The sequence below is a fragment of the Gouania willdenowi genome, chromosome 16 (assembly GCF_900634775.1).
Source record: "Gouania willdenowi chromosome 16, fGouWil2.1, whole genome shotgun sequence".
Lineage (NCBI taxonomy): Eukaryota > Metazoa > Chordata > Actinopteri > Blenniiformes > Gobiesocidae > Gouania > Gouania willdenowi.
Window position 1 is genome coordinate 9,249,426 of NC_041059.1, and position 144,179 is coordinate 9,393,604.

General features: G+C 37.5%; 4 protein-coding genes and 1 pseudogene across 6 annotated transcripts; 3 read left to right on the forward strand and 2 right to left on the reverse strand.

Annotated features, from left to right (window-relative positions):
- Nucleotides 1-7,267: 7,267 nt before the first annotated feature.
- On the reverse strand, nucleotides 7,268-22,476 carry onecutl (one cut domain, family member, like). Its single transcript, XM_028469946.1, has 3 exons — nucleotides 21,985-22,476; nucleotides 20,249-21,617; nucleotides 7,268-12,552 (listed from the first exon to the last, which is right to left on the reverse strand). The coding sequence occupies exons 2-3, from the start codon at nucleotides 21,276-21,278 to the stop codon at nucleotides 12,242-12,244; spliced, it is 1,341 nt and encodes a 446-aa protein (XP_028325747.1). The 5' UTR covers nucleotides 21,279-21,617; nucleotides 21,985-22,476; the 3' UTR covers nucleotides 7,268-12,241.
- A 1,272-nt stretch (nucleotides 22,477-23,748) lies between these two features.
- LOC114477563 (ras GTPase-activating protein-binding protein 2-like) lies at nucleotides 23,749-55,883 on the forward strand (annotated as a pseudogene).
- A 1,947-nt stretch (nucleotides 55,884-57,830) lies between these two features.
- hormad1 (HORMA domain containing 1) lies at nucleotides 57,831-68,843 on the reverse strand. Of its 3 annotated transcripts, none has more exons than XM_028471278.1 (16): nucleotides 68,757-68,843; nucleotides 68,432-68,490; nucleotides 67,370-67,514; nucleotides 67,194-67,257; nucleotides 65,928-65,964; nucleotides 65,750-65,770; nucleotides 65,588-65,614; nucleotides 65,444-65,511; nucleotides 64,574-64,710; nucleotides 62,567-62,724; nucleotides 62,372-62,440; nucleotides 61,352-61,406; nucleotides 61,065-61,120; nucleotides 59,354-59,437; nucleotides 59,044-59,097; nucleotides 57,831-57,982 (listed from the first exon to the last, which is right to left on the reverse strand). In XM_028471278.1, exons 2-16 carry the CDS (start codon nucleotides 68,462-68,464, stop codon nucleotides 57,890-57,892), a joined length of 1,101 nt encoding a protein of 366 aa, XP_028327079.1. In that variant the 5' UTR covers nucleotides 68,465-68,490; nucleotides 68,757-68,843; the 3' UTR covers nucleotides 57,831-57,889. The 3 variants fall into 3 exon arrangements, with proteins under 3 accessions (XP_028327079.1, XP_028327078.1, XP_028327077.1); XM_028471277.1 differs by lacking the exon at nucleotides 68,757-68,843 and adding an exon at nucleotides 68,630-68,748 and having other exon boundaries at nucleotides 64,574-64,713; XM_028471276.1 differs by having other exon boundaries at nucleotides 57,832-57,982; nucleotides 64,574-64,713.
- A 323-nt stretch (nucleotides 68,844-69,166) lies between these two features.
- Nucleotides 69,167-76,421, forward strand: ensab (endosulfine alpha b). The gene is made up of 3 exons (XM_028471280.1): nucleotides 69,167-69,375; nucleotides 73,435-73,557; nucleotides 75,546-76,421. The coding sequence occupies exons 1-3, from the start codon at nucleotides 69,319-69,321 to the stop codon at nucleotides 75,714-75,716; spliced, it is 351 nt and encodes a 116-aa protein (XP_028327081.1). The 5' UTR covers nucleotides 69,167-69,318; the 3' UTR covers nucleotides 75,717-76,421.
- Nucleotides 76,422-81,174: 4,753 nt separating this feature from the next.
- Nucleotides 81,175-83,678, forward strand: mcl1b (MCL1 apoptosis regulator, BCL2 family member b). Its single transcript, XM_028471221.1, has 3 exons — nucleotides 81,175-81,764; nucleotides 82,346-82,596; nucleotides 82,738-83,678. Exons 1-3 carry the CDS (start codon nucleotides 81,287-81,289, stop codon nucleotides 82,852-82,854), a joined length of 846 nt encoding a protein of 281 aa, XP_028327022.1. The 5' UTR covers nucleotides 81,175-81,286; the 3' UTR covers nucleotides 82,855-83,678.
- Nucleotides 83,679-144,179: the final 60,501 nt, after the last annotated feature.

Genomic DNA, 144,179 nt, shown 5'->3' on the forward strand with positions numbered 1-144,179 from the left:
GGTTTTAAAAGTGCTTGGATCGGGCCAAACGTAATATCTGGTCTCCCGAGTTGGTATATGTGCTTGGTTTTCGGGTAGAGTCCGAATTACGCCTGCTAGCGCTGAAACGCACAATTTTTGGGTAAAAAAAAGTGCTAATTTTCTCAAACTGTGGTATCAGTGGACAGGTTGTATGCCCCTGATTCCGAATATGTGCTCGTTTTTTGGCTAGAGTCTGAAATGGGCCCGCTGGAGTCCCCGGAAGGTCGGTGTTTTCCTTTGCCAGGGGTAAATGGATTGAGCACAGAGTATTTTATTTTGAAAATAATTCGGATATTTTATTTTGTGTCTATGCATTACTTCCTGTCCAGCACGGCCTTATCTTTGTCATATTGCTACAGCACAGCTCCGGTGTATGGCAAAAATAGAAGGGCTGCGTATCTGCTGCAGAGGGCTCCAGCATGATGGAGCAGTGACGGAGCTGTGCTGGAGCAGATTTGGATGCAGTGGAAATTGGCACATCAGCTTTAATGGGAACCTCTCAGCCATATACTGTATCACAGTGCAGTCACGCTCTGCTTAGACCACTCGCTGACCTTGAGGTCATGAAAACAGTTCACAGTTGTGTGTGTTCAAACCAAATCATGTAGAGTTCCAGGGCCTACCACAGACTTTGAAATATACAGAAATAACCTTTTAGTAGACTAGTTTAAGCCACTGGCCAAATCACTTAATTAGCTTGTTCTAAGTGTATAAACAGCTCTTCCTATTTGATATTACTGACAGTCAGAGGTGACAAGTAACAAAGTACAATTACTTCTTTACTGTACTTGAGTAACTTTTTTCTGATATCTGTATTTTATTTTTTTGGGCGACTTTTTATTTTGTACTTTCTACTTCTTTCAATTTAAAAATCAGCTTGTTACTATAAAGACCTTCGAAGATGATGTCACGATGTAAAAAGACACAAACATTTTCAGGTTTTTGAAAATGTTAAACTCAAAGCTGCTCTTGGTTTTATTGAGCATTTGCACCTATTTTTCTTGACACAATTTATTTACAAATTGTATTTATTATGAGTGCTAAATTCTCCAAATGTTCATAAAGGTTAACACATTTAACTTAGCTGAACTTTTTAACTTAAGTACATTTAGTAGCATTTACTTTTATTCAAGTAAGAGAGCAATGTCAATACTTTTACTTTTACCACAGTAATGTTTTATTCAACTATCTATACTTTTTCTTGAGTACTGAAGACAAGTACTTGCCACCTCTACTGACAGTACTACAACAGACACCCAAGACTTCCCTAAAGTGGTGATGTAACATGATGTTTAATGTTCACTCACACCAGAAAGATCTCAACGTGCTCCAATAATAGTTGGAGATCTAACGGTGTCTCAGTAAGTCGAGCAAGCTGTACATTTACATTGTGCAGAATGTGAAGGTTTGCAGGTTGATGCTATTGGGTGTTGGGTTTAAACACCAAATGAAACTGAGAGATTTCTTTCCGAACACATTATAAAAATTGTGTTGTACATATAAGCATCATTCAACCAGAGACAACAGTATTGATTCTGGCATTCCTTCTATTCTGAGCTACATCTGAAACATAATTGAGAAACAAAAGATTTATCTCAAAGTGTCGGTGGAGTTCTTTAACCTCTGGAACCCTCGTAGACCTTCTGCTGGCGCTCTCTTAACTAAACTCATGCTGTGCTGCCAAACATGGAAATGCATTGAAGACCAGGCTCAAGACGATTAGACTGTATTTGATAGAGCTGCTGCAAAAATATACAAGAGTGGTTTATTTACATCGAATCTAGGAAAGCTTTTGATACGCTGTCAGTATAGTAAAATGTAAACTTGGAACAAATCCTAAAACACGTACCGTACATAGTCTGTCAGCATTGCTGCAATGTTGCCTTTAGTTTTTCTCACATTATTAATCTGGCATCTTTATACGTAAATGTTTATCAATATGTTGAACTTCTACCTTTTGATGAACAAATATAATGAATATTTTAAATAAATAGACAAAAAACTGAACAGTGAGTAGCAATCATTATCTATGAACATATAATGTTATATTCTCAAAGTTAGTTTTTGTCAACAATGAAAGAAGGTGAGTAATGACATTTTTTTAAAATTTGATTTGAATGTATTATTTTAGCTTGAACTCTCCACTAATTTGTCTTCATCTGGTTAAGGTACAAGACCTTGAACCAAACCTAATAATTTAGACAAACAGTCTAAGCCCCATTCGTATGGAAAACGTATTATCTGGGGACCCCATGTAATAAATAAATGACACCCAATGTCTGCTTTTTATGTGGTGCATTCGCGCGGGATAACCGAAGCCTGAGATTTTGCTGACATTTACAGACGTCTCCCGGATATGATGTCATTGCGCTGTGTATAGCGTAACATTTGCTCACATTGTTTTCAACATGGCAGGCACTAAGAAGAACAGTAGGCACTGGACGTGAGGAGAAACCTTGAAATTACTAAAACATAAATAAAAATGCGTCCCGGAAACAAAACAATGCGTAATCACGCGTTAGATCCCGCCCATTTCTGTCCAAATCACAGAGATGCCTATTCGCATTGGATTAGTATTATCCCAGAACCTCGGAGTTCAGCAAAATATAGTAGGTAAATTGCGGGGGAAATTTTACTTTACAAATTACTGACATAGCCGATTCGCACGGGATTAACATCACAGATATTCTCCGCAATTATCACAAGTCACATGTGGTCCTGGGATAATACTAATCCAATGCGAATAGGGCATAGTTTAAATTTTAGGCTCCAGATTTTGATTGTTCAAAAGGAAACGTGGAGCAAAAACAAGCTTGTCATGGATTGTATTTAATTTGAGACCAAATAAAATCCACATCAGTATGTGTAGGTGGAGAATAAAACCATATGTGGACATATATACCCATCACACTGCTTACACACCATTTACACTGATGTCCACCCCATACTCATTCCACTCACACATAGTTAAGCACCAGATGTTTCCATGCAGGCAGACCTGCTAATACTGTAGCATATTTTTCTGCAGTCTGTGCCTTCTCCTCACCCTTCTCTCTCTTTTCTGTTTCGAGTGTCTTGAACCGTCCCTTCCTGTCTGCCTGTGGACTCTCACACTGGATGCTATTCGTCCATAAATCTCTTCTTGGACTACTGTCTTCATACTTGACCACATATTTGATCAGGTAGCCATCATGGACTATGGTCGCAGGATTTTCATAAAATGGTTATTCCCAGAGTCAGAACATAACTGGGTAAGACTGCCTTTAAAAATGCCGCCCCCTCTTCATGGAACAGTTTCTAGATTGATATGAAACTGACAGATCTGGTCACTGCTGGAGAATTTAAATCTTTAAGGGACAGGGAAGGAGCTAGTCTTGGACAATGTCACTGTTTTTAATGTCATCTGGTTTTGAGCTGGTGTCTCCAGAACTGCTGGTTTTTGATGTACTGATGTATGAATGTATTTATTGTTGTTGCTGTTGTTGTAACTTTGTCTGCTGCTGCCATGCCAGGTCCTTCTTGGAAAAAGAGATTTCTAATCTCACTGAGGCTTTTATCTGGTTAAATAAAGGATATAATAATCAATGGTTCAGCGCTCAACTAGTCTGGGACCCTCTGATGGTCTATCTCGCGAGCCTGTTCCATTCCTTTTTCTGTCCACGAACCCCAACCAGTCGAGGCAGATGGCTGCCACCCCTGAACCTAGTTCTGTTAGATGGGAGTTTTTGTCTTCCCACTGTTGGTTATGCTTGTTCATGTGGATTTGAGCAACAATGAATTAATGGGAGCAGACAACATGTTCTTCCTCCAGGCTTTTTTTTGGTTTGCTGTTGTTAGAGTGAAAGCTTTAACTGTTGAAAATCTGATCAATGAATGAATACGAGTGCCAGTCTGTTGGGATATTTTTAGTAGATGAGTGGGATTTTAGCAACTTTGCAAAAAACATACAATGGAGATTAAGTTTTCAGAAAATGTGTGAGTGCCATTATGGAAAATCTCAACAATTATTCCCATTGACACTACTAGGTGTCCCATCAGCTCATTTAAAAGCCAAAATATAAATGTTCCCATTAGTTTAGCACCGTGCTTTATCTTTTGTTCACCCATTACACGCTCTCTTTACCAAATCATTTGACCCAAGTTTGTTTAACTCCAGATGCGACAGTGCAGGTACAACTCCAAATATTGTGCTGCCAACTGCTCCTAAATCCACCTCCTGCCCGAGGGCAATGAAGAGGTTCTGAAAGCAGCAGTTGCCACTATTGGACTAATCTCTGTTGCGATACATGTCTCACGACCCGAGTTTATGTTCTACAAGCATGGTATGCTGCACAAAGAACATGGTATGCTTAAGAACAGGTGGGATGTTTTTACTGCCATGATTTCTCTCAAATGTATCTTTTGAAATGTTTTTATTTCCCTCATATGTTTTGTAGTTGGTTTTTCTTTTTCAACGTATCTGCAAAGTTTCTGGGGAACTGATTTCGGACAACATGGCTACGTGCGATTTGCTCGGAACAAAAATAACCAGTGTGCCATTGCTTTACACATCTTTTACCCCATCATTTAACTACCACAAAAGAGAAGAAACATCTAAAACAAATCTACCAATTGAATATATAGTATTTCATTATATAAGTGTGTTAAAATGTTTTTTAGACAGATATACTCTCTCCTTACAGAGCTAATATAGTCCTGCATGACAAGTATTCATTCGTCAGTTTATTAACCAGTTGGATGTCAAAATTTATGCCCAATAAAGTCACCGTGAAAGTGAAATTTCCAACATCTAGTTTCCTGTTTGTGTATTAAACCTGCCATAAAAAATGTCTGAGAAGATTCAATTGCCTCTTTGGGAAATTGGCTTGTTGGTCAATTTAGCTTTTACATGTTACGACAATAGGAAGGCTAAGATCAATATGTGTCTCTGGTAAGTATCTTGTGAACATGCTGATGTAATGGCTTGTGCTATAGTTGCCTGTTGGCTCAATCTATTGAATTTGTCCAGTGTAGGAACCAAAGTATTTTAATGTGGATTTTAGCTTCTTCAGGAGAACCACTAATAAAAGTCTGGCTCTCTCCAGTGATGCTGATCTTTTTTTCCAATTGCTTAAAGTGCACAGTGTCATTTCGGATGGACATGTTTTCTTCTAACTTAATAATATGAATTAATTTAGATTGTCGTAAACCCAATGAATGCTATATCTTATACTTAAATATCTAAATTAGAAATACTCGAAAATGCTGCAGAGTAAAAAAAATTAAATTCACTTTATACTGTTGGAAAATTGCATCTGTTTAAAAGGCCTTATGTGAATCTTTCTTGTGCTCCTTTGAGAAGATTCTTTCTGCCCATTCTCCCATTATAATAATCTCTCAAGGCAGGGGTCGATATTTCTCTACCTCGTCGGCCTTCTGAATCCATCATCTAAAATGCAGCTTCACTTAATTTTATGTACAGGTTCTTTTATTATTTTGTTCTCAACACACTCCAGTTTGTTGAGCATCTTGAATACGCAGTGCCTTCTCTCTACTTTTTTCTTCTTACAAAATTCTCAGTAGCCCATTGTTTAAAGAAAAAACACCACATTAAAGATTTACAGTTTTCACAACAACGTCCAAAACACATTTTGCGTGTTGTAGTGTAAACCATTGGTTTCATCTCTGGGGTGAAGATTAAGGATTATGGTCAAATAGATTTATATTACCTTCATTGAGATAAAACCAAACAAATGAGTTGTATTTGATTTTTAAGATAATAGTATTTGCAGTGTTTTTGATAGCTGTTTCTACTCATGCTAACCTAGCCGTTTCCCCTCCAGGTAGCTGCTTTGGTGATAGTATTTCAATTTCAATTAGCAGTTACTGTAGATATAAGGTCAGTTAACTTTGTAATTGGTTTTTTTTAAACAATTATATAAAACAGTCTCCCAAATCCACTTTAAACATTAAAAACCACAACACTTCTGCTGCATTTGCTACATTAGCTTAATTAGTTTAGCTCTCCTTTTAAAGTGACGAGCACTTAGCTGCTTTGATGCTTATTGTTCAGTTTGATGCTAATGTGTCCTAAATCCCTATTTCTGCAAGTTGAACCTAGCATAGGGTACACTAAGTAGCCTACTGAGTAACCAGAGTAAATCAAGAGAGTCCATAAATGGCAAATCAACATGCATCTGGGTCTGTGCAGTCCAAGTACATATGATGACTTTTTAATTTAATTTTTTAACAGTTTGTAGAAGTAGAAGACAACCTTAATTACAACAGCTCAAAATCTCACAGGAATAGAATAGAAAAAAAGAAAGGGTGATATAAAACCCGGAAACATTTCAGAGACAGAGTAACTTCTGTCCCGTACTGCATACGCAGGCTGTAATATCACCAATTTTATCATTATACCAGTTGTTAGAGCTACAATCTTTACCAGGGAGCAAATATGTATTCCTGGTTATTGTTTTACAGAGTTTTATTGGGCTTTATTTACCGGCGATTAGTTCTTACTGCTCAGAAACACATGGAAACCAGTTGTATTTTTTTTTAATTATTATTTAAAAGGTTTCCTCATTCAGATGTAGCCTAGCTATATGTTCATAAGAGCTATGTACAATAATAAAATAATATTTATAAACTACTCGCTTGTAAATACAACCCTACTAATAGAATAAATATTTGCTCCCTGGTAAAGATAGTAGCTCTTACAACTGGTACAATAATAAACTTGTTGATATTACAGCCTGTGCATGCAGTACGGGGCCGCCTTTACTGTCTCCGAAATTGATGTTTTATCAGTATTTACCTAGCGGTAAAGTTTTCACTGCTACTTGTATTGCTGATAAAAGTCATATTTATGATTGTTAGCACAGATCCTAGTATTGTTTAATATTGTGTTTGGTAATACGTGTTTGGGTGCACCTTCAAAGGCAGGACGAGGTAGCCTATCCCTGTTTATTTTCTAATCTGCTACCTGGGTAGATATTTATTTTTTACAGAAATTAAATAAAGTGAGTAAAAAAAAAACATTCTTAACTAATCTTAACTAACCATTAGACACTTGTCTTGCCAACTAAGATTGCTCTTGCCAGTGAGGTTTCAGCAAATTGTAGAAAATCAGACAAAAAACAGTTTTGGGTTACAAATGAGTCATTTTTATTTTTTTAGTGCAACATCACAACAAACAATTTTCACATGAGGTATTCAAAGGGATTTTCTTTAGTTGTTGATACAAAATGTCCCACCATGATTGACGTTTAAAGTGTTGTGTATCTCTTTTTTTTTTTTTAAAGCCTTTGGTTGGTTAGCCACATTCATTAGTTAAGTCTAACACATGGACAAGAATGGCACAATAAAGCATGGTGGGTCGAGTCCAAGCCGAGGGAACTCAGTCAAACATCTCCCTCAGCTCTTCCTCTTTAAAGCTTTTTGAATGGATTTTCATTAATTCCTACTTACAACAGTGGGATCCAACAGTATTTTAACTACACTAAACAGTTTGGGAAAAAAAAAAAAACTGGGGTGAGAGGGGTGGCTTACAAATGTGGAAAAATAGCTTCTGTCTCCTCTGACCTTTCTTTTTATTTGGGAATGAAGGCTTGGTTTTTGAGCTTTTATCTGTTTCAGGAATTCTCGAAAAAACAAAGGAATAGGCAACGTTGATTACAGCAAGATCACCCTTGCTTGGATTGTCACCTCCTTTTTTTTGGTCTTGAGAATGATTTTGTTTATATACAGAACATGGAACAATGAGACACACTAGCATACTGGACGTCAGCTTTGGCTGGTTGGGCGCCTGGTTTGGCTCCTGTTACGGATTGATTCCAGCACATTTGGTTTGGAGATAAAGGCATGAAGAAGGAATGAATGGACAGACAAATAGGATAGACTGACACCCTGACTGGATGGATTCTTTGGTTAAGGAATATCGTCGCCACACAACATCTCACACAGTTGAGGTAGATGGGTAAAAATCGTCATGAACACACGAGGGAGGTGGGACGGAAAGGGAAACACTGGGATTTACTGAGTCAAAAAGACTTAACTGAAATCACTGCCTCATGTCAGTTTCTCAGTTCCAGCTTCATCATAATACTGTTCTATGCAACATATACAATCAGCACGCCAAACCCCACTGGTGCTATCTTGAATCCTCTGAGTGCTACGGTTCTGATAGGAGACTGCTAAAACTACCTAAGACACATTTTTCAGCAGTCGCCCATCGATCTTTGGTTGTTGAATTGGTTTAAACATTGAATTTTTTTTTTATTTTTTTAATTCTGAAGGAATAGATTTGCTTTCAGTTTTTCTATTTTATTATTTATGCATTCATTGGTGTTGCTCTGCAATGACCTCGACTGCAAGGCTTGTCTAACGGTTAAGTTTCTAGAAGGGTCACTAGGGGGTGCCGCAGGCTAAACTGGCAATGCAGATTACCTGCAGTGGTTAACTGAATTCTATAGCCTTCCTGTCTCTACTGTGTACAAAGAGAGAAAAGCTTCCCAGTTCCCTGACACAGAATAAAAGGTGGCTCGATACTAAAAGGTCTTGATTCTAAGCTCCCAGTAAGAGACAAAGAGGAACCTGGAAGGTGCCACCTCCGCTTTGATACAACAGCAGTGAGCAGGGGTCAAGCCTTCAAGCTATTTTTTTCTTTCTTTTTTTTTTTTTTAAATAATTTCACCCCTGAACACATCCCCACGACTGCCCCGTCACTCTCAGCATGCTTACAATTGTTGCCTATTAAAGTTTAATTCAGCTCCTTGCCCCTCTACTCCAACACCTCCCTTTCCTCAATCATCCCTCCCACCACTACTGCACACACCGTCCTCATTCTGGATGTTTTAGACTCGTCTCTGATCTTCCCCGCCCCCTCTGAATGCCCCCTAAGGCCCAGAAGTCTGGCCGAGAGCAGACCCCAGACCAGATACCCAGAGAGTAGACCGGATGAAAAAAGGCTCCCCTTTGAAGTCCAAGAAAAAGTCGATGGCTTCTTTCAAGACAGCCTGTCTTTCAAGTGCATGCTGTGAAGGGGTCCCCGGCCCCTTACAACGTTAAAGACAGAGAAAGAAAGGAAGTGAGACAGCATAGGAAATGACCAAACTAGCCTTCCAAGTCTTTGGTAGCATTTGCACAGATGTCTGAGAAGATTTTTAGTCACTTTCTCCTCATTTGTGTATCCATCTCCTATCATGATGTAAAATCTATCCCGTGTATTGGGCAGATTACTGTGTGTACCCTGAAGAAGAGGTTCTCCACTGGTGGGTTGAACTCAACAGTGGGTCATCAACCTGTTTTCAATGTTGTGTGGTTTGAGTGTTCAATCTAACTCCACAATATTTTTGTAAAACTGTTGAAAATTAGGATTTTTGGATTGTCTGTAAGACACTGCTTGGGTGTAGATGTGATGTTGGGTCTCGAAGCTAAACCATTTGAAATCCACAGCCCTCGACGGCTTTAAGAAATGCAAATTGTTTTCGTAAAGCTCCCGTAGAGGCAAATAAAACCAATGTGTGACAAAAAAAATGAAATTATCTTCCAACATTTGGAGCAAACTCTCAGAGGGTAGCAAGTAAAACCACCTATGAAGCCTTTGAAACAAGTTTGAGATCTTACTTAAATAACAACACAACAAGGAGACCCTAAAGGGCAGATAAGTGTTTACACAGTGTTTACGCAGTGTTAACACCACACGGGTAAACTACATCTCAGAATATCAACAGTTGAGGAGAACACAACCCACAACCTGCCAATCCCACATATTGTCACAAATGAATTGTGGACTTTATAGGAGCAGATACAAACTTGGATCTGAGACTAAAATTAAGAAATTGAATGAAACTCAACACCCTCATTTGTGAGTAATAAAGTACCTCTCAGAAGATAAGGAGCAAGCCAACAGTACCCATAATGAGACATGTTTGAATCCATAAAGGAAAGCAACTATTCATTGAGTTCCTTGAGAACACATTTCCTTAAAACATGCTGGACCAAACACTAATCCCAAGATCTGCAAAACACTGGGGAAATAACCCAGTGGAGAGGAGAATGCATGTTGAGAACCCCAGAAGACCTGGAGTGAGCCCAAATATTCTGTTGGAACTGAGACAACTGGCAGAGAGGCTTTGGCATGTGGGGGACAGAGTTGGATGTGGACGGAAGTGTTTGCACGGCACCGGGGAGGTGTGTGGGTGAACAAAATGAGGCAGGCATCACAGATGACGCATTTCCCCTGGCGGGCTTACAGTACACGTTTGCATGCAACCCTAAAGGAATCACACTCAATTTCGGACACCACTTTGAGTGGATCCCCAGACACTTGACACACTCCATCAGATGGCATTTGTCTGAACACAACTTTACAAGCAACTTGTGAACCTATGGGATGCCACATAATTTTGTTCTTCTTATTATCATTATTGGTATGATTAATGGTATTCATATTTATAGATATCATCACAACATTCAAACAAGCTTTGGCCTTGGCATAAAGAGCTGACAGCAGAGACATTTGCAAGAGTAAAGAATTCCCCATTATTCTACAAAAAAAAAGAAGGAAAAACAACAAAAACAGGCCAGGCCTTGCAGATGGCGAAATACATCATGGGTGGGTTGGATTGGGGGAACAACAGGGTACTGGGTTTAGGGATTCAGGCCCTACATTCAGGGAGGCAATGGTAATCTTTGGTATTACGATGGGAGTCTACAGCTAAAAGTGCCCATCAGAAAAAGTCATCAGTTTCACACAAACATACAGATCATCGTTAAATAAATACTTACAGTATATAGATAGCATAAATAAATAACCAAATAAATAGAGAGAGGGAAGAAAAATGAAAAAACAATAAATACATAAATGCAGTAATAAATAAGTTGATCAGATCAGTAATTGCAAATTTGATTCAACTATTGGCTTAAAGGCGGCATGTTAAAGCCTTTCCTTTGTGGACCAAAAAAATGACCTTGTACGTCAGCAGGGCTGAAACGAAATGCCCCACACTTCCAACGTATTCTTATAAATAGAGCGATGTGCTTGAAATCTGTACAAAAAGAGCAGAAAGAATCACATTCCTCCATTTTCTAGACATCTGTAAAAAAAGATTTCATAATGGAGTAGAAGTGTGTAAAGTTATTTGGAAATGAGAAAAATACAATACAATGTCACTATACATTGTGTAAGGTGTATCTCCTCCTCTCCAGTAGAGCCTTTGTGTTTACTTGGTTTTATTCTTTTGGCTTTCTTCGAGTCAAAAATGGCTGTGGAGCTTTCACTTGGAAGCTCTGTAAGAGTCTTAAAGCTAGTGGTTTGCACCGACAAGTCTGTTACCGTGTCAAACTTGTGTTTATTGATTCAGTCCAGGCCTACGGTGAGATGCACGGCGGTGGTTCCCCTTTCGAAAGCTCTGATTCATTCGAGTCGGGACCTATGAAAAAAAAAAATTGTATGGCGGGATCTTGTTGGAGGTGAATGATTGACAGCTGGAAGTCATGGGTGCAAAAGAACCTTTTCCGCATTCCTGATTCCTGGCTCCGAACATGGAAAAAACACTACACAGTCCTGGAAACTATTGCCATGGAAACACATGCTAAGAAAGGTTAATTACTATCATTCTTTTTAGGAAAAAATAGGGGAAGTTTTTAAAAAAGTCTTTAAATCCTCTTTCACCTTGATTCTCGAGGACTAAAGACTTAAGGAACATTGGGGAGGATTTTATATCTTTGGATGATGGTGACCACTTTTGATTAAGTAATTACACAATGGAGCTCTCCTTATGTGAGCAAACAGCACCTCTTGATTCTTCACGGTTGGAGAGATGACAATAAATTTGAAGGTACACCAAAAATATGCTTCCTCCTGATTTGTAATACCCTCATCATCACTAATCTACATAATCAAAATAATGTAATGAGATGGATTTTTTTTTTTTTTTTTCTCATAAGGGTGTGACTCTTTTTCAAGTCAAATCATTTTTACACCCCCTGACTGTACAGACAGGATCTCACATCCTGCATTTATATCATTCTTGGCATTGCTCCCTTTCATAACAAGGGAGCAATCAACTTTGGTTTTGGGAAAAATGCTTCGTCGTCATAAAATCATCTACAATAGCTGGCTCCGTCACTCCTTCTGATAACGAGGAGGACACTTATTATGGCCGATCTCTGCCCAGATCAGTCTTATTTGCCCCCTTGCACCCTCAGCTCCCTACCCATTGCTCCCACTGCATCATCATGCCGTGCTGCAGGACACCGCGGAGGAGGAAACGCTGGACCCCGAGGAGCCGGTAGAGGATGGACGACCCTCATCTGCCCACTTATTGAGGTTGCGTCGTCGAGCGTTCATGAAGAAGTTGCTGACGGTGGAGAGCTCAAGGCCCAGCTGTTGGGAGATGGTCACCTGCAGCTCTTTGGTCGGGCGGTGGTTCTCCCTGAAGATGGCCAACAGTGTGCGCCGCTGCAGGTCTGTGAACACCAGCCTGGTGCGCTTCGGCCCCTGGTTGCGCTCCAGCTTGCTCTGCTCCTGCTCCTTGCGCTTGCAGGCTGCCGAGGGATGGATAAAAGATAGATTAAAACAAAGGAAAAGGGGGAAACAGGTTAGCCTGGCAAACTAGGACAAATGGGATTAGGGTGAGGGAAAGTGAATTTGTTCAAAGAAAACAGATTAGCTAAGCAACTTTGATTAGTTAAAAGAGATGAATCAGCAACTTGTTTCATTGTGCAGAAAGGAATCAAGATGTTCAACTTATCGCATCTTATTGCCTGTGAGCTGCTGTTGCGGCAAGAAAAAGAACATACAGCCACATCCTGAAAGGACAGCCAATGATTTCCATCTGAAAAGTTCATTAATAGGCAGTTTCCATCATTTTCAACTGTCTGATAAATAACATGCATATAGAACTGACCTGAAAACAATGTAAAACCTGTTTTTTTCCCCAACATTTAATCGAAAAAAAGCCAGTTCCAAGTAGGGCTGGGCTATACAGTACATCTGTATATTTTTTTTTTTAAATTTTGGTGATATAGAAATATTAAATATTGTCTCTCTCTATATATATATATTATAGCTTGTTTTGTTTTAAAATACTTGTTTTAGGAGTCGCTGCTTTTGCTACTTCTCAAAACAATATGTAAAGCTCAGTTAGATAGATCTCTGTGTGCATTCTAACCCAGACCTTCCCGTAAACAAGCCACACTACAGAACTCACTCACACATGCTGTCCCTTACAGGAGAAAAAGCCAAAATTGGCACGTATTGTGCAATTGTTTGTTAATAAATGTGCCTGTGTGGCATTTTGCATCTGCAAAGTCTTTCTGGTCAGACTTTATTTGAAAAATAATTAGTGAGGTTTATATCGTATATCGCCATGTTGAGAAAAAATATGAAGATATGAGTTTTGGTCCATATCGCCCAGTCCTAGTTCCAAGTTTAATCTTCAGACAGAACATCTTGTTTAATACAATAGTAATAATTGCTATGCTTTGCATGTTTGTTAAACTTTAAATATTTTTGTTGCATACAGTTTTTACTGTATTTAATGTGTGCTATAAATCTGATTCTATGGCTTTTCTTCATCTGTGCTGCTCCATAAAATAAAACATCTATTATTTTCTTCTGGAAATGTTCAGTGTCAAAGTTGCCTGCATGTTTAGGCGGTGGCACAGGTGGAAAAAAATAAAAATCAACTGGTGATTTGTTTTTCCTTTCGCACTTTGTCAGTCTAGTGTACATCAACCGGAAAATAATAACTCAACGTCTGGGTTAGACACCACTGCGGCTGCGGCAGCCTGTTCAATTATATAATCAATATTGACTCATGAAAACGTTGAAAATGTTCAAATGGAAGGGAAGAACCTAGCTGTAAAGAATGGCGTCTTTGCTCAGCGTCGAGGAGAAAGAGGGCAGAGCCATGGTGTGTGTGTGTATGTGTGTGTGTGTGTGGGCTGAGCTCAGATTTTGAGATTCAGACTATAGCATTTTGAATACACGCTGCCTGTTCCTCTGCATATCCATCGCTGAACCTTTCACCCCTAACACGCCGTAATTCTGTATTTACAGGAAACACAACACCAACCTCTGCCTTTGTGTACCGAGCCTCTTCTCCTCCACCACCACCCCTCTCCCCCTCGTTCTCTATCCGTCTCCCTCCACTTCCTCTCTTCTGTTTCCCTTAGTGGACACTTCAACATCATTAGTTTCTCATAAAAGTCATTTACATGTGGCGGCAGTGAGTGAGTAATAATCACTTTAGGGGGAACTAATTTATTTTCTATTAAAGCCGGGTTACGTCAGGGGTGAGTGAAACAAGCGGAGTCGGCATTGCCTGAGGTGTTTAGAAGCCTTAAGTGGACTAAAACATATTTGGGGGAAGTCATGCAATTACCTAAATGCACACTTTGAGGAGGCTTCAATCAGCACTGTGAGGTTGTTGGACGGCTGTTTTGCTGATGGTATCAAATGGTTTTCTAAGTGTAAGCACTGTTCTCTCTGTGTGTGTGTGTGTGTGTGTGTGTATAATGGAGTACAGTAGCACTTAATACAAACACGCATACACAAAGGTAGGCGCTCATGAAATCACCTATATTTCAGATTTTAGTCTTTTCTTTTCAGGTTTTAGGTTTAAATTTGATTTTACGACCGTCCGTGTGTTTATATATGGTTTCTGTGTTAAATTGCACAACTACATTGTAAAATGTCAGAGAGATTTAAAGTAAAAGTCTAGAGAGTTATAAAAGATGGCGTAGATTTCCAGGACCCCGAAGCTCCTTCATAGCAAACAAGGTAATAACTCATTTTTGGCTTACAGGAAAGAAAATGTTGTATTAATATTGCTTCAAATGGAACATAAAGATAATTGCAAAATGTCTCACATAAACAGAGTAAAATGTTTTCAACTCTGTTCTGGCAGACAATAAATTCAACTCAAAACGAGCCAAGGACCAGGATTTTTTAGATCATTATTTTACAGCTAAGGGGACTGTGGTGACGTAGCTGATTAGCTGCAAATTTGCATGTTCTCCATGAGGTTTTCACTGGTTAATCCCTGGAAATTCTTTTTTACTTTACAGTCTCTAAACTGTACAAGAATGTATGTGTTAGCCATGTAATGGCCTTTATCCTGCCTTCAACCTGAATAAGTTGTGACACAGATGGGACAGTCAGCTATAGAATCACAGTCCACGAGATATAAATACAATCCAGAGAGAAGGTAATAAGAAAACTAATACGATGAGAATCAACAACTACATTCATTTCCAAAAATGTGAACAAACATTTTATAAAAAAATAGATTTTTAGAATAATTGGAAATGCTTTAATATGTTCTAAATTGTAAAAGTCAGAACAAGATCAGACAAAAGTCTAATAATTTTCCAAATCTATTAAGAATCTCATATCATTTAATTTTTATTTTAAATTCCAAAAGTAAACATGAGTTTATTCAATACGGTGACTGGGTGGATGTTTTATTTATTTTTATCTTTGTAAAGGGAAGTTGAGCTGTATTTTATGTATGAAAAGTGCTTTTTTGTAAATAAAGATTGATTGATTGATTGGCTCTAAGTTCTTGATCATTTCAAATGATGGTTTTGGCTTCACACCCATTTTATTTATTTTTTTAAATATAAACAAATGTATTCACCAAAGCCACATTTGTTTTACTTATTCACTTTAAGTCTTTTATTGATTCTTGCATGTTTAATGCAATTTTAAAAGCAAATTCGAAAGTTAGGAGGTATAATGTTTGTACAGTTAAAACATTTTGGTGAATTTGGCCTTTAAATTTAACAATTCAGCATATTTATTCTATATTTTATTTAGTCATCTTGGTACTTGTCTTAAATATTCAGTTTTTTCTTATTAAAACCACTTCCCTCTGAAACCTGTTGTTGAGTAAGATCTGGTTTACTAAGAGACTGTATTGAACATACCTGTCTAAAAAAGAAACAAATAAAACAATCTGTTTAAAAGCCAAAAAATGACAAAATGACTAGATTATATGGGGCAATTAACAAGTATAACTTTACAATCCCATATTTCCACACCTAACACACACTACAACTCTAGTCTGCTGCAGAAACGCGTTACTTGAACCGCAGACGCTGCTTTTTTGCTCTCACAAACAGCATTGACATGTTCAATTGATTGGCTTTCAGCTTCCCATTGGGAAACATCTCACCCAGCGAGCGCTGATGTTGATGTCTACTGCATTTTCACTCCCTCAAACTTATAGAACAGCAAAAACGTCTCTCATTAGCCGGACGCCTGAGGATTACGTGTGACCCCACTGACAAATATTAGGAATGATTGTCACCACAACAGGAGCAAAGAAAAAGAAGCAACAAGCCCAATCCAAACATCTTTAAAGTTGCGGAAATATCTCGCCATGAATTGCTAACAAACATTCTCCCCTAAAATCATTACCTGAAGGAAATGTTTTGATTCACGGATGCGCTCATGTCAGTTTGAAATTACACAAGCCTTGGTAGCTTTTAGGCATCTCGAGCTTGTTTGCATTTCTGAGAGTTATCGAACCACGTCTCATTAAAATCTGAACAGGCCAAGATGTCAACGGCATGTCAATATCACCACAAGTGAAATTATTTTTCTTCTCTCCCCCCAAATGCTACATTTTTCAAGCGCAAGTCCAACATACGAACCATCAATATTTTTTAGTTGGAGGGGTTGGGTGGTGGTGGGCTGAAGCTGGAGAAGGTATATGCAGTGGTGCACTCTCAGCTCATGCACTAATGAAAGGAGTGACATGATAGTGCTGGCTATAGCTTGCTTGTAGTGTGGATTTATTGCGCGCTGGAAGAGTCTCAGTGTCCTGCCGCTCTCCTCCGCCTTGCCTCGCCTCGCCTCGGCCCCGTGCTTGGCTCCCTCCCTTATTGACGATCATAACGCCGACCATTAAGTAAATGCTTCCTTATGCTGTAATCATGTGTAAAAGGCTCACAATTACCATGCTATAAATCCTCAGCTCTGGGGCTACTCCTGCAGACATAAATATTCCCCTATAGGCTTCTTATGATCGTGGGAACGGCCCCTAATCATGATGTATACCCCTGTCTCGTGTTGCTGAAACGTGATCGAAAGCCCTTTCCCTACCCCCCGGCGTCTCAGCCTACAACCCCCCTCCCAGCCAGGGTGCCCCCCCCCACCCACCTACACACCCATCTACCCCCTCCCTCTGTGTCCTCTCCCTCCACACCCCCACTTCAGCCCTTGCCCACCCCCTGCTGATTTCATGGGCCAGGGGCTGATAGAAATTATTGATTAAATCTGTGCAGCTCAGACTCCTCGACCCACAGAGGCTGTTTAACCCCTTCAGTGCCGGAGAACGAGGAGGCTCCAATAGTCACATAAAAACCAACAACAACAACAACACAAAAATCTACCTTGTTTGTCTGACGTGGCCCATGCAGCTAAGGCCGTGTTTACCATTCCCTGACATGCAGATGAATTCAGCTTTGACCTTTGAGCCTCGCTTGCTTGAGTGTGAACTGTACGAAGCGAAAGGTGGACAAGGCTTTGTGGCTTTCATTACTGTGGGGGTGGTGCAGGCACTGGAGCCGACACGTAAACTGCATTGACCTTTCTTATTCATTTAGACCTTTAGTCAAGGGCTTCGGCCATCATCTTTAAACTTATAGTCTCTTATACCCCCTCCTCGACTTTAAGTGTCGGAGCACGGCTATGTGGTCTTTATCCTGCCTTCTTCCACAGCTAAATCCTGATTGCCTCCTCCACAGGCGAAGGTTGGGCTGGAGATGCATCTCATATACAGTGCAGTAATCCATAGAGCATACACACACACACACACACACACACACACACACACACAAACAAGATACTGCAGATAAATCCATGGGATCACCTCCTCCATGTTTAGCAAAATATCTCTTCAGAAAGATGCTTACTTGAAAAGACAAAATGGCAGCAACTGCGTATTACAATTACTGCGTGTCAGGCTGTAAAACGGGGAATACACACTTATGGAAATATACCACGAGGATTGGCTGATACAAAAAAGCGCCTTCTATGTATTTAAGCAAGTGGTGCATTAAGGAGGATCATCTTAAAACTTGAGGCGTGAAGCTGAGAGCACTTGATCTATCTTCAGACTGGGGAGCACAAGGCACCGCGCATTTTAATTCAAGTCTCGATTTTGCCGATGCGGCCGAGGTGTGTGTGGGCAAAGCGTGCTGCTCTTTCCCATGGAAATCAATAGAGGATTGTAATTAAACAAAAGGGGTTTGGCTAGAGGGGAGGGAAAAAAAACAACAAGCCCCTTTAGAAAGTAGGTTATGTAGAAAAGTGCCGAGCTGTCCAAATTGTGGCTTTTGCCAAGAAGTAAATATGCAATGTAAGAGTGTTGGAGAGAAAGGAAAAGAGGGAACATTGTCAAACATTAGCACACTTCTCATCTCAGCGTAGAGACTTTAATTTTTTATGAGTCGGATTGATCGGCTGCTCGGTCTTGGTGCTCCGACTCGTTAAAGATTTGTTTGTGTTTGTTAAGATGAATAAAAAGAAAGATGCTGCGACGAGAAAACTACAGATGAATTACAGGTGATCTCATCTGAAGAACAAAGGGACTGAGAAAAAAAGGTGCTTTAACTACAAATCATTGACAGATCCTTACGATGAGATTAATCAAACCACAGTTTGGTTAAAACCCAACACGAGACCCCCCCCACCTCGCCCCTTGTTTTTAGATAAGAGGTTTGTTTTGATTGCTGAAACGTCTCGCTGAATGGAGGATGTACACATGTGCTCTCCGAGTTGAACAATCAAAGATCAATAATTGTGAAGGGATTGCGAGAGCGCACAAATCATTACCTATGAACCCCATTGTGTTGTTGAGGCCTAATCAGTTGGGCTGTTGACGGGGGTGCGAAAAAGCAAAGCAGTGATCAACGGGGCCGAGTCTCTCGCACACACAGAGCAGAGACCCCCGCAGTGAGCAGACCACTCACATGCATACATACAACTGGGTTATGATCGTCTCGTGTTACTGTGTTCACTGGGATCTTTCACTGGGATCTCTCTCTCTGCCCATCAGATGGGCGTACAGTCCCTGTGGACGGACAACAGTGTAACACGGCACTGTACAGCGTGCTGTCAGTCTTCAATTCACATCCCTGAAGAATATTGAATGTCAAGCAGTAGATTACAATATGTCTTTGGGAGAAAAAAAAGAAAGAAAAAAAAAACCTGCTGCAAAAATAGTGTAAAATTGGTTTACATTTCTCTCCCAACACAAAAAAGGATGCAGAAAATCCAAAAATATGTGTACATTTCTGTATCAAAATGCCTAAAACACCCACTGCACACACATAATAATAAACTGAAGTGATAAAAAAACAACAGGCAACAAAACTATATTTTAAGAAAGGAACCTCTCATCAGTTTCATCAGCTATCTGTATTTTTTGGGGGTTTTTTTAGCCTTCAATTCAGCATTCAACACCACACTCACATCCAGTGAGGCAATACCCTGCATGTTGTTTTCAGCCTGTACGAAGAACCCACCAAAACAGCAAAGGTGCCGTCTTTAAAGCGAGCAACATTCACCCTTTGCCGTAATCACCTCGCTATTGGCGATGTTGATGAAAGACATCTGGCAAAAGCTCAACACTCATTTGCATCAGCTACCTTAGCCAAGTCGGCTCCAGCAGCCAAAGGCACTGAGGAGAAATAAATCACCGCTAAAAATTAATCAATTGCTCAGGAGTGGCATATCTGCACAAATTATTTTGTGGGCTCAAAAAGTGATTAAGTCGCCAAATGCTGCTCACGTTGATCTTCATGGTTCATTTAAGAGGAGGGCAAATGTCTGTGGCTTTTTCATTGTAGCTACTGTACAAATCAATAAGGGCTGTTTGGGAGCTAAGTAAACAAAGGAACGGCACATATGGCCCTTTTTCTGGCTCAAACTGTCCTCGATGTGTGCTATATGAAAGTTCCTCCCTATCCAGGCTGATGAAACAATACACAGAGCTGATTCACAGCAGCGTTTGCAGGAGCAGGGAAACATCATGCTTCTGCTTTTTCTCGTCTATCAACCTGAGCTGCATACTGATGCCAATGGAAGAGAATTTTTAGGAAGATATGGACAAGGAAGGAAGGTGCTTGGGGAAAACATAGGGGAGAGAGTGTGTCTGTCGGTGTGTGATTGTGCACATAAATGTGAGCATGTGTGAGTAAAAAATGGGAAAGCAAAGCTAGATCTTACCCTCCAGCCGAAGAGATGCCATTCTTTGAAACTCGGGTTCCTGGAGCCAGCGGGACATCCTCTTAAAGGTCTCACGGCCGGACTTGAGCTTGCCCCAGGGCTTGGGGTTCCTCAGGAGGTCAGACAGTGTTCCCTGTGACCTACACAGAACCCTCTCTGCAAAGATGGCTTGGGGGATGCTGTACCTCTTCAGCTCGGTGATGATCCTCTGGGCTACGTCCCTGGTGTTGATCTCCTCCCCGGTGCCACCTCCGTTGCCCTGTGAGCCCGCCAGCATACCTTCGCCAGGTGATAAGGAGGAGGGTGAAGAGTGCAGGTGCTCGCCCATCTTGTTGGTCTGCTGGCTTGGGTGATGGTGGGGCTGGTAGTGCTGGCTGTAGATGTGTGGGTGGTGGCCCGGGGTGTGCTGGTGAGCCTCGATTTTATTCAGCTGATGTCCCATGGACACATCACCTCCTCCTAGGCCTGGTGGGGACATCTCACGGCCAAAATCTGATGTCCGGCAAAAGAGGCTTCCTCCGTGAACATCATAGCCGCCATGAAGCATCTGACCACCATTGTTGTTGGGGCTGCCATAGCCATGCATGGAGGAACCGAGGCCTGAACCTGTAGTCGGGGGAGACAAACTCTGGGACATGGCCAGCTCCTTACCATAAGGGTTATAGAAGTTGGTGCTGAGACCTCGATCCTCCCGCATGAGGGTGAAGCTGCCAATGACATTACTGACAGGGAGGCATGGGTGGTGGTGATGGTGGTGGTGGAATTTGTCGTCGAAGGGCTGCAGCGGGGTAAGGGTGGTGTAGGTGCTGCCGGAGCTGGACGGGGAGTCACCGCTGTACCCCAGCGCGGACATGGAGTGGTCGAAGCTGGGCGGACGAGGCTCAGGCTCCAGGGACATGGAGGAGCCCCCGAGGGAAGGCCTGGGGAAAGCAGCTGAAAGGTCCCGCGAGTGCAGCATGGCTCTGCCGTCGTGGCTGTGGGTCAAATCAACATGGCTGACGAGGGACATCTCCCCCAGACTCCCGTCCATCTTCAACCTCAACAAATAAAAACCTCTATCTGTTGTTTCTGTCTCAGTTCTTGTCTCTTGTTATTGTTGTTCAGCAGCACAGGCTAACAGTCTGGAAGGTCTCTTGTTACACCAGACTATTGATTTATTGATTCGTGAATTAATTGATTTCCGGGCTTATGGGGTGTCTAATTAATTATCTGATAACGTTAAGTACTGTCTTCAAACTCCCTTAAACTCCAAGAAAAACAAGTTGCAGTGGTGTCGCATGGAGGGAGATTTAACACAGATTGGGACTTGTGCATCAGCAGTCGTTTGTCTCTTTGGCTTTCAGCTGTGCTCGTGCGTGGCTTTTTGTGCCTGCAGGAGACAAGAGGGGTTTCTTTGATTAAACTTACCATGGGACAGAAAGGATGAATATATAGCGCTTGCTTACTCATGCATTAACACAGCATTACACACCATAAAATATTTAAACATGGTTTTTGCAATAAAATCCGACCCTTAATGTGTTTTAATCACTTGGTTTGATGTGGAAATGGAAAATATGATGGAAAGTTACGCATATATAGAGAAGAAGCGCGCACGCAAAACGCAGCAGTTTTTAATGCGCGTTTGTGTGCGACGCGTTGATGAATGGTGAGGCTGATGGAGGCTCAGGTAGAAGTAGAAATAAACCGAGATGAACAAGTGAGGTATTGGTGCGTAAAAGAGCAACAAATCCTACCTTTTTTTTTTTATCCACTTCTCGGTGCGCGTCCGCGGCTGTGGTCCGTCCTGTGCATCGCTCCGACTGCGTCGCCCCAGCACAGCCCTGCAGATTCACACAATTGGTCCTGTGCGCCCCGGGGTGCTACATTCACCAAAGAGAGCAAAAAAACACCATCTGCGGTTTGGTTTGAGCCGAGCCGCGCTCTCTGCTTCTGCTCTTTTGTTTCCTTCGCTTCTCTCCCCCAAAAAATAATCTTCGTCTCTTGTCTCGTTTATTTATTTTTTTGCTCTGCACTAGCAGCTCTCCTCTTTTTCTTTCATTATCTCGTGAGATTTTTTTTTCGTCTTCTTCCTCCTCCTCCTCTTCTTCCTCTTCCTTCTGCCTTCATCGATCTCACCACCAACTCTTTCTCCTCCTCCCCCTTTGCTTTCAGTGCGTCACGGCCTTAAAAATCTGACAGATGTGCGATGAAATTCCTACTCCAATTAACCCTTTCTCTCGGAGGGGGTAGGGTGGGGTGGTTGGGGGGTAGTGGGTGTGTCGGTGGGGATGTGCCCTTCGTCATGAGCCCACAGGTTTGGCCCCTATCTTTGGCACGCTTTATGAATTGCGTGCGCAACATCTTTTTGGTCATTGTCCTGCACTGTTTGTCCTCACTGATCAATAGCTTTCATCGGCTGATGCCATTTTCTTTCGGTTTTATGTAGCACATAAAAAAAAAAAAAAAAACTGTCCCAATCAACAACCTAAACTAGTGTAGGCTCATTTTATAAAAAGGTAAAAACTCTGCTTTGTGAATTCATACCAATTTGAGCAACAATGGACGCGTAAACTGGGGCATGAGATTGGTTTATATACATGTATATCCATTTATTTACATTTATATGATTTGAATTGATGATTTGGAACAAACAAAATGTTTTTTTTTTTTTACCATCAATTATCTTGGTTTAAAGTGTAATTTAAAATAAATAAGACTGGACTAATGCACTAATCTGCACTCAAATTCCCCATAGACCAGTGATTTTCAACCTTGGGGTCGGGACCACATGTGAGGTCGCCAGGCGGTTAAATGAGGTCGCCTGAAATCTCGAGTAATTGATAAAAAAATAAATATTAATTTAAATACTGATTGGAATTATTGATTAATAAAAACAACTAACTTAAATGACTGTATTCTACACTTTTTCTTTGTCAAATATATATGTATTATATATAAATGTCTATGTAAAATATTTGCAATAAAGTTTAACAAACATGATGAAAAACTAATTCTAGAAGGAAAAAAAAATGTCAGAAATTCTTGACATCAAAATGGGGTCACGATCCAAAAACGGTTGGGAACCACTGCCGTAGACAGATAGAGACGAACCCAAAGTCAATTGTACAATTGTATGTGAAAATGCGTAAAACTTGGGCTTTTCAACTGTATGGTTGCGTGCGTGCGTGCGTGTGTGTGTTTCATATGTGACTAGCACGTATTTAAATGCGTAAATATAGTTGTAGGGCCAGTGCGTGCGTGTGTTTATTTATTTATTTATTTTTTAGCGCGCCTCAGAGAGAGAAACTAAGAAGACATGGAGCAGCCAGGGATGGCTGAGCGCATACTAATCATATCTGTCTGTCAGTTTAATTTTCAGAGATGAGCAGTTCTGGCGTTTGGAAACAGCGAGGCGCTGCGCGGTGTGGGACCGCCGGCTTCCCGGAGCAGATGCTGCCCTATCGATCCGCCCTGCGCGCAGCCAGCGCGGAGGGATGCGCGTATGGGATGGCGAGGAGTAGCTGGAGGTAAAGAAAAAAAAAAAAAAAAAAAAAAAAATGGTCAACGGCTACAGAGCGAAAATAAAAAGGTCCTTTCTGAGGTCAGGGTGAAAGTTCACCTTCTGTGGCTGGAGAATCCAAGAAGGCCGACAGACACTGAGCTTCTACCTTGAGTTTAAACAGACGCACACAGTAAAATCGTCTGGGATTCACTCACATATACCGAGAAAGATATTTCTACCTGATAAAATGTGTTGATTAATGACATTTAATATCTAAATCCTGGTCACCATCATTTAGCTGATATCCTTCCATCAGCTGCTGCTGCAGCCAAGGCATTTACATCCCATCCCAGCCATTTAGTTGATGCTCTCTGAGGGATTTGCTTATATGCGCAGGATTCATTTATTCCATTAACAACACTGTGTCTGTGGGCAAAAAAATAAATATATAAATAAATAAGTCACAGCGATGCTTAATTTTAGCTCATTTAACCACAGCTGCATCCTTAAGTTACTTCATGGAGCTATTTTGCTATTCATCCATGTTTATCCATAATAACCAATAGGTGGGTCAGGGGGTCAGAGGACTTGTGTGTGACCTCAGACTGACCATGCATGTTATATTGAATATGCATAAAGAAAACCAGAAGCAATTGTTTCTCAAATGTCTGTCAGTATTTTTTTTTTCTTTTAATTTGATTATATATGGAAACATTGTTTTTGCATGATAAAATAATAATATTAATAATAATAATACAGTATATTAGTGCACCCTAACGTGCACATGCAGGCTGCTGGAGCTCAGGCCTTTGTGCAGCAGCAGCAACAGGACGCTGCATATAAAGAGAAGGAGATACAGTGACACCTTCTTTCCGGTTCCTCCCAAATCCTCCCTTTGATCACCGCCTAAACGTGATCACTTATCGGTAGATGATAATGGATGAAGCACGAAGCAACACACACGAGGGGAGGGGGGGGGGGGGGGGGGGTGCTTTGAATGAGGTATCGACTCTACGTGCAGCAGCACAGAAAGACACAAGAAGAGCATTAAAGGACGATTGTTACACAGCAGGATTAAAGGGATTTAATATCTTAATCTGTGCATGGGGTTAAATGTGCAAAAATGAGTTTGTTAGATTTTATTGGATGATTCTAAATCAATAAATCCAGATTTGTTTGGTTTTTTTTTTGGTTGACCAATTAGATCTAAAAACAAATGCAAAAATAATAAATGATTTGCTGTTTTTACCAATTGCTTTTACCCACACACACAAACTTGGGAAATTTTCCAAAATTAAGTATTTTATTCTTAAAAGAACATGTCACACTTTTTACAGCAAATCAACATCTATTCTACAGGAAAACCAAACACTTGAAAACTGAACTTTATTCAAAGCACTGATAAAAAACAAAACAATATAAATAAATGAAAAACACTTAATAACAGGTGAAATAGTTGCTGAAAACACTCACAGGTCAGATATAACAGCAGGTTAATGATCACACATATTGATGGTTTTATTCTGCTTTTTCTCACAATCACAAGGATTCATTTCCATCCAGTAGCACAGTTTATCCACATATAGCATGATAAAGTGATAAAGTACAGTGATCAACCAAATGTGACAAATCTCTCACTCAACATGGATTTTCATAAAAAATGTGTTACTTTTACAATCAATCTTTAATATATTTAATTGAATAGATTTTCTTCTTCCTTTGTGAGGGGCAACAAAGTAAAACAGATTAAATGGGAAAAAACACTTTATACAGGCAAAAAAATAAAATAAAGTCCACTTTTTTCTCTTTTTAAATTAAATGCATTAATAAACAAATACATAAATATAGTAAATACAAATGTGTTTATGAATGTAAATATATAAAGGACGGAAACAACAACAGCAACAACAACAAACTCTGATTCAATTGAAATATAAATATCAATAAAATCTGTGTAATATATGCACACTATATGCAGCAATGTATTATAAATATTTATTATCACTATTATCACATGTATTGATAGTTATTCAAACTAAGTGATTATGTAATAGAATTATACAAAATGTTATTGTCCCTAAACTGTCCTAATGTTTTATTTTATGCATACAACAATTTACACATCACTAGCACACACATTACATACATTAAAATGTACAATCACCCTGTACTATTGATATTTTTTATTTACAGTGTGTGTGTGTGTGTGTGTGTGTGTGTGTGTGTGTGTGTGTGTGTGTGTGTGTGTGTGTGTGTGTGTGTGTGTGTGTGTGTTAATTTGCACCATTTAATCTAACAAAATTGACTTGTATTGAGTAATTAGACATCCATTATATTTTCAGCTAAAAACTCATGATTTTCCTAAAAATGTGTATTTTTTTTTTTTTATTTTTTTTTTGTCCTACGCATAATTTTTTTTTGATAAAGTAAAAAATATAAAATAAGTTAAGAATAAGTAGAAATGTATAATTTATTACAACATCCAAGAACCGTTGATTATGTAACTGCAGGCTGAGGAAGACATTAAAATTATAAAAGATGTAATAACATGTAAATCATTTTATTTTTGGCATGATTAACTCTTGTGCATTGAATTAATCAACAATGAAAATAAGTTATCGGCAATGTTTTATGTTGTTAAAAAACAAATTATTAATGATTGTGATAATAATGGTAGATATTAACATTGATTTAAAAGCTGAGCATTGAGTGCAGTCTGTGAGATAACCCGAGCGACTCTCACATTAACCTGCAGCTCTGATCCTGCATAAATATGGATGATTAGGAGGAGAAAGGGTCTCCGATCACTTTCCTCTACTCACTTCTTATGCAACACGAAGAAATTAGAATAATTAACACCATGCAAAAATAAAAATAAAAATAGAATGAGCTCCTCTTGGCCTGTTCATGGGGCGCCTTTTTCTGTTTGAGATCAACGCAAGTTTAACCTGTAGGCAAAATGCGTGCAGGCCTCAAGTTTGTGTGCGCATGAGCAGCAACGCGTGTGGCCTGCTACCCATGCACCGACACACACACACCTGCAAGTTTCCTACAAAATAAAGCACTTTAAGACTTCATTTCATAGAAAATACATTTATCAAGCTAAATAAAAAAAAGTAAAGAAAGAAAAGCTTGAAAAACTGTTAAATAAAACGAATAAAATGAAAGTATTTCATCCTAAATCTGTGTTGTTGCTCAAAAACAAGGGTTCTCAACCGGTCTCAAATTGTGACTTTTTTTTTTTTTTTTTTTTTTTTTTAGAAATCAACCAACCATTTTTTTTATTTTTTAATTGCTGTTAAGACACATGTATCATCTCTTTAAAAAAAAAATAGAAATAATAAGTTTCTTTCGAAAGAAAAGTCCAACATTTGAATTTTTTTATCAGCTGACCCTGCGCCCACATGTCCGTGAACCACTTTTGAAAATCACTTCTCTAAACTAATAACTGTGTCAATAAAGTGGGGGAAAAACGCGTCTTGAGACTTTAGACAACTTTATTAATGGCAATCCAATAATGTTCTTGTGTTATTTGCAGCAATCACTGTCATTTGCGACGTTTTTAACGATCATATTATGCAAATTCTCGTTTTATTTATCAGGAAACTAAATTGATAGAAACAAAAATCGTTTATTTTTTGTTGTTTTTTTTTGTTTTTTTTTGTTTTGTTTTTTTAAATTTAATTATTTATGTTTTAATTGGAAATGATCAACTACATTGGCGTTTTTAACTGTATTTAAGGTGTTTAGAATATTCACGGCCAAAATGTTTTTTTTTTTTTTTTTTTTTGTTTTGTTGTTTTTTTTTTTTGTTTTTTTTTTTCAAATCTAAAAGTTAAAGGTGAAAGTTCAATCCCCACAAATGTGAGCGCGCATCGGCCGGTATCGATCCGTGCATAATTTAAACAGCCTCATTTCTTTGCTCATTTTTTTCATATAAAATGCAAATAAGTCCCTCAGTAATTGGATCTGCATTCTTTATGCAGGGGTGACCCTGCGCTGTGCAGAATGCAGGGGGTACAGAACAAACCATCATTTATGCAAACTGGAGCTGGTAAAAGGTTTGCAGAGGTCAATAAGTTGTAACTTCTGAGTTCATTATTTCTAGGCCTTATTTCGCCTTCTGACGTAGTGTTTATTACTACTTTTAAAAGAGTTTAACAATTGGCTTTTTTCCATTATTGGTGACTCCTGGGTAAAAATAAATAATAATAATTAAAAAAAAAAAACAATAATTTAAACAGAATGACAAGTTTAGCTATAGCAATATTAATCCCTTTGATAAAATATAAAAGTTAGATTTAAGATCACACAGCTGAGTTGGTCCTTCACACTCCCCCCACCAAAAAAAAAAACAAAAAAAAAAAACACTTGATTTAAATTTATTTTATGCATGATTCAGGGTGATATATGATATTAAATCAAATTATTTGATAATACAGATAACAATCACACAATATTACGTTGTGTTTTTTCATGATATTTTACTACACAACATTCATTGCTCACTATTTAAAAGACCAGCAAATAATAATATATTTAAAAGAAATCTGTAGAATCTCCATGACTGTAAAAAAGTTACTGCAGTGATTGAAGATCTTTTTTTTTTTTTTTTTTTGCAACTAATTGGAAGATATATCATCAGAACAAGCAAAATATTATAAACAAAGCATTTTGGCTCAAATAAACCCTTACAGTTAGTTTTTAAAATGTTATTTTAAAAATATAATTAATAAACTTACAAAATTTTATTGAAACTTGGTTTGAAGATCTTGGTTTAAGCATGAACGTTTTGAAAATATTACTGTTATGATATTGAGTGCCACCATTTGCTAGTCTTTTTCTTTTTTTGCTATAATTACTTCTTTTAAAAAAAGAAATGCAAATAAGGATGTTTGATATTAGCTTTTGCCAATATCTGATATTGTCCAACACTAAATTTGAGATATTAATCAACACTGATATATATGCAATCCCCCTCCCTGCGACCCATAATTTTATATATATATAAAACAGGTTAAGGCACTGGATGTATCTCACAAATAAACACAATATGTGCAAAAACTAGAATATTAATTCAACTTTAGTATTTTGTGAAAATGTGCCATTGTTGTTTTTATTATGTTATATCAAATAACAGCACATGTGAGTTTTTCTATATCTGTAGAAAAACTGATACTGGTTTAGACCAATATCACATTTTATGCTATTAGCCGATAATATTTTAGACACTATTGCAGTTTTGTTTCATTCTTTCTTATTACTTTAGCGTAAATGTTCGATCAAAAGCCATGAAAATAAACAACAAAAACATCTCCTCACAAACAGAATAAATATATACTCATTCATGCAGTGGCATTAAATTACACACTTAAACATTATCTGTTATTTGTTCAAATGTTACATATAATTACATGCTATAAGGCTGACAAAGGAAAACTCACATCACTGAGGAAAAGCAGACACACAACATGTGCTCATCAGACAAACATGCATCCACATTCACACATCACGGGCCTGTCGTGTGTGTGTCACCATGACAATCACCTTCCTCACAATAATAAACTCAGCAGGTATTTAAAAGGAAAAAGCTGCTGCCAAACGCTTTGAATTTGTAGAGAAGACTTCAAGTGTCACTGCAGACCAAGCACAGCCTCCACTGAGAGACATGCAGACACACCCACACCCATGCACAGGATCAACAACACGCATAAACATGTCTGCATGATTTGACTCCCCCACTCCCCTCCCGCCCCATGCTCTCCATCCCTCTCAGAATAAAAGAAAGCCTTTCTGAGAAAACCTTGGATGTGAAGAAATCCCTCACCGCCTGCTGCTTAACGCGGGCACTCACCGACTCAAGCTAGCATTTACGGAGCATCTGCATATTGATCACAAAAACACTTAAAGCTATTTTCTGCTCTGATAATGCATGCTTCCACCCAGGCCTGTCAATCTGTGTGTGTGTGTGTGTTTGTTTCTCACAGCTGAAAAGTGTGTGTCAGTCACTAGAACTCAGTGCAGGATCAAAGGAAGCTGCAGGTTTCTCTTCCTTCCCCTTCCTCAGTTCTGTAGTCATGTTGCTACACCCCCCCCCCCTTCCCACTCTCACCTCACCCCCTTCCTTACCCCCCACCTCACCACCACCTCCTCCTCCTCCTTCTCCTCCTCTTCTTTCGTTTATGCATCCATTCCTTGTTTCTCTCTCTTCCCAGAGTTTCATTCCCAGCTCGGATGTTAAATCCACTCTGCATCCTTTTCTCGTGTGATGCTGATGCTGATGCTGCCGATGCTGCTGATGCTGATGCTTCCTCTCCGACCGTCCGAGGTGAGGTGAGGAGCGTGAGTGCGTGCAGCCTCCCTTTCTCTCCCTCTCTGCCTTCTCTCTTTAATCAGCATGTTAATAAGAAAGGTAACTAATCAATACATTCAATGGCCTGGCTTGGCGATTGATACAATCTCCATTCACCTCCCCCTCGCTATGTGCTGCTAAACATACACACACTGACACACACACACAGACACACACACAAATACAAAATGGAGTGCTGATGCAGAGGGCCTTTGCAGTTATTGTCTCTTATGGTTATGTTGAAAATCCGGTTTTAAGCATTGAGGTAAAATGATTTTCACAATTAGTCACTGACAGAAATGTAAGATGTTCATTAGGAAACAGAAAAAGTCCATTAGCAAAGGCTGAGAAGATGTATGGAATACAGTGTATTTATTTCTTTTTATTCATTGTGTTTGTCAAAAGCAAACTCACCCTTTTCAAAAACCAAACAACAGAGAACAAAGTGCTGACACCTCTAACTTTAGACAAGGCTGTGTTATACACTGTACTATACACTACAAACCTAATGAGTATATACTGTCTACTATATACTATATGGTTAGGATGATGACGTTCCCACTTTAGTACACTTCCAAGTTTCCCATGATGCATTTTGGACCTATATGACAAAAACCTGAAGTACACTGAGGCTAAATATCTCCATTGATTCTCCACCTTTGAAAGTTCTGAAAACATTTTAAGCAAGAAAGTGACAACTAGAATATCAACATGTGGTCATTTGATCCATAAAACTCACAGAAACATATTTCATACCAACATTTCGGAGATTTTCAGAGACCAGCCATTGTGCTGCTGACAAAACATCTGGTTAACTTCAAAGAAAACAAGTACAAATACAAGAGCACAAAAGTGTTAAAAAGACTAATAGAAGACGAGAAGAGATGCTTTTATTTTGAAAAGGGGATGTTTGATTTTTAGCTTGAAGCTGGTCTCATGACCATTTTACATTCTGCTCGTAATGCATCATGGGGTGGTTGAGTATGACTAGTGTGCCCACCGTGCATACTTAAAATATGTCCGGATATAGTATACATCCTCTCGTACTCAATCTTTTCATACTATTTAATGTGAACGCACTATATACTAATTTTTCCGTCAAGCTTAGTATAAGTAGTGCGTTAGTATGTTTGTGTTTAAGCCCATTGTGGTCATCTTTTAGTTCTGTCAGTCTGTGTTTTGTGTAGTTTAGTTGTTTCATGTGTTTGTGTTCTTAGGTGTTCCTGCTCTGCCCAGTGATCCCAGTGATCCCAGTGTGTTTGGGTTGTGAGTGATTAGCTGTGTCATGTTTTTCACTCTGGTGTGGCTCGTTCCTCATCAAGCCTCCCTCACTATTTAGCTGAGTGTTTGGAGACACAGTAGTTGCTGCTGGTTCATTGTCAATGTGCAGGCCCCTCCTCGTGTGTTGCAGTGTTTCTGACCCCCTACTCCCAGTTTTCCTTGTGCCTCTTCTGGTTTTGGGATTATTTGTCAGATTCAATGAACATGGGCTGGTTTTATGAATGTTACACATGCCTGCTGCTTTTATGCCACCACCACACACACCGGTCGTGACACAAAGATATCAACTTGTCTTGCTTTTATCAGCAGGTCAATGTTCTCTAGACTTATTCTAAATGATTTGGCTGCATCAAATCCCATAAAAAAGATCACTACAAATGAAAAACATTTTTAAACTGTAGGCAATATAAAAAGCTTTGAGTAAAATCTCTTGATAACCTCTGAGCCTGGTTCTGTTTAGAGTTTTTTCTCCCCCCTGTAGCTGATGCATGTTAATTTGTTGGGTTTTTTCTTAAGAATTTTACATTTTGATGAGTGTTTCAAGATGACTGTTGTAATTTGTGTGATATACATAAAGTTGAATTTAATTGAATAACATTCTTGAAACCAAGTGGAAAAATTTCAGATCTTAATGATTCACTGTCTGAAAGTTAAGAGTAAGTCTTTCTAAAAAAATCTTACTCTCGTTGAACAACTGTTTGATTAAGACTTATTTGCACTAAGATAATAAAATAGCGGGATGCACTTTGGCCGCATAACAAAATGTCTTATTCCTGAGATACAAACTTGACTTTGTGGTATTTTCCTGTTTTTGTATCTGACATGTGTTGCATCCCAGTGATACCTATTGCTTGTTTTCTTGAGCTTCTCGCTTTGTGGAGAGAACGGCCGGTCACTGCCAATCTCATAAACCACTCTGACAGCATCAAAATGTACATTTGCTCACCTTGCTGAACATTGGCAGATGATTCAGTTGAAACAACACAATATTTATGTTTTCTCACTATATCCAGGTACTCTGGGTTACCATTACAATAAGCAAGGATCAGGACAATGAATTCAAACCAATTGAATTCAACACCGGTTCGTTTTGTTAGTAGAATCCCTTTGACTGCTCAATGAGACGAGGACTACTCTTAAAAGCAAATTATCAGTCTAATGCAGATAAACTGTGGGATAAAAAGTGTTCAGGATGGATAAAGCATGGGGAGGTCAAAGATACGTAGGATTTCTTCTTCCTCTTTTTCTCGTTTCCTCCGCCAAGGAGATGATATTTTCACCAGCATTTATTAATAAGAATTTTAACCAAAGATGGACCTTACACTATGGAATATTCCATTAAATGTTTAGAGGGGATTTATATCAATATACGGTACTAAAAAGCCCTAGTTCTCGATAGTGCCAAAAATTCTAAAATCCATATCTCAGTTTGTAATTGACCAATCTTTATGAAGATTGACTCAGTTACTGTTATGTCAGGTTGGTTCCTCATTTACCCTGACTGAGATTCGTCCAGATTGAACCCGGATTGCACATTTTGTTGTGATTTTTTTTTTTTTTTTTTGTTTTAAAAAGGGTGTGCACACACATTTGGACCTACTGTGTCATCATAAATGGGAATAAAAATGTCTTACAAGCCTTTCAAGTGTGAATGATTGTTACCATGATCAGGATCACGGGTCCAGATAAATGTGAATATCTGGCAAAGAGGAAATTTGGCGCTTGGCAGAGCTTTGCACTCTCTGGGTACTTATTTTCCTAATCCTTTTTTTTTGTGTGTGTGTTATTCCACATCTATTGTAGCAATCTTCCAAGTTTGTCTCACACATATTCACTTCAGTAGCACTGCTATATTAGCAGAATATGAATCTGGAAACTAAAGGAAAGGTTTATTTTCTGTGTAATTTTGCTAATAGTCTCTACTGTGCCAGTACTGCTGATGCTGCACTACATTATAAATGTCTGCTCATTGAGCTCCAGCCATCACATATTTACTCATCACTCCCTGACATCTTTGTGAAAACTACCGTGAAAGCCTCAGTCTATTCATTGTAGAACAGACTGAGCTCTCCTGGATGAAGAACTAAAAATAAAAGAGTAAATTGTAAATATTAGTCATCCATCTTTCATCACAGGACTTAGGAGGTGTTTGAAGATCCAGGTGAATAATATAACTGTTAATATATTGAAATTGTACTCAAGTACAAGTAAGTCCTACATAAAACACTTAAGTACAAGTAAAAAGTAGCTTAAAAAAATAGTACTTAAAGTAATAGTCACTAGTTTCTAGTTTATCCCCACGTTAATTTTTGGAAATACATCTTGCCACGTTTCTCTTGCATACAGTAAACATCTCATGTTTAAAATTAAAAAGGAAGAGACAGAATCTAGCACAATTGGAACTTAAGTTATTTTCCACAAAGGCATCTATATAAAATAAAATGTTTGTCAAAAATGTACAATTCTTTTTAAGATAAAATAACACCAATAAATTCAATTCAAAATAAAATAAAAAAAAAAGTATCAAGCTCTAAGTATATTTATAAACTTATGAATTTCTGAACTCTAAAAACTAAGAAAATATTTTGAATTCATTGCTGTTTTGGTGCAGTGCATTATGTTTAATCTGGTCGATATAATGTATTTGATTTTTGTCTGGTGGTTTTTTAAAAAAATTTTTTGTAGTTTCACAATATCCGTAGATCTTTTTAAAACCAAAAAAATAATTTACGGAGTAACAATTGGGTGTAGAAATCTAACAAATTACTTTACTTCTTTTAAAATGCATTTAAGTACAAGTAAAATTACTGATTTAGAAATATACTCAAAAAAGTTCAAGTACCCATAAAAACAACTCAATTACAGTAACATGAGTACTTGGTATCTGTTACTTTCACCTCTGTAAAATAGCTACAAACATTCCAAAAGTCAACAGTAACCAACACAACATTTGCATTGTTAAACTGTTATTCAGGCCAGTGCAAACATGACAACACCCTATAAATCCAAGAACACACAACAGATAACAGAAGCTTGATGGCCTGATTTTACGTTTCCTAAAGGAACTCCAAAAAGGGAGGGAATAATCTGGATACATACGACTCAGGATACAGCAGCTTTCACATCTTTGAGAATTATTAGTAGATATCTGTCTGTTTGTTAAGAGAATATTGATCAAATGAAGTTCACAAGAAATTGTGATTCCTTGACAGAAAGAATAACACCACATGCAGTTGTTGAAGATTTTCTTGTCAAACCGAGTACAAGAACACAACAAGATTAACGTTCTGGTTTCTCTTCTCAAACCTGTCAGTAGCTACAGCCCACAAAATCAAACTTTCAAGTAAAATATAAATCAAAAACAACACCAAGAATGTTACGATATCCATACTCCGTTGTCAAGATTTTCATGTCGGGGGTCAAAGATGTACAGTATCTCTCTTTCAACACTCAAATTTGTTGGTACTTTTGCACCAAGATCAACTCCTTTTCCTTCTTTTTTTCTCTTTCCCCTAGCTGGTTGAGACTTAAATCCTTCCATTGTAAAATGTTCTTTTACCAGTTGCTGGTAAAGGTATGTGGATATTTGGCCAGGGAGGTCCATGCAGCCCTTTAGGGCATAAGATAGTTTGAATCCACAAGGGAAGGGAATATTTAAGAGCTTGGTACTTTCACAGCTTAGGGCTGCAAATAAAGAAACATCTCGCCTTGTACAAAAGCAAACATTCACTTGTATCTTCCTGTCTCTCCCCAATATTATTAATAGATAGGAGGGAGGAAAATACACTAGTGTTCACACAGAGACAGAGAAGTCCTCCCTCCTCAGGATATGGAACTCAAACAGACATGAAAACGCTCGGGCCCCTTCTGAGAGCGACATGAGAGACATGGCGCAGGATGAAGGGAAATCCTTCATACAGGAACAACACAGGCAACAACCAGAATGCAAGGTGGCCTTTCAGGGCTGACTGAATGGGTTTCTCCCCATGACCCTCACCTCAAAACACACACACACGCACGCACACACACATGAAAACCATCCACCCCCTTCTTTGCAGCTGTTTTGCCTTCTGGTAACTTCTGTTTCTGTGCCGAGCGTACAGTGTGTTGTAGATCTTCTTACATTTGTCTCCCGGTTTTTATCCACCCCTCCTTCCCTCCTCTTCCTTTCCTCCTCCTCCTCCTCCTTCTTTTCCTTTGCCCGCCGTATCATTTTTCACTCGCACACTAGAACAATCGATATGTAGAAAAGCGCAATGGTATCATGTATCACTGTAGAATATGTGATATAGATTATGGCCAGTTCATGTTTACAGTATTTTTCTTTTGTACTGCTCCGTGTTCGTCTGAAGCCAACATTTGGCGAGGAATTAATTCTGCTTTAAGATTGAAGGGGCTCAGTGATTGATTATTTAAAATAGTACATTGTTTGAAGAAAGACTAAATTCTGTCTTGTCAGAAGTCGAAGCCCGAAGGAAGAAAAAAAAAACCCATGGAGGCCGAAGATCAAATTGCATTAAAATCTTGTTATTTAATTATTTTTTGCTGAAGTTTACAAAAACAATAAAACCCACATATAAATAATTTCCATCCCTGCTATGACCAGAGGAGGTCATTGATTCATATTTATGTCGACAGAAGTATGAAAACAATTTCTCAGCTTCGTCTGTGTTCTCGTAAATTTTACATTTCAGTAAATAGCTTTTTCCTGCTTTGAGGACCATGTGTTTTTACTGTGGTTGTGAAATACGATATCCTCTGTCTTTGAATATAAGCGTTATGTTTTGCACAATTGCTATTACAATGGCCCTTTGTTTTTAAAATCAATATTTTTTCATCAATATTCTTATTTATGGTCAACGGCATTTTTGAAATCACATGAGTGCCATAAACATTTTTCAGGTGATTCTTTGAATGTTAAATAATATAACATTTAACCTGATCCTCACCAACCAATGGTTTCCATTTATGTTGTGCTGTTATGTAGTTCATCAACAGAAATATTGCAACAGCGTTATTTGCCAGCCATGCACTGTTCACAGCTGAGCTGAACAAACATTGTGGTCAGCCCTCACCTCACTGATATTGTCTTTCTACATTCGAACCAAGGCTGATTTCTCTTGGTGCAGAGCCGAGGTCCAGTTTCATTGTATTATCTGCATGTCCGGAGCGTCCCAGAGGGGCTGCAGAATGACCAGTGGCCTCCCTGACCCTTAGAGCTGCTGTCACCCTTCATCACCCCACTCTTCATCTCGGATGGTGTGGTCACCTAGCAACCGGGGCCAGGGTTCGCCGCTCATGGACCAGAGGCTATTGGGAAATCAATCGATACGCCTGAGCCCAACCTAGAGAGCTGCCTGCCTGGCTGGCTGGCTTCCCCCCTTTCTTTCCCTCTATAAAGCCCCCCCCTACACGCACACACACACTCATTCTCTTGTTATTGCAAAAAGAAGATGATGCAGTTCTCACTTTTCTAAATCTCACTGTATGTGGATATCCTGTTACAGGATAAGAAATGCCCCTGCTCGCCAGGGGCTTGCAGCTCTCTGGCCTGATGTATCTGTCCTGTCAACCGGCCTCCATTTCCACCAATGTTTGAATTGAGAGGCGGAGAGACAGCAATGAATCAAATTTCAGAAAAGGATTTCTATCCTATCACGATATTGGATATGAAGAAGTGCTGACCAAAGATTATACTTGGTTCCCAACAGCAGCCCACCCCACTATTCTACTACGTTTAGGAATTTCTTTCAGGCCTCTGGTATTTCTGAAACCAAAAACATCACCAGCAAACTGTTATCATTCTTTAGAACCTTAAAACATGGATCCATGGCAACAAATATCACTTTCATTTGAAAAATTATATCAAATAGATTATGAGAGCTCTAAAAATGTGTTTTTATCTAATAGAAATATCTAAGAGGTCAGATCCATTTAGCGGAACCTCTTTTTATTATAGAGATTCCTCCCTACAACCTATGCAATTAGACAGGGGTCAAGAACCTTTGAGCCGCTCCGACCACAATGGGAGGATGGGCAAAATTTGATCACCTTAAACAGTTTAAGACAGAAAGGCTCAGGAAGAAGGAGAGGATGATAAAAGAAGGGGGAGGACAGAAGCTGGAGGAGAAGAAAAAGGGAAGAGGAAAAGAACAAGGAGTGAGGATGGAAGTACCATCAGCACCAGTGCTAAACTGTTTCCTAATCAGAGTCTTCAAACTGAATGGCTCCGCTGAAAGAGAATGTGGTTGTCCATCTGGGCTGTGGAGTGACCCTGCTGTGATTTTCAGCACTTACTAATTGTCTAGAAAAACATCTTCAAGCTTCCACTTCAGAGGTACAATTCATTGTACTGCAGAAGTATTTCAATTTTAGTTAACTATCAAAATCCTATTTCTAACCCTCACCTAACTGTAGCTTGTTTTTCTTTTCTTTCCATTTTGAATGAAGAGCAATGGATATTCTTTTAAGTCACTTTGAAACAAGATTGCAGTTTTCCATGTCTGTGGTCAAAAAGCCTTAATACATTAATTAATTAATATAGGGTCAGCTACAAACTGATCACAATTACTTAAACAGTAAATGTGCACACTTTGTACCAAACAAAAGGCAGGTGCAGTGGCCCCTCTTTCCTCCCACCCATACACCCATCCCTCCCAAGCGCTCATCCAACATCACTCCAGATTAGGCCGACAGATTTTGTGACTTTTGTTGTTGCCCATTTCAGCCGCTAAGAGGATGACTCCACTGCTGTTATGGGGTTTCACAGATCCCCAGATGGTCATCCAGCACGTGGCCAAAGATGGGCTGTGAAATGACCCCCCAGCTGGACTGTGTGGCCAGGTCACTGATCTCTGAGCCTCCTCTGACCCTCCTCCTCCTCTTCTTTTTGAAGGCCAGCTGCCATCGCTGCAGTTCTATCTTAATGGTCATGAATGGCCCCCCTCAATCACTTCAAGGCCACATCAGTAGCTAGCCAGGAAATAGGGAGTGTCCAGCTACCCCTTTTCCCTCCCTGGCCAGAACCCAGTAGCCTTTTACTGGACACAGGAAGCCTGTAGGGGTAGAAGTAGAGCTCAAAAGTCTGAACTGGTTTTGAGAGGCCCTATCACCCCAGTGCTCTTCCACCCAGAACAGATGAGTGTAATAGCCTCAACTTTTAGCCATGGCCACACAGGCATGACATTGACATGGATGAGAGAAAAGAACCTTTTAACCATAAAAGTGGAATAGTAGCCCCTGGAAATCAGAGGCGACAGTAAATGCCTTTGTGAGTGCCAGGGTGTCTCATTCATTGCCCCCATTACATGTTTCATGGAGTGCACAAGGGAAGGGGAAACTGGATGGGCAGAGGGAGGGGGTTAAGCCCTAAAAGCTTTATCAGTGACACAGACACACAATCATCCACACATAAGCGCTGTTGAGTTGTGTGTTCTTGATGCACTGGTGATTCCAGAAACTGGTACAGTTGGATGACTTGGCATGGGCCCATCCGGCACAGGGGGGGGGGGGCACGCCTCTTCTGGGCTGGAGCCTGGCAACCTACCGAGAGAGGTGGTTCTGGGTTCGCTTGCCTGGAGTCATGTCAATAAATCAATAGGACACACGTCACTGCAGGCCAAGAGAAGCCACATGAAACTGTCATTGATCGGCACAAGGTGGAGTGTGTGTGGGGGGCAGGGGGTAGGAATTGATGGCGTTAGGAAGGGAGGGGGTGAGATCGTGGGGGAGGGAAAATCCAAACATATGAAGCCCAAGGGTCATCCATCTCCCCCACGCCCTCTTCCCCATACTTCTGTATCTTTCTCCACCCCTTAAAATGAAGGCCAGTGTATGGATGGCATGTCAAAGGTCAGTGCAGTGGCCAGTGGCCCCCAGAACAACATTTGAGAGCCACGTGCCTGTCAATAACTCACTGTCACAGAGAACAAAACATTGAGTGCCTCTGGTGCTGGAGGACAACTGCTGTGTTGTCCACAGTGGTGCAGCTTGCCACTTGCCAACATGCTGTGTTTGGAATCTCTCGCTGTCATCATTTGTGCAAATTCACAGCAATTTGTGAATAGTCATTCATGCTTGCTGCTTCAGTGATGACATGAAGAGAAACACCATCAATGGAGGTTGATGCGTGGCTCTTGCGGTATAAAACACTCAACGAAAAACCACCATATCCTTCTCCACAGCTATGTTGACAACCATAGCAGTTTGATACAAGGGCAATGGCTGTGGCAAGAAGCCACAGCAGATTGCCTTTCCTCCTACTCATTTTATTGTTCTCTCTCTCTCTCTCCATCCTGTGATTTCAGCACTAGTTTCGATTGGCGATCAATACAGCACATGATCAACACAGACTCCAGATCATGATATCCATCCTGTTAACTTAGAGCCCACCCTTTTCAGCGCCATAGCTCTGGAGCCGATGAGCCTCCAGATCACTTGGGTTTAAAAGTTCAATGCATACCGTGGTCAGACAGGCGCAGCCCAAATGATTGTTTGGGTGTCAAGTTCTCCGGGCAGTCTGTCTGGCTCAGTCAGGAGGGTTTCAAACTGAAGAAGGCTTCAGCACATCAATGCCATCCTCTTGCCAGTGTTTACTTTGAACTAGGTTTTCTGTATTTACCCTGCATTATGTTCCTGCCCTTGCCCCTATCTTGGCTCCTAGTGTGTTAATGGCCAACAAATTGATCTTGCCCACTCGACCTCCAAATTGGGGTCAACATCAAAAGGAACCCGTTAACAGCAAAAAGAAACTGCTGATTCCAACTGCCGTTTGTGCATGTTTTCCTAAGATATATCCATGAACCCTTGAACCCATTTTTTAACCCAACTTTCAGCGATAGTGTGGGCTCTCAATCATTTTTCAAATCTCATCTGGATGGAAGGACAGAAAAATACCCCCAAAACCCCTGCCTTTGCTACATTTTTTTAAAACTCTGATTTTCAGCAAGCAATTAACCTTTGTGTAATTTCTTTAATTGCGGAAGGTGGAACTAGATGGGTAACCCACATTGCCTTTGCATTTGTTTCCTTGACACTTTCATTATCACAATACGTATATGAAATAGACAGGTGCAAAATGCATGGCAGCCTTCTGTCCTTGCTCGACCGGTTGCCATGGAAACCCCTGATAGAGTAGGTTATCGATTGCTGTGTCCAGTCTCCCTCCATACCCCCACCCCGAGTATACCGACTTTTTTTCTGCAGTGACGGGCGTGGATCAATACCCTGTATATTGTATGCTTTTCTCGCCATTCATTCTCCACAATAGCAAAAAAAAAAAAGACGGCGAAAGAAAGAAATTGTAAAAATGTAAGTGATAGTATTTAACAGGAGAAAAGAAGAAAGGAAGGAAGACGAAAAGGTGTTTGGTAAGATGAAATGTAAATAAAGGACATGCAAAGGTGAATTACGAGTACTGTCTGTTTTAATGTTGGTACTGATAGAAAGAAAGAAATAAAAATGCTTTCTTAACCCCTTCTGTCAGTCTTTTAAAATATTTCTCTCTTTCCTACTTCATATACAAACATGTTACTACGTTTAAATACAAAAGCACACTTTGCCCAACGCCCAAGAAAGAAAGAAAAGAAAGAACGAAAGACACTTTCTTAACCCTTTCTGTCAGTCTTTAAAAATATCTCTCTTCCCTACTTCATATACAAACGTGTTACTAGGTTTAACTACAAATGCCCAAGAAAGAAAGAAAGAAAGGGACAGAAAACAGAAAGAAAGATGAATTCTTAATCCTTTCTATCAGTATTTTAAAATATGTTTCTTTCCATACTTCATACACGAACGTGTTACTACTTTTAACTACAAACACACAATCTTTTCAATGAAATTTAATCCAACCTTTTCCATTTAACTGCATTTTACAATTAGCCATCACAGAGGTCCATTTCATCAGATCTATCCAATTCACATCTTTAAAAATGTGACGATGAATAGAGGGGCCGCAGCGGACCTGGGGGAGCTCGTTTAAATCTCGCCTGAGGGATCCCTCCAGCAAGGGGTCATTGTTGAAGACACGGAGCAGCGGATTTAAAGGTGGGCACTCCTCAAGGTGTCTCTGTCGCCCCGGGCGCGGTCATCACAATTCCAAGAGAGGTGGAAATAAAAGTGCAAGGAGGACACAAAGGCTTTTGGACACTTTGGGAAAAATTAGTCAGCCAGTTTACCGACGGTCAACAACCTTGGCTTAAGCTGCAAACAGCACACAACCCCCTTGGTCCACCTTTCTAAATGACTTGATCCCATAAATGTCAATTCATCTCTCCATTGCACTGTACAGTATTGATATTACACTGACAAATGAATATGAAACAGACAGTTTAGCCGTAATGATTTCAGCCAAGCAATCTAAAACAGACGGGTGCAAAAGGGTGAAGGATATTGCATACAGCATTTTTAGTCCTCCTGCCAAGTTTCCCTTGCATGCATCATCTTAGCACTCAAATTCTTCACCTTTATAGACATTAAAACGGAAAGGATTTAAAGACAAAAACCTATGAAACACATACACACCGAGGGAGAGTCTATATGGAGACACCAATGTCCATTTCTCTCTAATAGCACCAGGCTGATATTATATACAGTCTTTCTCCCTACACACATGTCAATATGTTTGGTCTTTACTGGGAGGAATGTGCCCTGAGGCTCCCATATAAAATTAGCAGACCATTCCCATGTTGGCTTCCTTTCATGCCCCCACTTGCAAAGCGGCCGACGTGACTGTATCAATAATTCAGCCACAATTTAGTTGTTGTTGGGCCACATGTTACGGGTCAGTTGTAACGGGCACAACTGTCTGATGGACTCATTGAAGGTTTGTGGCCTGATCGCCAGTTTTTTGCTCTACTGTTGTGGTTTGACGAGATGTAAATCAGTAAGTCTGCCTATTGACTTCTCCCAAGAGCATTCAATGTAATCTATATTCGCTGGTCATTTTATCTGCTTGATTAAGATTTTTTTTACGTTTTAAATTCATTTTGATTAATTTCTGGGAATTTGTCCTTTCAAAGACCTCCTGCACAAGTTGTTGTGTGCGACAAATGTTTGTACTATTTGTTTGATGTGATACTTTTGAAAAATTTGGCAGACAACTTGACAATAATCTTTATGAGCCTCTGTTGCACAGCAAGAGAGGTCAATTTCACTTTCGGCCTTTTTACAGATTGTATGGCCTAAGGCAAATAATAATTCTCTGACTGTTGAATATAACATGGGTTTTCACCTGATATATTTGAAGATAAAGAAATTACAAATATTACATTTTTAGATAATTCAAGAATAGTCCTTTCTAGAATCCACAAATACACAAGAAAAAAGTTAACACACAACCTTATGGCTCTTTAAATATTAATTGAATAGTTGAAAACTTTATGACTAAAAAAAAAAAATTATGTATCTACCACTGTGACAACAAAATGGATTCAGCAAGCAAAGGTGAAAGTAATGGGTTACGAGTACTCACGTTACTGTGATTGAGTTGCTTTTATAGGTACTTGTACTTTTCGAGTATCAGTATTTTACTTGTACTTAAGTACATTTTAAAAGTAAAATAATTTATTACATTTTTACACCCAACTGTCACTCAGTAAATTAGCTTTTTTTAGAATGCACAGCGCCAAAACAGCATTGAATGCCGGTTATTTTCTCAGTTATAGAGTTCATAAATTCAGCTTTACTACAGAGCAGGCATAGGCAACTGGCGGCCCGGGATCCACATGCGGCTCTCGGTCTAATTCTGTGTGGCCCTTAAGAAAAATCTACCAAAAATTGTAAATCAAGAAATTGGAAGTAATATGAAGCCCAACATAAAACACAAACTCCAAAAACAACAGCAAAATGCACATATCAACAAAAATACACAAAGCAGCAACAACACTAACACAAAAAAGATTCACAAAAAAGACTCATTATACACACAAAAGGACATCAGAAATTTACAAAACAACAAATACACAAAATGACGGAAAAAATACCCAAAATACTGAAAAAAATCTAAAAAGGCACAGATTGACAATAAACAAAATGCAAATATAACACACAAGAAATAACAAAATTCGAGCATAAATTCCCAAAATGTCAGATAAATGACTACAAACTCGGAAAAAAATGACACATGAAGACAACAGACAACCAAAAAAAAACCTGTTAATGCGCAGATTCTTTGTTATTCTTAACACTGGCATGAATACTGATAACGTGGCCCCGCTTTAAGTTTTTTTTTTTTTTTTGTACATTTTCACAAAAAAAAAAAAAATAATAATAATTATACAGATGTCTTTGTGGAAAATAAATTAAGTTCCAAATGTGCAAGATCTCATCTCTTCCTTTTTGGGGGGTATGCAATGAAGCTAGATAATCATATCCTAGATTTACCTGTATTTGTGAGCTTCACCTAACCAAACATTCCATCAGAGAGAAGCTGTCCTACGAAGGTCGATAACAACACACTAATTTAAGCCAAGTGATTTCAGCCAGCTATGTGCGCACTCCCATAAAAGGGGTGGAGATTGCTGCATCTGATATCACTACAATGGAGAAAATAGCAGTGACCTTATTTTTACAATGGAGGAACAGCTGTTCCACTTCATAACTTGGTCCTGACCAGGTTAGGTGTTGCTCAAGTGTAAAATTATGAATAATTTTGGGGGCCTGCGTGTTTCTCTGCTGCTTTCTGTCTCTCTCTGACGGCGTCCTCTCTCATCTGGGGGGCTGTGGGCCTTGCGGGCCTGTGCTGGTCCTGGTGCGGGCGTGGGCTTCTCTGCTGTGCTGGGTGCTCTCTTCGTGGGGTCTCTCCGGGCGGTGTCAGCCTGTACTTGAGTACAATTTCAATCAAGTAACAGTACTTCTACTTGTGGAGCATATATCAGTACTCTTTACACCTCTGGCAGTAAGTCACCACAATCACCCTAAAAGCAAAGAGAATGGATTGTATATAAAGTGCCACAAGTAGTAGCATAATGTGAGGGAAACTCTCGGAGCATCAAAATATTATTAAAATAAGAGTTTGGAATGCCTGATTTTCAGGCCACAGAGCTATAGCTATATGTGTGGCCATCAAGCTGACTACAAATTGACAAACAACCACACGTGTTTCGAGGATTCATCCACCGAATCCACTGTGGCCTCAAACAAGTCTTCAGGGATCTTCTCCCCCGCATGCATCCTACAAAGTCTGCTGAATGTCTGCCCTCCTGTCTTAAGCCAGCCTTGGGGTGCTGGAGGAGCTAATCTTGCGCTATAGCTGAATTGGAAATTGCGCATGTGTATGTGCGTGATGGGAGGAAATGGCTGGAAGAGAAGAGAAGTGGCTGCCCTTGCACCTTAGTGAGATGAAAGCCCTCAAAGCCGGGAGTGGAGGAAAACACTGGCAGGGCAAAAGTCAAACTCCCAAGGCTGTCAGAGAGAGAGAGAGAGGAAAACTACCAAACTTTTACTTTACCCTGAGGCAGGTAGTAAATTTGGTAAGAACCTGGTATGGAAACTGTTATTGTATGTGAAACGTACATCCAGTTCGATGCAAAACTTCTCCCAGACTTGTGAAATACAGTGTGACTGAAATGACCCGGATTCTTGTCTAATATCTCACAGTCCGTCGAGTCTCAACAATGCACGCTCTGACCCTTTCAGCCGCTTCATTTATATGCCTTAGAAACCCAGAGTACTTTATGAATCACTACTAGAAGTACGTGAGAGTTAAACTCTAATGTATATGTGTGATAAATGCACCTAAACTACAGCAAAACTGAGCTAATGGCTCAAATGTGACTGGTCACTCGTGGCAGTAGCTAATGCTTAGTTAGCAGGCTGGATTTATGCTCCTAATATATGTTTAGTGGAACTGTTTGCATGTTTTATCTAAGGGTTTTAACACCGACAGGATGCCATATTATACTTCTAGTTCCCGAACTCAATTATTTAAAAGCTTCATGGGGGGTCAAACTCATTTTAGTTCAAGGGCCACATATAACACAGTTTGAAATCAAGTTGGTCATACCAAAAAAAATTCCTGGTTTTGTGAAGGAAAAAGCACAAATTCAAACAATGTCCTGAATATTAAGCAATTGCTCAAAATTCTTTGACTTTGCAACAAATTGTCTGGAAATTTGCAACGTAGCTTGCCAAAATTCTGTTGGATAATTTGTGAGAAATTTCCAGGTTTCTGAAAATAATTGCGATATAATATTACTGTAAATAACGTAGTACTGCAACCTCCATCGTATTTTATCTACAACTTATGACAATTTACAAAAAACATCCTGTTTTTGTTGTATTTTTTAAATAAAATCTTCCTGCGGTTCGAACTTGGCCCGCGGGCCTTGAGTTTGACATATGTGCTTTAGAACATCAAAAATAAATTCTGAACCAGGATTATCTGGCTTCTCCTAATATTCATATTTGTTAGCATGGAGACTTTTTAAGGGGTTTGATTCTCTAGGCCTTTTTCTGATAATCAAATAATTCAGCCTTTAAAAAATGCCAAACCCGTGTTTGTCTGTATATGCTGAAAAAACTATAAAAATTACAAACTAACAATGATTTAATATTAAAAACCACAAAACAGAAATAATGGTGTTTTCTGTGTACTTTTTCTCACACTGACAGTAAAAAAAAAACCCCAACCCAACCTTCTTCCTTTGCTGACCACAAGCACATTGTTGTCAGTTTTGTCCATTTTTGTCAAACTACTGTAAATTTAACCACTTAAAAGGATCAATACACAGACAAGGGCAGGGGGACGTAAAAAATCACTGCGGATGCCTGAAAAGCTGATGTTAGAGGTTAGGGAGCAAATGTGAGGCATTCGGAACAGGAGTGATCTATGTATATAAATAAAGACTGGGTGGAATAATAGGTTGAAGTGGCCCATCCAGTCATCTGACCATCAGCAATGCCAGCATGAGCCCTTTACTGGTTCCAGTCTGCGTGGCACAGCGACATACTGCACAGGTACATATATATGGCATTCATCATCCGTAATGTTAACCATTACAGCACGTCGATTACAAACCCAAGAGTTAAATGAGTTTGTGCACTCAGCTACGCCTGTGCCTCCAGTAGTTCAAGGTCAGTCCCTCCCGTTCTTTGACAGGAGGGATGATTCCCGGGGCCAGCTGCAAGCACACACATCTTGCCTCAAGGTCAAGTGTGCCAATATTTTGAACAAATAGAAACATAAAACACTCAATCTTGAGTGTGTGTAAAGTAAGGCCCAAGACCTTGGGCTGGGATAAAGTTGGCTATAGCTGCTCATATATTTGGTCCTGTACCTGTATTTCAGCGTGACGCTCTGTCACCCAACACCTCATGTGACCTCCGTCCTCCCCCTCCGTACGCTTCAAACCCACCTAATGTAACTTAACGCAAAAAGTTTGCATTGATTTTTGTTTTTTTCATTGAAAAGCTCACTGGTGGCAGAGGTGAAAGTAATGGATTACAAGTACTCACATTGTTGTAATTGTGTTGGTTTAATGGGTACTTTTTTGAGTGTATTTCTAAATCAGTAAATAGTGACATTTTTCGACCTTTTTAACCCAGTTCAACCTTATTGCTAATTTTCAGCTAATGCTAGGTTAGTGCTAATATTAGGTTAATGCCTGTCAGTGCCCAATCCTTTCACAGGCCTGATATTTTCACATCCTTTAAACACACGTGCGTAGACTACGTCTCTTCCTTCACTCGAAATCCTTAAGACAGAGCTGCTGGGACGTGATATTTGAATGGAAACTGACCATTAAATATCTTAATAGTACACATTTAAATATGTGACTGTTTTGTGGTGTTTTTAATTGTTGATTTAAAAAAAAAAACACAATAAACAACAATGACAACCAAAAACCAAACACAAAATAAGATAAAAAAACCCCAAAATAAATCAGAATTCACTCAAAACATACATTTCGAATTTTTTTTAAATAGCAAGGTTTCAACTTTTTAAATAGTACACAAACTGCCGTAAAATAGGCTGACCGGATGGAGACGAAAGGATTGGGCACTGACAATGCCAGTGCTAGGCTAATGCTAAAGTTAGGCTAATGGTAACGCTATGTTAATGCTAATGCTAGGCTAATGCTAATACTCGGTTAATGCTAATGCTAGACTAATGGTCACGCTAGATTATTATATATTTGCGGACGATCCAGCAGAAGTCCCCATAACAGTATAGGTACAACACTTACTCTGCAAATTAAGCGGAAAAAGGCAGACGAGAAGCAACAGAATAAAGTCAAACACTGAAGAGGAATGGATCGCTTTCACTTTGCAACCTCGCGGACCTCCGTGACTGCGGAGGATCTGCCGCACACACACACTGGCTTCAGAGGGAGAGTGAGAAGAGATGGGATAAATCATGTGTAAACCAAAGAGAAGCTTATTCAAGTTCATTTTACAGTCTAAATTCAGCTGGCGCTCAGAGCAGCTGAGATCACAGCCGCCTCTGTGAGCTCTCTGGCGCAGACAAGCCGACGGCAGCAGCTGCTGCTTGGGACTAACTACAGAGTAATATGTGCATTCATATCAGAGTATCTAAAACACTAGGAAAATCTCCACTAACACAAGACAACGTCTATACATTAGTCTCTGTTGAGGAAAATGTCGTAAAGAGCGTTCACAAAATATACTGGTAAGGGAGGTTAAGTTTTGGTTTCGCTTTCAAAACGAAGCAGAGGGATGATTCTACAAACTGCATCTTTAAGTACAGTCCCGAAGCATGTGTACTTTACTTAGCTGTCACCCCTGCCTGTACTTGAGTATCATGTAACAGTACTTGTACGTGAGTAGGATATATCAGTACTTGTACGTGAGTAGGATATATCAGTACTTGTACGTGAGTAGGACATATCAGTACTCTTTACAGCTCTGCTTTTGGGCCATGTGGATCATTTTGAGCATCTCGGGATGACGAGCTGTGTTTATAATTCAGAGTTTTAGACTCCTGGCAGCTTCCCTGTCAAACATACCATGACCAAAGCTGTGATTCACTTTTGGCTGGTTGAAAATATAAAAACACAGAGAGCCTTTGTGTCGGAGCAGGAGCAGGACAAGTGGAGGGCGCGTGGTGAGAGGATATAGTTGATTTGGAGTCAGTTAGCAGCTCATGCCTATCATAATGGACAATAGGGAAAGAGCCAGTGTCTCCCTCCCCTTTGCTTTCCTTTCTCCCCTCACTTTGGTCTCCTGGCGTGCCTCCCCCTGGAGACACGAGCCGGGGGCTGGGCGCTCTGATGGCCAAGCGTGACATTTAAACCCCTGCCCTGCGGTAGCTTCAGGGGAGCTTTGTGGATAGGATGGGGGGGGCTGCAGAGAAGTCCATCTGAGCACAGAGAAAATGAAACAAGGGGTACGGACGGACAGAGGCCCTGCACCCTACGGAACACGTGCAACTTGATGCACACCGACTAACTTCCTCCCCCTTCTCCATGTTTCCCCAGCAGAAGTCCGTCATGGGGGCCCCATTGTGCGTGGGCCTACTGCTGAAGAAAAGGGCCCTTTGGTGGTAGACAATTCAGCTGTCCACTCTGATCACAATGGGGGTACATCCCATTGCTTCGAGCATCTGTTTCAACTCGGGCTAGGTGTCGTCCCCTCGCACTGACCATACGTGCACGGTGTACGACTAAATCCCACCACCACCTGCTCTCAGACTCCCTTCCTTTTATCATTCCTTATTCAGATCAATAACGTTGACTCCACTGCAGTATCCCTCAAAAGACAAAGTAGAAAAGCCTGGCGTTGGTTGTTCACCATCAACAGCCGGGGTGTTTTGTACAGTGTGGGGGCCAACTGTACGATCTGATTAAGGCATGCATGAGAAAGAAGATACTTTAATGTCATGACACGAGGCACACAGTCATCCACAGGGGTTTCTGTCTCCTCCCTGCAGCCAAACCCATGGCAACCTATCGCCCCCTGGTGGCTCTTTAGTTTATTTCACCCTAATCGGGACAATCTCAAAATAGTTAAAATTTAAAAAAAAAACCTAAAAAAAAAACAAAACAACACAGAATATTAGACTAATTTTTTTCTGCAAAATCTGGCAGATTTGTATTTATTTATCATTTCATCTATATAAGTATTATTTTTAAGTAAATGTTCAAGCCAAGTCCTCCCTTTGTTTTATAGGTTTATATATATATATATATATATATATATATATATATAAAGAACAGCACCCAATAATGCACTGTGGTGGCTTCCCTCATAGTTAAAACAAATAATTTCGCAGTAAAATAAAGTTGTTAATTAGTATTAACTGTTGTTGAAAAGCTTATTTATTTCTACTCAAGATCATGTTTTTTTTTTTTTTTTTTTGTTAGGTTTTCTTCAAAATATGGGTAATTTTTCAATTTTTCCAATTTTTCTTTATTGATTGATACATCTATTACTAATTTAAAAGTAAATAGTCAAGTCCTCTATTTTATAGATTTAACTTGTTTATATATATATATATATATATATATATATATATATATATATATATATATCTTTGTGATTTTTAGGCATATTTTAGTATTATATTTAACATAAAGAACAGCACTTGATTGATGCTGTACTGTGCTGGCTTCCCGCAAGGTTCAAATTGATAGTTTCACAATAAAATAAAGTTGTTTGTTATTATTAACTGTTGGTAAAAATTTCATTCTACCGAGGATTATGTAAAAATAGTTGATTTTTGTATATATTTTCTAAACTAGCCATAAAATGATATTATGTTTTCTGCAAAATCTGGTAGATTTTTGTTTATCATTACATCTGAATAGAATATCACTAATTTTAAAGTAAATAATCAAGTCAAGTCCTCCCTCTGCTTTGTAGTTTTTTTCTTTATTATTTATACCTTTGTGATTTTTTTTATTTTTTATGCACATTTTAGAATTATATTTAACATAAAGAACAGCACTACTGTGGCTTCCCTCAGGGATGGATGATCAAAACTAATACACATTATTATTATTATTATTATTATTATTATTATTATTATTATTATTATTATTATTAACAGTTAGTGAAAAGCTCCACACAAACCTTTTTGCTCATCAGAAACAAAGAAAAAATACAAATTATTCTGCATCAATAACATTGGTGGCGACTGCAGGTGAGGGTAAAGTGTATTATATTAATTGCAAAGTGTTATAATTTAAATGCAGTGGAGTGCAGGTGTAAAAGTATAGACAAACAAACCCTTATATATACTGTATATATATATATATATATATATATATATATATATATATACTGTATAACTACACACACACACATGCGCACAGATACACATACAGTGAAGGCGATACAGTGATAGGGAAGCGTTAATCAGCTTGGAAACATTTGCTGCCCTTCTGGCAAGGTCAAAGAGGTCACAGTCCCTGAGCTGTGTGTCCACTCCTTTCCTCACTACCCCCCCTCCTGCTCTGTAGCCCTGCCCCCCTTTGGGGCCTTTAGGCCCTGCAGGCACAATCACCGCTTCCACAGCTATAGTCTCACAGAAGCTTTAATCTATACAGAGCTCTGGGTTGGACTATGTCTGTCTGTCTGTCCATCAGTGGGTCAGTGTGTCTTTCCAGGACCAAACCAATCAACTAAAGGAGCCAATCAGGATCTGCACGAGTGTCCGTCCGATGCATGGGCCCTTCCTGCTGTTTGAGCAGATGATTGATCTGTTAACACTGGCTACTGGGTGTGTGTCCCTGAATGTAATTTCAGAATTCCTTTCTGGGAGACGTGTGTGTACAGAAATGAAGTAGAGGCCCAAGATCTGAGTGAGGGATTGAGGACAGGGATGAAGTCAAGTTTTCATTTAGAATTTATGATCTCAACAAAATTATTGCGTCCCCAAAACTCTCCATAACAGTATATTTCTTGAACTACTAGATGTAGTTCATCTCCTGTACCTGGAGGTGTAACATGGGGTTTCTCCAGGTATTTTAAGGTGAAGAAATTATAAATATTATATTGTTTAAACAATTCAAGAATAGTTATTTCTATAGGATTCATGAACACACAAGAAGTAAAAGTTAACACACAACCATATGGCTCTTTGAATTTAGTTAAATAGTCGACAACTTTAATTGACTTAAGCATTTTCATTTTTTTTACAAAATAATGTAGCTTCCACTGACAACAAAATGGAAGCAGCGAGCAAAAGTGATAGTAATGGATTACAAGTACTCACGTTACTGTAACTCAGTTGCTTTTATGCGTACTTGTACTTTTTTGAGTATATTTCTAAATCAGTCATTCTACTTGTACTTAAGTATGTTTTTAAAAAAAAGTAAAATATTCATTACATTTCTACACCTAACCGTGACTGAGGAAATTGTGTTTTGTTTTTTTAAATCAAACATTCAAATGGATCACACAGCTGACCAATCAGATCAAACGTAATGCACCGCGCCAAAGGTTATAAATGGAGCTACTGTATACTTAGCATTTGGACTAGGCAGAGCATATACTTAGACATTTATTTTGAATTGAATTTATTGATGTTGTTTTCTTTTTGACAAAACTTTTATTTCATACAGATGCCTTTGTGGAAAATAAATTAAGTTCCAATTGTGCAGGATTTAATCTTTTCCTTTTCAAGTTTATACATGAGATGTTTAATGTATGCAAAGGAACCGTGGCAACATTTATTACCAAAAATAAACGCGGAGGGTGAAAGTAATTGGAATTTTTACTTTGGGGTACATTTTCTTTGTACTTGAGTATTTTACATGCATGAATTACTCAAAGGTGAAAAGTAACGAAGTACAAATACTTCGTTTCTTGTCACTGTTACTGTAGTTTTTTTCTGGTATCTGCACTTAACTTGTGTATTTATTTATTTTTTTGGTGTCTTTTTACCTTTACTCCTTATGATTGTAATCAAATATATGTACTTTCTACTCCTTACATTTAAAAAACAAGCTCGTTACTTTTTAGACCTTCCAAGATGACGTCACGATGAAAAAAGACGCAAACATTTTCAAGGTTTTAAAAATGTTAAAATCAAAGCTGCTCTGGGTTTTATTTAGCATTTGCACTTTTTTTTTTTTCTTGACAAATTTCTTTTACAAATTCTATTTATAACAAATGCTAAATTCTCCAGGTGTTCAAATGGGCCACAGATTTAACTTGTTTCCATGTACCAGTATTCTACAAGTTCTTAACAAAATTAAAGATATGGAATTTGCTAATTACTGAAGGGACATTTGTTTTACTTTTTCACTTAATTACATTTAGTAGCATGTACTGTTTTACTTTTACTCAAGTAAGAAAGCAACTTAAATACTTTTACTTTTACCAGAATCATTTTTTATTCAAGTATGTATACTTTTACTTTTGTTACCTCTGGAATTACTTGTACTTGTGAACAATTTCAATCAAATAACAGTACTTTACACCTCTGTCTGTACCTGTTTACCCTATGTAGTTGAAAAGCAACACAAACCAGTGCACCCCTTTGTGAAACAGTAAAGATATAAAGTAAAAATAAGACCATAAAAACGGAGGTATCTAAAATACATTGTGCACCTGTAAAATTTTTATATCGCCAGTATTTCATCACCTAGCAAACCTTGCTTTTAGAATATGTTTTTAAAGCTGAAAGGTTAGCTAACCCTCCTTCATTTCACAGCTCATAAAGAGCACCAATGCTTTTGTCCACTGTGGATTCCCTAAGTCCATTTTTGCTGTAATGCGTCTCTGTGATCAGAAATACCCATAAAAAAGAACCAGGGACTATGAAATAAATGTGATGACCAGAAAGACAACGCTGCCGATTTGATGGAGTCTCCCTTCCTCTCCCCGCCCTCTGGCCTGCTGCAGACGTGGTGAGTGGAAAGGCCTGCTTGGATATGCATCACAAAGGCTTCCTTCAGTATTGATCCGCAGTGGGTTTAGGCAGTCTATCAGCAAATGTCCCCCTCTCTGGGAAAAAACAATAGGAGATTAAAAACACACCGCTTGCTGGGCGGAAGGCTGCTGATGGGACCTTATCTGGGCCCAAAGGTCACTGTGTACAGATATAATCCACTTTCACTTAACAGCTTCATTTAAGGCACCTTACATGCAAATGGTGGCATTTTGGAGTCAATTTTAAGGTAAAGTCTATTTACTCACGTTTAAATACGAGAACTGAATCAATTCAGATCACAGAATTAGTCAACTGAAAATGTCTCATGCTTTTCTACCTATTTATCATTTACTTGCATTACTGTAACTTGAAACTCGTCAGCTTCGATTGTTGCAAATATCTATATTATTATTATTATTACTGTTGTATATGTCTGTGGTAGTAATAGTTTTATTATTATTTAATCTTATTTATCTTTATCTACCTTATTTGGTTAAAGGTGAACAGTCTTGTACTTAATTATTTACTTTTTTCTTTCTTTTCTCTATTTTTTGCCCTTGAGCAAGGCACTGAACCCCAATACTGCTTCCTTCATTGTAAAGCGACTTAGAGTACCCAGAAAAGCTGGTGAATTTATGAAATTTCACAAATGATGAAAGATGAGGATTCATTTTTTTTGTTTTTTTTTTAAAACTGATCCAGAATCAGGGGATTGATCTGGATCCCCTCTACAATGTAATAGAATATTTCATGGTCACTCTAAGGTCTATCTTTGGTTATTTTTTATTTAGTTTTTTTGTAAATTGTATTCTACAATAAACTCTCTGCATTACATGGGCCTATAAACTAGGAGCATATACATGTCCAATAATTTTTAAACTCGTTTGTTTGTTTGGCAGATCTTTGATTGTTGTTATTTATTATTATCATCTTTACTGCAAAGTTTTTACATCCAGGATGTTTTCTTCTGCTCTTCTTTATCATCATTATCATTTTTAGCTGCCCTGAGGAGGTGTTCACCCACAAGATCATCTATCAGATATGAGCAACTCAGGTTGACTAGGGCTGTGTTCATGTGGATGGTGGCAGAGGGAAAGAATAGGTGTTTGATAAACGTGTTGTGATGATGCATTCATTCCGTTTTAGGTTTATGACCTATGGTCTGTGGTCAATAAAGTTTAAAAAAAAAAATTAACAAAGAAAAAGCTGAGTTATGACATTGCTTGCTGCCTGGCAAGCTCTTTTGGAGAGCTGGAATCAAAGATCCGAACACCGATGATGACTGTTTTATAGTTCTAATGTTTTTGATAGTACTTGTTTTAGACAATTTGATGATGTCTGATGTCCCCCCATTTTTTTCTTTTACAGCATCTAACATTGTTTACCGAAGAAATGGTGATGGAGAAGCCAAGTCCCCTGGATGTAGGGCAGGAGTTTGTGAGGCAGTATTATACTGTCCTAAAGAAGGCTCCAGCTTCTTTGCACAGGTTTTATGGAAGGAGTTCTTTCTTTGTTCATGGAGGACTTGATCCGAATGGAAATCTGCAAGAAGATCAAGTCACTGCAGTTCAGTGAATGCCGCACAAAGATCTGGCACGTGAATGCCCATGTCACTCTGAGTGATGGAGTTCTTGTACGGGTGCTTGGAGAGCTGTCCAACAGTGGCCAGCCAATGAGGAAGTTTATGCTGACGTTTGTGCTTGCTCTAGACGGTTCAATTGCCAACAAGTTCTATGTGCACCACGACATCTTCCGCTATGAGGATGAAGTATTCGGAGATTCTCATGCTGAGCTTAAAAAAGAATCAGAGGAAGCTGTGGAAGAGGAGCCAAAGGAGAGGCAGCCATCCCCTGAGCCTCACCCTGACACTAATGGAGTAGAGGCGCCAATGGAAGAGCCAGCTCCAGAACCAGAGCCTGAGCCTGAGCCAGACCCTAAAGCAGAGGAGATCAATTCTGAAGGAGAAAATAAAGTTCTGGAAGAAATTAAGGACAAAGCACTATCACAAGTTCATGAGGAATCTCCCACAAATACTCGGGAGGCTCCCAAGACATTATCCTGGACCATGATGATCAGCAAAAATCAGTCAAGAATAGAGAAGAGGAAAGCGGGCACAGTCGCCCCCTCTGGTATCCCCCCTCATGTTGACAAAGCAACACCTCCTAGAGTTGAGATGCAAACGGCACCCCTGCGCCCCAAAGAACAGCGCACTCGTGACAGACTGAGCGTCCCTCCACGAGGCCCTAGACCTGGTGGCAGAGATGGTGAGCCTGGGGTTACAGACAACAGGAGTGTTGTTCGACACCCTGACAGTCACCAGCTGTTTGTTGGAAACCTTCCACAGGACATTGATAAACGCGAGCTCAAGGAATTCTTCATGACATATGGAAATGTTGTGAACCTGTGGATTAACACCAAGAGCGTTAAGGGAAATTTACCCAACTTTGTATTTGTGGTGTTCGACAACTCTGATTTTGTTCAAAGGATCCTGGAGGCGCAGGTAGAAGGGCCCATAATGTTCCAATGTAAGGTGCGTCTCAAAGTGAAGGAGAGGAAGCCGAGGGCAGTCCGTGAACAAGAGACCCGTCCCCGCCGGGTGGACATGGCCCCTAAACTAAGCATGGGCTCTGGAAGAGGAGCTGGTGGTCAGGGAGAAGGTCGCTTCACAACCCAGCGTCGCTGAGACGAACATTGCCAACAAAGTGGATGAAGTCTCATGTTCATCTTCAAGTGTTGTTGAAGATTTTCATGTAAAAAAATATGATATACTGTATTTGTTTTTCTTTCTTTACTTTGTAGTGTAACCTAGCTGGTCAACCAGTTGTTAATAAAAATCAATAAAAAATACCCAGAAAAGCGCTATATTAAATGATGTATAATAATAGAAATAATAATTTATTTTTCTCTTGTTTGGTGTTTGTTCTTCATTTGAAGTAAATATTGAGCGGCTGTAACGCAAGCAATTTCTCACTGGGATTATTAAAGTATTTCTGATTCTGAAATTACATTCTTGAAAACTAATGTACTGTATACATAAAAAGGTCAGTCTTTATTTGAAGTTTTATACATAAGGCTGACACTACGCTGTCATTAGAATAAATAAGGTGTCATTAAGCTGCCATTAAGTGTTGTTCACAAAATTATGACACCTTTGGAACTATGTTGGCATTTTGTGGGTTAGGTGGAGGGATCTAGTGTGGTTAGGTAGGATAACAAAGGGTTAAAGCAGAGGTGTCAAACTCATTTTAGTTCAGGGGCCAATTACACAACAGTTTAATCTTAAATGGGCCACAGATTTTATGCTGGAAAACGAGTAATTTTAACATTATTGAGCCCTAGTTTGTACTTCTACGTATACAGTACATAAATTATAAAGCATGCAAGAAACAAACCATATCCAAGCTGATATCAGTCCCAAAAGGATCTTCACTTTAAATACCCTAGATTTTGTGACCAATTTAATTAAGGGAAATACTATGTAAAAATGTTGAGTTTTTCAACTGTTTCACTTTTAAAAAAACAACTGCAATCATGCGATAGAAGCACCGGGAAAACTGTGAGCTTCTGCAAATATTGATAAGATTCATTTACACAATGATTTGTGTTTTTTCTCTCATTTTTATTTTCTCCTGCGGGCCAAATTAAATGCTATAAAGGGTCGGATTTGGCCGGTTTGCATTCGTGTTGTGACCTGTTTGCAGGTTTTCGCAACGGAAGTGTTTCCGATGGACCGGTATTACAGACGGACACGTTTCTGGCAGATGTTTTTAACCCACCAGAACAGTTAAGAACAAGAAGAAGACATCGAAACGCGTATGAAAGTAAGTGAAAGTTGATTAGGACACTCTTATATTTTTCATATCAGGCTATCATATCATAATACCCGTCCGTTTGTAATACCGGTCCGTCGGAAACACTTCCGTTGTGGCCGGTTTGCATTCGTGTTGTGACCTGTTTGCATTTGTGTTCGTTTCTGTAAATGCAATCACCTGACACTTCCCGGCCACCGTAGATTTGGCCCCAGCCCATGCTTTTGACACAAGATTCACTAGCTCAGATATTTTATACTGTTTTTATTTATTTTCTTTTTATCTTTCCACTGCATTTTATTTCAACTACATTTATGTTTGAGAAAGTAAAATTATAGAATACAGTTAAGATTATCGAAAAAATAATATTTCAAATATACATGTTTAATCAGTAATATTTTTTATCAATTCCTAAACATTTTAGGTGACCCTATTTAAATCCCAGGCGACCCCACTTTGAAAAGCACTGAAATACGGTAAGTAATAAAAAATATGTATGATTTTGTGCTGATATCTTATGGGATTGATATCCGTCAATACTCGAGGCACCAATATCGGTATCGTATCAAAAGTAGTATCGAACATCTTAACACCAACACTTCTGACATTTATTACAAAATAAAAAATACACATGACATGAAAGCTTTTTCAGATTTTATTGAATTCTTAATGAATGATTTACTAAAAGGACAAAGAACACTTTTACCACCAATCAGCATCAACAAATACTGAATTACAGCAACACATTTTATATACTTATGTCACTCAAAACCTAACATGAACAGATGGGTTACATCCATTACGTCGTAAAACTGAGAGAAACGTCTCTCAAACACAATATGGAAATGCAGATTTAAAAAATGACTTGTTATATAATGAGTTATTCTTTGGGCTGGCTGATTTTACGTTTTTTCTTGGGTGCTGGGAGAGATGCGGGCGTTTCTTGACTGTTGAGAATCTCATACTGGGAAGTCTGAAGAAGCATAGAACACAAAGCCATGCTGTTCACATCCAGTGAGGCTAATAACGGACATCCCACTCACATACTAAACAGGATCTGTTTCTGCTGACTCATCTGTGACAGAACGAGGCTCCTACTCATTTTCCTCAACTGTTTATATCACATCTTATATATGTCTAAAGGTTTATGCACCAATCCAACATAACACGATAATCACTGACAGGTGAAGAGAATAACTGTGATTAGGCCTTTATTAAAGCACCTGTTAGATGGTACAATGTATTAGCTCATATTTATCAGAATCAGACATACTTTATTTATCCCAGGGGGAAATAGTTAAGCTCTGCAGGATCTTAAATTCACTTTACATTAATTTTTTTGATTTTGTAGCCAATTTATATGAGATTTTGGTTAGATTTTGTGGAATAATTTTAAAAAATTGCAGGATTTTTGAAGAATTGAGAGTTCTTTTCACAATTTCAGATTAAAAATTACTATGATCATGTGACATAAGGATGGGGGAAAAGTGAGTCCAGCTAATATTGTGTTTTATCAAATTTGTTATTTTGGAGAAATCCAGATTAGATATTTACAACTGAATTAGCTGGTAATTTACACAATATTTGATGGTTTCTATGACTTTTTTGCTTTCTGCTGCGGGTCATACTAGATGCTCTAAAGCAGGGGTTCTCAACCCGTCTCACCCTGGGACCCACATTTTGTATTCAACCAACCAAATGTAGTTTTTTTTTCAAAGATAGCTGTTGAAAACACGCATATATAATCTTTTTTAAAACCTAAATCTATATATTTTGCTGTGCAACATGCTTTTCACAGCATGCCTGTCAAAAGAAAAGTTTCTTTCAAAATAAAAGACATGTCCAACATGACAGACATTAAGTATTTTTTAAATTTTTTTTTGGCCAGCTTTCGACGACCCACCCAGTGCAGGCCCACGACCAACTTTAGGGTCCCGACCCACCAGTTGAGAATCGCTGCTCTAAAGGGCCGGATTTGGCCCCCGGGCCTTGAGTTTGACACAGGTGTTTTAAAGGAAAATAAATGTTTCATACCGTTTTCTCCTTCATGGTTCTTGGATTGTCTTTCTTCCTGTTTTTGTATGCATCCTATTAAAAACACACACACACACACACACATGCACACACACCTGTCAAACTTAGGGAGGAGCTGTAAAATCATACATGTAATTTACTAAATCAACTCAGTTTACCTAAGTGACACTGAGGACCACATTGCAATTTATCAACACGAGGTTTGACTCTCTTTTCACAAAAACAGGTGAACATAAGAGCAGATAATAGTGAGAGGGAACTAAGGATCGGTTACGCTTAATGAGCTAATAATGGTTTACAATGGACCGACCGTGGTTGAGTTGATGAGTCGTCCACTTCTGGTTCTCATCGCCCCCGCGTCCATGTCGGAGGTCTTCTTCATCAGAGGGTTTATCTGATGGGGGGTTGGGGGGAGACACAGATGGTCAGTACTCAAGCCACCATTAGGCACACTCAAGTGGCCTTTTGGTCTTTGTAAACACAAAGCCTGCAGCCTGGAGCCAAGAAGCTTTTTTGAACTCCTAAAAGGTCTTAAAACCTCTTTTTGTCTCAATTACAAACGACGATGGTGAGGTTTTGTGCAGAAAATGACACGCCAGGTCAGAAAAGCTGCTCGTTTTCAGTACAATACTACATTTAATCACCTTGATGCTTAATGGGACAACCTTACATTTTTTAAATAAAAAAAGTTTTGTTTTTTTAATTACATCTTTATTTCAATTTCCCTCAAAAACTTGTGAAACAACAACATTGTGGTTTTTGCCCTATAGGCTGACACTTGCTTTCCCCGGACTAACACGTGACTTCCATAATAACATTAGGTGCCAAACATTTCCCCTGGAGCAATTTCAAATCATGCCAGCAAGTTCATTTTGAAGGCTTTCTTGAAATTTCCAGGTCAATTTCCTAAAAAAAAATGTCTGAATAAATTAAATCTTAAGCAAATTGAAATATTATTGCTTAAATCTTTTTTTTTTTTTAATTATTATTGATTTTTGTCATCTGACTAAAAGACGTTTTATTGTTAAGCCTATGATTGCACAAGCTGACGTTACAAAACAAATCATCTCTGGCAATAATTGGACCACTTTTCAATAAAACAACTACATCTTACAAAAGGCAAAAATACCACAGAATGAGGTAGAAAAACTTAGGGAGAAAAAGTGATAAAACTATACTATACTATACTATACTATACTATACTATACTATACTATACTATACTATACTATACTATACTATAGTAGAAATACTAATATTCTACTGCTGTGTTGAAGTGACTGCATAAGCTACAAATCAAACTCTTAATCCAGTGTTTTTCAACCTTGGGGTCGGGATCCCATGTGGGGTCGCCTGAAATGTCTAGTAATTGGTAAGACGAAGAAAAAAAAAAAAAGTAAAATAAATATATTTCAATAAATACTGTATCAAACAACTGTTTCCTATACTTAAACTCTCCCAAATAAAAATATTTGAGGTGGTGCATTTTGTCACTCGCCACTTTCTGATCCTGACTTCTCTCTATTTGTAAAACACTTAAATAAACATGTTAAAAAACTAATTCTAGTTTGGTTTTGGAAAAAAAAAAAAAAAAAAAAAATATATATATATATATATATATATACATATATAACTCTTGCTAAATTGTACTTTTGAAAAAAAAAAATCTATCAAGCCTAGCTATATATTTTTAATGAATCGGATTATAACTTTGTTGTTAAATTTTATACATAAGGAAATCAGTAACATTAGATTTTCTGTTATCTTTCTGTCCATTTTGAAAAATAATGTCAGGATTTATGCTGTTATACAATATCTTTACTATACAGTAGCACAAATAGAGGAAACATTTATCTGCACATACCGTATTTCTGTGTGTAATTTTAAACTCAATTACTAAACTAAAAACTGCGATAATATTTCCACAGCCCATACTTGACTGCACTAATGTAGAGGCCATCTGTGTTGTTCCTCCTCATTATAAGCATTAGTTTGAGTTGCGATGATCAAAGTCACACTTACTTCTGATGTTTGCTGTTCACTGACATCCATCTGCTCACAGCAGCTTATCTGGATTTCTTCAAATCGAGAAAGAATAGAAACTGATCTCCACGCTTCAGACGTGTCAAAAAAAGTCATGCAGATATATTTGTGAAAACATATTTGGTTTCTTCATTCCTTAAAATATCATTAAATGGTAAAAATGTGTTATCAATAATAGGTTTTGCTATGAAAATGTGCTTATAAAACATTTCCCATCTATGAACATGTCACAAAATAAGCCTGAGACGACCCTTTGCCTTGTTTACCAGTGTTTTCCAGCTCTGTCTCCTCATTGTCCAAGTGTTCTTCAGCTGCACGACTCTAAAGGTCATAATATTGTATCAGAGCTCCACAATTAAAGAAATGTCAACACACACACAGAGATCGCACTAAAAACAAACTCCTGATAACATATAAAACCTCACATTTCTTTTGACCTGGACCATTATTTCTACTTAATAAATTGAGATTTGAGGGTTAAAGCAGATTCTTAATTTCACTTTAGGTGAATAGTAAATGTCACACAAATATGGCAGAAAAAAAGAAGAAAAAGTCCACAAAATAACCCAGAAACATACAAAATTACAGACAAATACACAAAAAAGACAAAATACATCAAATGAATTGACAAACACACAAGAGGACACCAAAATAAATCATTTAAACTATACAAAAGGGCAATAAAAATACAATATGACTCCAAAAACACACGATATGACTTATAAAACACACAACAAGAATACACAGAATGACAAAATATACAAAGCTACAAAAAGGACTTCAAAAACACACACAATAACAACAAAATGACTTATAAAGCACAAAACACTGTACTGAATGACAGAAATATATACAAAAATACACAAATTTACTCCAAAAACACACACGACGACTACAAATAAACAACTGAAAAACACACAAAACACCAACAAAAACACATAAAAAGGATTCATCACACAAACCTAAAATATACAGAAAGAAATAAAAATATGCCAAATGATAAACCAAAAATACACAAAATGAGTCCAAAAACACTTAAAACAACAACAATAAAAGACATTTTTTTTTGTTCCTAATGCTCAATTTGGTCATTATTTTAAACACTGACATTAAATCAGACAAAGTGGCCCTTGGATCACACAATCACATTTTTGTGGCCCCTGCTGAGATAATCATAGATAATTACATAGCATTGTTAGACGTCACTTTCTTATTATCTAACACCAAAAAAACAAACTAAAAAATGAAGAAAACAAATTTGAATAATTCCATTTTTTTTTGCTGACCTGTGCGATAACGTCCTCGTCCCCCAACTTCAGGACCCACTTCTGCTCCACGTTAACACTGTTCTCCACCTGCACACACACAGCAGATGGCCTGTGACCAACAGCCTTTCACTGACGACGGTGACAGTTGAAATAAAAGCTTTTCGTTTAATCGGCGCTGACTCGGCTTCTTTCTCCATCTGCTCGTCTCCTCACCTGCTCCAGTCTGTGTCTCTCTGTGGTCATGTCCAGCTTCAACATGTGGAAAGGTGTGATCACCTCTCCCATGGCCAGTTTCACAGGCTCCAACTCAAACTCTATGCTCTCACGCTCGGCCTCTTTAAAACCTGGTGGTTGGTACTCCTGAGGAGTCACTGAATAAGGAAGAGAAAGGAGAACAAGTTGGACCAAAGAAATGAAAATATATTGACATTGTCCCAGTGGTATGGACGTCATGTACATCTCCTGATCAATAAAGCACCTGATCTTACATAAAGCTATTGATGCAAAGCATGTCTGCTCATGTAAACGGGACCTTTGAGAAGTGCTTTTAAAATCAACGCCATGATTAGTTTGTCAATCATCTGTAAAATAAAGGCTGAAGCCCTTCAGAGGAATGATGAAATCCTGTCTTATCTCAAGGAAAATTAGGGCAAGACGACCACAGCAACAACATTTAACAAATGTGTGCAAGAAACATGAAATAAAAGCACATTAGAGCTGCTGAAATTATATAGTGAAACATTTTTCATGCTTTGAACAAGTATGCATATATGATTGTGGTGTGTACATTGGTTATAGTTTTATTTAGGTGCACAACACAGTACTTATATAAAAAATAGATTTAATTATTTACATTATATTTATATATACTATAAAATATGTTCTTTTTTTCCTTTGTATGTGTTTGCATTGTGTCATGTCTGAAACAAATGATTAAAATGCACTAGTGCACTACAGCGTGGCTGTTTAAAGCTCCCCCTCATGGAAAATGGGTCAAACTGCAGATTTCGTTTCATTTATTAGCTATAAAAACAGAGATTTTTGCACCAAACTCTAGATTTAAAGCTAATTTCCATTCCTATCTTAGATTAAAATAGGTTTTAATAGGTCATAGATTACAATATGAGGTACATTATGTGCACTCTTCATGCTGTAGTGTTACAATGCCATATACATTATACTTTCCTGAAGTTATCGGTATTACAAGAACATACATTTCACACCTTTGATAGACGATACCACTTAAATAATGAACTTTTGCCTAAACATTTTCTATCTACCCTGTATGTTCCTTTTTTTTAATTGGATTAAGCAGGCACGAGTGCAGGAAGTGGGAATGGGCTGTAGGGGTGAGTATTGGCAAGGATGTTGCAATACGATACATATCACGATACTTGGGTCATGATACAATATCACAATATATTGTGATATGTTACCCAGTTAATATCAAAATGAAACGTGGAGATGAAAAATGAAGTTGCTGTATATGTTCATCAGAAGATATTAATTCCGAGGACAAATTGAGTCAAATTTGCTTCAAAACATCCTATTCAATGTTTATTATTAGTGTTTTTGCACATTTTCACTGAAAAAAAAAGAAAATGCAGTGATACACACTGTCATCATAAAATAAAGAGCAACAAGTAAACCATGACAACATATTAATGACGGCATTGTAATAACTGTGAGTGAGAACATTAAGGATAAATCACCCTAAGTTACTGACAATGCACAAAAATAAAAATAAAAAATGTATCCTATTGTGTCAGTTTAAACACTGATCTGAACAGATTATATGAAAATAAAATAATATATATAATTTTATATATATATATATATTTTTTATCGAGTTAAAAAAAAAAAGAAAAAAAGAAATTGATTTAAAATCGGCACCAAAAAAATTGCGATATATCGTGAAATCGATTTTTTTTTCACACCCCTAATGGTCAGGGGCAGAATCACAGTGTTGGGAACCACTGATATAAAATAGATGTTTATTATGAGCTCTTATTGTATGATAAGGTTCCTAAATTTGACAATTATGTTGGAAGACATGGAACAAGGAGAATGGAATGAAGACATGGAGCAAATGGCAACATTTATTCTTAAAGATTGGATTAAAAATTTAAACAAACAATATTAAGCACTGATATGCCACTATAAGGATTAAGCTGTGTTGTGTTGACGTATAATGCAGCTTGGCTGGGTGCCTCCTCCTACCGTCCTCATAATAAGAAAGCTTCATGTTGACGCAGACGTTCTCTGGCAGAGGACCCAGGTTCTGCATCAGAGTGTAGAGCTTCCTCACCAGCAGGATACTGGCCTTCTTTGTGTTGCCACACGACATTTTCATTTGGCTGCTGATGAAAAACACATGGCTTTCAACACAAACGACCTGCTGACTTTTAGACTAGAGTCCTTTAAAACATGTAATAACTACTACATTAAATAAATACATTCACTTTTTCCATTCAGGCTAGAGAAAGGAAAAATAACACACCAGTTATAACTTATCTTATTACATTCAATGTTGATTATTGTTTATATGAATATTGTTGGCAGGGAGATGTCTGTTACCTGTGCGTGTGTGATATGTGTGATGATTATTTTCCCCCCTTTGAGGATGATAAAAGTAATAACAAAATAAACCCTTACATGTAAGCTGTTTGATTAGAGTATTTTTTGACATTATGAATTTATTCCAAAATAACATATGGATAAAAATGATGATAAAAATTAAAATTATATGTATATATATATATATATATATATACAGTATATATAATTTTTTAATGTAGATGCACTAGATGAAGTGTTTGACAGCATGTGCAGACAAGGTAAAAAAAGAAAGAAAAAAGGAATTAAAGAAAAGAACAAATAAAGGAAAAAATTTAAATAAACTTTAAGATATTTAAATAAACCATTCAAACATGCAGAAATTCATACCTGAAAAAAAAAGATGTGTGCAAATACATAAACTTTGGTTTAAGTGTTAAGCGTTAACATTCAAACTTTGAAGGCAAGAAGTTAATTTAAATTTAATTTAATGGTGTAATTCTGAGTCAGCTAAGAAGGATAAAAAATATGTACCTTTCAAAATCCATGTGAGCCCCTTCTGAAGTGTACTGGATCTTGAACTGATAAAACTCAGTCACTTTCTGAAAGAAAGACATAGAATGTTGATAGAAATCCCAATGCGGTTTCTCTGTGTGACTAAAAAACACCTAAGATTACCTCAGGGTTGCCAGGATCCGTATAAATCTATGGAAAGGTCAAATACACATTGGCAATATATTAACAATTGTCAATATGATTGAACCTTGTAGAGATTAGCAAACAGTGTGAAAATGACTAAGAAAACCAAGTCAATAGGTCAAAGTTTGGGATGACACTCACAGACATAACAACTGTCCGCAGCTATAGGAGGAGAGAAAACCAAACAACAGTTTACAGCACACCTGACCACACATGGTTCTAACTCACTAAGATATATTTGCTTTGCCTTAATCCTAAAATATATAGTGCGTGGACACATTTCAAACTGGCAGAAAACACTTCATGCGACACGACTTACATATTTCTTCTGGATTGCATCAAAGCATCCCTGCATCCTGGAAGATTTTAATCAAAGTAAAGAAGAAATAAAACAAAGCAATTAAACAATAGAATACGTCTGACATGTTTTACATGCTGCGATTAATAAACTGTGGTACACTTGAGTCTTCATCCTATTCGCACTACTATCCTATGCTAGTGTTTATTTTTATTCTTATACTGTGTTGCTGCAAATGTGAATTTCCCCTCTGGGGATCAATAAATATGTATTACATTCTATTCTATTGCTGTTCAGTACCAAATAGATTATTTATTCATTTTTATTTTTTGTTATTTAGGAAAAAAAAAGAAAAAAAAGCATCAAATATAATAGATTAAGAGCTGGGAAAGTGTGTGTCTTGTTAAAAGCATAAAAGCAGAGAACAGTGTTTTCAAAACTTTTCTGTCATGTGTAACCCCCCCACCCATCACTTAATTACCCCTGGTTGGGAACCACTGGCCTAAAACCAGCCCACACTAAATGTGTTGCATAATTAAACTTATGCAATTTAAGTTGCATACGTTTCATTATGCAACTTGTGCACAATTAAAATGATATTTTGAACGTGGCTGAATTTGCAACTGTATATTGACACATATACTATATATATATATATATATATATATATATATATATATATATATATATATATATATATATATATATATAAAGGCAAAAAAGTTTTAACATTGTTGGTTCTGCATCTTGTTACATTATTTGATGAGTTATTACATTTTGGGTTTTATTAAAAAGAAATTTAATAACAATTCAGGTCTTGTTATACATTCCGGGTCATTGTTACGAATCGCGCTCTAACGTGCCATAAACTGTAAAATCAGTTGACATTGGCACTTATTCTGTTGCTTGAGACAACACGTTAAAAATAAATGTGGCTCTTTTTCCGTAGCTGAAGATGCATGTGGTCTCAAATTATGTTGGACGGAAGGAATCTATGCATATATCAGTGTTGGTTAATATCGTAAATCAAATCTTGGACAATATTGGCGTATTGCATATAAAAGCTAATATTGAACATATCTGATTTAAAATGACTTCTGTTTTGAAATTCACAGGGTAATCATGTTGGATATTATATTACTAAAAGGAATTTGGATTATTATTTTTTTTTTTTTCTTTTTAGACCTTTTTCATCTTCCAACAGCCTAATGACGTGAGAAATCACTTTAGAGCTCCCATGACAGCCACAATTTTCACCATAACAAATCACTATGATATCATCCGTACCATTGGAGAATTTGAACAGCCCCAGGACAGCTGTGATCACCAATAAGGATCATCACTTGCTGATCTGTGGGATAAAACAATAAGAGGCGTCCATCACTGTTGTAAAAGTGTCATTATAAAACAATATAAAGGGAGTGGTATAGTCTTAGACTAAAAGGTTTCATGTGTAATCGAACCTTCGACATATTTCTTCCCGTAAGCCTTTTCAGGAAAGATCCCCCTGAGGTAAGTGATGCCAGACACAGCAATGGCCAGAAGTCGTTTTATAACCACCAAGGACTGCTGCTCTGTAACCACCTGGTTAGGTGACAGCTGCGTGTCCTGAAAAATAAGTAGAACAATGACTAGTTGACAGCAAACAGCTTTTCAACCTTTATACTTGAAAAGGAAGTAAGAAAAAAAAAAATCTAAATATTCTCCTTTTGTTTGTGAGTCAAAGTGTGAGACTGGGTCAGTGTTTCACTATAGCAGCAGTTCTTTGTTTTTTTCTTTCCAGATTTCAATAGAAAAAAAGTAGGTGTATGATGTCTCTATTATTTGAATAAATCCACGTCAAATCTTACAGGAGGATCTGATGGTGAAATTAAGACTTTAGGCCAAAAATGGGGAAGTTTTATGACAGGGGGGGCCACACAAAAATGTCAACACTATTAACATTCATGTCAGAATTTAGAATCATGACCATTCTGGGCATTAATATGAGAAAGATGAATGTTTTTTTTTTTTTTTTCATTATTTTGTCTTGTATTTTCATTGTCATCATGTGTCATTTTGTGTTTTTTTGTTTGTATTTTGTCAATTCTTCCATATTTGTGTGTGTTGCTTTGTCTGTTTTTGGAGGCCATTCATGTATTTTTGTTGTCATTTTGTCTTTTTGGAGTAATTTTTTATTTTTATTGTGTTTTTTTTTTTTTTTTTCTCACATTCCGTTCATTTTTTGAGTCAATTTGTGTTTTTTGTTGTTGTTGTTGTTGTTATTGTGTATTTTAGGGGTCATTTTTGTCATTTTGTATATTTGTCTATCTGTCAAATGTGTTTTTGAAGTGTATTTTTTCTATTGTGAGTTATTGTTTGTGTTTACTTTGGGGGATGAACAAAATGATAATCTATGCGTGAGTAATAAGTCCAGTGATATAATGTCCTAACATAAGGAATAGTGAATGCTGCTCATTTATCTCAGCAGGGATTTGCTACTGTGAATTGACAGTTAGCATTGCAGTGCTAATGTATGATTTTACCTGTGAAGTCCTCAGCTGTTGAGCACAAGCCATTGCTCTCAAAGGGGAAAAGAAGGAGCCTTTTGAAAAAAAATCAATAGAACAGTAAGACATGTTCCTTAAATGAGTAAAAACAAATGATCACGTATTAAATTTAAATTTCCAGCTAATTCCATATCACATTTTTTTTTTTAGCTGTAAACTCTGTCATGTACTCACTTTAGCTATTAAAACTACAATTGGTTTAAACCTGGATAGATGGCATTACCACGTTTTAAAGCGAGATAGGCCTATTTAATCAAAGTTTGAACACGTATTGTCTGTTAAAAACATATTTTAAACTAACCTTTTTGATTGTCTTGTCTTCCCGCTAATTGTTTGATTGACGGGGATTAATAGCGTATTGAAGCAACCAATCAAAACTGCAGTGGGCGGTTCCCAAATATGCAGGAAATAAAGAAATATTACTCCGATTTAGAGTTTAGCGTTTACTAATTGTATATTTTGGTGTAGTTTTAAGGATAAATTATTTAAATGTATTCTTAGTAAAAACAATTGCCAGTTTTAAGAAGTACTATTTGAGATTTTGGTTGTTGTGTACGTTGTGTCACAGCAGCTCCCCCATCGCTCCTCATTCTGAACGCTCATTGGACCAAGTGTCTGTCAATCACAACCAGATACGGAAATGACGAATTCTCATTGGTTACTGTATAAGTCAATCAAATTCCTTTCCTCCCCCGCCCTCCCAGTGGTGACGTCACGTGTCGTTACGCCATTTCTGTTGGAGAGCGATCGTGTTTGGTTAACCAGGACCAGGCTCACATCAGGTGCCCCAAACGGTAGCGCACACGGCCCGTTCAGCTGTCTGGCAAGTGGGGACATCTTGCTCGTTCAGCATATCTCAAACCATGTCGTCAGAAACTCCGGAGTCGGACATTCAGGGGGACTACGAGGCTGAAAAACAGGTGGGTTTTTCTCCTGTGAGTGCTGCTAGCTTCATGCACAGCTTCGGGGTAAAGGGTTAAATAAGAGTTGGCAGCGTGTTAGTGGCTGCACCAAAACACGACTCAGCTCGGTCAGCTGGTTGTAGCTGGAGCTGTGGTTGTCAACCGTGTGTGAGCTGTCTTGTGTCCTCGGTTTGTGTCATTGGCTGGCGACACCACCACCACCACCATCATCATCATCATCATCATCATCATCATCACCACCACCACCACCACCGCAGCTCAGGCCTCAGTGATCTGCGTGGAGCCCGGATCGTGCCACTGAGGGCCTGCAGCGACCAGATAAACATACGTCTTTATGCTCTCTACACCTATTTAAAAACCAGTTTTTAAACTGGTTTTTAAGCAAAATTATATGCTTATAATTTTGCTTTTTTGCACCTGTTTTTAGCAGTGCCCACTACAACATACAGACACATGTATTTGACATTTAGATAAAGCAGCTTTCAATTGTTGAAGACCATTTCCTGTCAGAAAAAAACAAAACTGTGAAAAATGAAATAGTAATAAATATCAAATGATAGTTATAAGCTGATACTGTACATTTTATAACTTTAACATGACTGTGTGTGTGCGTGTCGTGTTAAAATGTAAAAATATATATGACAAAAGTAGGATTCAAACCCACTTTAGCAGAAGGAAGGATCCTTGAGTGCGTCGCTTTTGTCTATTTTTTTTTATATTATTATTATCATATTTTATTTTCTGATTCAGAGATACTATTTAGAATTTTAATTTTTTTTTTTTTTTTTTTTTTTTTTTTGCTGGTGGGAATTCAATTGAATTCCACTTTATTTAAATAGCCCAAATCACAATAAAGTCATCTCAAAACGCTTAACAAAAAACCAAAAACAAAAAAATAGTCCATAGTAAGAAAAAAAAAAAAAAAAACACCAAGATCCACATGAATATGCTTTTATATTAAATGGACCCATTATTTAAAAGTTGGTTTTTTTTTTGTTTTTTTTGTTTGCTAGTTACAGGTTCTGGTTGTAATTAAAGTTAGATTATTTAGATTAAATTTAAAACTAGGAGTGTTCAATATTATGTTCAACACTAAATTTTGCTTAACAGTAATACCATATATTGATTAATATACACAGATCCCCTCCCCACCAACTTAATTTGAAGTCACAATATTTATCTCTGTTTATAGCCATTAAATAACTACTTCATTTCAGACCACAGTTCATGTGGTTCCACACTGGATTTATTCAACACATAAACAAGAAATAAGAAAACTACTTCAACGTTCAATATTTGATTTAAATATGTTGTCCCAAAAAACAATCCATATTGTTTTTTTCAATATCAGAAGATAAGCAGATGGCGATGTCAACCATTATCACATTTTATGGCTAATACTGGCTAATATCTCTCAGGTCTTTTTTTAAACACATGCAGCTAGATAATTAGACAGTAGTTAATCAGAATAAACAGCAACCTGATTATAATTGCATCCTGTAGCCACACTTTTGTGATTCATTGCTGCCATTTATAGAAAATAACCCCATTTGATTGTTCAGTCATAATGAATCCCAGAAAAATAATGATGCAGTTTGAATCATCTTGATCTGATTGACTCACATATTTTTAGGTGAAGAAATGTGATTTAGATCTACATATTTTGTTGAGAAGATCAAAACATTAAATAAACCAAACCACCATAAGAAAAGAAAACCAATGCACATGAAGGACATGCAAATTCTGCATTTATACAAACTAAAGCACAATGTGACCTGTGTTTTCTTTGTCAATTTTTTACCCAAAGTTAGACCTTACACCATGGAGGATTCCATTAAATTTTGGAGGGAATCCGGTTCCAGATGCCGATTCTGGATCAGTTGGGAAAAAAAGAAAAATCCTTGTTTCTCATCATTGGTGAAAATGCAAAAATTCTTATCTTCAAAATTGACCGATATTTATGAAATTTGACTCGTATGTTGCGTCCATTCCACAATTACCGCACCAAGATTCACCTGGATCAGATCAGGCCCATACATTTGGACCTAATGTATTGTTATTAATGGGAGTATTTGTTTCTTCCAGGCCTTTAAAATGTGAATGATCATGGTACCGTGATCAGGATCATAGATCCAGATAACTACTGATATTTGGAGCAGGTTTGCTCTTGTGCTTTTGTTTTATTATTAGTTTTTTGCTAAAGACATAAACATTGCATGCATTTATTTAGCATCAGTGCACAGTACCCTCCTCTACCAAATGTATTTCTCTAACAAGTGACACTGTAGTCAAAGTCATGTCTTTCTACTCTTAAAGCCCCAGTGCCCTTTTTTTTGGTTCTTTTTGTAAATTTTTTTTGCAAGTTATTATAGTGGCTTGGTCTGCTATGGGAGAAGCAGTTCCTCAGACCAAAAGGTTAGAAAAGCAAACTTCATTTAGAATTAATAAAGTAGAAATATATATCCACAAGCAAAGTCTGTAGTAAGTGGTCAGCATAAATCCTGGCTACACCTTAACTTATTAAGTGTTTAAGTAAGACAGTAAGAATAGTTTGCATAGTGTTTACTAGGGATTCACCGAATATTTTCGATAACTGAATGTATTCGGGCGAATATTGCAAAAAAAAAAAGCAAAGCAACACCCTTTTTATCATTGCACTTCTAAATAAGAAGGTAAACAGTAGCGCTCTGGTGTTAGTTGCGGTGTAAATGGATAAGAAAGACACAATTGAAAGCTCTGAAGCTGCATGTGCCTCCGTGCGCATGCCTCTGCTACAGGAGAACAACACTCACGGACACGGAGGCACGGTTAGCTTAGCATTTCGACAGTAGTACACAAAAAAAGAGCGCAAAGGATCGCAATTTATTTCCTATAACGTGTAAATAAGTCCTGGTGGAGCTGCAAACAACACACTACCGTATTCACCATAAGAAACCACCACACCACTGAGTATGCAGCATTTAAAGCTAGAAATAAAGCTAAGCTAGCGCGGCAAAGAGCCATTGGGTTACTGCTCGGTGTGTGTACACAAGGTGGTGAGCTACACAGGTGGCCACAATATCTAGCTCGCAGCAACTGGGATGATACGTGTCAGACCAGTTTAGCCAGTATTTGTCACTGGCAGCAGCAATATATTTGCATTGTGAAATCTTTATTGTTCCCTCGGGCAGATGCAACCTTTTGTTGCAAGTATTTGGAAAGTACCGTGACGAGTCAATACTTTATAGATGGTGAACTTATGATATCTTAGTGCAGTAATTGATTGTTCATACAGTAAGTTAACTCTTTTTTTGCAACTGCATTGATTTTGAGAACCAGATAAAGTCATGGACCACAAGGACAAGCATGGGCAAGAGAACTATTTTGGTTTCCTGAGAAACAAGATCAGTGTTTGCCAAACATGTGCAAATTCCAGTCGCACAGAGTTGTAAACTGTTGCATTGGTTGGTTAACTGTATGTTTCTCAAATAAAACTGCTCTGTTTCTAATCTAGGTCTAGGCTAGGGCTGAACTGTTAATTACATTTGCGATATTATCACAATGTTATAAAATGCAATATTCTAATTGCAAAGGCTGCAATTTTTATTTTTTAAAATTTTTTTTGTCTTGTCTTGTACTGTCCTATTAAGTTCAGAGTGTTTAAGAAGTGCAGTCCACATGTTTACATATTTCATGAAACGTGAAGTTGGATATGTTGAAGTAAATCTGTGCTTTAAATTATTTAAAGTTTAAATAAATCTGAAATTGTTTATTATGAAACAGACTGATAGACTGATTTATTGCTTGTGTTCCATGAAAAATACATGACAAGAGGCCCTTGAAAAAATAATTGCATATTAAATCGCAATATTGTGGGGAAAAAAAACGCAATTAGAATATTTTCCAAAATCGTTCAGCCCTAGTTTACGCTACATACAGGTAACTGACGTGACGTGATGTGTGTTTTTTTAAAAAAATTTTTAGGCAGTTACATTTAAGTGTGTTCGACAATCAGCGAACATGTCTGTGGATATGAAAACCAGGTGTTTTCAGTTGTATTCTTCGTGGTATTTGCAGGATTCTCAGGAGAAAAATGCCAGCACCATGAAAGTCGAAGAAGCCAAGCTGAAGGCCAAGTACCCTGGTTTGGGCCAGAAACCTGGGGGCTCAGATCTCCTGATGAAGAGACTAACAAGAGGGGTAAGTGACTATGTCTCCATCACAGCCTTTACCCTTAGTAAAGCACAAATACATGTGTCAAAGTATGCTAAAAAAGCGTCTTGCGTACATCACCTGTTTTTAATATTTGTTAAATATTTTTTATTTGTTGTCGTTCTACCTCACCTTTGTTAATTTCAATAATTATTATTATTTTTTTAAATTGAGACTCGTACCATTTGTTATAATCATTGTCATTTTTATGATGTAAATTGAGGGAGCAAAAGTAGTATTAGCTCCAAATATCGGCCCAAGAAAATCGGCAGTCTGTATTGGTCATCAGCTAAGGCTGATGGAAAAAAATCGGTATTGGCCCTAAAAAATCCATATCGATCGATCCCTACATGTAAAACCTTTAATTCCCGCCAACTGGTGAGTCACCCTCACTTTTTGCATGAAATCTAGTGTCATGCTTCTGTCGTGGCATGGCACCAGTTAAACTAATACAGAAAAAGCTAAATGTGTCTTTGTACCAGTGCCTTTTTGGATTTGAATGAGGTCATAATAATCTGAACCACTTCTTTATCACAACACAATAACAACACACTTCAGACGAAGCTTTGCATGTGTTTTCAACATGTAGCTATAACCAATAGCCTGTGAATTTAATTGGGATTGTGGGTGATGACGTTGACGCAAAATGTGCACGCTGATGCGCTGTCTGACCAAAACAAAGATGGCGGCGCCGGAGAATAACTAACGCAAGTGGCTCCTCCGTGTTTGCAAGGCAGTGGAGACACGCACTGGTTTTTTGAAGGTAGATGTTCCCCTTAACTCTCGTCCTTTATTTGATGGCAGCGCGTCGACACGACAAGGAGGAAACACCCGCCATGACATCAGCGGCAGCAGCACGCGCACACACGCGATGAGAGAACACATTCACATACCACTGTGATACCCTAGTAGTCCGTCCTGATTTGTAAATTAAACACAATGCATGTTTGCTGTACACACGTGCATCTATTGGAGTTTTTCCTTTGCAGTCTGACCTTTTACACACACACACACACACACACACACACACACACACACACGAGTATGAGCATGTTAAGAGTCTTACATGCACTCCCGTTTACTTTCGCTTTTGCAGTGGACACTTCTGTCCGTTTCAGAACACGCGTGTGTGTGTGTGTGCACTCCACCTCCACTGTCCACCTGTCAATATGAACTATAACGTTTATTTTGCCAATCATTCAAAACGGCATACAGCTTATAATCGATCTGCTACGGTCATTTTCTCACACACACACACACACACACACACACACACACACACACACACACACACACACACACACACACTTCTTAAGGTAAAAGGAAAGTTTATTTTAAAGATACCTCTGACTCTGAATACATTATTTTGTTCTTTTATATTCTAACTTGAACTTTATTTTGGAATTGGAGTTGAAGAGCAATAAACAATATGTATAAATCAGTTTTAGTAAATTAATGGGGAGATAATTGATAATCAAATCGAACTGGAAAAATGAATCATTAGATTAATTGATTCATCGAAAAAAGTAATCGTTTAAAAAATTATCATTTATCCCAGCCCTATTTTAGTCACTCATTTTCCGATGAAAAATGGCTTGTAAACATTTGATATTATCCCAAAACATGCATGTGAGATGATTTTGTGTCATGTTGGGGCCCATTTTTAAATAAAGAGAAAATATTTAGTAATATTAATTTAATAAGGGTCAGATTGCTTACTCAGTTTCAGAATGATGGTTCTGTTTTTTTCCATCCGTTCTCTGCAATGATGGAAAATGTAAAGCCCTAAAACAAAATGGCCAGTGAGCGTTAATTAGAATTTGTAGTTACCAAACTTAAACGGTTGGTTCATCTTGCATTTAATTAAAAGTTACAGCTACAGGTTGGATTGAAGCAGCAGGTGAATGTGCATATAGTGTTTGTTTTACCACTTCTGATGTGGTTAACAACAGTATCTTCTGTCTTCTTTCATCCAGCAAAAGTACTTTGACTCGGGCGACTACAACATGGCCAAGGCTAAAATGAAAAACAAGCAGCTACCCACAGCTGGACCAGTGAAGAACCTGGTGACAGGAGACCACATCCCCACGCCACAGGACCTCCCCCAGAGGAAGTCCTCCTTGGTGACCAGCAAACTAGTCGGCTAGCCCTCTTCCCATGGGACTCCAGCAGATGGCCCCTCGGCCCCTCACACGTGTCTTCAGTATGTCTAACCCCCTCCTCTCGCTTCCCTCTTCATCCCCAGACGGCAGCGGCTCAGACGTATCGGGCAGAGTTGTAAAGGTTGAACTCCCGTGTTCTTGTCTGTAGATGTGGGGCGCTGTGGGAAGTGACGATGGAGGTACAGTCGGCCGTTGTTTTATTGCCTTCACTGCTTTCCCACAATGCACTGCTCTGTCTTGGTTTTCGCTGTTCCAAGATGCTTTACGCTGGGTGTGTTGTCAATCGGGGGGCATAGGATGAGATAATGCACTTTGTATTCTGTATAGTATGTTTTGTTTCTTTCGTACATCTTGAATGACACCAAAATGATGTAATAAAGGTAGGGAGCTGTTTGGTCTTCATTTCCCTCTTCCAATGACTCGGCAGAAAAAAAATAATCAGACTGCTGTGAATAATTGCATATGAACCTAATTAATAAGATAAATAAACGGAGGGCTTGGTCGTTAATGTTTGAGTATAACCTGAGCTCATCTGCCGACATTCAGTAAAAGCAGGAGTTGACACAAATGTTTCTCTTCACACTTCATTAGGAAAAGCTAAGGAAAAAAACATCCAAGAAGTATCCAAAACTTCCTTTTCCCCTTTGCTGTATCGACAATCCATGTTTACTCTGGATAGATCTAAAACTTTAAAAAAAAAAAGTAAATTCTAAGGACCAAAACCAGAGCTGTCAGCATGTGTCCATGTAATGGTAATGCTAAATCAATTTGCATGGGATTATGTTGGAATTTTTTTTTTTTGGGGGGGGCGACTCTTACATCATATCACAAAGCAGTAGAACAGATGAGTAGATGGTTGAGTGCAGTCCAATCTGAGCCTAAATAATGAGTGCCAGGGTCATCCATATATATATATATTGCATTGCTGCCATGTTTAAAATGTAGCAATGGAAGCTACTGTCATTTGCAGATGAATCACATACAGATTTTTAACGTGCGTTATACAGTGCTTTGTATTTTACCATATTTGGTTCAAGAGTTCACATTAGATCCCATTTCTAAGGAGCGCTGCAGACCTCTTGTTGCTATTAAAATTCATCTGCACAGTTGAGGGTTAATAACAGTTGTTAACTGAGAAAGTCACTAACAATACAGACTCTGAATGTGTTCCGTTCACACAAGAAATTAATCTGGCTGCTGACACAAAGACCCAGGGCTCCCCCTCATTGGGAAGTCGACACCTGTACACCCACTGCTCTGTTTGTCATTGAGACAGTAGCTTACAGTATGGGACGGGGGTTGTAGTTGCTTGTAAATGTTGTATGAATGCACCGTTGTAAGTTTTCTTTTCTGGCTTTTGTAAATAGGTTTTTTTTTTTTTTTTTGATTTCTCTCCTTTTCATCTTTTTTTTTTTTTTTTTCACTTCAACTCTACTTCTGTATTTACTGTGTTGCAGAGGCTCTTTGGATTTGTATCATATGAAAATATGTGTAAATGCTGCTGTTTGGGTCAAAAGACAAATGTAGGAGATGACACCCTGTAAAGAACACCCTGTCATTATCAGTGTCTCTTTCACTCATGACACTACTTTTTTCTTTTTTTTTTTTTATATCGAAATGATGTTGCATAATTCTGGTTTCCTACCGCATTAAGACATGCAAAAATTAAACTTGTAAAAGCGTGAATTGTCAGGTTTTATCGCATTCATGGTCCGGCCAAAGTTTAAATGATAAAGTGTAAAAACTGGTGGTGATCGGAAAAAAAAACAGTGTGTTAATACGTAAACAAGTACTTTCTGTATAAAGTGATGGTTTGAAAAGAATATGAAAGTTTGTTCTAACATGTTCAGTAAGTGGGTCACAGGGTGTCTCTTCACTATTATAAATATGTGCCAGAATGTATAAAAAAAAAAAAAAATACAGGTTTTGTGCTCTGAAGTAATTTTTTGCTGCTTTTTCCTGATCTGTGCTCTTATTTTTTGAAACTAAATGTTTTTTTCTCTCCAGCTCTTAATTTGCAAAAATGACCTACTTATATTTCAACCTTGCTCACGAAAACTGCAGGGAAATCAGAGGCACTCATGCTTTCCTAAAAAAACCAACAAAAAAAAAGGTTTACATTATATAGAAGATGTATGGAGAAATGATTTTAAGGTTTCAGAAAGTACCAGGAAATGTAGAATGTTTCTGTTTTGTGGGAGGAGGTGGTGAGAGAACTTTTGTCAGTATTTGAAATAAACTTTTACATTGGTAATATTTTCTGTTTTGATTTTTCTACCATGAGTTATTTCACATTTCTTTTTTTTTTTTTTTTTAATTACAATTAAGTCTACAATAATTCAAGTTCAATTACAACTCAATTACGATTACTGTGACCTGCAATTTTTCTATTTCCAATTATTTTCTACTGAATTTTCTCAATTACTAAAGTTCCATTACATTAATCACAATTACAGAGCCTTCAATAAATAAGCCCATAAAACTTTACCTTCCTTTTGTGTTAGCATATCTTATAGAGCTGGGCAAGATATATTGAGTTTTCTATTGTCAATATGAAAAATTACTATATCGATATAAATATGTTTCGTTTTAAAATACTTGTTTTAATAGTCTGCATGAAAAAGCACAATTAAATGAACTTCTTGATGTTTTCTAATCCAGATCTTCCCCTAATTCAGCAACACTACAGAACTCACTCACAAGTGCTGTCTCTTATCGGCGAAAATCCAAAAGTGGCACATTTTGTGCAACTGTTGGATAATAAATGTGCCTGTGTGGCATTTTGCATTAGCAAATTTAACCCAGAATTATCAAGATTTAAATCGTATGTCACCATTATAACAAAACAATATTGAGATGAGTTTGGGTCCATATCGCCCAGCCCTAATGTCTTATAACAGGTCAGTTTTGACCCACGTCTTAGATCTGCTGTAAAACACACAAAACTAAACATTACTTTAAATACTTTGTTTCTCATCTCTTGGTTATCTTGTTAGGCTTGCTCTTCCATGAAAATATTATTTGTTGTTATTTTTGTGTCTGCAGACCCCTAGATTTCTTTTTTTTTTTTATTTCTTTTTTTTTTTTAATGGTAGATTGATCCTTATTAGAACTGACGGGTAAACTTCATATGAAACATTTCAATTGCAATTGGCAGTTTTTATAAAATTCACATACCAATTACAATTACAAATTAAAATTACATCATATTTGTAATTTTCAATAATGCAATTACCTGTATAATTAGAACTTACCCCCAATGCTGTAAACAGTAAAAAAAAAAAAAAAAAAAAAAAAAATTATAACTTGGTCCAATATTAAAAAAAAAAAAAACTTTCAAATCAAGAATTGAGCCCACAGCACTTCATTACACAAAAGACATATAATTATTGATTTTAGGATTTTGTAAATCGATATATTTAGAATAATTGCCACAATAAATTGGTAATCACATTTTTTTTCTTTACATTTTTTGTAATTATGTTATTGGTCCTTATTGTTGATGTCATGGAAATGAACAAATATCCAGGCACTTGCTTTGATATGTTAACAATATGCAGACTTAGAATCAGTACTTTATTTATCCCAGGGGGAAATTACTTATAGTATAAATATACTTTGTTAATATTAATAGTTAATATTTACCCCTGCTCTGTGCATTAGGAAAATTCCAGAAATTCTGGCAAACACCAGACATAACGAGTAGAGATCAAAGTGACCACTAGGGGGAAGCATAAGCTTTTATTTGTAATGGAGACGTGGGGACATAAAGTTCCAGCCATGACTAGAACTTAAGTGAACTTGTTTATGGAACAACCAGTGGGGAAAAAAATCTGACAGGGTGGGATGGAAATAGTGTTGCTGTTGTGTTGTAGTTTTCAGCATCACACTATGTACCGGTGTAAAGTATAAAGCAGCTCTTTGTCAGGTTTTCCTCCAATTTACTGCAGTTTAAAACAAAATTTTACAGTTTATTTATAACGATATTACAGGAAAAGCTTATTTATTATGATTAATTTGGCAAAGCAGTTTCCCCCCTCTTTTACACTTGTGCTTTAAGTGAGCAAGGTCATTTTAATAATAAATAAGGATATGTTTGAGCTTTTGAATGGACTGTATTTGTTGTTTTTGTTGCTGTGGCAACTTGTATCTGGCATTCATAGAGTGAGACAATGTTTAAAACTGGTTCTCCTTATACTCTAAATACTTCTCCAATTCTCATGTCCTCATTTCAATGCTTTTTAAAGACAGGAATAAAAAGTCACACTTTTGCAGCAAGAACAGGCTTTGTTTTTGCTGCTAATTCCATAAAGCAGAGCTAAACTGGGAGTCTATAAAACCACTAAATGCTTGATTATAGAGAGGAACATTCTGTACCTTGGGGACAATCAACTCAGTTTGACATCAGATGCCTACAGTTTAATGAATTCAATGATAATCCAAATGTGATAGAAGAAATGAAAAAGAAATTCACATTTCACATAATAGAAATAATAAAACAGCAGAAGCTAAGGTCATTGTGTAGGATACCACAGCACGCCTTCACATGTCCTGTGGAATTCATATTCAGTGAGTCAAAGCAAGAAAAACAGTATAACCACCAGAGCTGGGTATCAATGCAGATTCTCAGAGAATTAATCTGAATCAGAAAGTAGAATTTAAACAATGCAAGGAATGTGATTTGGTTAACGGTGGGCAAAATAAAACAAACAAACAGAAACAGTATATTAATAATAATAATAATAATAATAATAATAATAATAATAATAATATAAAGAATGGATATGAACTTATATAAGTAGTACAGGTAATATTGAACGCTGTAAACAGTAAAAAATAAATAAATAACTTGGTCCAAAATTTTAAAATATACATTTATATCAAGTATTTAGCCCACAGCCCTGCATAACACCAAAAAAAGACATATAATTATCGATTTTAGGATTTTGTAAGTCGATATATTGATAATAATTGCCACAATAATTTGGTAATCACATTTTTTTCCTTTACATTTTTTGTAATTATGTTATTTATCCGAATGCAAAAAGAGCAAAATTACGTGTTTGAGTCAGGTTACAGAAGGATATACCGTTATGTCACTTTTATACTATTATGTTATGTTGAAAATATACTCTGTTAATATTAATAGTTAATATTTAATTTGTGTTATATTTTAATATTAGTTATTCTATGTTCTTCCCCTTTATATATAAAATATAAAGGGGATGAAAATATCATAAAACGTTTTATACTTTTAAAAATATACCATTATGTCACGATTATAAGATTATGTTATGTTGAAAATCTATTAATAGCTGATATTTAATTTGTATTTTATTTCGGGAGTTATTAGTTTCTTCCTCTTTGTTTGGAAAGTTACATGACGTCACATGATGACGCATTTCCGACTCTTCAACAGCCGTTAATATAAGGCTGCCACGCATCCGCTTTCATCTCACTTCGTCCCTCGGCTGAGCAAGCATTTTCATTACCATAGACTAGCTGTACACATTTAATTACTCGCTTAATCTATACCAGCAGGGGACAAAATCAGAATGAATATCGTGTCGACGAAGTCAACTAGTTTAATGAACTGCCTTTTAGCAACACAAAATGGAGGCGTAGAAGGACGAATCAACTACCAGCAGAAGGATCCGCCTCGGGATCACCACGCCATAGACACGTCTCTAGACTCTCTGAACGGAAACATTGCCTCCAGTGAGACCCCGAAACGACCCAAAAACCTTAGTGTGGCTTCCACCTTCGTGCCTAAAGCTCTGCGGGAGGACAGCGAGGACATGGAGGACGGATCTCTGCCGTGCACACCGGAGGTGCATTCGGACACTGAGGCCGAGGTCTCGAATTGCAGTGGCGGGGCGGAGGTGCTGGAGAACGACACCAGGCAACTAATGTCCCGGTTCTTAGCCGACTATACAGGACTTTCTAAGCGCGATTGGAATGAAAGCAAAGCACTGTCGACCATGAAGAGAGTGGTGGAGGACGTTCTGGAGAAGCACAGATACGCGTACAATGGTGGGTAATGAGTCCTCAGTGAAGGCTACACACAAAGATAGCTAACGTTAGCATTTCACTGTTAATTTTATTCCAATAATTATCTTTAAATATTTGGGGGCCCTTTTAGCTTTCGTATATTAACTCGTTTTTTATGTTATTCTCTTGGGGAGATGCATTGCATGTTCTACGCTATGCATTAAAGCGTATTCTTTCATCTTTGGCCGTTACTGTAACATTAGCCACGTTAGCTACTGTAGCTTTTAAACGACAAATGCTATTAGCAAATGTTCATTACATGCGGTGTACACTGTCTGTAAAACAAAAGATACATTAGCATTTATAGTGACCATGAATGGTTAAATTAGACTGCATTCAAGGCTGCAGTTTAAACATGATAGTTAATAGTATAACTGCTGTCTTTACTGTGAATTTATATGTTGTTGCCAAATTTTCTGTGATTATCTTTGTGCACTAATGCAAAAATTATTCAACAATCTTAACAGTGATAGATTGGATGGACTTTAAAATAGACATGTTAATTTGTTTCTCTTCTGCAAATGTAAAAGAGTTTATTTTTAACCTTCACTTTGTTCTTACAGGAATGGTCAACAAGTTATCACTGGATAACTGTAGTGATGATATGACATTTGTCAGCGCTGTGGCGAAGAGCCTTTTCGCAGACCAACGCACCAACTGGGGTCGTATTGCTAGCCTAGTGGCCTTTGGGGCTGTTGTGTGTCAACACTTGAAAGAACGGGGCAGGTCAAACTGCGTGGAGCTGGTGGGGCAGGAGATTTCCACATACCTTCTTACCGAGCAGCGAGAATGGCTGGTGAAAAACAATTCATGGGTAGGTTCATGACTAACGGCTGATGCACAAAAGTGGGTGGTTACATAAGTGCCCTCATTGTGCAATGGTGCGACTAAAGTTTTCCTCTTTGTCCCTGTGCATCTGATCTAACGTCTTTTTTTTTTTTTTTTCTCCTCTCAGGATGGCTTTGTAGACTTTTTCCGAGTAGCAGACCCAGAGTCAACAGTTAGGAACACACTTATGGCTTTTGCAGGATTCGCTGGCATTGGGGCTACACTAGCCTTTCTGATCAGGTGAATTTGGACACTCTAGAGACTTACTTTTGGACTTTTTTTCTAATGAGCGGCTCATCTACTTGTGTTTGGACTTGAGAAGAAGATGGAAACTAAAGAAGAGACTGCAAAAGGCTGAAATAAGTAGTTCCATTTGTTTTTCTTACCCCTCATAAAAAAAAGTCTGGTAAACACGCTCACTGTGAGACTGCTTCTGTCATATACTCGCTGTACCATTAGGCTTTATTTAATTTGCAAAGAAATTTTATTTTTTTATAACGTGTGAAAAATGTTCATTACAGATGAGAAAAACAATGGTTATTGGGAGTCAGTTGACCTGATTGTGGCTATATTTTTGCATAGTTATGTTAACGCTGGGGTTAAACCTGCATATCCCAGTCCTAGTGGTTGATTATATGAAAGTGCATCCGAGACCAAAGGAGTACAAGTATGGGAAAGTTGCAATTTTTGCAGCAATGAAGCCCATTTTTTTTTCCTATAGAGAACTTTAACCTCCTGGACACTTTGCTGGCTTTGCTATTAAACAAGGAGGTACAGAAAGTGGATGAGCTTGAGTGTAGCTGCACTTCCTTGTTCAGAAAACTGTTAAATCTACATGTTGGAAACAAGGAGCATCACATGCTGACTGAGGCTGTACAGGACTGTGGACAGTTTGAGAGGAGAAAAGAAAAACTTGGACTGCATTTGAATGAGTCAGATTCAACCAGTTGAGCTTCACCAAAACCAAAAGTCACTGGAGAAGTAAAACAGACTTTGATCAACCGTGCAGACTTTCCAGTTGTAAGCTAAACTATTTTGCATTTAATAAATAAATAGAAATATAATTCACATGTTTGGACTTTGTTATATATATTTTCCCCCCTTTTTTGGTTTCATGGAAAATCAACACCTACATATATTCTGCTGAGCTGAATTAAAGCGGTGCAAGTTCCTCCACAGTGTTGAGGTCTATTCACACCGCAACACAAAGCTGAAATGCAGCAGAGGCTTTTAGTGAATCTTACATTACCTGTATCACGCTGTGCATCTGTATTTTTTGCAAGTTGCAAAGTGCAACCAATCGCCTGTGCTTGCAGAGTGAAACTAGGGCAAAAACAATCGACGGTCTACTTCCTGGATTAGGCAAGTTTCTAGCAAAGTGTGTAGAAGTTTGTAATTTCATATATTTTTTTTAAGTTTATAATAAGGCTGGACAATACATTAAGATTCAAGATAAATCAAGTTTTCTTTAAAAAAATTACAATATTACCTATATCTGAATTATTAATTTTTTTTATATATCGAGATGTACAAGTATTTATTATAATACATAGAGTTCAGTGTCCTTTACGTTTTTTTTTCCATATTTCTGAAACACATATTTATAGCTTATTTTGGAGTTGCTGACTGCGTCCAAATCCAGACCTTCCCTTAAACCAAACTACAGAACTCACTCACACGTGCTGTCCCTTAGTGGAGCAAATGCCAAAAGTGGCACATATTGTGCAGCTGTTTGTTAATATATGTGACTGTGTGGCATTTTTCATCAACAAATTTAACCCAAAACTCCTTCTTTTCAAACTTTAAGTTGATTTATATCGTCTATCCCCATTTAGAGAGAAAACATCGATAAGAGTTTTGGTCCATATTGTCCAGCCCTAGTTTATAATTCTGTTATTCCACATCCTTTCAGATGTTCCCTCTCAACAATCATGATTTACAGTTGTGTTTCTTCTAAAACCTTAATGCTGGGGATTCCTAGTGACGATTTGCCATGTTTGTTTGTTCAGATCCTGCCGTTGTCTTGAGTTACAGCATAAACACAACCCTCACTAAGGTCTTAGGAGGAAATGGATTAGAGGCTCTCCATGGTAATGATCCACAGCAGACCCACCGTAACCTCCCTTCTGTGTCTAATGATGTTGGTTACCCCTAGTGTACACTGCATGGCAGAGAACAAAAAAAGCCTGGTAGACAATGGGGAGTTTAAGGCTGAGGCAATTTCATTGTACGTTTTACACCACACTGGGGTGGATTCAAAAGAGCAAAAAGGAGAACTTTACTCACAGGCAAATGTATTTGTAACGTGCATTTAATACACAAGGCAATTCAATATGTTTTAGATGTTTAAAAAGTGCAACAAAACACATTTAACATTTTAAAAAGCAGTAAAAATATTCAAAATGACCAGTAAAGGTGTTAAACAATAGAAATATATTCACACACCAGCAGCAGAACTTTTAAATCTATTACTGTTAAGAAGGTTGTGGGCACAATAGAGCATAAATACTGACATACAGTGGAATATTTCAATAGGATAAAACTGGTCTGTCAAACTCGTATTCATAACATGAGACTATTTGTGACCAGCTGTTTTCGTGACCCACTTTTGGATCCTGACCCACCAGTTGAGAATCACTGATCTAGACTATACTCTAAAAAAAGCTTCAAATCAGTTGAAAAGGTATTGATTGTTATAGCTGTAAGTGTTTTTGGTCTTCCAGTCTGACAAGCTTAAGTTTCTATAGCTCTTTGACTACAGGATATGAACTTCTAGGAAACAGATTTAAAAAAAAAAAACAGCCTGTGTTCGACGAGCATAAATACAGTGCACGTATTGTGGTTTAATGGTTACTGCAGCAAAACAACTTTTGAGGAAGCTGTTGCAAACCCTCTTTCGAGAAAACGGCTCAGTGTATTGGAACCATAAAATGTGGGTGAGGTGACTGAAATATTCCCTGGAACTTTTCCACTCATTTCTTTTTTTTTTTTTTAAATAAAAAAGAAGCATATTTTGTTCGTACTCCCTGGGACAGCTCAGAGTTATCCAGGTTTTATTACATTCCTTTCATGGGATGGTTTTGGGCGTGTGTGTTGAAACAATGGCCTTGTTCACATTCTGAACATTCAGATACAGTGAATTGCATTGATCGTTCAACCCAGGAAGTGGCTCAGCCTTGAAGGAAGCAGGAACATTTTCTCAACCAAATACTTTAACCCTTCTGAAATATTTAACAACCTCAACAGAAACTTCTCAGCAGCTCACAAGGAAGTCCACATTTTTGGTGGACTCTGTCTGTGACTTTTGAGTTGTTACACTTTTCAAAACTTTCAAAACTACATAAAGTATCCATTTCTTGGTACTTTATTGTTAAAAAGTCACTGAACACAAATACTCCACTACTTAAACTCCCTTTGCTGTAACTTGAGCTTTGAGGGACAGGCACTCAGTGGAGCCCAGTCATTGGCTGTAAGTCTCGGCACTTCCTCCTAGCAACAGCCCGCCCCCATGATTTTAAAAAAAGCCACAGTTTCTGGGAAGTCAGCTGACACACAAGTTAATCTTTAACAGAAGTAGTGTGGTAAAGATACTACTTTTAAGCAGCGAATACTCAGAATTCTGAGCCTGAGATGTGAAGATAGGAGAAGTTTTCTGTATCACTGTGTGAACAGGAAGTTCAAAGTTTGATACTATTAGATTTTTTAAGCAAATTAATGTTCAAGCAGGGGAAAAAAATTAATAACCCACTATCGTTTGACGTCAGTATAATTGTCAGTGGCTCAGAATTACAGACCTGGGTTTTACTCTGAGTCTTTCATTAAATCTCTACTTTCTTTGACATGGGAAAGGTGTTTCATATTTTTAAAAGAATACTGTACTTCATAGCTAAAGCCGAATCTGCCTGTGGGCAAAGCGTGTCTGAATCCGTCTACTAAAGTTATGTCTGAGTTTGGTATGTTAGTGCTGCATATTATTTTATTTATACTTTTTCTCTATAATCCTATCAATTCTTTTGGAAGCACCTGTTAAGTGTTTTAGCCGCATTAAAAAAAGTTTTGTGCATTGCTGTGTTTCTCTTATTTATGCATTCATCTACAGTATATAAAAAATTATGATTTTACATTCCAATTCAAAACAATATAAAACAATGTAACCACATTAGATTTTGAATTTATTCAATTAAACTTCAAGATAATCATGATGCCTTTTTAAATCGGAACATAAATTAGTAGTTTTGAAACAACGGTCTAAAAAAAAACCAACAATGCAAACAAAGCTCCACTGAGACGATGGAAATGTTCTTGATTATAATAATTCAAAATATTGTGTTTTATATCAAATTAACTCATACCTATTGTTGGGGGTGTGAATAAATTGCACTTTATAAAATCCGTTGATAATTATTTTTAATTTCCTCCCCCAAACAAATGTGTGTAATTCACTGAAAATATTTCCACGATCCCCTTTAGGGTCTTGACCTACATGTTGAGAACCTCTGGTTTAAACCACTTTAGATGCTGACCTCTTTGCACACAGATATGACTGACTACATTAATGTCCAGTGTTAAAATTAAGACATTGCACAAGAATTTCAAACTTGCCACAATAATATAAACAACATGAAGATCTGCCAAGCGCCAAAAATACTATTTTTCCCGACATTCGCAGTTATCTGGAACAGTGATCCTGATCATGGTATCGTGATCATTCAGACTTTAAAGACATGAAAGACATGTCTATCTCCATTAATGACAATACAGTAGGTCTAATGTGTGCATAGTACCTCCATTTATACAAAAAAAAATTGCGGTAAAATGTGCAATCCAGACCCAGATTAAACTTGGCTGGGTAATCAAACAACCAACCAGACATAACTAAGTCAAATTTTAATAAACATTGGGCATGTACAAACAGATTTTTAAAATTTTGCCAACAATGAGAAATAGGGATTTTCCAATTTTTCAAACTGATCCAGAGTAAATATTTTTCATGGCAAATCTTTCATGGCATGAGGCCCATCTTTGGTTAAAGTCTGCTAACAGAAAAACAAACAAATGAATAAACGCCAGGGAAAATATTCCTCAATGATGAGGGTAACAATCAGATGGAATAGGAGAAACCCATAACGACTCCTACAAAATATTGTATTCATTTTATAGGTTTTGTTGTGCATTTAAAAAAAAAAAAAAAAAAAAAACCTAATTGAGGGTGAAACGTCAGACATGTCACAACGTTCCTGATGTACTTAGGAATAACGTAATGTCTAAGCACCTGTATGAGACGTAACTAAGCGCTAAAACGTCTAAATGAAATGTGATTTCACCATAGACCTTTTGTGGGAGCAGAAACACAAAGAGTTTGCCTGATGTGACAACTTGATATGCAAATGCTGCAAGGCTGAAATCTCCAAAACATCTGTGCGCACATATAAAGGGATATTACGTATGTTTGAGGTTAAAAATGTACATGAATAATTCCAAAGACATTTTTACACCCATGAGTTATAAAGTTTAGTGTTTCAGCCTTAGACCTCTCATCTAAACCAGTGAATTCATGTGATGGGTTGCGTATCCCTTTAGGCTGGTAAACACTAATATCTCGTAATTTTCCATGAACGACTTGTTCGTGTCAATAATAATAAATGAGCTTATACAACTACATTAACTTTGTTTTCATTGATTCAGTCATATACCAAAATCCATTTAAATTGGAAAAATATTGTTTCTCGTGTTATGCAATTCATTTTGATGAATCAAGATGAATTAATTACAGAATGTCTAATTAATTAGATTTTATTTTCCATCCATCCATTATCAGACCCGATTGCTCCTTTTTTTAGGGTCGCAAGGATATATATATATATATATATATATATATATATATATATACAGTATATATATATATATTTAAATTGTATTAAATAGGTTTTCTTTTACATTTCGATGATAAGTATCCCTTACAAATAGATTTGGTTCTGGATTAGCCAAATCTGTCTCTTCTTTGTTGGTTGTAACGCACACAAACAACTGCAGCTGCTTTGTGCATCTCCCAAGGATTTCTATATCTCACTGTCTGAACAATGGTGGGCATTGTTATGGGATTCAGTGCCAAAAAATAGCTTTAAACAGAAGTTCAAAAATATACAGAGGTCAGGGGTTAAATGGCCGCAATTCATCAGCCGCTCGATCTTCAAGAGTGAAGCTCTTCTTCTTTGGTGAGTTAAAACTTGATACAGATCCAATTCGATTGACGTGTCGTGTTCCACGCTGAGCGTCAGCCATGCAGCCTTTTGAAACTTTATTCCCTGACTAATGATCATAGTGCAGTATTGATAGACTGCTTGCCCATGTTGGCAGTTGTGACGCTGTTATCATCTATGACTGTCACCAGCAGCTTTGCTCTCATGGGCTTTTTTTTCTTTGTTTAGCCGCTGAGCTTCAACTCTGGCCATAAATTCTACTTTTAAAACAGTCACAGATTTATGTTGGTTTTATTGACTAAAAAGGCCTACCTTTTAATGTCACTTGATTGGACTGTTCCATTTCTGTTTGGGTTCTCATGTCTGATAGACAAATCCATTGCCCTGTGTTTGTTTTGCCGATGAGACGTTGAGATGGTTTAAGAGTCTATATATTCCAGTCTTTGAAACTTCCTTTTTCTTGTTTACCCAGTGTGTCACTGTCTATTTGTAGGCAATCATCTTTGCATGTATTAACAAACTAAAAGTACTCAGCTGATAATCATGTTATTGCCATAGCATCTGCTTCTTCTTCTTCTTTTTCTTAGGAAAACAAAACAAAACAAACCTGCAGGGCAACACAAACAAAATCTTCGGTTTTAATCCCGACAGTAACAATAGTGGGTATTAGTGATGCTGCTTTGATAGCATTTGTTTCTAGAACAGAGGCTCTTGAGGCTACTCGGTCTCAGTACACAGTGTTCTCTCTCCAGCAGGTTGTTGACCTCGCATTAGGTCATTGAAGGCTTTCCCTGTTTTGTTTTATTCACAGAGGAAGGAGAGGTTTACTAACAAAGGCAGCCTTCTGTATCAAAGGGGGCGGAATGTTCCCAGCAACGTTCCCCTGCTTGCCACCAACAGAAAGTTACAGAACATTTTATCCAAGAATAAAATTCCAATCTTCAGCTGGGCGAACGTGAAAATATTCACCCTGCATCAAGACCTCACATGCCTCTCCTGTCCTTTATCCTTAGTTCACCTTTCTCTTTAGAAAACAAGTCTTGTGACTGTCAATATATCCCAAAAATAGTCCATAAGGAATCAAGAATAAACATCCAGTACAGAAATTTCAACATGTTGATCAGTGTTGATTTGATCGCTGAACTGTGACTAAAAGAGCAGAAACTTTGATTTTCCCAGATATTTTGCACACCAGTGTGTAAATACATCACAAAGTGAGTCGAATGTTCAGCTTCATTAGTATTTAAAGTTGGTGGGGACGATAGCTAGCAATTTCTAATACCACAGATCATTTATTGACCTTGCATGAAAACGGGTGCAAATTTGAGTCCACATTTGGTCGTATGGCGGGACCGTGTGATTTATGAAATATTTGTATCTGACCAATCCAGTGTACAAATAATCGAGCGTTGGTTAATGCGGAGGCTGAATTTGATGGCCATTAACTCGTTGCGCCCTTACATATTCCTGGTTCGGTTGCCCCGCCCACTGAGGTTAAACAAACACTGGCAAGAAAATAAAGGACATCCTCTCATCTGAGGTGGAGCAAAACAAAGAGTTTTTGGACAGTGTGGAAACTGGACATAAAGGTACAGTTTTGCAGCATTCCTGTTTGCACTTCGCATTTGCCCTGTCGACCACCATATAGCAAAGTTCATAAAAACGTGCCCGAAGGATCAGCTCCCAAGCAGGTGACGTATGCCCCCCTGTGTGCACTGCGAAAAAACAGGCTGCGCTGACACATCAAAAGAAGCTCTGTTGCCCAATGCGATGTTGTCAAAAGTTTACTGATCAGGTTAAAAATAAACACTTTCTTTGGGGTACAGCAGTTTTCCCCAGGTCCAAAACAGCAGAAGCAGTGCTGCTCTCCCGTGTGTGTGTGCGTGCGTGCGTGCGCACTGTTGAACCACATGCTCCAGCTCGGACGCTTACCAGCAAGGTTTTCAAGTATTCCGTGGAAAGAAACCCAAGTAATAACCTGGCTCTTTTGGAAATTTTATTTATTTGTTGTTTAATTTGTTTTAATAATCTGTTCTGATTTGTTCTGAATGTGTGTCTGCTTTATGCTTAAATGACAGCTGAGGCTTGTTTAATGTTTTATTTTCAGTCTCAGTCATATTTGGCTGTGCTGCACCACAAATCCACACACTCAGATTTGCGTACACAAGGTCGGACCTGACATGTGATTTGATCGTAGCGTACGATCACGTCAGAATTGATAAATACAGAGGCTTGCGAACGCACGTCATACACACAGATCTGAATGTACAAATGGTTAATAAATGAGAACCATAGTGTAGGCCTTATAGATCAATAAATCTTCCAAAAAACAGTAAAACATACAAAGGCTGAGCTAGCCATTCGCAAGTTAGTTATAGGTTTCACCAATAACCATGGGTTTTGTTGCCAAATGGTTAAGTATCTTGAATTTTGGTAAAACTCAGCACATTGCATTGTGGGATTTGGTGCAGAAGAAGGAGTGTTTAAACATCATTCTTTGTGATTTCAGTGATTCCCTTGAAACCATTTTTGTTCTGCTCTGTTTATGTGTTACAACGTTCCTCCGATTTCAGCTGTATTTGTGTGTTTTCATTGCATCCAAAATATCAACATCCGCCAATGTTTTCTCAACAACTTTCAATCCACAAAAACATCAGAGTTGTCGGTTTGACAGAGTTTTTGGGCTTAAACAGAGATCAGTAGTGGATGAGAACAAACCTTTGGATGATATACAGGTCCACTTTTTAAAAATAGGACTTATCTTCCCAAGCAGCTTTAAACTCTTGTATCACGTTGATACGCGACGTGGGAATAATAATAAAGGTAGGGGACATAGCTGGATGAACCTGTTCCATTGGCTTTAGGACAAACTTTCAGTTGGGCCCCTGTTGTCTCCACCAATGCAGTGAACCCTATCGCACTGCAGCCCCCACATAGAATGACTGATGTAGGAATTTTGTTATTGGTTATTCCACTGAAGGGCACTTTGGTCAGGAATGTGAGGAATGGGAACAAGAACATTGCACTTAGGCATAAATATTGACACAGACGACTGATGGAGGGCCATTATACCCATTATGGCCAACTTTATTTGTTTTTGTTTTTCATTTAAGAATTCTCCTTTTACGCTTCTACTCAAAATGTTTAAGGTTTGTGCTGATCATTGCTGTTGCTTCATTAGTTTCATTTACTCTTGATGTGCACTGATTTAAAATAATATGCCACAACTAAAACCAAAAGTTAAAGTTAAATAAAGAAAAACCAATACATTTAAAGATAGTTTTAAAATGTGCAACTCTGACATAATTCACAAAAATGGAAGTAAAGGCTTTGATTAACTATAACATATTTGGCACTCATTTGGTTTAATAATGTGATTTTTAGTTTAAATGTGACTTATAATCAGCTGAACTCAACCACAAATCCAGGCATGGTGATACATATGGTTTCCTGCTCGGTTCTAACTTCTTCATATATCAAACCAATAAACCTAAAAACACTGGTCAAATCGAGCTGGCATGTAATAGACGGATGCTACTCCAAAGCTTGTTGCATTATTGACTTTATTATACTCAGTTGTTAGGAGACAATGTAAAACTAAAAACCAATGGACAAACATTTTAAAATTGGTCATTCTTTCTTTTCTTTTTTTTTAAAATTGTGAACCTGTATGTACTGTACCAGACATTATTTCCTCTTTAAAGCCCCCACTGCAACATGTTTGCGGAGGCATTGTGACATTTACTGCAAAGCGTTGCGTTGCTTTCCATTGACTTCTGGTATTTCGGGGTTAAATGGTGACAGGTCCAGACATGTTTGACCTGAGTGCTCCAAGGTGTGATGTGTTATGTCTGGCTAGATAAACCATCAGGTGGTTGTTGGGTCAAATGGTCAGTGTCCGTTAAAGCTTCCCAACCCGCTAGACTTGTCTTTTGTTTTTAGCAATCACATGTTTGTCAAGCATTGATGGTTGTTTGTTGACGTGTGTTGCCTTTGGCCCATTCCACACAACAGTGCAACACAGGTTCAAAAGTCATTGAACTTGTGAATGAGAGCCATTGTTTTATAAGAAAAACATACACACTCTGGAACCGATCGCGAATAATCCATGTGGTCATTAGAAGAAGTTCGTCATACGGCTGCCTTGAATTCATGTGACTGTTTAAAAGTTGACCATGACAAATATTAAATCATACATTTTGGGATCACATGATGATCGTCATGGCAATTGTTGAGAAGACTCGGGTTGAAATCCTCACACAAACAACAGAGGATGACTACAGTGGAAGTTCAAGGCATGACTTCATTGTCAGCAGGATAATCATACACTGTTCTTCTCTCCACTAAGGCCGACATCAGCACTTGGTCAGCACAAACTTAACAGACATCAGCAGGTAATGAATGACTACCGTGCAACTGTGACTGAGATCTAAAGTACAACCCAAGCAAAACCAGAATTTTAGACTTTTGTCTTTTTCATTCAAAGGAGTGACTCGAATAAATGTAATAAAAGGCCCCACTGTTTTTCAATCATTTGAATGGAAGCCCAGTAGGGATGGCCACAAAATGGTATGAAAGTATATTACTATCATACAACTGTGAGGTGAAGCCTCCCTTAATAAGACTTGTTTGTTAAAGCTGCTATCCGGAGTTTCTGAGCGAACACCTCGATGTCCCGCCCTCAACAGTTCTACTTCCTCCCCTGCCTCTGCCAATCTACCAGAAGCTACTCCTCTACGTTTGCACATGCATTGTGAAACATAACAAAGTCGCATAACTACAAAAACTACACATTTATTGTTAGAGTGCCATAACTTTTGATTAAAACATGTTTATTACCTGTCCATGAGAAATGTCGCCAAATCCTGGTGCGTTCGGAATCTTTTTAAAAGCATCTCTGAGATAAATTCTGTTGCGGTCACGAAGACGTTTATCCACAAGCAGACTTTTCTTTTCTTTTTTAGTAGAAGCTTTATACATTGGCAATTGTGGAATGGGCAACTGGAGTTTCGGAGCAGTTCTCCATGACGCTATGTTTGCTGTTGTGATGGTGCACGCGCATTCACTTTAATTAACAGTGGCCTGCTCCAGGAAGTCGAAGTCTATTGGCTGGGCAAAGTCGGCGCTTTCTTGCATTTGTATAGGGGTCTAAAGGACGAAGGCGAGACTTATATACATTATTGTATATGAATGACCACCGACAGTAGACCATAGTAAAAGATTAGTTAGGTTTTTTTGCATTTCAAAAGAACGACACATAAACATAGATTTCTCAGAAACTCCTGATATCAGCTTTAAGCACATCTTATAGGATGTTCAGTTTGAGTGCAATCTTGGGGTTAGGTAATCCGTGTACTTTTCGTTCTCTGGTTATTCCGTTTTAAAACCAAATCAAAGTAACAAATAAAAGGTGTGGTTATTTTGTTTCACTGACTTAAAACCAAAACAGAAACACAAAAAAATCAAAGACCAGACGAGCAGCGTTTTTCTGTTTTAAAATGAAATCTTCTGTTTTTGTGATATTTGGATATTTACGGGAAAACTATGGATGAGAGGTTCATGTTTTACTTTTACTCCCGGACGAAAAACAGAGCAACTCATAAGTGACATTACTGATGAACTGGTGAATTGAAACGTTATTAATACATATAGTACATAAAAAATTTAAAAAAATGCATGTTACTAAAAGCTGATATGTGATTAAAGAAACCAGAGGTGGTGTAATGAATCTACTGGTGCTCCTTGTTTCTTGTGATCAACTTCTATCTGTATTGACGGCTGCTGTTAGTGGCTAGCAGTATCATAACGTGCAAAATAAATACTTTTATTGTCCTCAAAAAAAATCTGTAATTATGCAAAAGTGTCCAATCGTAGAAGTTATTACATCTATTGTTCCTTACACCAACCTCACCATCCTTGGTGACAACACTTGGGTCCTTCCTGTGTTGAGTTTGCATGTCCTCCCCATGCTGAGTGGTTTTCCTCTGGGTACTCTGGTTTCCTCCCAAAATCCCAAAAAACACGACTGTTCGGTTGATTGAAGTCTCTTAATTGTCTGTAGAAGTGAATGTGAGTGTGAGTGGATGTTTGGACTGGCGCCCTGTCCAGAGTGTACCCCCGCCTAACACCCAGTATGAGCCAAAGAAAATCACAGGCAGACCCCCGCAACCCTGAAATAAGACAGAGCGGGTCTGAAAATGGAACCATTGTGAGACCTCATTAAAATTTTTGTGCATGACAACATGATTTCCTCATTATTTTTGTGCAGGAGGGAATGACTTTTCTGGAGCTGCATAACACATTAGAATGTTTTTCGTGATGCGTGACACAATTTTTTTTTTTGTACTGCTTGGCACAAATTTGTGTGGAACAATGAATGTAAAATTAGATTTATGATTATCACCATAAATATTCTACACCCTGAATAAAATGTTCTAATAAATATAATTTCACCAAATAACTTCCAATCAAAACGCTTGAGTTTCAAAGTCGAGTCCTTCAGCAGGAGGAAAAAAAATGCAGAAATCGTGTTGGTACAGACAAAAAAAAAAAAAAACTCCTTTTGTTATAGTGTCACATTTCCCAGTGAGATTGTGTTGAATAAATCTAATGTGTTATGCAGCTACAAATACATTAGGTAAAATGTTTACAATGTCATTCACATTGGTGATGGGAACAAAGGAATCCCAGCATGGCTGTGTAAACGACCCTAAATAGATTTGGTTGTTTGTGTTTGTGTGTCCATGGTGTCTTGTGCGTCTTCTAATCTTTCCGATGGAGGGCCTGATTGAACATTGGTCTCAGGTGTGAGGGGGCGGGGTTACCAACTATAAAACCTAAAACAACCATCAGCTCAGTGGCTGACGTTCCTTGAAACTGCAGCCATGTTGTTTTCTTTGTGTTCGTATAGGTTGTGTTTGACATTTAGTTGTTTTTGTTAAATGGATGTTAAATAAATGTTGTTTGCTGGCAATTCCCCCCTTGAGTGTGATTTTTGTCATGAACCTAAACCAGTTGTGGTAATTGTGTCGTCTTCCAATAGGGTTTTAAACACTTCCTGTCAGGGACCAAACAGCAAAGGCTTGAACACAAGTGTTGTTTTCCAAAATATGACTTTGATTTATTTACAAAAAAATCTTCAGTTAACAAAAACACCCCAGTAAAGTAAGTCCAAACAAAACTGATGAACAGAGGACCACACAAAAAAACACAAGTACTTAACTTCTAACTCAGTGGTTCCCAATATTTTTTGTCCCGTGTACCCGCTTTGTATCTTTGTCAAATCATGTGTACCCGATCTTAAGTACCCTCTCCATAATTTTACATGCTTTTTTAATTTTTGGAACAGCGAGCTTTCCTAAACCCTTAACTGTGTCTCCAACATTGGTTCCTAAGGCTTAATTTACAAATTAAAAACAATGAGTGTAATTTAAAATGGATTTTTTTAAAAAAAATTTTTTAATACCATGCACTTTTATGTGATTACTTCATGAGTAAGTAAATAGTCTCCTTTGTAAAATGTCGCTAATTTCTGTCTCCTATTGTCAGAATTGTGATAAAATGTCCTCTACAGCATAAAATAATCCAGTTACAATAAATGACAAGAAAACGTAGTATTTTATTGACCAAAAGTACTGAAAAAAGAACTAGGAACATTTCATGATTATTTTAAAATTATTTGTTAAATCTTTCCGAGTACCCACAGCAATGTACTCCTATATCCCTGTTTGGTAACCACTGTCCTAACAAATGACGCACATGGTGGGGTTTATATACAATGTGGCTAGCCAACAAAGATAATTAGGGGTGGGGGGGGGAATACAAACACACCAACTGCTGAAATCCATAATTAAACTAATGGGAGCAATTTATCTGAATAAAACTATACACATAATCAAACATTCAATGATGAATGTAAACTAAAATCCTCTATTAAATTACTGAAACACATAAAACATGCAGATTCCTCCCCCCAGTGGCTCCCCCAAGATGGTAGCTTCTGCTTTAAGTAACTCCGCCTTTCTTTAGCAGCCATCTTGGATGATGGCACTTTCTTTATATTCTGGGGAGAGCGGCAAACCAAACAAAACATGGTGAGTTTCAACTGAAAGAAATATTACTAGACATAATGCTAACTAAAAGGTGTGCACTCAAATTATTCAACAACTGTCTCAAAACATATTTGAAATAATAAACAGTGTTGCGTTTGGGAAAAAGAATAACTTAAGCCTCCACACTTGGACGTCTAAGGTTTTCCTCTAAAGTTTCAGACATTCTTCCTTTTTTTCTCCTACTTTTAATTGATAAAGGCTGATCTTAGTTTCTTTATACAAACATTCCTAATCTTGACTGATGTGATAATCTTTGCTCTGCCCTTTTTATGATTAGGTTATGTAAATGTCTGCGAGGGTTTGTTTGTAATGTTTATACAAGTGGGTTATAGTGAGTGAGGGGTGGACTGGGACCAAAATTCAGCCCAGACATTTACTATCCAGACCAGCCCACTACATTATCAGCGACACCATGTAGAAGCTGTTGTTAAGTCAGTAATGCTCAACAAGTGGCTCTTTATGTCTAAGATTTAATCAACATTCCCCCAAAAAACTTTAAAATGGGAAACTTTAACCCCTTTGTACCTTTTTCCTTTGGCCATTTTGCAATGTTTTTGTCCCATTTTAGCCCCTTTTCAAAACTTTTTTCAGACTTTAGCTACCGTTTGCCAATAAATATCCTTTTCCCCTCCCAATTTTTTTTGTCAATTTTTGACACTTTCATTCAATTTTTGTCCTTTCTTTAATTTTTTTGGCCACTTTTCATCCATGTAAGCGAACTTTTCCCCAATAAATACCACTTGTTTCCTTTCTTCCCTATTTTTTGCCTCTTTTTGTTCTACATTTTGCCCTTTTTCACTATTTTTTGTCCCTTTTAGCTACCCTTTGCCATAACAGACTACCTGGTTCCTCTTTTTTTGGCCACTCTTGCGTGCTTTTGGACTATTTTAGTCACTTTTCACTCTTTTCTTGCCATGTTTTTGCCACTTTTGGACCTTTTTTAGCCACCTGTTACCATGTCTGCCTCCACTCGCTCATCACAAAAAACAAAAAAAAAAACACGTCACAGACCGGACCGGCCCACTTTTGATCGACGGCCCACTGGGACCATGCCCGGTATGTCAGATAGCCAGTCCACCCCTGTAGTGAATGCTCATAGGGTTTGATTTTAAGTTTAAACAAGAATAATTAGCACCTCGGTTGAATCAGTATTAAGGGGTTATGATGTTGTACATTGACGGCTCTGTAGGTCTGTAAAAAAATGTCTCCTCATTTAATTAAAGATAAAGGGAGCCCTAACTCCTGCAAAATAAATCAACATCGAATAACCTCAAATTTGTGTGAATAAGTGCGTATACTTTTTTAAAAGTTTGCCGTAGAGCAGCCATCGCATACACTGAGAATAATATTTAGGCCACAACACTTGAGTGTAAAACCTAATCTAAACCCATTATCTACGGCCATGCTGATGTCTTTCCATTTAAATGTTTGTTCAGCTGCTTGACTTGTCACATTTAAGTGGGACACACTGTGTTAGAAGACTAACTTAATCTTTTTAAGTTGATCTAATTGTGGACGTTGAAAGGATTTTCACATTGGTTCCCGTTTGTGTTCGGTAACTTTAGTTTAACTTGTAAATGAGAACATAATTAATGTATTTTTACATGTAGTTCTGTGCCAATCTTTACTTACAAGCAAAACAATGTATTTGCATTAGTTCCTGGAGCTAAACAAACCGTATTTGTGCATGGGCCCAAAAAATTGGGATCGCAGAAGGGTTGAAAGTACGGTGGCCGAAAAGGGCAAAGCACAGATGCAAAAGAGAGATTGAACAAAAAACATGCAAACACACAAAACACAAACGCAAATAAGAAAACGCTAACACGCAAAAAAGATAACTCGAACACAAGACTTAAACGCAAAAAAAAAAAGTGCAAAGACATACATACAAAAAAGAAACGCTAACACAAGACGGAAACGCAAATATGTGTTTTCTTTTTTGCGTTTGTGTTTTGTCTTTTGTGTTGGCGTCTTGTTTTTCATGTTTGTGGTTTCTTTTTTGTGTTTGTGTTTTGTGTGTTTGTGTTTTGTCTTTTGTGTTGGCGCTTTGCATTTCAGGGACACCGTTTGAAAGACATTGTGAGCGTGAAAAAAAAAGAAAGAAGCTGTAATACAATAAAACATTGTGATTCACTAATTACATGACACCGAATCTCGGTTGTGGTTTTCTTTCAATTCCTTTGCTCACACTGTTGCACTATTGTGTTGCCTAAAAGTTCCCAGTAATTGTGTTTTCGTAATCAGAAATCTTAAAGTAGCTGATTTAAAACACATCTCATGCTTTGAACATAATACATTCAGATGTTTTGACGAGAACATTCAACTGAGCGCTTGTTGTCTACCACCAGCAATGATGACTGTTTAACCGATCATTTAAAGCCAGTGTGTGGCACACCTACAGAAACAATAATTAGAGGGTTTTTCAATAAGCTTTGCTATTGTTTTGTCTCAAGGCCTTTCTGTGAATTTGGGTCATGGACCGTATGTAGTCTTTTTCATCCTCCCCCATAGATGATGGTATGTAGGATTAAAGCATAGACAAAATAAGAGTGCAGCTGATAACTGAGGACACAAAGCGGCCTGTCACATCCAGCCTGCTGCCCTTGTAGAGCTGCCTGGTAACGTGTTGCTCCTGCTGTTATCAGTGCCCGATTTAACCCTGACAAAGAAAAGGTTGCGCATTTTGTTACAAAAAAAAACACAAATTGAAAGGACGATCCACTTAAATTTTGCCATGAATGGTGTCCTGTGGCTTTTTTGAATTATAAATTTTCATAATATTTTCCACAGTCTGCCAGTGGTTTTAATCCACTGTTTAGTATCTAAATCCTGCTGAAAAAGAATTTAATCAATGTTTCTTTAAACCAGAAAAGAGGTTTAACAGATCAAATGGTCCATAAACAGCTCAGTGTTGCTTTTGAAGTGCAATTGAGTAACTTCCTAAAAAAAAAAAGACTGATATTTTGTGTTTGTTTCTGGTAAATTCAAAGAAAACCAACCCCCAAATTGAGTTACAAGTCACAGCTGTCTTATTTACGACGGGATCGGTGCAGCTTGATCATTTGCTCTGAAAAACACGATTAAACTCTGGTTGACATTGGTCTGACGTCAAGAACAAACAACAAAGTGTTGCTTATTTTGACTCGACCCCTGCTGTGGATGTACTCGAGCACCAAATGTGGTTTAATCCACACGTGAAATCATCAGTGATATCTACTAAAACCTTGTTTGCTCCCTTTTTGGTCAATTTCTTGAAAACTAAACGGCACAACTCTTCTTTGAACGACATGAATGACCCATACATTTATTATTAGTGCTGGTAGTAACGGAATTGCGTGTGTTTTTGGAATATCTAGTCATAAAATGATTATCTTTGTTTTGATTACCGTACTCTCCGAGTCTGACAAAGTCTACAAAGCAACATTTACCTTGGCTTGCACTGGGAAATGACTGGAACACCCTTCCCACAGGGCAACATGTGAGTTATGTTTACATCCGCTGTGAGGTTTCTTATCATTGCCATAAATAAGACTAATCGATCAAGTGTATTGGTGGTTAAAAGTGTCTAATTTGCCAGTGATGACTCTGACCAATAGTTGGAATAATTAGATGAATAACATGGTGTGTGGACTGTTTGTTTTCCAGCTATTACTGACGAACAACCATCTATTTTCTGTAACTAATTATCCAGATTAGGGTTGTTTATTACTGGAATCCATAACATTGTACTCAAAGTACCAGACAGAGAAATGCCCTGGGAAAGTGAAGGTCCAAAGCAAGGCCACAACAGGTGCATTTTCATTCATTTATACATAGTATGTTATTATGATTTTCACAGTTTTCCTGTTTCCATGCTGTAATTAGTTTTCATTCTAAACTTTTGCCACGTAGCACACGTTAGAGTTGACAACCTCCTGTAAAATATGTTTTTCTAGTTACGCAATTATCAGCGAAAAATTCTTGTTTGGAAAAAATGTCGAATATACAAAATGTACTAAGGGTTATACATTTTATCAGTAAAAAATAAAATAAAATAAAAAAAATCCTCCTTTTAAGATGCTTCTAAAAATGTGCTGGATTCATTCAAACATGACTGTGTTGTATTTTTTAGTTAAACTATTACAAATAAATAGCCTACTTTTTTGTCAAATATTCGTTAATTATTTCACAGAACCAAATACAGTTTATTACATATAATAATTTCACCAGCATTTATTTATTTATTTTTTGTTTTTTGTTTGTTTTCTTAGAAGGATTCAGTCAAAAATACCTAATGGACTTTGACAACATTTTAACCAAGAATAGACCCTAACCCATTGATGATTTTGGAGAGGATCCGGATCTATATACTGATTCTGGATCAGTATAAAAAATATACCGGTCTTGATAAATTTGTACTTTTTTTAGAAAAAAGTTGGGGTGCCCATGCTTTTGGACCTATTGTATCATTATTAATGGAGGTTGACATTTCTCACAGCCTTTAAAGTGTGAATGACTATGGTACCAAGATCAGGATTACTAATCCAGATAACTGCCAATATCTGTGAAACACAAAATATTTTGTGTATTTTGATTAGGAGTTAATGTTTTAATCCAGGAGAAAAAAACACAAAACTTTCCCAAGGTTCCGGGTTCCCTGGCCACAGCTGTGTTATTGGAAATGTTTGGTGTCCTCCACAGATAAGGTCTCATGCGGATATTGAAGTTGACTTTGATGTCAACATACCGCACACAAAGGCACCTTTGTCGATCTTTCAGTGTTTTTCACGAATGCTCGAACACCTGACGTGCTCATCCCTTTGTGTACCAAACAAATAACAGTGAAAGCCAGTGTTAGAGAGCAGTCATGTGCCATCAGGTGAACACAAGCTTTAAAAAACATGTGCACATGTTCGTACGCTCGCCGTGGGCTGTGCAGGATGTCATCTGATCGTACTGTTTGTATGGGTGATCTGTGTTTGCTCTCCTGTATTTGCCTGAGCTCCAGTGTGTTTAGCTGGTGTGACAGAATGATTGTGATGGGAAGAGCATCACAATCAGCATGTTTATGCAGATTTCCTGCCATAGTGCTGAGAGATAGACTCCACTCTTTGGCTGTTTTTCATTTAGTGTAGTGCTCCAAATGCCACCGGCGTAAGTGCTGGATTTCATAGAGAATCAGAGGCATTGGCATCTTACTTCCACCATTTTAAATGCAATTTTATTAAAAAACCTGAGTGCCCGAATCAAACAAAACACCCACTCTTTATCATTTGCACAGGAACAAGTAATATACAACTAACTGTGGGTATATCATGTTTTCAACATTAGTTTCCTGCATGTTTAAAAATCAGAGGAATTGCTATATGCCAAATTAATCATTTCATTGTGATAATAATCCTGTTTTCTTTTACAAAACACTCGTCCCCAAGAGGAAAAATGGATGTTTTCTTGAAGTTGTTGATTTACATTTTTCACTCTTTGCAATCCTGAACCAGTTTAATCTTGTGATTATAATGACTTTAAGATTTCTAGCTAAGAGTTTAAAAAGAGTAATTCCAGTAAGAGTAAAAGCCCAGTTTTGGGTTTGTTAAACCGATCCTCCCACCCCAGCCTCCTCCCACGATAAATCTAATTTAGGCAGACAATAATACCTGAAAAGCTCATTAGTCTAATTAATCTGGTTTGCGTAATTGTGGCTATTCACCATAAGGTGAGTAAACACTTATGACTCACTCTGTCGTCTTTAAACTTTTGTAACCTTAAATTGTAGCATTCATGCTATTATTTCAATTTTCAGAGTAATGTACAATTCGGTTCTAAATCTTGTTTTTAGCCATTTTCACAGACTGAAACACATTCACACCATTTATCTCCGACACCTAAATTGTCCACACTAGGGTAAAAAGCACGACAAGCACACTGTAGTTCACACCAACTGTGAACACATCACCAGAGGTAGTAGAAGTACTCACGTTACTGTAATTGAGTTGCTTTTATGGATACTTGTATATTTCTAATTCAGTAATTTTATTTGTACTTAAGTACATTTTAAAAGAAATAAAGTAATTTGTTACATTTCTACACTCAACTATTACTGAGTAAATTATATATTTTTTGTTTTAAAATGATCAACGGACATTGTGCAACTAAAAAAATGAAATAACCAGACAACAATCAAGCTGATGCATCACGTCATAGCCGACCAATCAGATTAAACATAATGTACTGCACCAAAACAGCATTGAATGCTGGTTATGTTTCTCAGTTTTAGAGTTTATAAATGTAGCAATACTGAGAGCCTGATAGTTTTTTTTTGTTGATTGGTTTATTTTGAATTGAATTCATTGGTGTTATTTTCTATTTTAAATTGTGCATTATGTTTTATATAGATGCCTCAAAGGACCCCGCGACCCTGTTAAACGGGAATAAGCGGGTATGAAAATGGATGGATGGATGGATGCCTCAAAGGAAAATAAATTGAGTTTCAATTGTTCTGTTTCTAAATGAGATGTTTGCCAAAAATAAACATGAAGGGGTGAAAGTAAGGAGAAACTTTTACTTGTATGACTTACTTGTACTTGAGTGCAATTTCAATCGAGTAACAATACTTCTACTTGAGTAGGAAATATCAGTACTCTCTACAACTCTCCACGTCACTGAACGTTGAAACTGGATACCTCTTTAATAGACAGGAGCATGACATTGGGCCCCTTAAATGCCTCTTGCCATCTTTTCGTCGAATTTGGTCAACTTTCTTCCTAATGGTCAAACAAGCAACTTGAGAGGCTTTCATTTTGCTTTCATGCTTCCTGACAATGTTTACGCTATATAAAAGAAGTTTCCTAGCTTTGCAAAGTCTCGTAAACAGAGACTGAAAATAGACATTAAGGACAGTGACACAGGAGACACTGACGGATCGGAACGGATATAGGTCGTAAACAGCAGTTGGCGACTAATGCTGCATGTGTTTCCTCTTCACCTAATATGACATTTATTCCTTCAACAAACCCAAACTCTTTCAATGGGGGTGGGTGTGATGTCATTTCATCTTTTTGTTTCAAGTATTTTTAAAATGTGGAACAGAAACACCTACTTGGTCATTGTAGACTTACGATAGCAGTAGCAAATTTTTCTGCCAGATCTGGTACTGAATAGCTAATTCTTTCCAAACAGACTCAGGTACGTGTTTTTAACCTGTGTTGCTTTATCATTGTCCATGTCTGAGATCAAATTCAGAGAGAATTGTCACTGGATCTCATTTAAAATTGATTGTTTTTTTTTTCTTGGCAGTTTTCAGAAAAACAAAACAAAACAAACAACACTCAATTGTCTAAGCTACCCCATCACAACAAAACAAACAAGGTTCTCTAATATTACACAACATTTTTATTTTTACTTATTACTAATTTTACAATATATACATTCAATATATATTCTGCACAAGTTTTATATATACAGTTTATACATGCACATCAAACATATATACATACGTACACACATATATACACATACTGTATACATACATACACATGACAAAACTATTTCATATCTGTGACACAATTTTCATCATTTAAATTTAGTGTGGCAATATAATATTTAATACAAACCTTTTATTATGTTTATTAAGTATTAATAACAATATGTACTTATTTGTACATTATTGCTGTCCTAGGTAAAGTTGTTGCTCATTTTTCTTGTACTTATAGTATAGCTACATATTTGAATCAGAACACAAACATCTGTTATATTTATATGTCTTAAAAACCTTTTTAAAACTGGTTTATGTTGGTGCTATGTTTTTTTTTTCATCCTTTAGGCAGTTCCATAATTTAACCCCTGCTATTGTTATACTTGTCCTTTCCAGTGTTATTCTAGCAATTTGTATCTTGAAATGTAGTTTCCTCTTAAATTATATTCCCCTTCTCCTCTTTAAATCTTTTCTGCAACCCTCTTGCTTCTTTATACACAGAGTTCATTTATTATTATTAACATTTGGTTAAGTATTGCTGTTTTTTTCTGTATTTTTAACCAACTGAAGGTTAAAGGAAGTGTTCACATTTTCTTGGCATCTCCTGTGCTTCATGAGAAGCCAACAGGCCCCATAGGCTGAAACGTCAAACACTCAGGTCGTACACCATGACCGGTGTTAAGATGAAACTGCATAGCACTCAGTCGATGTAATGCAATATGCGTGCGACAGGAAAGAAGTGTTCCTGAGACGCCCGCAGATCCACGTGAAGGCTCAGTCCACTAATTATTAATAGAGGACGATTAGGAGGGCAGTGGCTACACGTGATGGACATTCACACAAGGTCGAGAAGGAGCACTCTTAAGAAGTGGTGCATGCTCGCCGATGACTATTTTTATCGACACAGGAGAAAATAGCATCATGAGAAAAACAATCTCGGGCTTGGGAAAAGAAAATGTTTTCGGTGTTCACAGTTTGCTCTTAAAGCAAAGATTTTTTTTTTTCACCCAAGTTGCATGAAGCAATGATTAACTATTTAATCAATCAATAACATGATTATCAGTAATTAACTATAAATGAATAAATTGTTATCTGCAATAGAAAAAAAATATTAATTCATACTTGAATAAGTAGTGCATTATAAATTTTTATTTGAAATGTACTGCTATATATAAAGTAAATAAGTTGATTCTAAAAATATATTGGGACTACCGTAACCCAGTAGCAGTAAAGCTATTTTTAATAATTCTCAAATGGCAACTATTAAAAAGTGAAGCCATTTAAAGCTCTTTTAATTTCATGGCGTCTTGCGGGATGCTCGTCTGTGAGGTTCCATCACATCAATGGTTTATGTTTTGTATTCTAGATACTACAAAAACTAGAGATACTTCAGTGTTAAGAAATTACAACTCAGCGTTAGTTACGAGGATCTTTTGTTGTTGTCAATACCACTATCTGGTATATAATGAAGGCAGTGGCTATCTGTATGGTTGCCGTATCAATATACCGACATTCTATCCATACGGAGTGCCCCTCATTGGCCAGTTTAGGTCACGTGACTAAGACTAAACCTAACCGTAAACCTAACCCTAACCCTTAAAATTGTTGCGATATAGGGTTATAACCTAACCTAACCCTAAACCGAACCCTAACCCCTAACCCTAAGATGCTACATACTTGTATTTCGGTAAATGTACCAATAGCACCGGGGCTTGTCCGTACGCCAACCGTACGAATAGACATGTTCTATTATGAACGGCGAAAGCACATCTATAGAAAGCTAGAATTCTTCGTTATTCTAACACGGACACTACTTTTCACTTTCGGTTCACATGGATTTATAGTCTGCAAAACTTGTGAAGTGTAATTCAAGATTTGGACCCTTATCTTTGATTATGTAATTTAAAGCTGCTGGGAATTATCCCTAGAACTTTTATTACACCAATAAAAACTTAATGTAGGCCTCTCACCACACCACATGCGCATGACTAGCTGAGAATAAACCGGCAGTTACAACAATCACTTCCATAGATAAGCCCTTTACTCAAAATATAGAGCATCTATACCCCATACACATTGTGCTGAGCAGTACAGAACAACATGCAATATAAACTAAAGAATAAATAAATAAGAATAAATTTCATCAAAATTAAAACTACAAACAGAACACAAAACAATGAAAAAACCATTAAATGTGGGCTATTAAATATCAGATCGCTTTTGTCCAAGTCCCTCTTAGTGAGTGATCTTATAACTGACCATCAACTAGGTTTGTTATGCCTCATGGAGACTTGGCTCAAAAAATGAAGCCAGCCCTCTCAATTATGGTAATTGCCATATTCCCCGTGAGAGTGGTCAGGGAGGAAAATTCATTTGAAAGCTTCTCCCTTGAAATTTGTAATCCCAAAAACCCACTTTATTGGTTATAGTTTACCGTCCTCCTGGTCCATATTCAGAGTTTCTCTCTGAATTCTCTGACTTTTTCACTGATCTGGTGCTGAGCACCGATAAATCTATCAGAGTAGGTGACTTTAACATTCATGTTGATGATGAAAACAACAGCCTAAATAAATGTTTTACCTCACTATTAGATTAAATATGCTTTACACAAAATGTAAACAAACCAACTCATTATTTTAATCATTCTTTGGACCTTGTTCTAACATATGGTTTAGATATGACCATCTGACAATATATCCTCAAAATCCTATTCTTTCAAATCAATTCCTGTTTTCCTTTGAACTCAAAATATCAGTCTGCTTAAATTCTGAGAAAAGAGTACACTATAGTAGACCACTGTCTGAAAAAGCTGCAGCTAGATTTAAATATTTAGTTCCATCACTGCTTACCTCTGATCCATATGATATCGCAACAGAGAATAGCTATCAACGTCTAACGACAGAGAAAAAAAATTATCTTGTTAACAGTGCAATGTTGTCCCTGCACATAGCTCTGGATGCTATTGCTCTGCTTAAAAAGAAGACGATACGTCATAAAAAGGTCGCTCCCTGATATAATTCTGAATTGCGTCTTTTAAAACAGGCATCGTGAAAATTGGAAAGGAAGTGTGTCTCTTCAAACATTGTAGAAGTTTATATTTCCTGGAGAAAGTTTATGAATAGAAAAAAGCTCTTAACGAAGCTAGAACTTCCTATTACTCAACTTTAATACAGGAAAACAAAAATAATCCTCAGTTTCTATTCAACACTGTAGCCAGGCTCACCAAAAGCCACAGCTCTGTTGATCCCTCTATTCCTGTCAACCTAAGCAGTGACGACTTCATCAACTTGTTTACTGATACAATTCTAACGATTAGAAACAAAGCTAATGTCCCCCCCGCAGGAGTGCTCAATAATTTCTTAAACAATCACCTACTTAGGAACAATTTATATGAGAGCTTTCAGTCTGGCTTTAGAGCCCATCACAGCACAGAGACTGCCTTAGTTAAAGTAACCAATGATCTCCGCTAGCCTCAGACAGAGGGTTGGTCTCAGTTCTGGTGCTCTTAGATCTCAGTGCAGCCTTCGATACAGTGGATCATCATTTATTACAGCAGAGACTGGAAAGCGTTTTTTGGATTAAAGAAACAGTGCTGGGTTGGTTTGAATCCTATTTATCAGAGAAAACCCACTTTGTTCATGTTAATAATCTCTCCTCAGCGCACGCCAGAGTTAATCATGGAGTTCCAAAAGGTTCAGTTTTGGGACCGATACTCTTTACATTATATATGCTTCCACTAGGTAACATTATCAGAGAACATGGTATAAATTTCCATTGCTATGCGGATGACACACAGCTGTTTTTGTCAATGAAATCAGATGAAACTCATCAGTTATTAAAACTTTTCTTAAAGACATTACATCCTGGATGAGCTGTAACTTTCTCCTTCTTAACCAGGATAAAACCGAAGTGATTTTATTTGGTCCAAAGCACCTCAGAGAGAAATTATCAGAGCAAATAGTGTCTCTTTTGCCTTGTTGGATTGCGAATCCCATACAGTGTTAGAAGTTACATTTTTGTCATATTAAAGAAGTGTTTTTACTTTATTCTTACAGTTGAAGTTTTCTTCTTGCTGCTCCTTTTTAAATCATGGAATATGTTTCAGTTGATAGTTGTTTTCTCTTTTTGTTTTTTTCTTGTTTTGGTATTTTGTGTGTGTTTTTGTATTATATGGAATAATTTGAATATTGCCATTATCAGAACGAATGGATGAATGAATGAATGATTTCTTGTGTTTCTTCACCAGACAAGGAAGACAGTCATTTGCTTAACAATGTTGACTTGCCAGAGACAAGTGGTGTAGACAGCATGAAAACAATAACCACTATTATGTGACTTGGTAGAAGTTTTATATATCAGTGGCTTGAGGAATTCTTCATGGTTTGGGTTACCTGTATGAATGCTGTTTCTGATAGAAAGGTGTCAGAATACATGGCATTGATACATATGGGGAATGTCATTATGAACATTTGTCCTGTAGGCTAAAAGTCCCAACAAAAGACATGATAATCTGAGCTGGACCACAGAACATTTCAATAAGTTTATTTTGAAAAAATAAGCAGGTTGCCTGAGCACCTGAGGAACACAAAACACCAGGATACACTATGAAATGAAGACAACAGTCTTTTTGAAATTGTGAGGATATTATGTCTTAATATAAAGAAAACATAATCAAGTAAAAGACAAATCTGTCTCATTTTATGTCAAACTCTCCTCTTACTTCCGCCAAGTCTGAATTGTGCATATCATCGCAATCTTTTGAAAAAATGGGGGTGCCCATACTTTTGGACTACTGTATAGTTAATAATAATCATCATTGATCCAGATAACTGCAAATATGTGTCAAGGAGATTATTTTGGCGTTCAGCAGGTCTCTAAGTACTTTTGTCTTCGTTTTTTTCTCTTTTTTTTGGGGGGGGGGGTAGGCTGGATTCTCAATAATGTTTCAGCATATGTTTGTGTAATCTGTAATTCCGATTTCTTGGTGCCTAAATATACTGTATGTTTTGGTTAAGAGTTGCAAACAAGGAAAATTACAAATAGACAAAAAACTCCAAGTTTGTGAAAATTTGTTCCCAAAACTTTCCTTAACTGCTTGAATATAACAATCTAAAATAAAGATAAACTGGTGGGCGACCCGAGTCCCTGGACTTGTGGCTTTGTAAGTTAAGGGGGAGTTACACAGAGATTGTTTGAAATGCACAGCAACTACAGTTACCTCAGCTCAGTCATCCAAGCCCAGCCGTTCCCCTTGGAGTCCAGGAAAACAAGAGCTTAGTGCAATGGAATGCAAAGAGCCCTTTGGTGGACCCTGAAGGGGATCCACAGCTTACACACAGGGAGCTGGAAAAGTGTTTTTCTGTGAGAAACTTTACAGTCTCGTTGCAGAGACTCTTGTCTGCACATAATGCTTGTTTGTGTTTCTTACAGCATATTTACGAAAGGAAAACAAGTTACAGGCTAACATTCAGCAGCACAAATTCTAACATTCGTTCTAAAACATATGAACTAGAGCAACATCTCATGGACAGGTGCAGCCACATAGCACAAACCTGCAAGTAGGAGAGAGTATTTCTTTGTTAAAGATCATTTTGTCCCTTTTGTTATTTGGCTGTTGCTTGATGGATCTTGGATGCAAGACATCAAAGACTTTATTTGTTTTGATGTCCCAGGCATCTGACAAGCACCTCGTGTGGAAAACATGCAAACATGCCATTATATAACATAACATTATTTGTTGTACTTGTCTGAACACATTTAGTCTGAAGATAATGGTGTTTTTTTGAGGGTGGTTTGCTGTCATGCTTTGGAGTCATATCAAACATTGATTGTGTGGGTGATCACCCCCCTAAGGTAGAATTTCCCAGCAGTACCTTGGTTTTTGCAGTAAATTGTCAGACACGTTTGACATTATCAAAGGGCACAAGATGAGGAGTCTAGAATGCAATACATAGCTCAGAGTCAGGCTGGTTCTCCCCACATTCTTTCACTTTGCTCGCCCACGCTCACACTAAACACTGCCTGAGTTTCATATTGCAGCTCTAAAGTGCTAACAACACTCCTACACAGGTTTCAGTCTTTCACTTTGCAAGGCAATGTTAAATCAAGAGTAGACAACCCTCATTAGACTAAAAAACTCCCTAAACACAGAAGTGTAAGTTACATGTAAAAATTTTAATGCGAAAGGCGTGTAGCCTATATTCTTACATTAATATCAGGACTTCTTCTTCTTCTTCTTCTTCTTCTTCTTCTTCTTCTTCTTCTTCTTCTTCTTCTTCTTCTTCTTCTTCTTCTTCTTCTTCTTCAATGCTTGTTGAATTGGGCTGTAATTTGACATGGCTATTCTATGAGCAGATGTTAAGAGCCTCTCGGAGACCTTTTTGAAAGGGGACATAGTTGTGTGATATATCGTTTCAAAGGCAATTCAACGTAGATTATGATTTTACATTGCACAATTTCATTTGTTTTACTCAATGGAACCGAGTCATTTGATTTAATTCTCGGTAACGTGGTACGTGCTATTTGGCGCGGAGACGTTCTGTGAACCTGGCCGTAGTTCATCGGAACTTGTTCTCATAAAATTATACTCCTAATGTGGCAAAGTAGCTATAATTAAATGTTGAAATTGTTTTGCTACAGCTTTACTCATACAAGTATAGATCAACAACACAGTAAGCAAAACAAAATGTAGAATAAACAACATTCCCACATATCATTATTAATGTGTAAATATCATCCAAATATAACAAACATTTGTGTTCTGATTCAAATGTGTAGCTATAACAAACAAGCGTCCATTTGAATTCTTGGGATTTAGCGCACGGCAGCTAGCTGCTAAAGCTAAGGGCTAACTGTTAGACTATAACTAATGTTTGCTCCTTGTTTGTGTTTGTTCTCATAATTAAGTCTCTTTCGATCAAACATATATTTGTTCATATACAATCACCTTTTGTTTATTGTTAAAGAAATGTCCCAAGATTACGCGCGTGTGTGTGCGTGCGTGCGTGCGTGTGTTCTACATTACATAACTAGTAAACATTCTTGCAATTTGTACTTAGAAGAAATTGAGCAAACATGAACTGATGATTGTTTAGACTAAATGTGAAAACATTGGTTATGGGAACGTGCAGTACAGCTTTTCACAATCATAATTGCAAAATAAACAGGAAATCATTATCCTTTCATTGGCAAAAACAACCCCCTCCTCCAGTGGTGATTCACCTTTGCCTTCCATTTGATGAGTCAAGTGTTGTCCACGTGAACTAAAAGCTGCCCACGCAAATAAAAATGCCTTGGTAATGGTGAGATTATCCATTTGGATTAGCTTCATGTTGTTGTCCTTTGTACAGGGTTCATTTTGGACTTCTTCTCTGGGTCTAAGTTTACTGAATGCTGGGTTTGCAACTTCTTTTTTTTCTTCCAGTTTTGGAAGTGTTAAGTTACAAGCTAAAGTGATGAACATTTGATATGTGTGCTAAGTTTCATTTCTCCTCCTCAGCTGCCCTCACTCTGAGACGAAGCCACTCCTCCTGTCTGTGTTATGCTTCCTGTTCCCAGACCTCTATCCTTTACTTATAAAACATTCCTCTGCCTACAAATATATATATATACACACAGTGCCTTGCAAAAGCATTCGGCCCCCTTGAACTTTTCAACCTTTTGCCACATTTCAGGCTTCAAACATAAAGATATAAAACTGTAATTTTTTGTGAAGAATCAACAACAAGTGGGACACAATCATGAAGTGAAACGAAATTTATTGGATATTTCAAATATTTTTAACAAATAAAAAACTGAAAAATTGGGCGTGCAAAATTATTCAGCCCCCTTAAGTTAATACTTTGTAGCGCCACCTTTTGCTGCGATAACTGCTGTAAGTCGCTTGGGGTATGTCTATCAGTTTTGCACATTGAGAGACTGGAATATTTGCCCATTCCTCCTTGCAAAACAGCTCAAGCTCAGTGACGTTGGATGGACAGCGTTTGTGAACAGCAGTTTTCAGTTGTTTCCACAGATTCTCGATTGGATTCAGGTCTGGACTTTGACTTGGCCATTCTAACACCTGGATATGTTTATTTGTGAACCACTCCATTGTAGATTTTGCTTTATGTTTTGGATCATTGTCTTGTTGGAAGACAAATCTCCGTCCCATTCTCAGGTCTTTTGCAGACTCCATCAGGTTTTCTTCCAGAATGGTTCTGTATTTGGCTCCATCCATCTTCCCATCAATTTTAACCATCTTCCCTGTCCCTGCTGAAGAAAAGCAGGCCCAAACCATGATGCTGCCACCACCATGTTTGACAGTGGGGATGGTGTGTTCAGGGTGATGAGCTGTGTTGCATTTACGCCAAACATAACGTTTTGCATTGTTGCCAAAAAGTTCGATTTTGGTTTCGTCCGACCACAGCACCTTCTTCCACATGTTTGGTGTGTCTCCCAGGTGGCTTGTGGCAAACTTTAAACGACACTTTTTATGGATATCTTTAAGAAATGGCTTTCTTCTTGCCACTCTTCCATAAAGGCCAGAGTTGTGCAGTATACGACTGATTGTTGTCCTGTGGACAGAGTCTCCCACCTCAGCTGTACATTTCTGCAGTTCATCCAGAGTGATCATGGGCCTCTTGGCAACATCTCTGATCAGTTTTCTCCTTGTATGAGCTGAAAGTTTAGAGGGACGGCCGGGTCTTTGTAGATTTGCAGTGGTCTGATACTCCTTCCATTTCAATATTATTGCTTGCACAGTGCTCCTTGGGATGTTTAAAGCTTGGGAAATCTTTTTGTATCCACATCCGGCTTTAAACTTCTCCACAACAGTATCTCGGACCTGCCTGGTGTGTTCCTTGGTCTTCATGATGCTCTCTGCGCTTTAAACTGACCTCTGAGACTATCACAGAGCAGGTGCATTTATACGGAGACTTGATTACACACAGGTGGATTCTATCTATCATCATTAGTCATTTAGGTCAACATTGGACCATTCAGAGATCCTCACCGAACTTTTGGAGAGAGTTTGCTGCACTGAAAGTAAAGGGGCTGAATAATTTTGCACGCCCAAGTTTCGATTTTTTATTTGTTAAAAATGTTTGAAATATCCAATAAATTTCGTTTCACTTCATGATTGTGTCCCACTTGGTGTTGATTCTTCACAAAAAATTACAGTTTATATCTTTATGTTTGAAGCCTGAAATGTGGCAAAAGATTGAAAAGTTCAAGGGGGCCCATTGCTTTCGCAAGGCACTGTATATATCCATTTCATATATCCATTAAACCTTTCACTCCAGAGTGAAAGGTTTAATGGCTCAGAAAGATCAGGAGAAACTGGTCCATGCTTTTATCTCCAGCAGACTGGACTATTGTAATGGTCTTCTGACAGGAATCCCCCAAAAGAGCATCAAACAGCTACAGCTGGTTCAGAACGCTGCAGCTCGGGTCTTAACCAGAACAAAGAGGTCAGAGCACATTACTCCAGTTTTAAAGTCTTTACACTGGCTCCCAGTCAGCCTCAGAATAGACTTTAAAGTTCTGCTGCTGGTGTATAAATCTGTGAATGAGTTTGGTCCAGAATACATCAGTGACATGTTAGTCAGGTATGAACCCAGCAGGTCTCTCAGATCTATGGACACAGATCAGATAGTGGAGCCCAGAGTTCACAGTAAACATGGTGATGCTGCTTTTAGTTGTTATGCTGCAAAGAAGTGGAACAAACTGCCAGCGGAGCTTAAGTCAGCATCCAATGTGAACATTTTTAAATCAAAGTTAAAGGCACTTTTTTTCTCTACTGCATATGATTGAGAGAGAGATTTTTTGTCATGTTGTTGATGTAATGATGATTTTACTGATGATTTTAATTGATTTTACTGATGATTTTAATTGTTCTTATTGATTTAAATGTTCTTATTGATTTAAATGTTCTTATTGATTTTAAACAATTGAATGTTTTATCATGTAAAGCACATTGAGTTGCCTTGAGTATGAAATGCGCTATATAAATAAATTTGCCTTGCCTTGCCTTGCCTTGCCATTTATGGACAGCACTCATCAACCTTCTTCTTTCCTTTTTACCTGTAAACAGTCGAGACCAGGATGTCATGTGCAGTTTGTTGGTGTTTGACGTGGCACTGCACTGAAGGAGCTGTTTGTTCTCTCGCTGAGTTTTCCCAGCTCCTCAGTCAGCTGACCGTGTTTGCTTCCTCTAAAAGCAAATTTACTTTGTGGCGCATTTAAAAGGCTCACATGGAGTAGGCGTATTTTTTCAGCAAAGTCGTATACATGTAAATGCTTGTCATTGAACTCAATTTATTTTAACAACTCTCTGTCAAGTGCAGAGTTTCCTGAATAGTCTCAATGTTGATAGGAAGGAATAGGAACGTCATGGTGTTGACGATACCATGGTATTACAAGATATGGGCGATATGGATCAAAACTTATATTTTGATATTTTTTCTCAACATGTTGATATTCACGATATAAATCTCGATAACTTTAATTCATGTAAGTCTTAGCAGAAAGAGGATTCTGGGTTAAGTTTGCTGATGCAAAATTCCACACAGGCTGCACAATATGTGCCACTTTTGACTTTTTCTCCCATAAAGGCACAGCACATGTGAGTGAGTTCTGTAGTGTGGCTTGGTTAGGGGAAGGTCTGGGTTAGGACGTACTCAGAAATTAATCTGTGCTGTTCATGCTGTTCTGCGAAGTAGCGTAAGCAGCGACTCCTAAAACAAGTTTTTTTGACACAAAATAAGCAAAAAAAAAAAATTATATTGATATAGGCAATAGTGCAGTTTTCTATATCGCCTAAATGGAAAACTCGATATATCTTGAATATTGATATATCACCCAGCCCTACCTCGATAATGTTCTGGTTATGTCAAGGTATAAAATACTGAGCCATTGCACTAAAAAAAAAGTTTTGGGTTGACTGTAGTGGACCATTTCAGAGGAAACTACATGCACCATACTGCTTTGAGGCGTCATATGTTACAGGCAATCGAGCCAATGGCGTGCGACGATTCAAGCGTGTTTATAGAACTTGTGCATGATGCAGCGGCTACAAGTTAGAGGTGTGCAAACATGTTAGCATTGCTGTAAACTGTGTGCCTTCCTGTAAAACCGTGAGCTTTCCTACAATATCCTTTGTTGTAATTTGCGCTATATACATAAAGTTGAATTGAATAGTTAGGATCAGATACAGGAAGCCTGGAACACTTTTGCTGGTGTATTTTGAAGACATGTTGGACAGGGAGAGCGTGTACAAAGTCCAGGATGGTTAAACAGGAATAGCATGAGTATTAAAAGCCTTTTAACCTTGGCCTTTGTCTGCTTTGAATAGGAAGGTGCACTTTGATGTGCACGCTTAGAGAGGCACACACAAACGCTCATACAATCATACACAAGTGAAACCACACATCAAAGTCATGATCCAACATGCTCATCTTTTCGTTTTTCCAGCTTTCCTTTTGTTTTGAGTGCACAAGGAGATAGGTGTGCGTGTGTGTTATGTTAAAAATGTGAAGCAGCAACCGTTTTACTGTTTATGTCTGGAAGGAGTAATGTTCCCATGCAGTTCCCTGGTACAACTGACTTATTAGCAAGTCATCAGTGCTTGAGATAAACAATCTCAGCAAAGAGACAACACCCATCTCAAAGTGCACACACACACACGCACGCACGCACGCACACACACACACACACACACACACACACACACACACACACACACACACACACACACACACACACACACACACAGAGCCTGCAGTGTAGGCAGTGTTTACACACAGAATTATCCTCAACCTCACTTGTACCGAGAACAGCCTTATTTGATGCTAAAATACAGGAGTTTAATTGAATCTCACTAGAATTAGTTACTTAATTGTATATAGTTTTGAATTTCAATTTCTCACATCTCTCATTGCATGCATATACAGTGTGCAGGATGTTGTGTGGCAGTGCAGTTAAATGACAACAAAGCTGCACAAGTACCTTCATTAAACCGGCGTAACCAGAGAAAGCTGATGCACACCCATTGAGAACATGCAAATAATGCTCAGACTGGCCAGGAGTCTCTTCTAAAGCAAATGTATGGGTATAATATTTCCATTTTTCCATAATCACAGCTGAATACATTCATACTACATCCAACTAAAGAATTATCTTTGGGATAAAGTGGTTAATAAAGCGCTCCAACTGTATTTTTAATAATGTTTATGCATACACGAATGCTGATGCAGCAACAAGGTCTATCTGCATGAAATGAAAACAAGCATAGACATTAACATAGTGATTTTCTTATATCATTAAAGTAGACATTTTTTAACTAACGCAAACATTAACATTCAGCACAAACACTTCAGAGGTTTCTGTACATTAAACCTTTTTATGAGCTCATATGTGGTGGGTTTGTTTTCTGCTAAGGAATGCTTTAGGGTGTTTTTTTAAAAACTAGTCTATTGTAGAGGTGTTTGAGGTGGTTTGAGTCATGCATGTATGGGTACAGCGGGTTTACTGGGTTACCAATGGCTGCTTGGTACGGATACAACTACAGCACAACTGTTAAATTACAGGTTAAAGACAGTTTTTATTCGTATACAGTAAGGGTGTAACGATTCACTCATTAGATCGATGAATTGGTTTATATTTCTACGATCCAACTACATCGATCTGTGCTCGGCTTGTTAGCCTTCCCGATGACATTAATTGATCTAAAATAATTTTCAAAGGTAATCAACTGATTGTATCGATACAAGGGAATAACGCATCGGATTTAAGCATGGCAGACTTTATATGGATGTTTTAAAAGCGCTTTTAATATAGACTGACTTTAAAACTAGCTGTTTAGCTATAATATGGTGTAGAACATCTCTGTCTTTCGTGAGCTTAATGTCTGTATGCATTGTCCCTTCAAATAAAGACTGAACTAGACTAAACTAAAACTTAAAACCGGGATCGTAATTTAACAAAGGAAGACGACAGATTTTCAAAAGAAAGTATTTGCATTTTATTTGTAATGAAAAAAAGTCATATATATTACTTTTCTTTTTCTTCCTTTTGGTTGAAATGTATTATTGCAACAGCTAAACCAAATTTAAAGTGACCATCAGTAAAAAAAGAAGCAACATTTTAAGTCAACAAAAATTTGTTTTGAATAATAAAAAACAACAACTTGTTTTTCTTTTTGGCATGTTGAAGGAGAATGCATGAGAGGAAGCGAATGGGTAATATTGGCAATGCCATCGACCAATCAGCATGGAGTTGAGCATTTTTAATTGGTTTATATTGCCAATGCTACTATGGCAACTGCTGTGATTGACAGATCACGTTTTTAAGCGAAACACGCTTTCAGGGTATTTCCTGTTAGCAGCAACAGGCCAGATGTGCATTTAAACAAGACAAATGGTTTGGGGGAAATCGACCGGGATACGGGACGTAACTCTGAAAACCGGGACTGTCCCTGGTAAATCGGGACGTCTGATCACCCTATTTTAATATTAAATGTAGCATGTAGCGTTAGCTTATTAGTGTTTGCTCTGCAGAAAGACTCAGGCCTCCATCAAGTTAAAAACAATAAGTATTAGGTTCAACCACTGCTTATTTAACCTGAACAGATCTTGGTTTTACTTCATTTTTGAAATTAATATTGTTATTTTTATGCTGAAAAAAAGAAATGGAATTGAGTCAGGTAAACCTAATATGTATTTTTATTGAAACCGTATTGAAAATGAGAGCAGAAAAGGTTGACATCCTGTTAATTTAAACTGAAGTGTTGGTTGGACTTAATTAAAATAAAATGTGAATACATTTGCCATTAAATTTGTTACTTGTTTGTTTATGTCCATGATTCATTTATAAACAATTGCCTTTCAAGAAACAACAGGAATCTAGGAAACTTCACCTGCACTGTACAGTAACCAGGTATTTATTTCTGTCACACTGGTTGAATGAATATTTTGGATAAAAAGTTACTGAGTCGATTTCAATTCACTGAATCGTTATGGATCGAATCGTTCTAAATCAACCAATATCATCCACGAATCAGCAACAACGAATCGTGATTCGAATCAAATCGCTGTTAGGATGAATCATTACACCCCTAATATACAGTCTTTACTTCATTTAAATTGACTTTATATTTATTTGAAAACAGTGTTTGTGTCAAAAACAAAACAAGCCAACACTATACTTGCCATATTGCATTGGTAGAAAACTGCCAGCTATACATTTTTTCTAGCATGTTGAATCACATGAGACATTACATTTCCCATCAACCACTGCAGTTATATGCAACACGTCCATCACCACCGATAGTTTGAATCACATTTATTGCATCACTCTGGAAAACATGTCATTTTTAATGACTTCTATCTCTAACCTAGACTGATCAATGAAGCTACTATGTGTGAACAGTCAGGCTCTTTGTCAGAGTAAACCACTATGTGTTCTCACACTGATCAGCTTCAGCTCCATGTTCATAATCAGACGATCTTTCACATCATTTCCTTTAAATGTATGACTCACTTCTTGGAAAAGCAAACATTTTGTTGTTTGCTCAATTCATGAGGGCAGAAGTGCACTCTCATTGCATTTCTGTTTATTCCTCATAGCAAAGTTTGTGAGTGTCTTCACCGCCGCCTTTTATTTAGTCTGGATTGTAACAATACAGCTCTAAATACAGGCCTGAAAAACATTCTACACAAATTATTCTTGTATGCCGTAAGATGGAAAACCTGAAGCATTACAAATAATTCGATTTTTCCTCTTAAATATTACATTAACGTTAAGCTCCTCAAGCAATATTTTTTTTTTATGTTCATAAAAAAAGAGTGTAGGCCATAGAGATGAATAAATTAAGATTATGAAGATCATTTACTTGAAAAAAAAAGATGTAAAAGGTTGAAATTGGTGCTCGAAAGTTTGTTTTGATCTCTACTGTAAATACTTTCTTATTGACATTGTTGGAAAAGTTTCGCACATTGCATTGTGGGATGTGGAGTCCTGTGGACGGATAAGGAGAAGTGTTTTGTTTTATTCTTACTGTGATTTATTGCGTTTCTTCACCAGACAAGGACATTGATTCACTTAAAGCAGAACTAAGTAACTTTCGAGTAGTGCTCCCCCTAAAGGTCCCTTTTGGTTTTGTCAGGGTCGTAAACACTCCGCACCCCCGACGCAGCAGCTCCTTCCTCCTGCTTCATTGAGACGGACAATGGGAGGCTTCCTAAACGTAATTAAAGCGGTTAATCTTGAATAAGCCTACATTCTGGGTGAACTCATCCTTTAGTAACGTAAAAATGGCGCTGTTTATGATAAGCGAAGCCAGTTGTCTCCACACACACACACACACACACACACACACACACACACACACACACACACACACACACACACACACACACACACACACACTGACGTCACTGGAGTAATGAAGTGACCAATAAGCACCACTATGTTCAAGCGACTCATCACGGGCGATTGAAGTGACTACAGTCGCGTTCAGTGTGAGCCCACCTTTAGTGTGTATTGGGCTGTTGTAAAGCAGTACGTGTTGTCGCGAGAACGAGAACAGAGCTGCGAGACTGCAACCGGGTCAGAGGCAGGGAAAGTTATAAGTGCTGTTTTCTGGACAGAGACAGCACGGGGAAATGAAAGACCCCCCATCACCCCATAAACACTTGTATTACCCTTAGAAGGACTACGAGAAGGATTTATCAAGGTGAAAAAGTTACTTAGTTCTGCTTTAACATTATTTTTGTTCTAGTTTGTATTCTCTGTGATATCAACTCACTCGTTGAAACTTTCATTTTTGTCCATATTCGGATCTTTAGCGTGAAACCCTAAAAAAACACCCGCCATTGTTTTGCCGCAACTTTCAGCCTGTGAAAACACCAGAATTGTGTTAGGAATTCACTTATGCATAGTTTTTGTAGCAAACACAAGAAATCACTGTAAAAATGAAGGAAAAACACTTCTATGCATTTGTCTACGGGACTCCACATCCCACCATTTGAGCATGTGATCTTTTTATAGATCTATGAGGCCTATGCTATGTCTTCATCGGATTAACAAAGAAAATCGTCCCGAACTGCTTTTTTTTAAAAAAAAAAAAATCTTAAACTTCTTTGCTGGTGACTGTTTTTGTACTGAGTCAAAATTCATTATGTTTACAGAGGGCCTGTAACTGCTTTTAGTTAGTGCTAATCTGTAAAAGGTTCACAAGCCTGGGTTCTAAAATTGGATACATGCTTGTCCTCTTGTTGCTCTTATCCGTGTTTGTTGTAAAGTCAAATATAAAGAAATTTTTCTCCCACACAGTGTTTGAATAGATTTTAATAACCGACCGGTTTTATTATCACCTGTCTCTTTCGTTGATGTCAACCTGGCATTTAAAAGCATCTATAAATACTTCTTAGCTGTGAGATCAACAGATGAGTTTGCCAGGCCGGATTAAAAAGCTGACAAGGCGGGGACAGCGGGCACCAATTTGTCCCTACTTAGCGAAGATAGCGAAAGAATATAGTGCCAGTTTGAGCTCAAATTTAAAGATTTATTACTTGTACATTTAGCTTGGTTAACATATTAATTCACATTAAACTCTCCAAGTCAGCACTCAGTGAAAGTGAAGGTGCTCCATCATCAGTAGAATGGTAAAGCATGCTATTTAGACCATATGGAACACTTGATTTTGTGTGTAATGTTGCCTGTCTGCCTTAACTCCACACCCTCCAAAAAAATGTCGCTACCTCTTTTGAATAGGGAAAGCATTGGCTATAATGTAAGGACACTCCTGCTTTACATGCACAAACCTAATTCTGTGCAAAGGATTATTGGAATGCAAAAATATCTACAACTTATTAGTTGTCATTGCGTTGATTAACCCTTACAGATCATTTCTATTGGCATAAATTTTAAAGAGCCACCAGGACACGTTTCCACCCATTGTGACCTTGTTGTTGTAATAGATTTGGTTAAGTGCACTGAGAAAGCTGCAGATGTTATATGAATGACTTGGTTGGGTAAGAGCTTGTCATTATCTGAGGCGTGTCTCGTCCTGTATGCCAACAACGTTCAAATAAAGAATAGAAAAGGAAGTGGGGGGCCAAAAAACTTGTTTAAAATAATGAAAGGGACTAAAAAGTCCTGCTGTATTGTTGTGTTTGCAAAATCTTTGTATGTTTCATTGTCTCTGGAATCAACTATGTAGCCAATGTGCTAGATAGTGTCATTGTTTCACTATCAGGAACCTCACCTTCTTTAATCCTTCCATCAAGATGTTGCCCAACAGAACAACTAATCTAACATTTCTTAGTAGGTAGAGCATTGTTGTGTGTAGATGGGTGCATAGTTGCTGTTTAGAATGGAGTGAGTGTTAAACATTACCAAATTGCTTAACAATAACCAAATGTCAAGTGATAGATATTATTTGGAGTAGGATTTCAAAAATTAAAAAAAAAAAAATTACTGGTAAATTTCCACGGGAATCAAAAATACGAGAATTATTTATTAGAATTAACCGGAAATAGGAAGTAACCCACTATAATTAACATACCTGTGATGGGCCAACCTGCAATTTTGAAAATGTCCCTATAATTCTTAATAGTAGTTCCTGGTAATTCCCGTGGAAGGTTTCCAACTTTAAAAATACCTGGAATTTTGCAACCCTAGTTGAAAAAATGTTTTTGAATTGCTTTCTTTTTAATGGACTAATACTTGTGTTTTGATATGATACATTTTAAAATCACTCCCAATTTCCGCTTTATAATAATAATAATAATAATAATAATAATAATTTTGATTAAATGTAAGTACCTTTGTGACCTCCAGGGACACTTTATACAACAATTAATATCGAACAAAAACCCAGTAAATATAATAGCAAGGTAATTTCAATAATTCATTTACATAAAAGCTTATATTCATGAATATTGCCCAAATTCTCAAGCTTAAATGCTTGTGAATGTACCTGAAATGTTCTGCCCTCAATGCAACCCTAAGTTAGTCAGCTAGCCAAGGCATAAAAGCTACTAAGAAACATAATGAGGTTGTATTAGACTTCATGCTCAAATTTGTGCAAAAATTCAATGAAGTTGTGTCTTTCAAATATAAACATCTTTAGTAAAGACCATTAAATGAAAAAAACCCTAAAAATACTTTGACGTTTAAATTCTGTTGGGTTTTGGGTGTCTTGATTTGCCAAACTTGGTAAATGTGTTTGTGCACAATCAAAGCTGTCTTTTGCTAACTCTATGTGTCACAGCAGCTGCTTCTGCAGCAAAGCCAACAGCTGAGAAAGGATCAAACTCTAAAAAGCTGGATGACAACATGCGCTCTAAATAAAAGCCTGGCACAGCATGACTCATTTAGATTGCACAACAAGTTAAAGACCACTTGTGTGAATTATTACCTGCCAAGCTGAATCCCTTTAACCTATATTTAGATGGCTCTGCTGGGTGCATCTGCTGCTTTCCCGCTTGGCTTTTTTGGAGGTTCACATTCGGCAAACATTGCTTGCTGTTCATATTCCTTCAAGAACGAATCCAAACAGTATTTCAGGAATCATATTTGCCAATGGTGAAGGGCAACCACTATTTTAGGTTGCTCAAACAGCTAGACTAAACGAAGTCAGCAGATTTTAGAGGAAAACATGTTTACATCAGCTCGACTCTCACAAAGACTCCTTAAGAAATTGAAATACTCTTTCTCTTCAGGTCCAAAAATTACAACTTGGCCATACATTGGCGTAATGGTGGAAAAAGTGTGCTCAGTCTTTCTACAGATTTGCTTTCATGTGATATTATTGGTGAAGTTTAAAATATGGAACTAGTGTTGTAGTATTTAATACCGATCTTGGTCTTGAGACTGCATTATGGTCTTGGTCTTGACTCGGACTCAAGATAACTTTTACTCGTCTTGGTCTTGTCTCGGACTGGTCAAACTCGGGATTTTCCATCAAGACCAGTCGAGACCAGCACTGATCTGCTATTCCTCTACTTCATTAATGTGAAAATAAGGAGAAGCATTTGAAACTGTTCCTGATTTATTTATGTTGTCATTTGACTTCAAGCATTTACCTCCTTGGAAGTCTTTTCGAGTGCCTTATGTGTAAGACATTTGCAAAAACTTAGTCATCAGTCTATTTTATTTCTAGTCAGAAAAACCTTACTCACCTGACAAAAAAAACATCTTATTTTCAAATATTCAAAATAATTCAGGACTTATCAGTGGCTTTTAATTACCCTACATACAAGGATTGATCTTTTTTCCAAGAATCAGATGAACAAATTTGTCAAGATTAGAGATTTCTCTGAACATCTTGTGTCTGCTACAGAGTAAATATTTCACAGTTTGAACGACTGACATCTTTTCTTAGCATTGTTTACGGTTCCTTCTGATGACTTCTGGTCCCATGATACCTTTTAACAACAGTGAACTGTATTGATGAGATATGGTATCCATGACCCAATGTGACATTTACTCTTGTTGCCTAAGCATGCAGGCTGATAGTGAGGTGAAACGCTGTCAATAACGCAAGTTTAACAAGGGGAATTTTGGGTGACTTAAGTTTACACAGGTCACTTGTTGGGTTGTTTTGGTTGGGTTTGGTAAAAAACCACAAAATGACCCATGGCATAAGTCATCAAGAATTATAGTGTTTGGACTGAGGGAGGAAAACTGGACAAATCTATTGCCAGGCTCTTCTCAAGTATACAACATTTTCCACCAGTTATAACTGGTAACACTCACTTAAAACAGTTTGCATTTGCAAGTTGTGGTATCTGTGTTTTCCACTACATTCGAATGAACACCTGAGGCTCAAAACTTTTGCAGTGGATAACTGAACGTAATAATAATGGAGTCACTCATTGTTTCATCTGTCAACATATCAGCTGTACCAATGAAATGCTCTCAGTTGATCTGCTTCTGTTTCATGTATCAAACAACTTTTTATTATCACACAATTCCTACACACACACACCTTTCTGCACACACCCAATAGCCTGATTGCTTTATTGTTGGAGGCACTTATCTCTGGTGGCCACACCAACAGAAATATGGTATAATCATACAGCGCCATACAGAGCTGTAAGTATATGAGAAGATTAATGAGTGAAGTATTAATCACCGTGCACACCCAAGCCAAGCTGAGATACTGAATATTGTTATTAAATACTCTGCGGTGGTATCATCCAATCTTTGTGTTTGAACCAGCAATTTACCTGCCAAGCACAGGGATGAGCACAGCAAATTCAAACAGATGCAGATCATTTATATGAAAATACTTCATTTTCATCTGTTCTTATGGTTAATCAGTAGAACTCACCTGTTGAACTCTTGAAGGTGGGGATTTGGAGCACAAATGGTGTGAGGTTTGTATGCAACAACTCAAATGCAGATAGCGTTAGGTTGAAGTGTGTATTTGATATCTTTGTGTGTGATTGACTCGTGAGGGAATTAAGGATTTAAGAGTCCTGCTAACCTAATCAAGATAAGCATGTATACGAGATGTTTTATTATCACTGGAGGTCTCAGTTTCCTGCCCAAAGACTCAAATCACAAATTCAAAGTTTGTAGGCTCGACCTGTGCTGAAGAAACCAGCCTTGGATGCATAGTCATAGTTTCTTTAAATAAAAGCAACAATAATTCAATAAAAGAGAAAAAAGGAAGGTACAGGATATTGCGTTAATGCAGAATTTGGAGTAAAACCTTGAACTGTTGTAGAAAAAGTGATGGATCGTTTGTCCAGCTGGTTTAAAAAGTGACAATTCCTCCACTTCTTTTAATCCTTTAGAGTTGGGTTAATCAAACAAACATTGATTTTACTTTTATCCCACACTCTGCACAGCTATAATTTTAGTGAGTGACTTTATTTGCAATAGTCTGTTTATTTAGATAATTGTGTCCCTGTAAGTCCCGCCTCCATCTCACTGCTGTGGAAAAACATGCCAACGTTTGTTTATAGTGTCACAGCATTGGAACATTTATGTTTCCAACACCCAGCAGCATTTAAACTTTTTAAAACAAGTAATAGCTGCTAACTTGGGAAGGTTTGACATCTTTTCGTCGTGGAAGGAAGTTTCCACAGAGTAGAAATAGAATAAAAAATATTTTTCAGGAACTTTATTTGTTGGTGTAGTAGAAAGAGCAGGTTCTACACTTCTTCTGGATAGTGGAAAAAAAAAAGGATCAGCAACAGATTTAAAAAAAAAAAAAAAGCTTCACAAGTTTTATGACTTTTTGTGACTTGGTAAAAACTAGCTGTAGTTGGCAATTGTAAATAATAACATTGTGTTTGACACAGTGTCATGGAGCCATTTGTCAGTTTTGCACAAAAGTGTTGGATTGTGTAGTTAAAAAAAAAAAAAAAATTCTGTATGCAGAACAAGATTATAAAAAAATTTAACACAAACTAATGAAACATTCTTTTTTTGTAATAATAGAAACCAGTTGCAAATTCTAAGTATCTACTGTATATAGTTAAAACCCGAGCTGCTTACCCTAATCCAGGACATTCAAGCTTATTCCTTTCTACTCAGGGCATGAGCTCAGTATGGATAGTTCCCTAGTTTGTGTGAGTGATGGTATGGAACAAAACCCCTTGTTTTTGAACAGTACAATTGTTGAACCACTAAATATCTAACCACAATTTTCATATTCTTGTATTTTAGTGTAGTTGTAAAATCCAAATCAATGTAGAATTCTTCCAAAGGTTCAGAACCCTAAATTTGAAAATTACACCTCCAAAACTTTCCCCATGTGGTTCAAAGATTGTTCCTTAAATGTGCGTTTAATGGTGTAGCTGGATGATGTCTCATTCTGGATTTAACCCCCTTACCACTTTGTTCTCCAGGATGCGTCTATACGTTCCATACACATGCAAATCAGGTTTAATTCTGACTTCAGCCCCATTCCGCGTTTTGTGCACTTCTTACAAATGTTCACCTCTTTAAAATCCCACTCTACATCCTTAAGCTATGATTTTGAAAACAGATGCTTTGGCCTGCAGCTTTTCTCTCTCGCTGCCTGAAATGCTATGAATGCAACCAAAAAGCCAGTGGGCGGACGTGTGTGCCCCCCCACAGTTGTTGAATGTCTCTGGGGCGTCTGCAGGATTATCGAAGGGATTTCTGTTGGATTTCATTGAAATAAAGACGACTGTTTTTTGGGGGTTTTTTTTGGAAGAGCTCTCCTGTTGCGTCAACCAATCCCAAAGATCTGCAAACCTGACGTACCCTTAAGTGCTGTTTACGCATATTTCTAACAGTCGACTTCTGTGGCTGTAAGTGTTGTGTATAATAGGCTGTTGCATCATTTAAGTGGAACCTAAATGTCTGATCCAAGCTTTTTTCAAAAAAAAAAAACAAAAAATGTTGGCCTACTTTCTCCGTAAATGAGCAGCATTGCACAACCTGGGGTTTTACTCTTTTAGAGCAGCTCTTCTTTTTTTTTTACAGCATATGATGCCAGCATCACTGACGGGATGAACTTTGAGATTAAAGCCACCAACAACCCATGTGTTCAAAGCATGGTTGGACTTTAAAAGAAGCTGTCTCATCATCAGAGTGGGACTGCCCTATTTTCACCAAACCGCTAACAAAAAAGTTAAATCTGAGTTACTAATTATTCAATTTTAAACAAAAGATTCGACATTCGAGGACAAAGGCTTTGAAACTCCACATACAATGACAAAATATAAAAACTAGGGGTCTCCCAATACAATCTTTTAAAATTTCTTATAAAATACCTTTGCTATTGACCGATATCGATCCGATCCGACATGTGAATTAGTCATGCATACTTTTATTAGTTTCTAGTGTGGAAAGTTAGAAAAGGCTTGATCAAGTGATTTTACTCAAACAGAAAACAATAGTCAACAACAGTGAGAAAAACTGGCCCATTTATTTTTTTCTTCATCTATATACGTATTCCCTGTAAATTTTACAGCCCTCAATATAATTCTTCAGCTGAAATAAATGTTTGTTTATCTATAGTTTATGTTGTAAATAAGCCACGCCCACTTTGACCAATCACGATGAACTAATATGGCCTCAGGAGCCATTTAAGAGATATGTTTCCCATATTTGCAGTGCCCCCTAGTGGCCTACATTATTCAAATTTGGCTCATACCCTCACAGTCACATGCCAACCAAGGATCTCAGATTTGGTGTTGTTAGTAATTATTTTTAATCGAGATATGCAACAGATCGCATTTTTATAGCTAGCTAGAAAACTTTACTCGTTAATAAATTGTGCATATTTTGACCAAACAAAATTCTTTTATCAACTTTAGATCAGTTCCAACTAATGACTCAACTTGACAAGTTTCACACTGATTGGACGAAACCCCAAGGGGGAATTAGAAAAAGTAGGTTTTGCAGTTTTCGAGATTTTGTGCCACAAAACTTGAGGCAGAAATGGGCGTGGCCTAGCCAAGGTAATTCAGTGCTATTCAGGAAATCTGTGGATATGAGTTTTTTGAATGTGCGACATACAGTGTGGGAGTTATAGGCCAAAAACGCTTTGACCTTGGTTATAGCTCCAATTGCTGGTGGACATATGTGAGTTTTGAACTCCATCAAGGTATTAATACCCTGAAGCCACACACCGAATTTGGTCATCCTATCTTAAACAGTTTCTGAGAAAAGCTGTCCACAAACCTATATCTCCCTTCCACTTTGTGGCGGGGGATAAACTTGGGAACCATATTACAGGTCGATACACATTAAAGTGTTTAAACTATTTTTAATATTAAGTTTACCTGTCAGTTATCCTAAGGATCATTTCACCATTTTAAAATTATATAAATCTAGGGGTATACTGACAGAAAAACTGCTGAAGCCAACACCGAAAATATTAATACCAATATTATCATTGATTAGGAAGTCTCACAAGGTAACCGAGAGTCAAACTGACCCGTTATAATAAGAGATGCTAACAGAAATGTAACACAAGAGGAAGGTTACGTTTTATGGACTTTTTTCAGTAAGTGTGAATAATTATAATTGAACTTTAGTAATTGGGAACATAATTGTAATTGACTTTCAGGAGGAAAATAATCATTTTAATTGTAATTAGGGAAAAAATGCCATCCAATGTAATCAGAATTGAGTTGTAATTGAAAATGGATAATTGAAGGCGTAATTGTAATTTAAAAATTTCATTAACCCCAACACTGTTACAATGATAAAAAAAAAAAAATGAAGAGATTGATTGACAGGCTGGAGGTAATTGTTGTCATCTTTACAGATCACTGTATATAAGTGTGTCATCTTGTTAAAAGCCTGCGTGTGCAGGACTGCAGTGTGTTTTGATGCTGCCTGACATTCCACATAAATGCTGCATCAGTCGTTGAGAACATCCTGTTCTGAGCTGAGGACGCAGTCAGGGAGACTCTTGCTCTAGGCTGAAATAATACAAGCCCAGACTTGTGTTGACCTTACATAAGTACGAGCCGTAATCTCATCAGACCTGAGTGGCTTTGAAATAACACACGAGGCGTACGAGAAACCGGGTCAGACGACGTTAGCCCGGACTGATGACACACTGCAGCAAGAATGGTACAGAAAGATCTGACTGAGCATCAACGCCTCTTTTCATCTGCTCCAGCTGAAGAACAGCATTAGAGATTCAAGGACACAGTGTACGGCTGGGATGTTACACAATTGAGTTCAGGCACATTCATTGAGGTCTGTAATATCACTATCATCCACACACACACTCCTATAGTCATATAAAGCAAACTCAGCCTTATACGTGACGTGTGTCTCTGTTTTGGTGTTATAACACAATGTGAACCTCTCTCTCAGCTCCTGCACGCTTCATTCCTTCATTCACACAAAGGAATATTTGTGACTACATGATGGGACTGGACAGACGGATGGATGTTGATTGGTTATACAGCTTTAATTACGTACAGCTTTATCATTACAACGGAGACTCGTTTACTATCTTCCAAACTCAGAACTTTCCCCTTGAGAACCAGTTGCTGTACACTGTTATTGCTGTATCCAATACTGTAGTGGTTCCCAAACAGGAGTACGCGTACCCCTATGGGTACAGGAGCACATTGCAGGGGGTACTCAAAAAGATTTGACAATTAATTTAAAAATATTCCGAGTTCTTTTTTAGGCTATTTTTTGAGCAAATTCAGCACAAACAATTAAACTATTGCTTAATAAAACACAATATTTTTTTGTAATTTTTTGAAACAGTTTAATTTCATGCTGTAGAGGTCATTATATCACACTTCTGACAATAGGAGAAAAATAATTAGCTATTTGCTTACTATTGAAGTAGTCACGGTATTTTTCAAAATTTATTTATATATTTATTTATTTATTTATTTATTTATTTATTTCATGCATAATCAGGTGTTCACAGAATCTTCTACTGGTTGAGAGAGGAATTACTGCAGTAGATGGATTTAGGATGGTCTATTTTACTGTCATGTTGAGTGAATATTGTAGAATAATTCCACACTAGTAGTAATACAAGTTTGCAACAGCAGCCCAATGGTTCTTTGCCGCGCTAGCTTAGCTTTAGCATGAGCTTGATTTCTAGCTTTAAATGCTGCATATTCAGTGGTGTGGTGGTTTCTTATGGTGAATAAAGTAGAGTTTTGTTTGCAGCTCCACCAGGACTTAATTTTGCATTATAAAAATGATAAATTGCAATCCTTTGCTCTTTTTTTTTTGTGTATTACTGCCGACATGCTAAGCTAACCGTGCCGCCGTGAGTGTTGTTCTCCTGTAGCAGAGGTGTTCACACGCAGGCACATGCTCACGTGCAGCTACAGAGCTTTTAATTGTCTTTCTTATTCATTTACACGTATGATTTACACCGCTTGATGACTGTTCTTTGCTCTAAAGCAAAGTGACACTTCATTGACATCGTTACGTCAGACTGGGCGAGGGCCGTATGTGTCATTATTATATAATTCATACAAGAGGATTATTGTACCTGTCAAAGGTTTAAAACACTGAAGGCATTTCTTCTTTTTATTGTTGCTTGGGTGAGCTTTACTTTAGATAAGTCCTCTTGTTTGCTTTAAAGGCTTTGGTTGTTGGGTGGGACAAAAATAAATCCCTGAACAACAGCAAACCTTTTTACCGTCCGCTCTCTTTTGTCCAACAAACAAATGTAGATCATTTCAGTAATAGCTGAGGTTTACTTGGTGTGTGATACCGTCACGTTTGGTCATCTTCATCTGTCTAAATACCACAACTGCACATAGGTGTGGTTTGTTGTCATCACTCCAAGCTTTAAAAAAAACTTTGTCATCACAAAGCATGTCTGCCATAGACTTTAGGGCAGTTTTTCCCATTTACCTTAACCAGCATTTACTGGAACGCAATTCCTTTCCGTTAAACCTAAATTTTGCTGCAGGGTTTTGATTATTATCCAGACTTTTCATCAGTCTTCTCCTTTCACTTTCATCATTCTTTCCGTTTCATTTTGATTCACCATAAATATTTGATTTGACATGAATCGTGTCTGCTTCATCTGAAAGTGCCTCGTCTTGAATCGAAACCTCCTTTTTAACCTCTATGTCAACAGTGCCATCTGGTATTTTAAGGGCTTTTGTATGATGTCAATGTTCTTTCCTACTGTGGGAACCTGCTGCACTGCAGAAATTACACAAAACGCAAACTGAATTGTGGGAAATTTTGTAGAATACAACAGTAGCTTGTATGCCGACTTTTGTGGACGCAAAAAAGAACAAATTAAATCAAAGCACAAAACGAAAGACTCAGCCTTTGTATAATAAGTACATTATGAAATGAAATCTTTACAGGAACATTAAAATGTTAATTTGAGTCTTTTACACATTTTAAATACTCACTCGGTCTCGAGGCCACGTTTTGAAGGCCTTGCAGACAGCTTGTTTTTTGTCTGTTAAATCTATAAAAAAAAAAAAAAAAACTAAAGTTAAGCGTGAATGCTCTTTAATTGTTCAACTTATCATGGTTTTTAAAATAGATTTTTATGGTTTTGGTCTTACCTCGGTCTTGGTCTTAACTTGGTCTCGACTCCCAAAAGTCTTTGGCCGTGTTCGAAATGTCGAACTAACATACTACTCATACTAAGTTTGACGTCAAAATGAGTATGTAGTGGGTTCACATTAGATAGTATGAAAAGATTGAGTATGCGAGAAATACCCAGATGTATACTATATCGGGACATTTTGTAAGTATGCACAGTGTGCACACTAGTCATGCTCAAATGTCCCATGATGCATTGTGAAGCAAATTTAATATCATCCTGGGACCGGCTTCAAGCTAAAAAACAAACGTCAACTTTTCAAAACAAAAGCATCTATTCTTTTCTTCCATTAGTTTTTGTAAATACGGCTCTTGTTTTGAAGTTAACCGGAAGTTTAGTCAGTAATAAATTGCAGACACTATGGCATCTCTGAAATGTCGGAATGAAATGTGTATACTCAAGTTTTATGGATCAAATGACCACACGTTCTACTTGGTCACTTTCCTACTTAAAATGTTTTCAGAACTTTCAAAGGTGGAGAATCAATGGAGAGATTTAGCCTCAGTGTGCTTCAGGTTTTTGTCATTGGAGGTTTGAAATGCATCTTGGGAAACTTGGAAGTATACTTCAGTGGGAACGTTCATCATCGGTCATCATCCTAATCATACTTATAGAATATAGTCGAGAGTATATACTCATTGAGTTTGTAGTGTATAGTACGTTAGTGTGCCATTTTGAACTCGGCCTTGGTCTTTTCTTGTTCTTGGGGCATTCTTGTCTCAGGAATGTCTTAGACTTGGTTATTGACGTCTTGAGTACAACACTAATGCCAACCAAGGAGTGTAATTCAGATACATTAGTGTACTAGATTAACCTGGATCCATAAAATGAATCAAATGTACTTGTATTTCTCTCTCACACAGTCGCCACGATAAAGAGATAATCTCGTCTACCTTTAAATGACCATACTTTTATGGTTGAGGACTGTATATTACAGTGATATGCATATCCCAGTGTGGCAAAATAACAAAAATATCAAAAGACAGAAAAACTTTAAATAAACGTTCCAGTCGCAGGTTTTCGAAAAAAAACAAAAGAGCAATAAATAAGTAAAAGTAAAACATGATGTCATCAGCGTATTAGTGATGTTATCAGAAGTATGACTGAAAAAACAAATAGAAATGGAGACGTGACACTTAAAACCAACCCATTATGGTGGTATGAGACCCGTAGTGGCTTTATGGACCATTTAGATCTAACAAACTTAAAATTCAGGAATTCAAACTTTTTGTTACGCTGTCTCTGTTGAAGAATGATGTTTAATTCCATGCATGCCAAGGATTTTCTTCACAAAGTTTACATGTTCTCCCCTTGAGGGGATTTCTTAAGAACACCATTCTCTGTTAGTCCGGATCATTGGTATATCAGGTGTTGTGCCTTTGGTAAATTGAGATTAGCTTCAATGATTGTAATAGATGGAGACAAAAATTATCAGTATTTCTTTATTATTGTTATTATTTTGAACAATCAATAGTGATTTTTTATTTATTTTATTTTTTATGTATTTCCCTGTGAAATGTTTTTTTTCCTTACAATTTGTCAAAATGATGCAAAAACATTAACTCCTTGGAAAATGCATGGACTTAGAAAGTTGGTGCTTATACTGCATATTTTTTAAAGAATAGTGTCAGCCTGTTTTCCTTGAAATTGTGCCTACACCCTATAAACCAAACCCAAGTCCAAGGTTTTTTTTAAAGAAAGCACTATAATGTGCTTTGACAAATGTTTTTTTTTTAGCATCTGTTATAAATCTCATCCTTTTCAAATTATATTAATTTAACATTTTCTTTTTTAAATAAGTTTTCTTTAGTTGTAAGGTTAAAAAAAAATCTTGCTTTTATGTACATTGTTTTAGTTCTGACTTTTTGTGATAATTGTTCCCACTTAAGAGGATGCTTGGTCACTGTATGCCTCCTACAATATTCATTTAATTTAATTTATTTATTTTTTGTTTTTTTTCCAGCAGGGACAAGAGAACAAAAAACAAAAAGAACAAAAAACTCTTTGTGTACAAGGAAACTCCAACAGAAAAATAAAACAATCAGAATGTTAAAAATATTACAGTATATAAGATCCATGCACACCTATAATTGTAATAAATTCCATTTATTTTTTCAGCGTCCATGCTTGGGTCAGGTCTGTTTAGTAAACTGTGTAAAACTGACCCACGGTGTCACCCAGGCTGCTATGACTTGCGCAGTGTCCTTGTTCTGTGCACAGCAGCTCAGAAGAACTTTTTGTTAAACTATGTCTGCATTACTTCAGACTGCTCTCACGTTGCTGGTATGTTTTCCTCCATGAGCTCCCCTCTGTCCGCCCCCTTCCAGCCTCCCTGGCCCCCCTTTGCTTCGTCTTGGTCTGCGTGTGTGGCATGTGGTTTGGATTCCTGCCCGGGGACCATTCAGAGTGGGAGAACAAGGCCCCCCAGTATGCTCTGTTTTCCACATTCCTCTGCCCTGACATCAGCCCGAATGCAGGAAGGACACGGCCTCAACGCTGATACGGCTGTGTGCGGGAAGAGGCCCTTCTGACCCCGGCAGTCTGGCTGGCGGACCCGGTAGGGCGGGGGCCCCTCCAGCTCCAACTGCAGAAGCCCCCACAACAATGCAATCAAAGGGATGCTTTACATACCACATGTTGTTTTGCGGTATAAATTAGATTGAGATGCCCAGCAATCGTTAAGATGGATTATCCCCCCATAGAGGGGCCATATGGAAATTTAGGTCAGATACTGAATGTAAATATTATGCTTTGCAAAATTGTTGCATGAAACCAGCTAAAATCTGATGTCTTGTTTCAGGCTAGGCTAAGGTTTATCTAGGATGGACTTCATAATCAGAGAGTCACTATGGGTTATCATATCATCATCATGTGGTCCATTAAACGCACAAGTTATTGACCTGAAGGGATTATCATGAAAATCTCTCTATATGTTTTTCCAAACTACGTAACAAATGATACAGCTGTTTATTCACTGTGTTATTTTCACTGTGTTATTTTCTGTTACATGTTTTCTTTTTGGTGCAATATACTGGGCAATGTGCAATAGTTTCTATGCAATACGCTGGCACAGTATTATGTTAATACTGATATGAGTGTATGTGAACTTTTTTTTAAATCTATTTATATTGTATATACATTGTTTATTCTTATGTTTGTATTTTTATGGGGAGCTCTATCTCATTACATGTTATGTAATGATAATAAAAGGCTATTCTATTCTATTCTATTCTATTTTTCACCCTTGGTTTCTCTGATGATAGATTAAATGTGAAACTTTTAGCCAGATATTTGATGGAATTGTCAAACTATTACAGGTCATGTTTCTATCGTGTATATTTTTCGTGGCTTCCATGGAAACAGCCAAATATGGCTGAAATTCAATGTCTCGCAGAGTGACGTCATATCACAGGAAACAAACCAGAACAAAAATGGCAAGAACTGTATTCCTTGTCTGGCGAAGAAACACAAGACATCACTGTAAATATAAAGTAAAAACACTTCCTAAATAAACTTTTCTGCTTAGATGCATCTTTCCATTCTTCTACGGGACTCCAAATCCCACGATGCAATGTGCGAAACTTTTCCAAAGTTCAAGCCACATGACTATTTGCCAACAAAGCAATTGTTTATGTTGGAGTCAATAACAAACTTTTGGGGGGCAATTTCCACCTTTGTCAGTAAATTCAAATTTTTTTTGAAAAAATACTTAGAATTTTTTAATCTATGAGGCCTAGACTATGGTTGTGTTCAAAATGGTATACTAACATACTACTTATACTAAGTTTGACGTCAAAGTTAGTATGTAGTGGGTTCACATTAAATAGTATGAAAAGATTGAGTACGCAAGAAACACAAGGATGTATTATATCAAGACATTTTTTAAGTGTGCATGGTGGACAGGTGTTTTTATCTGTTATTGAAAGAAAAAAAAAAACGTTAGGCATAATCCTTGGCAGCTTTAAGGTACTTTCCATGATGTCACTCAATACTACCATGTACATGTTATAAGTAACCAAAGAGCCTGGGACGAGTGCCATGTTGAAATATGACACTTGCTTTATCAATTAATTGTAGAGTGGATTATTTGTCAATGTAATATGAGAGTTGGCTACTCTATAGAACATTATTTGGTAATTTTGATGCAAGGTGTCAATTTCTGAAGAAACAATAGATACTGAGCACAAGAATGAGCCTGATTTTGCTACGAAGCGCATATAAAAGATGGAAGGGTGGATGGACTGCCTTGTAGGAGAAAAATTCCCAATGGGGTATTACCATTCTCTTGTGGCATTGAGCTCTAATGATTGTGTTTTTAGATGAATCATCTTTAGATAAAGCAACTGTTCAATGTCAAGTGTGCACACCCACAAAGCTAACTGTCTACATTCAAGTTTCCTGCTCTGTTTTTGATCTAATCTTACATTTATCTCTTTTTTCTTTTTTTTTTTTTCTCCCACATGCAATCACTCCATGAGATATTCAGGCTCTTTGCCAGCTCAAACCAGCAGATGCTTCCTTGTTTAGAGTTTCCCGTAAAGCAGAAGGCCAAACCATGTGCCCTGTGTGTGTGTGTGTGTGTGTGTAGGAGGGCATGTGGGTGCCTGAAGAATGAGAAGGCGTGTAAGCGTGGGAGGAGGAGACATCAAAGAAAGGGGAAATCGGATCCCCTCTTCAGACAAAGCGAGCCAAGGGGTTCAGAGACAAAGGAAACGAGATCCGCCATGTGACCGTGAACGCCATGCATGCCTCCCCCTGTCTGGCTCCATTCAGCTTTTCACTCATTCAACTTTATCAGTCCCTTCTGCCATACCAAGTACTTTAACCACATTCAAATTGCTAATTGAGATATTTTTCTTTATTGTTGTTTATTTTATGAATATAAGGTGTAATTCTTTCTCTTTGGTTGAAGGTAATTCTACATTTTGCTGTATTGGTTAAAAAAAAAAAAAAAAAGACCGTTCAGTTTACCAAAGCAGAAGAAGTCATTAAATAGTTTAAGTTAGCGCCTAAGAACTGTGTTGGAAACCCTGAAAGCGCAGGAGCTAAAGGCCAAGTTGGAAAAATGCTTCTTCTTGAATATTGAATTAAGGTACCTTGGCCATATAAATTCTAAAGGTGGCGTAACGACAGATCCTGAAAAGATTAACATAGTGGCAATTCGTTAATATCATTCCTCACTCCTCGTTTTGCCAGCTACTAGGGGTGTCCCGATCCGATATTGATATCAGATATTGGTCCGATATCAGCCAGAAAACGAATATCGGATTTTTTTGGACTAAAATCTCCGATATATATTATATTATATTTATTCAATTGTAGAATACTGTAGATATTATGTTGAAGGCTAAAATGTATGTAACCAATTAATCGATAATAAATGGGGGAGTTTCTCATACCGACTGTTGCTGACTATTGTTCTCTGTTTGATCAAGCCTTTTCTAACATTCCACACAATAAAATAAGTAATAAGAGCATGTATGATTGGATCAGATCAATATCAATATCGGCCAACACTCGAGGCTGCAATATCGGTATCGTATCGGAAGTGAAAAAGTTGTATCGGGACATCCCTACCAGCGACTACAGCTGTTTTGTTAAAGGATTTGCAATATTGGCCACACCACTCCATCGGCCAGTGTCTGAACTAAACAGTACCAAAAATGAAAAGAGAACCAGGTGTCCCCTACAAGAAAAATGTGAACTGTTCAATGCGGAAAAAAGTTGGGGGTTCTCCTGTATTGGCATATGCAAATTTGTCACATCCCTTCATCCTGTAAATTGATACCAGCCACTGCGGGCTTTGTACAGTTCTTTCACAACATCAAGGATGGTAGAATTAGCCCTGTAGCATATGCTAGCAGAGGTTTAATGCCCACTGAACGGAACATGTCAAATTACATTTCAATGAAACTTGAATTCCTAGCTATGAGTTACCAAAAAAATGTAAAACCAAACTGTCTTGCAGAAGGAGATGCTTGAGTTTTTCTGTAGGCCTTTCATTCAATTATCGAACATCCCGGCTAGACATTTTAAGGTTCTATAAAGGTTCGAAGAATGTTTCCTTTAATGTTAACATTACCTTTTTTCAAGTTCCAAAAACATTCCAAGAACGTTCCAAAAATGCTTGGTAATAACGTTCAGTAGATCAGTATTTCTCAAATGGGGTTATGCAATGGCATTACAGGGGGTACTTGAGAGAGAGTGGAAACTTAACAGATGAAAGCATTAAAAATATAGGGTTTTATAATGTTTATTTTTAGATTATAAAAGATAATCATGATAATGACAATGCAAATGATCTTGATTAGAACATGAATGGTCTTGGTCTTGGTCCCATGCCAGACAGAAGATGAATTTATTCAAGAGGCTCTAAATAGTATCTCTTTATTATTTTTATTTACAAAATGAGATTCTTTAAAATGTGTGTTATCACTCATTCATTCCATTACGATGCTCTACGCTCATTTTTTCATAGAATTCTGAGCAAAATGTTGTAGTTGGACAAAGGGGGTACTTAGATTCAGAAATAAAAGAAAGGGGGTACTTGGGCCAAAAAAGTTTGCGAACCACTGCTGTAGATGTTTAGTTATAACATTATGCTCAAGTGTTTTTTAAAACATTTTTTTTTTTTTTTTGTGTAGTTTTTCTTAAGCTCCCAGAATGTTTCAGAAGAACATTCTCTACAAACATTCTGTAAATGTTTAATAATAATGTTCTGTAGATGTTTAGTTCTGTTGGCCTTTCCTCCAACTCCTCTACTGATTACTTGATGCTAAGTAAACACGGACAAACTTGATGTAACAGTTTAGCTATAAAAACTAAAACCAGGATTTTTTTGAAAACTTCTAATCTCATGTTAAGTAGGTTATAAAACTTCTGATATCTTTGACTAATCAAATACTCTGATATTTTCATCAAAAGCATCATCACTGAGACAGTAGCATTCCTTAATTCAGTGGATTCGGTTTCCCAGTAACCTTTTCTGGTATTTTTCCTTACAATCTAATCCTTGTGTTCTCATTGTACTAAAAGCAAACTTAATCGCCTCATTATCGCCCTGAAAGACTCACGGAATGTTTAATCTGAGACCATGCTTTCGTCATGAGACGGAAAATTGTTTATTGTCAGGTTTCTTTTTCCAAAGAAAATGATTAGATATTGTATCGGCACATTGTGTTATTTCTTTTTTGACTTTGAATTACTTTTATTCACATAAATATACATACGTGGACATTTAAAACAAACAAAGAAGTATCCATGCATGTGAACTGGTCCCCAAAGAAGTTCTTAGCAGTAGTGAAAACCAAAAAAACGAACAGGCTCTAAACTGCAGTTTTAAAATATAAGATCATGACATTAAACGCAATATTAGTGTCTTGAATATGGGTTTTTTTCTTAAAGTATTTCTATTTTTTGTTTAGCAGCTTGAGCGTGGGAGGCTAGAGAGTTAGGTATATTCTTAGAAGCTAAACTTCACACTTGGTGAACTCTACTTTGCATACTAAATACGCCTGTATTGCACCATGTTTCACGGCTCTATAATACATTACAGAGTCTGCCGAGGCATGCTTTTGAATTCCAATAACTTTTCCCACTTTTATCAAACAGGGAATTTTACTTCTTTAATTCAACTTTGGGAAAGGAAAAAAAAAACCTTACGGGTGATTTCACCACAATGACATCATGCACCTTTAGGTTTTGGAACGTCACTCACACTTCCCTGCCAAGTGGTAAAACCCAAAAATGTAACCATTGCCTCAACTTGTCTGAGCGACCTCATCTACTCCAGCTGACTGCGCTTCTTTGTCATGTTTACCACCTTTACCTTCTGTGCTCCACATCAGTGTCTGCGGTCCGTCCTTCTGTGGGTGTGCATGTGCTCAGCCATCCCAAGTCATTGGTAACAACTGGCAACCCTTACCTTAGTGTTTATTTTGTTGACTAGACATTTCTGTCATAGTTTCGTCGACTACAAGTGACAATAACGAGACAATGACTTATAAAAAAAATACATGTAAACAAAAACTATATTTAAAAAAATTGACATTTGTGTTAACTATTAAAACATTTTTTTGAAGATTTTTAATCAAAACCACTTTTTATTCCAGCAAGTTCATTTTGTCTTATTTTTTTAAATAATATGTTAAGGTTTCATTTATTCTGAGAACTTATTTCAGGAAATTCAACTTACTGACATTTTTCAACTGCCAACTGTCAGTCTTCCTCAGAGGCGTCTGCCAGTCCTTTTGATGTGTCCTTATGAGTTTTGTTCAGTCAAAACATATCTTTAACATATTATTTTAAAAACCACATTTGTTGCGTGGAAGGTGGGACATCCTGGAAAGTGATCCATTAGAAAGTCAGCTGATTGTGTTTGAGAATATAAGATATTTTATGTTTTCTTACACATCGATCACTTAAATTCTGTCTGTGTATTTACAAACCATCCCATATCAGGTTGATCAATGAAAATTGAAGCTTTAAAAAATTGTGAAACTCTTTACTAAAGGGATATTTTTATCCCTACTGATGCATGTTCATGTGGGTTTGTTGAGTTTTTTCTTTTCTCTTAAGAATGTTATATTTTGATAGCGCTTCCAGATGACTATTGTTGTGATGTGCGCTATATAAATAAAGTTGAATGAATTGAATTGAATTATGCTCTTCTGCTTAATAATTTAGACATTTAGTTTGATGAAACTTGAATAGTCCTGATGACTGAATGAAGTTTGACTAAAACTAAGTTGCATTTTAGTCAAAAGACTGCGACTAAAATTAAATCCAAATTTGATGTCATAATTAACACTGTTACTAATCCTATGACACTACACGGCCTTTAAATCGGCACTGCTTTTACTGATTTTTGCAAGCGTAGATTAGCAGCAGTTCAAAACTTTGACGTACATTCTCGATTAAAATGTCCGCCAGTGACTCAAAGTTTCCGATGTAAGACGAGCCAAGCAGCATTGTTTAGATTTCTGACAGAAAAGATCTTAAAGAGCCAATGACTGACGTGTGACACATGTTCTGCAATGCGGAAAAACAAACGTAAAGGTATTAAGAATATGCACTGTTGTGTTGTACATTCTAAGGGTCGACTAGGAGGCAAACCATTTAGCTCAATGATTGATGGATTTTTCTGTAGTTTTACAACTACAGCATCTCATAAACACATCCCACAGGTTAATTACAGCTCTGAGTCGTTTGGACATCCCCGTCACGATGGAGGCAAAAAAGAGAAGTTGTACTTGTAACAAATATAAGGAAGAATCAACTGATCAGGAACAATCCAGCCACAAAGAGATTGTATGAAATAATCTATATATCTGCTGAAAAATTACATTTTTCAGTTGCAATTACCTTTTCAATTACCCATGTTCAATTATCATTCAATTACGATTACAGTGACCAGCATTTTTTCTGATTCCAATTAAATTCCAATTATTTTTGCATCCTCAGAAAGTCAATTACGTTCTCAATTACTAAACTTCAATTATGATTAATCACAATTACTGAGCTTGAAATAAATAAAAGTTAACCTTCCTCTTGTGTTAGCATCTCTTCCTAAATCAGATGTAAACTATACTACAAACAAATGTCTATCATCTAATTTCTTTCCTATTGATTGGTTACCTTGTTAGGCTTGCTAATCAATGAAAATAAAGGTTTTAATATTTACGGTGTGGACGTCTCAGCCTTTTTTGTGTCAGTATACCCCTAGATATATATTTTTTTAAATGGTAAAATGTGGGGAAGCTTGATATAAAACACATTTTAATAATTGTTAACTACATATGTGTTGAACGGTACATAGAACATGCTTCTCCAGTTTTGCATTAAATTATATTTCATCATTTTTTATTCTGTTGCAATTTTTTTATGATTACAACGGCAACAGATTTTTTAAAAATACAATTACGATTATAAGTATGCCATAATTGTAATTCATTTTAAAATACACAATTACAATTAAAATTGACCCCAATCCTGGAACACAGCAGTGAATTGTTCACTTGTGGTGAACTTTGTTCTTATAACAATGACTAACCCAAAGCTTGTTTTGCAATGTCTAACAATGTGATGTCAATCATGCGCCTTTCAAAGACATCAGGTCTCAACAGGAATAGAAACTGGAAACTACGCGGTTTCAAACAGCGTTGGGTCACATTGAGAAGGAAAAGCTGAGGAGTTAAAATGAGAAGAAGGAAAAAAGGGAAGTCAGTATTCCAGCATTTACAGGATATTTGCATTTGAAAGAGCGATAAGGATCCACTCGACAGCACCTCATTGGATGATCACGCCACACCTTAAAACAGAGACAGGTGGTAGGAGTGGCAGCAGCAGATTGTAAACTGTCTGTGACTGTGACAAAAACAGAGTAGTCTTACTGTAAAAAAGTTGTTCTATCTATCTTTCTACCTATCTATCTATCCCCTTATGAAAAAAGTCTATTTAAGTGTGCTTAGAGTATACTTGTTTTAAACTAAAAAAATCAAAAGTATACTTTCAATTTCCATTTTATGAACACATCACTTTAGTATACTTGCAGTACACTTGAAATGTATACATTAAAGTATGAGTATATTTACTTCCTACTTGCATTCAAACTTTTCATATACTTAGTACAAGTATTTAAATGACCTTTAAGTATATTCAGCTTGTGAATGTGCAGATTTTAGTGATTGCAGCATTATAAATACCTAATTAATAATTCTAGTATAGTATTAGTATACCTATACTTGCAGTATGAAATAAAGCTTTTGGTAAACTAAAATTGGGACAATTTAGTCCCAAGTATTGAAATAGTAAATTTTGAAGTACACTGCTACTATACGGGGTATGTGTACTTGAGTGTAGTTGAGCAAAATATACTTAAACTATACTTAAGTATACTTAGTATAATTCACTTTAGGTATACTTCTTTTTGGTCAAGGTCTATCTATCTATCTATCTATCTATCTATCTATCTATCTATCTATCTATCTATCTATCTATCTATCTATCTATCTATCTATCATACATCTCTTAATGATGTCACAATTCAAAAAATCTTGACCTGGAAATAACACAAAAAAAAAAAAATTGTTCCGATGCTCTGGACTTCTTCATTTCCCGTTTCAAAGAATAGCTTTAAGGAACTGTGATGCTTCCTGCTTCGGGCAGGATGTACTAATATGGTAATTCCTGGGAGGGCCTAACTGCTTCCTTTTATAGTATGTGACAAAAAAGAAAAGAGATAAGATGTGAAAGGTAATGCTGATTAGAGTATAACTGCAATATTGGTCAGTTTATGTGAGACCGTTTGGACTTAGTCAATGATAAGATGCAGAGCTGGTGATAAAAAGCCATGATAAGCCTAAACTAAACAGTGTACGCAGGATAAAGTGTTCAATTCCCACTGAGATGAAGCACAGAGCTGTGCAGAGGCCATGAAGTGGTGTCTGCTCAGTGTTAAAAAAAGGGGGGAAATGTTTAGTTTACAGAGTAAGTTGTTAACGTTGCAAAGGGAACTAAAGGTATGTAAAAAGCACGACCACAATTAGTTGGACGACCTTCGCTTAAAGCAGAAGGTCGGGTCAACAGTGGGAAGGCTGGTTTTCTATTGCAAAGGCTAAACACAGACATGGATTCTTGAATGGAAAAAAAGTGCCATACATTTTTATATTTTGGTCATTATTGTGCTGTCAATGTGTTTCTACAAGTTGTGTATTAAAAAAATCTTTTTGAACCATTTGTCTGCAGTGCACTGTTAAATTATCCCCCATGGGAACGCCTGCCTGCAGCGAGGATTCCTCCTTGTGGTTTAGGAAGAATGGGATTATAATGGTCTTGAGCCACATACTTTTACAACAAATTCCCCAAAACTTTGAAATGTTAAACAGTACTTGTAACTTTAGTAAAGAGAAAACCAGTGTAACAGGAGTGAACCAATTCACGCCCAAAGGGAACATGCAAACAATGTATGAAACGCCAGGAGTGCGTGGCTGAGTAAGAGTGAGGACAAATGTGTCACGTTTATTTTTTCTATTTACAACATAATTTTTTAGTGCTGCTTTCTGAAAAGTCACATGTGGAAAAAGTGCATTGTTTTGAATGTTTTTCATACTTCTCTTCAAACGTGAATAAGTAACACTTAACACTTAACTATCTGCACAAGATGAAAACACAACACGAAAAGCTTGAATATTAACAATTACTTTTCTGCACCCTTGAGACAATGCAAACTCTGCATTGACAGACCTGGCCATCAAAGACATAAAAGCCACATCAAAGCCGTCAAAGCCACATTAAAAGCCACATCAAAGCCATTATTCAATATATCTCAGAACTTCGACTCTGATATCAACCACCCAGAGGTCTCAGGTCATCTGGGACACACCTACTTGATATTCTTAGAACAAAAACAAAACACTGAAAAGCACTGTTTACTTTTAACCCTCCTCATCTGTGAAACAAACTCCCAGAAAACTGTAGGTCCGCCCAAACTGTCAACGCTTTTAAATTAAGGTTAAAGACATTTTTATTCAACACTGCTTTTAATTAGACAGTCACACTGTTTAATCTGATATTATCCTGTTTTATTGATTGATATTGTTTTTCATGTTTTGATTTTTCCTCATTTTTAAATGTGATTTTGATGGTGTGCTAGCGTTACGATGTTTGTTTTGTGTAAAAGCACTTTCAATGGTTTTGTACATGAAAGGTGCTATATAAATAAACTTGACTTGACTATAATAGAATATTTTCAAGGTTCAATATTGTCATTTT

Coding starts and splice junctions, on each gene's coding strand:
- onecutl (XM_028469946.1), bottom strand. CDS start 21,278: ATGGACGGGAGTCTGGGGGAGATGTCCCTCGTCAGCCATGTTGATTTG. Junction 12,553..20,248: donor GGCATCTCTTCGGCTGGAGG/GTAAGATCTAGC, acceptor ATCCCTCGGCAG/CCTGCAAGCGCAAGGAGCAG.
- hormad1 (XM_028471277.1), bottom strand. CDS start 68,464: ATGGCTTGTGCTCAACAGCTGAGGACTTCACAG. Junction 65,771..65,927: donor ATGCAATCCAGAAGAAATAT/GTAAGTCGTGTC, acceptor CTCCTCCTATAG/CTGCGGACAGTTGTTATGTC. Junction 61,121..61,351: donor GACAGAGCTGGAAAACACTG/GTAAACAAGGCA, acceptor CTCGATTTGAAG/AAATCCAGATAAGCTGCTGT.
- mcl1b (XM_028471221.1), top strand. CDS start 81,287: ATGAATATCGTGTCGACGAAGTCAACTAGTTTAATGAACTGCCTTTTA. Junction 81,765..82,345: donor GCACAGATACGCGTACAATG/GTGGGTAATGAG, acceptor TTGTTCTTACAG/GAATGGTCAACAAGTTATCA. Junction 82,597..82,737: donor TGGTGAAAAACAATTCATGG/GTAGGTTCATGA, acceptor TTCTCCTCTCAG/GATGGCTTTGTAGACTTTTT.
- ensab (XM_028471280.1), top strand. CDS start 69,319: ATGTCGTCAGAAACTCCGGAGTCGGACATTCAGGGGGACTACGAGGCT. Junction 69,376..73,434: donor ACTACGAGGCTGAAAAACAG/GTGGGTTTTTCT, acceptor TGGTATTTGCAG/GATTCTCAGGAGAAAAATGC. Junction 73,558..75,545: donor TGAAGAGACTAACAAGAGGG/GTAAGTGACTAT, acceptor TCTTTCATCCAG/CAAAAGTACTTTGACTCGGG.